The following is a 144,179-nucleotide window of genomic DNA, read 5'->3' as shown; positions in this document are numbered from 1 at the left end:
GGGGTGTCACAGATGTCCAGCCCTTTGAAAGAAAATTAAACAAGTACCTCATTAGCCAACGCTCCAGTGCTCCCTGGAGGTGGCCACTGAGCCAGGCTTTTTAATGAGCTGGGAACTTAAACGCTGCCAAAGTTTACCCCGGCCTTGTCTTTCTCTGTTAGGCCACTGGGAAGAGCCGTGCCCTCCCCCCTTTGCCCCTGGTCTCTTCCACCCCCCCCCCACCACCTCACCCCGGCCCTCCTCTTCCATTGAGGGCCGCTCATGCAGAGGAGGGAGAGGCACCACGCTGATTCCCTGCCTTTCAGCTCCGGAGAGGGGGATAATGCTGTTTTTGTACCACGCATCCAGAGGAATTATGTGCGCTAATTTGATTAGGGGAAGATTTGATTAACTGGAAAATGAGGGCTTTGCTTAGACTTTCACACGCTTAATTTATCCCTTGCAAAGCAGACGCAACATTGTGTCATGAAACTCAGAAGGCATATGAGAAGCCCATTCACCAGCTCGATGGCCCTTTCAGACTCAACAATATCTAAGACTGCCACGGTTCAAATTGGGATAATCAGTTTAGAGCTTTTTGCCTGGCCTCAGAATACAAATTGCATTTGGCATTAACAGTGAAAAGGTTCAAAGGATAATGAGGTTAATGTAGCGGGGAATTGAGCTAAGGCAGAACAATTTCAGAAGAAAATGCAAAACTAGTGGCATTGTTGCACGAGGTGGATGTGAGGATTTTTTTTTCCATTCTGTCATTAATGTTTTTTTGTGATTCCAACTGCAGTTGCTAGGATGTTATGACAGTGCTTTCGCAGCAAATGTCAATCAAAGATGAAGAGTATGCCAAGTAGAGGGTAAAAATAGCAGGATTCGCAGCAGCGTTTAGCACATATGCACGGCATGGGCATTTACATTTCAGTGCAAAAGGAAAGGGCCATTATTCTGCGATGCTTTGAATTCATTTAGTGGTTTTCGCTTGTCTCTATGATCCCTTTGTATACTCTGGAATGGCCACAGGGACTAAAGGAGCTGGATGCTTTGTTTTTGCTCCTTTTAACATGCAGCCATGAAGGTCATATTACTGCACGGTGATGATTACATTTGAATGAAAAGCGACTTCTTCTGGGAGCGAAGAGAGAAAAAGAGCCACAGGCAGGCTTGATCTTGTTTTCTGATCTAAAACCCTACACTGAGTGACCTTCCCCTCTGTCTGGCTGGATCTGCGGTTGGCGGTTCTCTATTTTAAACAAATAGCTCTTTTATTTTACACAGGGATTGCCTGGATTACCTTTTAATAAGGGCTTAGCCACTCTCAGCACAACATCCTGGGCCCAGTGCTGGGCTGGCCAGCACTAGCCCAGCTCATAATTATCCACAGCAAACTAAAGGCCCACGTTCCGTCAAGAGCCCATGGGAGCTGTGTGTCTCATTTTTTTTGTCATCTGTCACACCGCCAGCATAGATGCTTTGAATTGGGACATTCTGTAAGCCAAGAATTTATCTAAAAAAAAAAAAGAGAGATGAGAGAGCGAGGGAAGCGGATGGGGAGAGATGGAGGGATGGAAAGAGAAATGCTGAAACCCACACAGATGAGCTGTCTCCTGTTGGACTTCACTCCATCTTCCCCATCTGTTCACCCCAGTTTTAATTAAATCTACTGAGATGAGGATTTCTCCCTCCCGCGCCACCTATTTCCCTCCTCGCTGCGCTCTCCCTGCTTCGCTCCCATGCTGTACTTGAGTGTAGGTGGGTCGATGCCAACGTCCACTCATCTCCCCACCTCGCTGCCAGCTGCTAATGAGAGTGAGCCAGGGTGGTGCGAGGACGTTGCCAGCCATTATGAGCTGTTAATGAGGAGCATTCGAGAAAGGCCCTGGCCTAGGCCTGCTGCCATCAGCTACTGCCGCCTTCATCTCCTGCACACGGACATGCATACGGTTCATATACACACATGCAGGCACATTTAGTTACATGTGCATACAGCATCTACTGACAATGAAATTCTGTTTGTCGCAAGTTTTTTGACACTTAGTATTCACACACAGAGCAGCATACTTTAATGAGCTATTTCCCAGGTGAAGTGCTTATGTTTGGTTGGCTAACCTCACACAACCTCATGCAGTGGTCCTCTGTTCTTCGCTATTGTGACACGTCCCTGGCAGGCTACTCCCCTATTACCATAATGGCCTTCACATCTAGTTTGTTTCTCCGTGCCAACCCACTGTCAGCCATCACTGTGCGCTTCACCTGCGCTTGGCCAGGAAAGAGGTGTCTGCTGAACCTGTTGGCCATGTGACGGAAAGGGCAGGTTGCAGCAAAGCTGTGAGCCCGTTTTCTCCTTCCAGGTTGGCACACGCGCCTGAAGCCCGAGCCTGCCCCGGTGGCTAACGGTGTGTTCCATAGCTCCTAGTGGCCTCTACGAAGGAAACACAACTCTGTGAAGGGGCTGAGGGATCCAGCGAGGGCGGCCCTCTCCTCCTTTGGCGTAGTTAGTAGACAGCGATGGTCGATGAGCCATATGGGCCGATACCGATTGTTTTTGTTGTTGCTTTTGTTTTTTATACAGTATATAGTAGCTGGTATACAAGGCTCCTGACAAAAAATCTTCACCACTGTCCCCAAAACTTTTTTTTGGAAAAAAAGTCAGCGTAAATTCTAAATGTTTGCTTCCTTATAGTCATTTATAGCGGTTATTTGCATAAAACACAAACGCAACCTCGCTGCCCACCGCCATGTTTTATTTTGATTTAGTAGAATGTCGCCCGCCTCAGCAACCACATGTCCAGCACGCTCGGCTGCATTAAACTATAGGATTGTAGTACTAGTTTGTCCCGATCGCATTTCACTGGATCAATCGGGGCATCCCTAATAGTTAGGTCTGCTTTCTATAATCACACAATGTACATCTCAGTTTAAGACTGCAAGTGATCTGACCCCCCATCACCCTCTGACAAATGCAAAACAATCATCCCTTGGCCTTGTGCTTCAATTCACTTTGCTGCCTCATTCTCCTATTGATATCATTTGTCTGATGCGTCACCTTTTACTGCGTGTTTCTCCTCCTCTCTGCCTTTGAAATGCAGTCACCTGCCTTTTCCTTTGCCTCAGCAGCCCCACGCCAAACAGCCCTTGTGCTATGAAGAGGCTGATGCTCACTTAGCGTTGGAGTTCCTCTCACTTCGTTTGCATGGTGGCAAAGTGCGGCAGTGTGCCGTTTGCGGCGCACACGAGAGAAGGGCGAGGGCTTTATGAGCACCTTGGATTAAGAACGATCACATCACACCTCTCAAGCTGAGGCCACACTTTCTACACTGGTTTACAGAGCAAACACTGCTTCTCCATGCTTTGCTTTACAGTCTTCTTTTGTTGTTGTGATGGATTTAACTTCACAATCAACCTCGACTTGAACATACAATGCGTGAATATACTTCATTGTTCGATAGTAGAACGAATTGTGAAACACTATGTGCCTTGTTGTTTTGGCTGCACTCATTTCAATAATAGTCTAAATATTTTGCTCAAAATGTTATGGACGTTTAGCTTGACAGACCAAATTTGGTATCTTTTGATACTTTTGGATTGTTAGTTGAAATTCAAATGTCCCGTGGGCTTGAACAATACTAGGCTGCATCATACGAGTTTGTATGGGTGGAACTGCCAAAGGCTCTAAAGGTTATTAAAGCACACGCGGTGGTTTTGTTCTTTCCTTTCTCCAGTGAAAACCCCAAACGTGGATGTAGACTTTAGAATGTAGTCGGAGTTTCACTTCTTGGTAAATAAAGTTGGGAACAACATGCGTCCATGCTGTGGAGCAGACGATAAAGTAATTAAAGCCTGAGAGTGCCACGCTCCCACAGGCCTGCATTATGCATTTCTTGTCACAACTGTTATGTCAGTTGGTGGCAAAGCTGATTTTTCCGTGGTGGTGATTTATACCAAGTCTGACACGACAGGGGGAGAGATACTTCACTGCAGTGACAATGAAACAAGGGTTTTCATCATCCCACCGACAGGCGCCCATGGGCCAAACAGCTTGCACGTCACATGAGCCCAACAGCCAGATTATTGGCTGTGGGTGCCAAAGTTCTCTCAGTAAAGTCCCCACTACACAAAGTGTTGGGCTTGTAGTATATAATTAAGATGTTGACAGAAACGAGTGCTCGTCTTGTTAGTTACAGACGTGACCTGACAAGGAATGCAAAAGTTGACTCTGTATTTCAGCTCACTTTTTTTCGCAGGGTGCTGATAATGGAGGAATGTTAAGAAGATGAAAATGGCAATAACACAGTGTTGGGCATTCTTAAGAAATAAAAGACACGTAGAGTAGCATGCCAATGCGATCGCTGCACTCCTACCACCAGCTGTTTGTTCTCTCTGGAGGGAAGGATCTGCTGTGTTTATGAGAGAATGTCTTCAAACTCTGAGCTGCCTGTGCGCTTTGCTTTGGCTGAACACAAAGTTAAGGCCAGCACTGTTTTTTTAACATCAAAGGAAACGGTCCGTGTTTACAGTCGCTGGACTGTCATGGCCTTTCCACTTTCCCTTCTCAATGTCACTGTTAAGAGCTTGTTTTTCTGTGCGGATAAAGGCAACAGCGCTCTTGAATATAAACATCAGTCCTCTTTTGTTAAATAATTCTTTTTTTTTTTTCCTCGGGAGGATTTCTTGTTTACCTCTCGGGTATGTATGCCTGCATGTGTTCCAGGGAAAAGGAAAAAGGAAGTGGTATGCAAATACTGCTGCTGTAATAGTGTTGCGATTATTCTGCGCGGGTGGAAATTAAAATAATGTAAACGGCGTGCGTGAGTGTAAAACCGCTGGGCTGTTCTGACATGGTTAGACAGTTTGCATTTGCCTGAGGGCATAACAAAACCCCAGCCTATATTCTTCCATGTGTTTGGTTTCAGAAGTGCAGAAGTCCAGGACCATTTCAATTCTGACTTTCCAAAAGACTCTGCTGTTTGTGCCCCACAAGTCTGGTTTCACTCACTGCTCGTTTCACTTTTTTTTTCCTCTGGTGTCTTTTTCAAATTGGATAATTGACAACAACAGCAGCATGAAGTCTAAACCAAGACCCATTCCAGCTTCAAAGCTTCTTCGTGTCCAAAGGAGCTTAGACTTAAAGCCCCGGCGCTGCGTCTAGGCCGCTTCAATTCCTTTCGCACACATTGGGAATCATTGATTCTTTAGTCGATTGTTCTAGCCTAGTCATCGGGAAAAGCCTCGCCTGCTCCGTCAGAGCTGTGTGCAGCTGTGAGTCCGTGTGTGCACGCGGGTGTGCTCCTCTGTGTAAATGAGTTCCAGCTCGATTTAGTGGAAGGGTTTTAGTTCTAGGCAAGGCTGAGCCCATGGCACAGCCAGAGCAGGTTGAGTTTCAAAGGGGCTTATCAGGGGAATTAGGCAAGCCTTTGGAGTTTGAGCACAGCCTAATTCCTGGTGACCTTTCCCTGGCTCTGGTTTGACTTTTTGTGGTGATCAGCAAGTGCTCTAACAAGCTTTTCCATCTGTGTGGCTGGGGATTACTGTGGAACAGCCATGCCCTCCCCTGCACTCGCAAGAAGCCATCTGTGAGAGAGAGAGAGAGAGAGAGAGAGAGAGAGAGAGAGAGAGAGAGAGAGAGAGAGAGAGAGAGAGAGAGAGAGAGAGAGAGAGAGAGAGAGAGAGAGAGAGAGAGAGAGAGAGAGAGAGAGAGAGAGAGAGGCAATAGCCTGAAGGGGCATTGTCATGCCTGTCTGTGCGTTGGTGAGGATTCTGCGCTTGTCAGAGTTTCCTTTTGTGACAAATTGGTATGTTTTGTTCTGCCGTTTTAAACTGCCAGGCACTGACAAGCCTTTCAGCCAATTATCCCAGAATTCACGGACGTTTGAATTATTTTTCTTTTTTCAAAGGGGAGTCTCTTACTTTGTTTACGTCTTTCTGGAATATCACCTTGATATTAATTTCACCTTCTCTCCGGCACGGAGGCGAGGAATAACATTACTCACAGGAAGGGTTTAGTGTGTCTGAGGTAAGTGTCCACTTTCCTTCATCAGAGTTTTGATCATCTTTCACTGGATCTGATTGAATACTTTTGCTGGTATGAGGCGAGCATCAGGTGCAGAAACATTTCTCTGATGGCTTTGTGAATCCAGTGTTTAACACTTATGCAACATCATTATTAAGTAACATTTGAATAACTATTTTCCTGAAGCAGACGACTAGAAGAAGCATATGGTATAATCGGGCTTTATATTTCCTTTTTGTGTTTCAATACAACAATATGCAAATGAGATGTTATGTCATTTGATTGCGTTCATTATACTTCCACAGATGATCTTTGTTCAGAAACCCCTGCTGTGTTAACAAGTGAATTGATTGCATTTAATCAGAGCACTTCTGAATTAATTATGGGATCTCAGAATGTCATATCACTTGTAATTAAACAGTAGATAGCTTGTTGACTAAATGAAAAAGACAGCACTGCTTATTGAACTCATTATACTAGTATGTGTAAGACTTACTCAAGTACATCAGTACTTCTCTGTAGGCCATGTGGAGTATCTAGTCAGATAATTGTCAGTCTGCTACTTTTCTGCTCCTGAAAGCAGTGAAGGTTTTATTGAACCAACACACAGAGAGCTGTCAGCTGTTGCACAGTTGTCCCCTCTCTTCTAAAGAACGGCAGTCTGGGATTCATTCATTTACTTAACCCACTATTAGTGAAATGCATAGTGTGTGTAGTTTATTATTTAAACTTGTATGTCTTATATATACATATTGTACATATGGAATCAACATACACATGCAGTATAATTTCACTGAAATAAATATTCTGCTCTAATAATGTTTACCAAAGTATAATCTTAAAGTTAACGTACTGTCTTTGGCGAGTATATTCCTTTTTTTAAATGATGAGCATCTATGTTATAACATTTATTTATACGATATTTGAATTTGCCAGCAAAAAGAAGAAAAAAAAACGTACAATGTCACTTTTGCCCTTTAGGCTTTCTGGGAGTGTGTTACACCCCAAAGCAACCACTAAAAATTACACTTCTTATTCATCACTACTTACTGCCTTGGTAGATTAGCATAGCAAATATGTTGGCTAAGCCTGTACAGCTCGAAGACACCCTCCTAACCAGGCTATTTTCTTGCCCACAGCAAGGTCGCAGCCTACAAGTAACGGCTGCCTTAAAAGCACAATTCAGGGTAAAAAAATCCCAGAACCATGTATATTTAGCAGGTGGCAACCTTCGGGTTAGAACAGTGAAGCCAGTGCCAAAGTGCCTAAAACCTGCATTCTCTCTACTGGCCATCAGGGGGCGACTCCTCTGGTTGTATAGAAGTCTATGAGAAAATGACTCTACTTCTCACTTGATTCATTACCTCAGTAAACATTGTAAACATGAGTTTATGGTCTCAATCTCTAGTTTCAAGTCTTCTTCAATACAGCATGATGTTCATTTAGTAACTTATGGTCCATTTAGAGTCAAACAGACCATAAAACAGGGTATACTTTAGGGAGTGGCTACCTTGTGATTGACAGGTCGCTGCCACAGCGTTGCCCGTTCTGGGAATGTTTTCATTTTAGAACTTTAACCCCTTCACAGTGTGTTTTCAGTTCATGAAAGTTACTGTAAATATTTCTTATTCAATGTTCGGTTGTACTCTGCTCCACCCCCTTACAGTCTGTGGGATTAAGATATTGTTTTATCTTTTTAAAAATCTAGTCCGAACATAAATTGACTTTCATTGGTCCTTGGCATCTCGGTTGGTCGGTGTCTGGGGAGGATTACCCACTGTGTGCCTGATGCTATAAAAAAAATGAAGCATGGGTTTCCTGATGGCCATGCCAGGGTGCACTGTAGAAGCAGTCTAGAATTGCTGGTGTTTCCTTTTAAGAAACCTCCATGTGTACAAGGGTGGGGTGAGAAGAGCCTCATCATCATCATCATCATCATCATGCAGGAGTCATCTGGGTAGCCTCTCCTCCCTCTCTACTGCATTATCATAAAAAGTGATTTAGGACTGATTGATGCAAATGGCCCTCTGTTCTTTTCTATCATTAACGGGCCCTTCGCCGTGGCCACAGGCGGTGATTAAAGCTGTCATTTCCAGCTACTCATTAAAGGAGCGGGCACGGCCCTGGGAGGGATTTAGAGAGGAAGGGAGGGAGGAAGGTGGGAGACTGACTAAAGGAGGAGGGGGAAAGGGGCCATTTTCTTCCTGGAGAAGTGCTGTCTAGTGAAACTACCTTTCAAAAAACATAAATAAATAGAGACCCATGCAATGTTTTCATAATTGTTGTATTCTCCCCAGAGTCTGGCTTAGACAGAGGGAAAAAATCTGTGGTCAAAATCCATTATAATAGCATCTTTTATGATTCCCCAAATGCTTTTTTAGTTTAGGCTGCCAGTGGGGTTGCTTATGAAAAAAAGCAAGCAATAACAAGCGACAGTAGGGTTCAAATCGAAGTCACTTTACAGTTTGTATTAATTTTCAGATTTTATGTGGAACTAGGAAAAAGTTATGACGCACTGAGACAGTAAAAAACAAATCAATATGACTCTGTTTTATGTTTCTGCTTTGCTGCTGGCTATAAATCACAAACGATGCTCTCAAAGAAAGTGAAACTGTGGACAAAACAACCACAACAACCCCAGATACTGAAGTGTGTCTGCAGCCGCCCCATGACTCCTGGCAAAGACATTACTCTGTGTGGCTCGCGCATACACTTGAACGTGGATGTGAGTGTGTTTGTGTGCTACTCGCCGATGGGAACCTTATCTTCTCTAATGGGGGGGGGGGGGTTCTTGGCTGTGAGGCAGTGAGATGTGAAGCTCCAGCTGAGCGCTCTTCTGCAGGATCCTCTGCAATACCGCCGTGTCCTGGGGACCTGGGCTAATGGCCTGGGGAGCCCTTACTGCTATTGTGCCCAGCAGGCCTACCCCCCATGCCCCTGGGAAACCCCAAGCCTCCATCCCGCCTGCCTTACATCTCCTTAATCTTTTAGTACGATTAAGTCTCCCTCAGATCACACGCTGGGATTTTGGTCAAGGGGCGCACATGACTTGTAGCAATGAGGCTTGCAGAGGGGGAGGGGGGGCAATGAGAGGAGGAAGATATGTGTTCTTATTGGCGAGGCACCGGCGTACTAAGCTCCAATCAGAGAGGTCCATCGATCAACATAGTTCTTTAGCAAAGGTTTCCTGGCCCAGGATGTGATACCCTATCCGGAGCCCACCGTGCCGGTTGACCTCAGGAGAACTCCCACTGCATTCCCCACACATGCTGCTAACACTCTCACCACACCTGACATTATCCTATACACGTGAGAGCAGTGGCGAAAATGGACCGCTGCTACATCCTCTATAATGGTGACACACTGACAGGACGTGTGCCACATGGTGGGACTCCCTCCTCTTTACCTCTCTAATGAGGGCCCAATGAAAGCACCTCCCTCTTCTATCTATCAGAACAGAGTGGATGGAGTCTTGTGCGGGGGGGGGGGGGGGGCTTGCAGACTAACAGTGTCTGCATGTGCAGATCTCTTGTGAGATACATTAGTAGCAATTAGTCGCCATATGAAAGGCCATTAATTACATGCCAAAGGCAAACATGTATGAATATCTACGGGGGAATTACAGATATGGTAAAGGCTTAATCTGCTCTCTCAGTTGCCGTGCAGATGTTTGCTTCTCTTTAGCCGACATGTTGCTCATTGACACAACACAGAATATAATAGTGTTCATTTTCATTCCCTTGCGGTGTGTTTTTTGAAAATAATCATGTTTCATATCGAGGTTATATTGAGCTGCTGTACCTGTAATGAGCCATGTTCTACCATAAGAGAGAATTAGCCAGGTTCAAAGACAGATGCCCGTCCAATTGCGCCCCTAAATTGTGAACAATTTCTGGTCCTTTGGAGTAATGCAATCCCCTACCTGTGTTTATTACCCATTAAATGCAAATTTATTTTTATGTAAAATGGTGCCATAATTGCCTTTTTAAGAGCAATGTGTTGGCACACATGCATCTGTGAAGGAAAACTACACCAGCATTGTCTATTGGGGGCCTAATGGTGCAATTAATTTTGGTCCGTCTGTTCTGGAGACTTAAGGAAAATGGATTTTTTTTTTTTTTCTCCCCACTTGCTCTCTAAACTGGTTTTAATGAAGAAGATAAAGTGGTTCCTTGGGTGTCTCACAGGCTCCCAAGCCGGAATGTCGGTTCATTTGACATTATTCTAGAGCGGCTGAATGGAGCAAGCCGTCTGCCTCCTCCATGGCTCCTTGTTGACAAGCCGGCAGCTCCCTCCTAGGGCGGCTGTAATGAGGAGCTATCTCCCTCCCAGGATTCGGGCCTGCACCGTGGAGGGGCATTGCACACTCATCGTTAAAGCAATGGTAAAAGAGGAAATGGAAGGACAGAGCCCGGCGGCAGCCATAACCCCACCTCAACATGGCTTATGTCATATGTCAAGTCACGCCACACTGCTGTTCCAACCTCATCTGCGAAGGTGCCCAGACAGCTGAGGGTGGCAATATTACTCAGTAGAATATGCCTACAGGGCCCACCTCCCCAGGGAGGGTCTGCCTGCAGACTGCGGTGCCCACTGAGGGGAGGGGCTGACAGGGTCTTTTATGACCAGACACTCCCTAAGGACCACTCAGGAATAAATTAGCGTGGCCACAACCCTTCTGGCATAATGTGTTTGGACATGAGGGAGGCGGCCCCACCCCTCGTCCGTCCCAGAGGACGACTATACTCAGTGCTCAACCTTATCTTTGTTGAGTATTAAAATACATGATTGCACCTCCGGGGCATGCACAAAAATCTGTCCTTTGTGAGCACTCATCTTGCCATCCACCCAGTAATCCTAGATCATAAACTCTGCAGCGGTGCTGTTCCAAAGCAAGATATTGCTTGTAAGTTATACTAACAAAAACAAAAAGTGTTTCATTGTCTCTGGAGCCATTTTCTTCCTGTTTGTTTGGTGGCTGAATGTGATCCAAGGGAGAAAGGGAGGACTGGAGCATGAGAGCAAGAGGGAGAGTGGCTTAGTGTAAGGCTTTAAATCCCCAGCTAAAATGCATTGCCCTCAGGTGGTGCAGCTTCTTAACCTCAGCCTGCTTGGTCTGATAAGAGTGGTCCTTTGTTGTTGGCTGGAGAGTAATGCAGACTAGCTAAAGGCTATTAAACCGAGCTTTGCCTGAGTGTTGTTAATCAGTAGATTGCATCACCCTGTCATCATACTCAGAGCAGAAAGAGTGTTCAGCAATCAAACAAACCAACAAATAGATGTTTTTTTGTTTGTGCACTCTCATGGTAACACCCATCAATTCAAATCCCCTCCCAGGATGACACTGTCTGCGACCTCCACCCAATATTAAAGGAACTGTTTCACAGGAATCTGCCATGCTCTGTTCCAGCTGTTTTTTTTTTTGCAAGTCAAACTCCCAGCTGCCAATGATTACCGCTGTGGACCGTGCCCGGAGCTTCGCCGTCAGTCCCCTTTTGATTAGCAATTATCCGGAAAAAACGGGGAAGGGAAAGTCAGACGCTCAGGAGAACATGTTTCCAGCGTGTTTTTCTCATTGAGCAAAGCCCTGTCGGGGCAGGCAAAGGTTGCTGTGGTTCACCGGGGTCCACAGCACCACTTGGCTTTGATTCTCCCAGGCCGCCCAGATGTTGGGATCTGGCTCCGCACTGCTCCATATGGTTCCACTTACTCTCCGGGGAGGAAAATAAATGGTTTGTTTTTCTATTGTGGTCCCACTCATTACGCACTTATAAAACCGGCTTTTGAAGATTAGAAACTTGTGCCTGCGTTGAGCCCGATATAAGCTGGCATGTTAGCATGGAATGTGTGGCTTTTCATTTTAAGCTCATAGTTTTTTCCTGAGTTCAGTTTTATACTAACAGGAACACAGATTAGCACCGGTGTAGTAAACCATCTATTCATTTTGGTTGTAGTTTCAGCTGCGTCTGGTTAGCTTTGTGTGTACCCAACCTTGGGACGTTGACTATTTCAAAGCCTGCAGCTTAAATCCTTTGACACATACTTTCCTAAAAACATATGTACAAACACACATATATTGGCTGGGGATGATCGTGTGATGAATGCTGGTTGACCAGATACTGCAGAGGGATGTGATGAACTAACCTGGCTTTAAGAGCTACAGAAGGTCAACAAGCTTTAGCTTATAAGTTGATAAGAATGATGCTTAATCATTTCTAGATTCAAAAATATTAAGCTTTGGGCTGCATTTTATTTGATTGTATTTGTTTAACACATTGTATTACAATAGTACAGGAACATTCATCACAAAAAATGTTTTGTATTTTGAGACCATTCACCCAAATGTTCGCCTACGAACCCCCATTCCATCTTCATTCCCCGGTGGCTTACCACAGTTTGCATATTCAAATACATGTTAAGCCGATACATGTGTTCATAAAGCCCCGTATTCAGATTTATACTTACAAACATGTATGAAAATACATCACATATAAAGTAATAAATAAGAATAATTTAAGATACGATTAAATAAATAAACATATACACATAAAGGCAGGATAAGTCATGTTTTATGTGTATGTGCTGTACACCCTCTAAGTGATTTCTTGGCTTGATGTTAACCAACGAGTCACAGAAGAGATGAAGTTGTAAAGGAGGAAATAAGGGGTTGCCAGTGATTGAAGACCTTTGCAGTTGACTCACACAGTGAAAATTTTAACTTGTAACCAAGTGGTTGTTTCCATAGGAGGAGGATTCTTCTGCCAGCTATTAAGGAAGTAAATAAAATTACATTTACTTGTTTCGCCGAACCATGATGATACACCCCTTCACTCCATTTACTTTTCCGTTATAAATACTGATAATACAAGATTGGATCTCAAGCTACTGGAAGCAATCCAGTCCTTGGCATGCTCCGTTGACCCCCGCGACCCCATCCAGTCTTCTCTTGCTGGCCTCGTGAAAGAATTTCCATCTCTGTGTTTTCCTTCCGAACTGCTGCTTTCAACTTCTTTTGACTGACAACAACTTTGTTTTGCTCTCCGGCGTTCCTGCCCGTCCTCAATAACTCGATCCATGCCTCCACAGCTCCTCTGAGCACTTAGGGAAGTTTTAGTTCTGTTGAGTAGCAGGTGTTCCCGGCCCCGTCTGCCCTGACCTGTCAAGGGTTAGTCGTCTGTCAGTGGGTGTCAGGTCTATAAGTAAGACTCGGGTCGCCCTCCTTACAGAGAGGTCACGCAGCGTAGACGCTATGAAAGGAAGATGAGAGAGACTGACTGGTGGAGCCCTCCCCTCAGACACAGACCCTCTTGAGATTTCTTACCATGAACTTTTTTTTTTTTCAGTTCTTGAACAATGAGAGCACATCTGGCCGCTTGTCTTTGGTTTTGTCACAGTTGTCCTTCGCTCTTGAAAGACACTGCCTGAGAGGAACAACAGACAGTGTTATCCTTACATTGGCTGCTCTCAAAAGTCTTTGAATGAATGTGGATATTTCCTGAAGTACAGCTGGAGGCAACGTTGTGTAGATCAATATAACATTACATCGGCACAATCGTTGCGGCGTTAAAGGTGTAATTTAAAGGAATCTCGACCTCCTTGATACGTTTCTCATGACTCGATACAAACGGCAAGACAACAGCAGGGTGTCAAAAATGTGTTAGCATCTTTTTTTACTTTATGAAATCTATTATTTTTAGACACCGGTTCTTTGACGGACTCCTTTCAGACAAATTGACAACTCCTTTTTCACATTAGAGTGCCCTGTCAGCAGCACAGAGAGGAGGATAGTTTTAGCCTATCTCTATTAAACGTTCTTTAATTGGCTTTGTATGGAATAATCTCCCCGTCTCTCTGAGCTCCTTGGTTTTCAGACCAGCTGCATAAACGGCGCCGCTGATCTGTCAAAAACGTCGGCCGGATCTCAAAAATGAAAGGGACACATGCCAGCAAGTTGTTCAACACTATGTACAAACACTCCAGATCACACTGCAGTAGAAAGGCCTGTCATAGTCCTGTTTCAAGGAAATTCGATTTTGGGTAAACACAACTGCCATGTGCAGTGTTCCTTGGAAAAGTTTTGTTTTTTCTAATCTTTAAAGGACCCTGAGCTCTGAATATAGGCACGTTTCCATTCATCACATGGCTTATCTGCTATTGTTAGTGAAACACTGACAGTCTTCGCACATTTTGAAGGCCCTGGAGCGCTTGTGTTGTCAAATTGAAGTGTGGGAAGCAGAATTGCTGCCCACCTGCGTAGCTCCAACAGCGCTCCAGGGCCTTGCCTTGATGTGCGATAGAAGTGAGGTACCACAGAACCAAACAAAACATGCAGTGTGCCCTCTTCTGATTAGCAGACAGCGGCGTGATCTTCCGCGTCCTTCACTGAGGCTTTGTGCGGTGACAAACGCTCACTGAGGCCTCGGCAAAATAACAATGAGCGACTCGCCAGCTTGTCAGTCTGTTTGCTCCATTTCCCGTCTCGCGGCATTCTCCGTCTCTCTGGGCCGCACTGTATCCTGGAGCTTAATAGACTGTAGAGGTCTCAATTGAAAATGTGGATGTGCCCATCACAATGCGTAACCTTGCTCGCCCTAGGTATTTAACCCAAGACGTCTGAAGGCGATGGCTTAACCGAGGCATGTCAGAGACAAATGAAAAGCTTTTACTGGAGACGTGTGTGTGTGTGTGTGTGTGTGTGTGTGTGTGTGTGTGTGTGTGTGTGTGTGTGTGTGTGTGTGTGTGTGTGTGTGTGTGTGTGTGTGTGTGTGTGTGTGTGTGTGTGTGTGTGTGTGTGTGTGTGTGTGTGTGTGTGTGTGTGTGTGTGTGTGTGTGTGTGTGTGTATTCATATATATATATACTGAACATACGTGTGTATTTGTGCATATGCGCGCGTGTTTGTGCCTCGCAGCCATCCCTCAAACTCCCTCAATTTCCAGCCAGTGCATCAGTCCAAGCAGGAGTGACACGCGATGGCATTCTTTGTTTATCTACTCCAGGGCCACGCTCCTCATGTCTCTTTGTGTCGCTGTCACCGGAGCAGCAAGCACTGGAGGAGGGATGGAAACACGGTAATAACAGTGGAGACGTGTTTGTTTGTCAAGACAGCTCCGGCTCTCCAGGCGAGGAGGGCATTGCTGGATTCATGAAACATGACAGTTGTTTGGATAGGGAAGGAAATAGAGAATCAGCCTTCAACATCACTCCTAAACAACTTGACACTTAACAGTCAATACACTTTGTTCTGCCGTTTCAGTCATTATACTGTAGGTGTGCCCAGTAAACTCTTGACTGTGGCAAGAAATTTGCTACGGTACAAAGAAAAAGCTACACAAGTAGAGATCAATGTAGCACATTTGTAAAATCCTCCTTATGAATTCAGTTTGATATAATATCAGTAACCCCTTCTGACCTATAGCATCAACTCTGACCAATTTAAATACAAGGATTAAGAAAAAGACACTGAAATTTGGACATCAAATGTTAAGATACAGTCAGTTACACAACAGGTCCTGACGAATAAATGGGCTTCTGGTTGGGTGTTGGGACCCTCTGTTGTGTAAAGCTTCTGGCTTGGGCCAGGTTCATGTGCGGTTATTTTGAAGAGTAGTTTATAAGAAATTATTTTCATCTATTTCTGACTGTGCCAGTTGTCTCCATCCATGCATGTCATAAGTAGATATGCAAAGTCCAGTGGAAGAAGGGAAGGAGACTCAAAAGCTAACTAAAGCAAAAATATAGCTTTGGGTTCGTTTTGGATTCAGGGCAGAGCTCAGGACTTGAAAGATGCATTTTCATCCAAAGACTTAATAGATATTTTATGGCACATTAATATTTTGCCTTCACTGTCTGACAATATAGTTGTGCTGCATTTAATAACCCTTAAGGCCTCTAAAGTTAGAATAAGCCAAATGTGTCCGTAAGCGATTGTGAACAGTGTTTAGCATTATTAGCATTAGCTGGCATTAGCATTTTGTTTTTATTTTCTCATCTTAACGGATATTTAAGGAGCAGCCTGGCAGCTACAGTATGTGTTAGTTGTTAATGATCATAGGACATTATTTTAAAAGGTCACAGCTGAAGTTAGTTCATTTAACAAGCTCCTGTGCTTCTAACTTGTAAACTTACACGCTTCAGTTATATATCATAATCATTATTGCTATTTCATATCCGGTTTATGATATGTTTATCATTGTTCTTCTGTTCTTATTCCTTTAAGGATCAGTGTAATAATAATATGAATATTATGAATAATTATAATCTCATACCATTACAGCCTCAGTGAGAAGAGAGTTGTCTGACTCCCTCTGCATGCTGTAAGAAACCCGACCACCTTGCTGCCACACTCTACATGTACTTTGTCGTCTGTTGGAGACATCATTAGCCATTTACAAGCACATCAAACTAATGGATTTGTGTTGATGCATAAACACAAGAATGCTCCATCAAGTCCTCAATTTCACGAGGCCCTTGTGTGATTCATCATTAATCACCGTGAAAATGGCTATGGCTTTCGAAGACGACATTACACAGGGTCGTGCGTTTCGGCGCCGTTTCCGGGAAAAGGACGGCTCCAAAGCTGTCTACATGCACAGTCACGCAGGGGGAGAGAGGCCACACCAGGCACTTTGCCTTTAATGACGATAGCACTGAACACATGCGTTCCCCTGTCATCGCACTAAAGAGCTTGATTGCAGATGCCGAAGCTTCCGATGACAAAAACGACATCTGTGAACATCTGCTTTGGAAATTGAAGCTGGCCTTGGAACGGAACATTGACTTTGTTTTCCGTCTTCGTGGGCCAATTAGGGCGAACAGATTTACACAGTCAGATCAATTCGAAAACAATAACGGCCTCGCTGTTATTCCTCTCGTTTGATAGCAGTGTGGCTCCACTGTGCCCATTAGTATTACAGAACAGCAAGCACCCTGACCTCCACAACATCTACGCTCCATCTCGTATACATCCCTGGAGATGCTTTTTCCTTTAATCTAGAGAACACACACAAGGCCGTGTGTGTGTGTGAGAGTGAGTGAGTGTTTGTGTGTGTGTGTGTGTGTGTGTGTGCATCCCCTCCCTTGCTTCCTCCTCCCTGGCATCCTTGCTACAGTTAATTAACAGTTATTAGTGTTAGCGCAGAGCACCGGATAAGATGTCACAAATCATCAAGTCTCTAGGTGCAGTTCTAGCAATTAAGAGCTCTGTCGCACCTTCCCTCTCCACAGTCATTTGGTACGCATCCAGGTTCCTTTTTAGACCTGAAAGCACTAATCAAATCATTTCTGCTCAGAGATTTTGTCGTCATTATTTCAAGCCCTAACGACGTGAGACTCCCAACTCAGCACCTCCCCCCCCGGCCCCAACTCCTGTCTGCAAAACTATGCAAAGCTACACTTTCCTCTGTATTATTAAAAGGGATTATAACTTTTAATTCTGTGCTTCTTCCTTCATGAGTTCTATTTATACCCAGCAGGCTTTTCTATACCCGGCGATGTAGATGTACAGCTAGAATATAGTGCCCAGTGAAGAGCATGTGTGAGTGTTAGGGAAGGATGAGTGAAAGTTGAGAGATGCAGAAATGGAGACTAGAAGTATTTGTTGCTGACTTCTCTGATCAATTTGTCATCTGTCTAAAAGGAAACTTAATTGCGTCCGTCTGAAGTAAAGGGACCTTGAGCGTTGCTTCTTCTTGTTTTCAACACCCCGTCCTTGGATGTGATGTTGTTTATTTTCCGTTTCTTTCTTTTCTGGCTGATACAAGCTCTGGCCTCTTAATGCTCTTGGCCCAAAAGTGCAGTGGAGTGGAGCTCAGCGGTGGCGAAGGGGAACCCTGTTGAATGAACAGTAGTTTGCTTGATAACTCAGATGTATAAGAATTCATACCACCGCTCTTGAGGACTTCTGTGGAGATCAAAGCTATTAAAAAGCAACTCTGTTTATGCGATGTAGCACAGATTGACAGCCTTGATTTAACCCCACTGTTGTTTTTAGACTTAATTAAGAGGATTTGGGAGCAGACTGTTCAAGGTCTGCTCAGTGTGTTGTATTGAATTCACCTTACCTCAGCATCAAAGACACAATGTGAGCAAAGCAGACATTTTGAAAGGCCGTACTGCAGTATGTTGTTTTAAAGGGCTTTGATTAAAGGCGCACTACGACCATTTTTTAAATCCATACATGTTACTCTTATGCTCAAGGACAGCCTAAACAATACGAGCAAACATGAGCTACTCCCTCCCAAATCCAAACACTACAATTTCACAGTAAAACTCAAAGATGTGATGTCATCAAGTATAAAGTGTAAACTGCTTCGTAGACAATGACCGTGAGAGATGTTATAGACGACACTGAGAGCCCCCAGGGGAATGTTCTGAGTATGTGGGAACATTTTCTGTTTCACAACTGAGACCACTACCATAGTATAAAATACATCAGTCTCCCGTTTATTGTCTGCGCAGCTCCAGACGTTATACTTGATGACATCACTGCTTCTCCGATCTGTGGCTTTAGGAGAGAGTAGTTCATGTTCACAAATATTGATTGAGGCCATGGAAATGTTGGAATTCTTAATTAAGGGGGTGTTTCCGTTTAATGTAAGGTGTGCACAGTACATTGAAGCTATGATGATTGCATGCAGGTGTAGTATGGGTAGTACTGGTAGTGTAAAGTTTATATGTGTTACTCCTGTTCGCCTACTTTGCTTGTATTTTAAATAATGATTATAAAATAATGGTTTAGTCTTGAAAACAGAATAATTATTTCAAAACAATTGCCATATACATATACACGATACTGCTCATTAAATGCAGTACCAAGTACCTAATCTATACACCGTTTCTGTTTGCAGCACATGCATTTCATTCAATTCCTCTTTGTTTAATTGCAGTGATAAAACAGTATCAGTGTTAAAAATCAAACGTAATAAAAAAAAAAAAACATGGTGAGGAAAAAAAAACACAGAAGCTATGCAACTTGTTAATTTGTGCAGATGAGTTCATCCCGTGGGAAATATGAAAAACATTTCATCCCAAAACAAAACGAAGCAGAAAACTAACAAAGGAACAATAAAATCAAGATGACAAGCTCAGAAAAGTGATTTACATAACTGAATGTGAAGCCAGCAGAATATTGTGGAACGCTGTACAGCAGTACGAGTCCATCAAATTACAACAAGGAATAGAAATAAAATGTAATCACTAAACGCCCTGATGCTGTAAAACATAATCATAGGGTAGGTTAGTATGATGATTTCAGTACTGTAAGTCAACTAGAAGGCTTCATGATGAATCAAAACCATGGGGGGTCTTTTTCACAGGCAGACATGACTCGTTATAATACAGGCATAACTAAACCCAGTATGGGACACAGCCGTTATTAATGTTGTTAGTTACACCTGAGTTTGGCGAGTCAACATGTCCTGCATCAGAAAAACCTATTTACTGATAAAAGCCATTTGTCACATATACAGTCGATTGAAGTAGCTTCTCCAACTTAAACGTGTTACATGTGAATTCCTTGCGGCCGCAACATTTAAAGCAACATTTGTCGGTTAATAACGTCCACTGTTTAATAGTGCATTATGGATAGATTGAAAACATCCTCTTGAGAAGGTGTGACTCTGTTTTTGTCAGGAGTCATTAATTGAATTGTACAGCATTGAGTTTGTCCCTCTTCTCGTGTGTTAGCAATAAAGTTGCTTAAAAAAACCTAACTTCCGTGTAGTCGGATTCTCTTTGCACTTCGGTTATGTTTCGTATATATCCTTATGAATTATCACCTAATGATGTTTTCCATCAAGGTCAAGGAAAAGTGGTTATGAATTTTTTTTAGTATTGAACCTTAGCCCCAGCGTGTGTGCCCCACTTGCTGCCTCATGGCCTGTACTGCGCTCGTACGGCTCGTTCCTGCTGATAAAGCCATCCCGATCCCCGGCGCCATCAAGTGAGCGTAGCGCCATCAAGTGAGCGTAGCGCCATCAAGTGAGCATAGCACCCTCCGGTTCCCCTTCAGGTAAACACTGTTGGCTCTGTCAGCACTGTTGCAGTTGTTTGCACTATTGAGCGCCGTTAGCACCGTTAGCTGCTATCTGCTGGCTCAGCCATTGCAATGTTGAGGAGCAGGCCCACAGTCAGATACATGCTCAGAATTTTGAATTATTATTGTTACAAATGTTCTTCTTGCATTAGGATATTACACATTTTTGTAATTCCCGCCTTATCTGCCCCCAGCAGGAGTTGTAAGGCTCCTCCATTACATTCAGCGGTGCAACTATAATGAGTATGCAGCCATTTGCTCTGTATTCAATGGGAGTTTGAGGTCAAACATTTGATTTAGTTGGGGGCACACTGCCAGCTTTGTTCTTGTCTTTTCATGTGGGAGGCAGCCAGCATCCTTCTTACTCGTCCACGTCCAAATTCCTCCTCCCCGGGGGCCGACCTCCTGTCAGATGATAGCAAAATGATCCCCAGTTAACTGTTGTTAGAAATGACACGAGAGCTGCCATCGATCAGCAGTCATGAATCATCAGTCGAACGGATGGAGACAGACGGACAGTGTGTTTCAGGAAGAAAGAGCGGAGGCTCGTAGCTCAGAGCAGACGGGCTGCTGATGTGACCGGACTGGGCTGTTGTATCTACCGGGTTTTCATTAAAGCCGAGATAAAGATGAGATCAGGGAAGTGCAGGAGACATCCGTCTTCAAGTAGTGTGTGTGTGTGTGTGTGTGTGTGTGTGTGTGTGTGTGTGTGTGTGTGTGTGTGTGTGTGTGTGTGTGTGTGTGTGTGTGTGTGTGTGTGTGTGTGTGTGTGTGTGTGTGTGTGGCTTCATACTGTGTGGTTATATTAGCAACAATGATAGCTATCACTGCTAAGAAGGGTGATATCAGCAGCTCCTGGGGGGCGTTATTACCCTAGAGTGATCTGGACTGAGGGGTCAGACTTTGACACACAAACAAAATAAGCTTTTAGAATCTTTGCAATGAAAAATGAGACAATAGTGGCTGCGTCCATACAAAATAAGGCTTTATATAATAGATTGTGTATACACTATATACAAGGGATGTACACAGTAGCGGGAACACTTTAGAATATAATGCAATCCAGCAGCAGGCTGCATGTGTCTGTGACGGCCGGTTCTGCGGTGAATGATATGAAAGCATGATTGTTCAGTGTTATCTCATCACATTGCAGACCAACCATTTCTTTGTGGAAGAAAATGTCTTTGCTTTCTGCTTCACTTCCATCATTGTGAGTGTGACGGCAGGACTGAAATGATCTTCTCAAAGTCTGCACGCAAGCAAGCCACTCAGTCAGCACGCTAACGTAACACAACTGATAATAGCACACAGTATATCAATGGGTGCTGCACTGTCATTACACATGCATACAGTAGCAATACTCGGTATGACAAAACTATACGGTAAAAACCATTTGTATTTATGCTAAGCGCACTCACACACTATACACAAAGGGATTAATGTTTCCACGAGCATCTTTTAGTTGAATAGACTTAAAGGGCCAGTTTGTAGGTAACAAAAACACGACTCTTATTTTCAGGTGATTGTACACTGAGGAAAACACACTTATAAATATTGTATTCAGTTTCTACAAATAGATGCTGAACACATTTCATTCAAATGTGGTAATCGGTCATTGCATTGTATATATACAAGAGGGAATCATAATTTCTCCAATCCCAAGTGCTCTTCTTTGTAGAACCTACTGTGGCCATCTCTGCTCATAATGCGTACATCGCTTGTTCCAGAGTGGTTTAAATGAAAGACAAGGTCAAGTCCAGAGGGAGCGTTTGTCAATGTAATAAAGTCAGTATTGTGTTGGAAGGACGGGGCTTGTAGCCACTGCAGGAGGATGTTGCATTAAGGAGTTGGAGAGCTGGAGAGATGAAGGAAACAGAAGTCTCAATGGTGGATGCACAGATCTGTCCTGTGATCAGTGGTGAAGACTGCAGCTGGCAGCAGTCTCCTCCATCTCTAACTGAGTAACATGAGCACGTAAAGACGCGGCGGCACTCAAATGGTCACACACTGTGCATGTTACTAAAATGCACCACTATCTCCCAGTGCAACATAGACCTAATTATATGGTTTCTACGAGCTTTGTGGCTCCCTATTGATTCGCCACCGCTGCCTTTTACGCGTAGAAAGTGCTAACAGTAGGTTACCTGGTTGGTAACAAACTGCTCATAGCATATAGCTACATATTAAGTGCAGACGGTAGGAGCACCGCTTTAAAAGATTACGTTAAATATGAAATGCCTAGTTCTGCATCATCTGATGAACATGGACAGATTACGCTGTTTTTGACTTCAGACTTTCTGTCTGACAGAAAACCCCCAAATGTCCACAATAGCCCACCTGGGTTGATACAGTACTCTACATGTACTTGTTCACAAACGCCCATAGGTGGTAGCACTATTCCAAACGGTCAGCCGCTTTGGGCTCATGGCTGAAGATGGATGAGTTCATTTTGAATGCTCTCTCTCTCTCTCTGTCCGTCCGTCCGTCTCTGATGAAGGTCTCATCAGGGGGTTTACTCAGACACTGAGGGAGCGGTTTCATTTTCCCCTCATTACAGCATGCAGTGGAGACTCACCAGGCTTCAAAGCTGCTTGATTGCATTATCAGGCATTTGGTGTAACACAGGCGTAATCTATGCGATGTGACAGGGGAGCCAGGCCAACACTACAGCGCTGGGCTGGATGGAGGGAGAGTGGACCTGGATATCAGGCATTGATTCACATGCTTTTTGTTTTTTCTGGTCTTGTAGATAAGCCACTGTTTGCTAAAACGTTGCTGAGACGTCAATGTTTTTGTTTCCCCTGCGCCCAAGTGGCCATAAAAGCAGTTAATGTAGGTTGGCTAACATAGGTGTTCTATCATTCCTATGGTGTTTTATAATGAGGTTCTATACAAGCGTCAGTGAATAACTTTTCTCACCATTTAGAGTAATTGGTACAAGTCATCTAAAGTAAGCCACTGGTCTCATCCTGCAGTGCTTTATTTGTTATGTTGGTGCATTCAAAGGTCAAACACAGGCAATCAGTGTTTATCACTCCGACAATCACTATCAAGATTGTCCGCGGATAAAGAGCTATAAAAGAATTGTAATTATCACCATTTTAGAAACGGTAATTATGGGCATCATTAGCATCCATCATTATGTTTAAGTGGGGCCACGGTCCACTACCCGGGTGTTCATCCTGCTCTTTTTTTATCTGCTCTCTTCCATCGCTTCCTCAGTGTGTTGAGAGAAAACATTAGAGGACGTTTCGGAATCAGGGCCAATTGAAACAGCGGTGTATCATCTGCTTTTTCCCACAGGCCAACAGCTCCCTCGTTCATTTCTAACCAGGTCTCACAAAAGGCTTCACCCTGCTGTGGTTCAAATCAGTTTGGAAAAGGAGATCGCAGGTGTTGATGGTGGATTATGAGCGGCTTTCTTCTTCCGTCAGCTAAATATAAAAGTATGGACAGTGTGTGAATTTGTGCAATACGGGTTGAAGGACAGTTCACCGCTTGTCTAAGGGAACAGAAGGCGCGGAGCTTAACTGAAATGAAAGAGAACTGAAAGTAGGTTACATTTAACAATCCCTGCTGATAGACATCCACCTGGTATTCTCACTTTTCACAAGACGCTGCACAGCTTCAACTGCCGGCTAATGTTTGTATTCAGCGGTGTAGCGGTGAATCGTGCACAACGTCGAAACCACAGTCTTCCTGTGGATGAATTAGTAATGCTAAAAGATTCCATTTCGTCTATCTAAATGCTGTGTGCAGCCCTCAACCTGGTTAATATAAGGAGCCACTAAATTTTTCATGCCCACGCCAAGTGTAGCCTTCAATTTAACATGCGCTTTTAATCCTGGGAGTGCTAAATTGCTTTTTAATGTCGAGGTACATGGTGTTTTCAGAGTAACCTGTGAAAAATGCATCAGCAATATGCAGAGCAAATCACATCCAATGTTTTTTGGGGTAACAGAACAAAGCAACACCACAGCAAAGAGGAGCGAAACCAATATGTTGTTTTGACACATCTGTCTCCTCAGGGGTCTCAGGAGGACACCTCCCGCAGGCAGTGACGGTGTGTGTGTGTTTGTGTGCGCACGGTGGTGTGATTAATTGCGAATCACACGTGCCGGTTGTGTAAATTCTCAGCGCTACATACATGCAGATCACCAGCGTATGGCTCCAAATAGGAAAAACCATGCTGGTTTGCGTGTCATGTATGTAATGTTTGTGAGCCCCTCCGCGTGTGAAGTCATGGGCAGTGTCAGGTGCTATTGTGCCCGGAGTGTTAGTGGATGGCAGGTGTTTGCAGGCCCTGTTAGATCCACATGCAGACCAGAGGCTTTAGTGGAGTCAGAGCCTGGACTCCATCGAGCGTGACTGAAAGACGCTCCTCTAATATCCCTGGTCAGAGACTCGGTGAACCCAGACTGAATGACTTCCTTTGTGGCCAGCCGACCGACCGCCCATTGTTATCACGTAACAATTTGGCCACCGGAGCAGACTAATCAGTAGACGGAGGAGGAAAACACAGCCAGTGCTGCCTCCGCTCACAATTCCATTCAAAACCTTATTGTCGAAGCTTTCAAATGAAGACACAATAAAAACACATCGTAAAAACGGGAGGTTGATGCCCAGTGAAAAGGCTCGGAATAAGTGTGCGTCTGAGCGGCGACGATGCAGTCAGCCATGTGTGTAGATCCGTTAGCTGTTAGCTTCTAGCCCAACACGCCGTCCGAAACAATAAAAGTGAGCAAACTGTTTTCCCCTTAGACATGCAGTCTACGCTGTGTTTCCACACACTGTTTCCATCCGCAAAGCAGCGGCTGTGGGTCGGGTATGCTCACTGATCCTTTGCAGTTAGAGTTCAGACCTCAGCAGAAAGTTTCACCACGCTGGAGTTTCAGAAATGCTTGGAAAAATGTAGCTTGTGTGAACGACATCGCACTACTTTATCAATAAAAGAGCTATGCTACTGAAAAGCTATTTAATTCAGAAAACAGTGCAAACTACCAGGATTCTGAGTTAAACTACCAAAGCCGCCACTGTGCAACACTGTTTTAAAGCCATTAGCATGGAGCCTAAAGCATATTTGGTTCGAAGTGTGTGATCCGTGTGGACCGCCGTATTGTTCATTCAGCCCTTCATCAAACTGAATTCAAATCTTTATTATACAACAAACTGTTTATCCCTATGTCAGTGGACCCAGCAAAGGCCGAAGCCAAACCGCAGTTTCCTTCAGGGAAGTGTGTGTGTGTGTGTGTGTGTGTGTGTGTGTGTGTGTGTGTGTGTGTGTGTGTGTGTGTGTGTGTGTGTGTGTGTGTGTGTGTGTGTGTGTGTGTGTGTGTGTGTGTGTGTGTGTGTGTGTGTGTGTGTTTACCTGTGAACTCAGGCATGTGAGTCAAGCTGTGTGTGTGGTGCCGCAGCTTTCTCTCTGGATAAGCAACGCAGCCTGTCCCTGTTGCCAGTGCAAATCCTCTTACAGGCGGTGGGTGTGTTTGTGCGTGTGTGTCAGAGAGAGAGAGAGAGAGAGAGCAACAGACAGCAAGCCGCCCCAGATCATCTCTGCGAAGCTTGGTGTTGGTAAACACAGTACATGATAAGCCCCAGCAGAGACAGGCACTGATGATCAGGCTTAGCGCTGCCTGTTGACTGGGTGGCCCTTTACACTAATAGTCCCCTGTGGCCTCGACTGACATCAGGCCCTCAAACACAAAGTCACACACAAACGCTGACAGAAACCTGCAGACCTAAGACCACGTCACACCTTCGTCACACACACTGGCACTATTTTATGCCTTTCCTGGTATCAGTTTAACAGCAAAAACAAACTCTTAAAGTGGATCGTTAGACGCAGTTACATAAACACAAACAACACACCGGTTCACAAAGAACCCCACACATGCACTTCCAGAGAGAACACACTCTATCTGCGCCCTGGGAGCCTGGGTCCACTCAAATAACCCCATGGTGAATGTGCTGCCAGCAGGACCGCCTCACAATGTGCACATTTAGGACCCAGAGCCTCGCGGTGGCACGGAGTTTGTGGAGGAAAACGTGGAATGTGTCCCACGGGCCGATGCAGGCCGCTCTCAAAGGCGTCTCTATTACAGTCAGACAAGCGGGGCCTTATGTCATGGTCACCAGCCTCGGAGACGCATTTCCAGACTGGTGCCCCGTGCCATGCCAGCACGCGCCCTCGTGGAAATCTACTGGCCCACACCGCGCTCCACTCCACTGCTGGAAGCACACATCGTTCACATGCGCCGATCCGACAACCGGGATTGTTTACTGAAAGAGTGGAGTCATGAGTGCTTCGGCGAGATCCGAAGAGTGTGTCTTTGTGATGCCTTTGACGATAATGAACAGAAATAAGGGTGTGGCAAGCTGTGATGTTCTTCCCTTTGATATCATTGTTCTGTTCCTCTGACATCTTGTAAAGTCTTCCGTCAAACCTGGTTTGTGTTAACTGGTGCTGGGTACCGGCGGCATGATCGAGTGCAGAACATGACAGCTACGCTCAGGTCTGCCTTCAGCCGCTGAACTTGTATCGATAGTGACAGATAAAGAGCCCTGTGATCTTGTGACGCACCAGGCGTTGATTGCCATCCCCGCTGATAACGCCGCATGCTAATCATTGTAAACATCGTGTTGTGGCTTTGACACACTTAGGCTTATCTGTAATTGGTGTAATTGTTACTAGCGTTTAACGAGATCGTCTTCCAGATATGTTGAGTGCCAAAGGGGCCCGGGTACGGGAGAGGCTCCCTCAGATCTGCCTCGCTGATGGGGGCATTAGATCGAAACTAACTCCTCTCGCTGTGCTATTAATGAAAGGCAGCCACAAGCCAGAGCGCACATCTGATAAAAGGGCCTTGAGATGAGGGTCATGAAATATTTAAATGTACAGGGCTTCAAAGCGGAAGAGGCCTCCCGTTCTTGTCAACAGACAGACCCCCTGCGGCCCCAGTCTCTGGCCCTCAACCAGCTTCACACGTGGGTCACAAACCACCAGCTCACTTATCGGCTGTGCGGACTCCACCAGGGGAAGGTGGAGGGGATTCACAGATGAAATTGCTCCCGTCTCCACGGACGACTCGTTCTCCCTCTTGTTCAACCATTCTCCCGTGTTCTAGTGTTACACAGAGGGGCGACGAGTTCAGAGAGGATTTCTCAGCGCTGTCTCTGACATGTTAAAACGCTCCGTCACATGACATGCTGCTCAGATCCCTGCAGCACATGTGCTCACACACACAACCTTCTCCGACCACAACCACGAGGCCCCCGCTATCACATACTCAAAGTATGAAAGGCTCCTGGCATTCAGGGTTTTTTGCAGAGCGAGATCCTCTTTTGAGGACCTCTTGAGGGGACACAGCACGGATCACCTGTCAGCCAACAAACAATCAGCAGATCAGCTCTCGTGTTCCCCTTGTGTTTTTTTGGTCTCAAAGGGGCCTAAACTGCCCATTTCTCTCCCTCCCGTCACCATCCCCACCCCAGCAGGGAGGCCACTATAGACAGAACAACGACCTTATTTAGCTCAGGCCCTGCAAAATGCAATTAGAAACCCCTCAATGACCAGCGGGGGCCTGGGATGAGATGGAGGGAGAGAGGACAGCGACAGAAAGGGGAAGGCTGGGGGAGGGCGGGCAGAGACCTCCCTGCTGTCTGTCACCCTGCTGGCTTTTGATGTCCGTGGCCAATCTTGTGTCCCCCCAGAGAGCCTATCATCAGGCCCCACTCCGGAGCTGTTGAGCATAGAGAGAGCCTCGGAGAGGCTTGTTTGAGTGGAGTGCGGGGGGGTGCGGGTGGATGACTGGGGCTGTCTCCGGCGGTGCCTGACAGAATGGTCTTGATGGAACATTTCAGAGGCCTAATCCCTCCGACCATACTCCTCCAGCCGGGCGAATCACTCGGGGGGTCTGCAGAGGGTCAGACAGGTTTTAATACAACGCCTTAGTAGTGATTTCCTCAGTGCCTTCCTGTCGTCCTTCCTTTTTAAATAACACAGCAGGCTTCTCTCCCCTCCTTTTCTTCCGGAAAGGGGGAAGGAGCCAAACAGGGAGGTACCCTGTTTGGCTCCTTCCCCCTTTCCGTCTTGTCTGTCTCTCCACATCTCCTCCTGTTTTGTTTTCTTCTCCCGCTCTCATCCTCCCTAGTTCCTCCTCCTTTATCTCCCTGCCTTCCCTTGTCTCCTCGCTCCCATCGCGCCACTGAGAAGAAAGAAACAGAAAGGGAAAATATTATCCCTGCCAGCGCAGTTGCTCTTGCTTAGTATTAAGTCGAGGCCTCGCTGGGGGGTTCCAGCGCCACGGTGCTTTGGTTGTATATGTCGGCTGGGTCTCCGCAAATATAAAGACATGCAGATTAGGAAGAAAAATTAAAGCTGGGGGTTCGTCATGCAGCGGGTTATCTGTTAGGAATGTTTTGTCTGTCTGGGATATAACTCCACTGTAATGCTTCAGAGAGAAAATTGGGGTCAAATTAAAAGAAGCTGATAATCCTCCTTCTTTTTTGTCATCGAGATCAAATGCCACTACGGGCTTGATGAGGTACAATCAATGGATTTGTATGACAAGCAGCACTGAGTCTTGTTTACACGGTCACAGTCGTGACGTAGAGATGAAAGTGAGGATCACAAACAAAAAAGGCCGCACATTGAAATTCAGATTTCCCTGTCACGTGCCTGGTTCAAAAGCGACAATTCATTTCCTCGGTTTATTTAATCTCTCTGTAAACATTGAGTGACAGCACATTAAATAAGGACACAGAATTGACCTTTAAAATAATTTGACTTGGATTTGGGAATTTGCAATTATACCGACATTAAATGAAAATGTTAAAGGTAAATCATGTCTAATACGCACAATTGTGTGTGTGTGTGTGTGTGTGTGTGTGTGTGTGTGTGTGTGTGTGTGTGTGTGTGTGTGTGTGTGTGTGTGTGTGTGTGTGTGTGTGTGTGTGTGTGTGTGTGTGTGTGTGTGTGTGTGTGTGTGTGTGTGTGATTGACTGGTCTGAAATTATCCACGGCATCGCAGCCCACATTCCACGGCAATGTCTGTAATTTAGGCAAAAGGGTCTCCCATTTCTCTAGTGACTCGGCAGAGGAGAGGGTGTGTGTGTGTGTGTGTGCGTGCGTGCGTGATGCAGGGGGTTGCATTAGGGATGTAACTGAAGCATTTGAAGCAGGGAAGGTTAAACCAATTTTATTGCCTGCATTGTTTTCCACAGTGAGTCTCGCGGCAGCGACATGAGGCTGATGGCCAGTGAAGTAGGTTTGTTCCCGCTGACAGGCCGGTTCTTTCTGCGCCCGCTATGTCAACTGGATCTGATTATTGCCTACCAGATCCAGATAATGTCTGCTATTGATCAGGCCATTTATCTTGACCTCCTGCGGCCCCGGCCTGCTTTCAGAGACTGTGGGGAGATAAGCAGATACAGATAAGCAGATGACATTGTCTCTACAGGCTTTTAACAACTGGAAGAAATACTTTTTCCGCTGCCTTCCCGGCTGACATGTGAAGGAAGCTTTATTATATCAAAAAGGATCTGCTTTTAGAGGTATCGTCGTCGGATCAGATAGACGCTTTCATCCCTGTGTCCGTCAATCTTCCTAAATGTTCCCAGAATGCAGTGCTGCAGGAATGAGTCCAAAAATCTGGAAATGAGTCAGCACTTCTGCAATTTTGGTTCCGTCGTCTCAAAGTTGATGGATTTTTTTGAATTTGAGTTTTTGGTTCGATGCCTGTAATAAGGTGATTAAAACGATTTCAGCAACATACAAAATACGTCAGTAAATACTCCACACGTTGCTAACAAGTGGCTAAATGAGACTACAAAACATCATCACACCGTGTTGTCCACCTTTACAGCCTGGTTGTGTATACCATGGTGTAGTTTGTTTATAGCCTAACATTAGCTTTTTTACTTTTGTCGATTGCATTCGCGCTTCAAAAATCATAAATGTTGTTCATTTGAAGAAGATTATCTTGCTGAACAAACGTTCGTACACATGTGTTTGCCACAGAGCTTATTTTCTGCAATAATCCAAAATCCAAAGGAAAAACCCCCATTGGCTTTTTGTTGAGGGGACGAGTGCGATGCTAACTTTCGGGGTTGGCCTACAAACCCATCACGTCAGCACTCTATGCCAACCACATCCTGTGTGCACCCTGTTTGAAATAAGTGGGCAAAGATTTACAAAGTAGAGATTAATTTTTGGCATTGTTATCTACAGGTTTATTATTGAAAAGCATGTCTGTGGCAATGCTGATGGACGTCCTTAAATCTCTCATTCTCTGTCAGCATGTTTGATTGATGCAGTTTAAGAGAAAAGGCTTTTTACCACTTCTGGCATGCTATGGTGTCCCAGTTTGTGTAAGGGTTTTTAATGCTGGCTACATTTGTCTTTGTCTCTGTGTGTGTCTGTTTGCATGCACAGCCGTGTGTCATCCCCACATTAATACTAGCAATGAGTGACAGATTAATTTATGTCTGGCTACGTGTCTGAGGAATTGGGAAGAAAGGGCCTGTCAGTGCTGCTTGTCGGGAGGGGGTAGAGATTAGAGCCAGTTGTCATTGACAACCCAGCGCAGGCTCGGAGAGATAAGGTCGGATGTAATGACTGTAAAGAAAGAAAGAAAATATATTTCAAAAAAACATCCTCACTCCGCCCTCGAAGGGCTGGGAGAAGAGGAGATGTTGGTGTTTCCAAGTGTGTGGGTTTATGTGTGTGCAATTAGAAATATTTCACACTTCTTAGATTGCACTGCAACATTTGGACATTTCAGATCTTAAGCAACGAGGGTGTGATCTAATCCCAACCCCCTCCTCTAAGAAGAATGGAATTTATTTATTTTAATCCATGTAAAACAGGTCTTATTTTCTTTGAACTGCGTGTTTTTTGATCAAGCATTATCTTGTTAATTCCAATAGTGAGATTATTGTGTGTAAATAGCCACTGGAACATAATGAAACATGTTTGCCTGCCTCTGTGATTCACTGCCAATCATTATGTCTAAGGCCACACTCCAGTCCAGCTGGTGGCGTTTGCATCTCTAGCTGGTTTGCCGAGAAGAAGATAACAAAATGGATGCTTGTTTTTATGAGAGGCTGTGCGAGGAGATCCGCAGTGTACCCACATTCATAGAATTTGTCAGTAAAGGAATTCAGAGACAAGCCAAATGGTGTTGAACTCCTGGCAAACAACACACATCACCGTCACCGACGGGAACGAAGTGTGGATCAGGAAATGTGCATGCGTGCAACAACAGACCGCCGCAGTCTCTCAGTTGTAGTATGAATGGAACTACGTGCACATTTGGTACAAGTCTGCAGCTGTCTGCGAAGGCGGAAAGAACGTCCGAGGCTTTACATTGTTTCTACGTGTAAGAATCTCCATATGAAACCTAACTGTTGATAAAATATGTATCGCTAAGTGCTCATTATACAACCTGATTATAACTAATTCTATAGTTTGTCCGAAAATCTATAATATACATGACTTATTTTACGAAACACTAGCGGTGTGGCAATGTGGATCAGTCGGTCCCCCACTTTGGTCCAGAATGAAATAGCTCAACAACCACTGGATAGTTATCAATGCAGTTTCGTCCAGACATTTATGGTCCCCAGAGGATGAATCAGAGTGACTTTGGTGATCCTGACATTTTACCTAGTGCTTCCATTTTTTGAGTGAAATGCCAAATTAAATACTGGATGGATTGCCATGGAATTTAATACAGATCTTCGTGGTCCTCAGAGGATTAGTTATAAATACTTTGGTGATTCCCTGAAGTTTCCTCTGCCTCCACCATGAGGGTCACGTTTGTGGTTCTGAGGGAACTGTCTTAGCAGTTACAGGGTGAATTGCCATATTTGGTACACACGTTCATGTTCCCCTCAGCACCCTGTAGTCCTTTGAGTAGCTCAGGAGTATTTCATTCTCACAAAGATGTCACTGTGAGGTGAAACTGTATCTGAAATATTCCACCCACCTGAGATGACTGCTGTTCACCACTCACGAAGACTCTGTTCAATGTCACCGAGAAAAGTCTCTTTCCATTTCCTGGCCTCTGCATCCAATCCTATAGTTTGAGTCATGAGGGGTTTTTTCAGGCCTTGTAAAGCAAAGGCAGGGCCCTGAGTCAACAGACAAACGTAATAAAAGCTTTTAACATATTACATAGCCAGCACTCATGTTACACTTATCAGTAATATTTTAATCAAGGGCAGATTTGCCATAATGGCAGGAAGGCTCGTAAAGGCGAGCCGGTCCCCTGTGATTGTAATCTAGGAGAGAGTTCCTGTCAAATTACACCATGGTTGTGTGGGGGGGGGAGGCAAACAAGCCTCTGGTGTCTTTGAAGTGGAGAATCAGCATCCAAAAAAAAGGAATAAAAGATGACAAAATGTCAGTGTGAAGCTGATGGTCTATAGACGGAACTTGCGTGCCCAGACAGCAATTACTGAGATACATAGCGTACATCGAGACATTGTGTTTGATCTCAGCGCTTCATGCTCTCCCACAGGCGATGTTTCTTTTTTTCCACATGAAACTGCAGGGTTCTCATTTTTTATGTGTTTATCTCCGGCGTCGTTTCATTTGAATTAAAAATAATGTGCTGTAAGAGATCCGGACGGCGATTGTTTGGCAGCGTGGCTGTAATCACAGACTTGTGGTCGCTCGCAAATCTGATAATGGCCATTTAAAATGGAGAACAGCGGCTCGTTCTTGGCTGCTCGCGCACAGGCCCGTGAAAACGTCTGGGAGCCGTTTGCTGCTGGTGGCAGACACATAAATACATATCTTGATGCCGGCCATGTCATGCTTTTGAAGCCAAACCACGATACGCTCCTGATGCTTCGTCGCAATAACCGCTTCAAACATAAGAATCCCTGTGATCTAATTACATGTAACCACAGTTGGTACATTTGCAACTAATTTTAGACGTGATTTACTGCATTTGCATGAAGCGTGGCACTGCGCAGCTACATAATGTCACTGTAGTGCAGTATCAACGATGTTTTCCCACAGCCTATGAGCAGCAGTGAGCCAGAGGGTAAACTACTTCATTGGTTGAAATTGTTCAATGCACAGCGCATACATCTGTGAAACGTACAAGGGGGCATAGCGGGAGCCTCGAACTTGATGAACACATGGCCATGCAGGCTGCTGTGTCTCCCAGGCCCTTTTGTGACCACAGCCTTTGTCCTCTGTAACTGAACCAAGTGGCTGGACTTTAAGCGGCCACATAAGATAAAATCCCTCCCACCCCCTAATGGTACTTCACATTTTTTTTAACCTGTGTGTCCTTGAACAGCTCTGCCAAGCCCATGGGAACTTGATATGGACAAACACTTTTCTGCTAAATATAAACTGCCTATTTTTAACCAGCCCGAGCATCTGACTGCAGTTTGGGCTGTTGTGTGGATGTGTGAGGATTTGTTTTGCCTCCCTGAATCTCAGGCAACTGTATGTCCCATTTCCCATGACTTCATGTGGCCGGTCCCAGCCAGCCAACGCACCCTCGGTCTCTCCGTTACCGAGGGACGGATTAGCATCTCAGCTATGAGCTAAGTCTGTTTTCTGCTCTGTGGTTGCTTGGGCTGAACTGGCAGCGAGAGACTTTGCAATGTGACTCTATTGTACACCCATTGACCTCCCAGCCAGCGGGGCTAATGCTCATTAGACAGGCTATAGGATGCTAAAGGGTCTGCGCTATCAAGAGGATTTTTTCAGTAATTTCCAGCATTGGATCAAGATTCGCCCAGTGAGATGAACCGAGGCGAAGAAGGATGAGCGCCGTTGCTTCTCGGGTAAATGCTACTTTCAGGCCTGCAGTGTGAATCCTAACAGGATAGTGTCCCATCTTAAATCTGCGTGATCCTTTTTTAAATACACACTCAATGGCATCAATACTGGGAAGCCACTTGGAGGTGGTCCTATGGAGCAAGACGCTGAGCCCTGCCAGCTCCAGCAGGGCTGGTTTTTTTGTGACCCTGGGTGGGCAAGCTTAAGAAAAATCCCTCCAGGGCTTTGGTTAACAAAATTATAAACGTGGTAGTCATGAGTTATGTCTGCAGTGTCAGTGAAGGAAGCTTGTTAGGTTTCTGTTCCGTCAGGGTGGGCCGGGGAGAGCTCAAATTGAAGGCTGAATGACCCGATGCTGTTCTATTACCAGCTGACCTCCCTTCAGGCCAGTGGAGTGGGAGATGGTCCAACAGGAAGACCAGCCTGTGAGGCTGCGAGGAGGTGCATGCTACTCATAAAGGAGCGTTTTGTTTTTTCCTCCCCTCATGGTAGCAGCACCCTACTGGGGAATTCATTAGGGGCTGACATCATCTCACTCAGTACAGAGTGAGAGAAAGAATATCTTTCTGCCGCCGCTCTCCCATCCCACCCTCCTTTCTCTTCTTCCCTCGTGTTCTCTCTCTCCCGCTCTCTCTTGCTGCCTCCTTATCTAGCTCTGGTGCGCTGCCGCCTCTCCTTTTGCGCGCCATTTACGCAAAAGGTAAAAGCGCAGATGTGCGCCTCTGCAATCGAGCTGCCCACTTTTCAGAAGCCCCCCAAAAAACACGAGTGTGTTTGTCTTCTGACGGAGCACGACTGAGGTTGAATCCAAGTCCGCCTGGAAATCAGGAAGTGGGAGGACCCGACCGTGAAGGCAGCAGCACTCTGGCAGTCAGTCGCTGGATGAATGGGAGTTTGTCTGGTTCTTAGTAGCGGATGGGGAGAGGCTCTTGTGCGCCCACGACCGGGATCCGTCAGAGAGAGCGCGGCAGACAGGCGTTTGCAGCTGAACACACAGCAGCGACGGCGGGCTTATACCGTGTGAAGTTGTGCGCTCTGCTTGTGTGATTTGGCTCCGTCTCTGTCTCTACAGAAGGAACCGGCCGTGCGCTTTGTTGGATTGGTTTGCTCCGTCGGACGCAGCCCCTCTCTCTGCGCACCGACTCGCAGACCCTCCCGGATCCTGTTGGTTACCTCTCACGGATATTCCCGACAGGAGAATATATACGTGAAAAAAAATCACGTTGTGTCCTGAGAAAGGAAAGAAAGGTGGATCAAGGGATTTTTTTTTCTCTCTCTCTCTCGTCGCCTCAGCGCTGTTGCAGAAGCTCTCCGTGGCGAGACACATGGTTCCCTTTGTCCAAAAGGCGCAGTAGCTTTGTGAACGGCTTTGGATTTTTTTTTTTTTTTTTTTTCTTGGAAAGGCTGCTTCCCTCTCCGCATGGCTGTCCTCGATCTAACCGGAGTAGACTTCGCCGCCTCTTGTGTGGATTATATGATTTGAAAAACAGAATGTGAAACGAGGCCATATTTACCAGACCGAGAAAGTAATACCCTGACTTATTTGCCTTCTCGCTAACCTTGCCACATCAAAGGTATGCGCGCTGGCTCCGAGCCGCTTATCATCTTAGATTGCATTGTGTGTGAGCGTGTGCAAAATGCTCTCAGTGGAATCTTTTTTTTTCTTCTTCTTTTAATGGTAAACCATTTTCATGTCACCCCTCGTGCTGTCATTTATTCCGCAGCTTTCATTGTTTACATGCTGTCAGTGTTGCATTAGTGAGTGCATGGCTGATTCGTGACACGGTTTTACATCCAGCAGTAAAGCAGCATTCATTTGGTTGTCCGTTCGCACTTATTTCATTTTCATTTTGTCATTACAATACTTCGCTCTTCCTGCAGATCAAAACCAGACATCAGGATGCAAAGCATGAGTCGCATAAGCTGTCACTGGACGCCGATTTTGAATATTCAGTCATTATATCACAAGAAAATACCCCCCTGCAGTTATCAAATGTAATGCCTGAACATGATATTTGGTGGTGCATAATTTAGCATTAAACAAACCCGAGGTGAGGAAATCCACATAGCCAGTTACCAGAAATTCATTTTCTTCAGACGAACCTGTCTGTCAGTCTTCTTCCCATGTGTTGTCCTGTGTCTTTCCTGTCCTCGCAACCTGTATTTACTTTGTGATAACAATAATACTCTTTCACCTTAATGTCGCCAAATGAAATGAATCTGTGACTCAGTATTTTCAACGTCTGTAAGCCTTTTTGTTATTATTCAGGTTTAAATCCCATCACTGCACGTTGTATTGTAACACAGTGATGCTGAGCAGGAGGGATGGAGTTGTGTTGTCACGGAGCAACAGTGCCACCAAGTGGCGTGACTATGAAGAGCCACTTGTTTTGTTTCAGTCTGAGATCCATTATCGGTGTGGATCATGATGCTCAGGTTACCCAACTAATTATGGACATCATTTTGGGCTTGACAGGATGCGGACTCTGGACATGTCATTGCTTAAATGGAGTTAAATTTGACCTTTAAGATTGTTAAAATTGAGAACATAGATTAAATGATCAGAGATAGCCTTCATATTAAAACCACATCATAAATCTTCGTAAACCAAGGTGAATTCAAGGATTACGGTTTCATTTCAAACGACAGTTTGGTGACTTAAGCTCCATAATTATTTACCATAACACAATAACATCCTCTCAGTCCTAGTCTGCGCTGTCCCCAGAAAAGCTATCTAGGAGCGGGTTTTGGACGTCTTGGTGTAAAATGATATGGCGCTGTGATGTTTTTCTAATTCCAGTCTCCTCTTTTTCAGGTCTCCGATGCCAGCTCAGAGAAGTTGTTCAGCACAGCTGCAGTTAAAGGTACAGACATTTTGTCTTTCTACGCTACTGAAATGTTGTCAATGTGACGGTGCAGGTGTATTTTCATTCCCCTTGGTGTTATTACCATGTTGAAATTGCTATGCATTGTCCCAGTGCGGCGACACTTTAATGTTTGGTCGTTTAAGATAATGCAACAGCAATAACGCAGCGCATCCATAAAGCTGATCCAATTTACCCAAGGTGCACAGCGATGAAATACCGCTCAGTGCTGTCTCCACACCGAGACGTGAGATGAAAATCTCTCTCTCTCTCTCTCTCTCTCTCTCTCTCTCTCTCTCTGCCAGTAAACATTAAAATGTGCAAACTTAAAAAAGGTCATGTAGGCTGTTGTGGTTACAGATGTGTAACATGTGACATGAGGCAATGTTTGCTTTTGGTGACACTTTGTTGCAAATGTGCTGAGATGCACCAGGAGGAGGAAGATGTACTAATACTGCAGGGAATGAGGGAAGGGCCGGAGAGGCATCTGTTTATGGCCTCAGTGTGCCAACACCACATGTGACCTCATTATCAAGTCACTAATTTGCTGTTAAAAGCAGCCCCATTTTCTCTGGCTCTGGGATAATGGTGGTCCCCCCGCGTGAATGGACATTCCTCTGTAATGGGGGGGAGTTACCATGCAGGGCAGGAGGGAGGCTCGGAGACGAGGGTTATGACCCCTTCAGGGCTGTGGCAGGAACGGGGCCGACTGCCGATGAAAGGTCCTTCAACACCCCCACCCTCTTCCTCGTAGAGCCGCACTCTCCGCCGCGCAGACCTCCAAACACATTTCCCACATTCTGGCCTTTGATTCCCTCCAGGGCTTGATTTGTGGCGTCCATTGGGGGGGCTCAATGGCCATGCTTGACAGGGAGGTTTCCTTTTGAACGTGCTTCTCTGTGGACTGATTTGGTTCCCTTGAAAGGATTAAGGCCCCTTTTGTGCAGCCTAAATCAACAGAAGGCCCCCTCTCTCCCCCTCCATGAAAGGACCTGACTGGGGAAACAGTACACAAAATACGCTTTCTCTCTGCTGCATGATAGTCTGCTCTCGTGGCCCCTATCCCCATTTGAATATCCCTCTTTTCTTCCCTTTTACCATCTCTGCCTCCTCCTCCTCTCCTGCCATATGCTAATGCCTGCCACTATTGCAAAAGGTCAGTAAAATAATCCAGGTGCAGGGAGAGCCAGGATTGGTATTTTTATGGAGGGTGGTGTTGAGATTAAAAGAGTCTGGTGTTTTTAAGAGGAGATTACCATCGCTCTAATGCACAAGCAACAGCTCCGACAAATGCGTCGAGAGAGGCTCGTTTGTGGGACGACGAGTGTCAATATTTGCACACAAAGGCATGTGCAAAAGGGCTGCGTTTGTTTGACTGTGCATGCTCATAAAGTGCCCGTTGGGCTGTAGTTCAGCATACGGCTGAGAGAGCCAAGACAGCGAAACGGGCTCCCAAACAAAGCTACGGCTAGTTCATTATGTTGAGTTCTGCAATGAAGCAATAGTTATAGCTTCAAGTGAAACACAGCAACTTGCACATTTGAGTTGTTGGTTTACAAGTGCTGAAATCTATAGACAGTGGTGTAAATACAGCTTTACTCACGATTCACAAAAATGTTATACATTTGCCAAATATCAAAATCTATAAAAATAGCCTTTGATGAATAAATCAGGCTTTAGTAAGACATAAAAATATGCCAAATAGCTTGGTATTACTATGACAGAATGTATATTGTTTTTGGCAGATGAGTCAAAAGCTTATTTCAGATTTAGTGCGATTATTATAAACAACATTGTGATGGATTGGGACAAAAGTAAGACACATGAATATATCTTAAAGCAACAGAGCACAGGGAAGGCCATTGTAATTCAGCTGCTGATGTGCAGCTTTGGTAATGACTGACTGTTGGCTTTTATTCTCTGCAGCAAGACTGGAAATCAGCCCAGGGCAACCTCAGGTCTCTTTGAAGCCTCAGTGCTGGTCTCTCATCTTTTAATCTCACAGCCTTCTCACCTACTCAATAATTACAGTGTATTTTTCATGCTCCCTCAAAAGCCATAATGTTTTTTCCTCTCTCTCTGTCTTTCCGCCCGGGGCCTACACTGCATTTGAAAAAGAAAATCCAACTGATGAGAATGTGGCTTTTGTGTCATCAGACGCTGAATTGTTTTCTTCCCCAGCTCTGTCGGCGTCACCTCCACATCAGACGACCATGGTCGTCTGATGTGGAGCTTAAAGTCACCGTCACTCTCTGCTTGCCTCGCTGTTTCCCTCCCTCCTTCCTGCTCGCTCTGGGTTCAGTGTACCCAGGAATGGATTTCATTAACTAAGAGTCATTAAATGTTAGCTCTAATTACCGCACTTGTCAATGTGCCCCGCAGGTGTCGGCCAGCTAACCTGATTCATGTGCTGTGCAGGAGAGTAAGCACCCTTCAAAAAGATGGTGGTGTAGTCTATTTAACCACCGGTGAAATAAACAACTTTTCTAAGTCTAAGCTGCTTCCAAGGCGGCGTGGGTGGAGATTGGTAACCAAGCCACGTTGAGACAGTGACTGCTGTCCAGTGAGTGGATGAAGTGCTGTGTTGCCCCGATACTGATGATGACAAACTGATGATGGCCTGCAGACAGATCTATCACATGATTAAAGTGTCCCAGGCCAGTGATGTCTCGTCACACGGTTACATTCCCATCCTTTATGAAATTGTCAATCCACAAGCCGTCCCAGAGACTCAGCTCAGTCATTGGAGAGCCGACACTAAAGCTAGTGCCTTGTTTGGTGAGCTGAGCCCCAGCAGCAAGATTAGGATAATGCTGGATGACATTTAAAAAACACTCCGCAGTGCCATTTATCAAGAGTAGGTTTGAAAATGTTCTCATCAGTGAACGGTTCAGTGTGTGGAACCTAATTAGAATAGAAAAGGACTAACTAACACTGAAAACTAGACAATAGAATAAGTAATGGCACAATCCTCTCAAAGCATGTTGAATCTATTACCTGTGTACACATGATCACAGTGACGTAAAAAAACGCGGTCGCACTTAGAAATAACTTCCTCGAGTGTTTTTTCATTTTAAAGCTGAGGTCGGTAATCTTGAGAACCATGCGAGAGCAGTCTACGCTAGATTTAAAAAATGATCCAACCTAAACACCCAGCCCAGTGTTGACGACTCTTTTCCAATGAAAGTAGTTCCTAAATTTAGCGAGAAATTCACCAAGTCTGCAACACCGACAGCCCGTCCCTTCAGGCCTCCCTCCAAAGCCACTCCCCCAAAATGATCATTATGAATGTAAAACCACGACGGGCTTCATATTGATTGCGGTTGGGATGCAATGAGAGTTATATACAAATATAACAAAAAGGTTTCAGAAGAAGACGACCAATTGTAGAGACTTTCATCTGGTAGGTATATCGGAGAAGCTAGTCCCTCGTGAGACATCTCCTGCAGATGTGAGACCGACTTCAGCATGGGGATGAGTTGAAGTGCCCCCCCCCCCCCCCCAAGCACAACACTGATTTCACCATGCTTTACTGGAGTTAATGTGAAAATGAAGCGGTGCTACAGCGAGACCCGGGGCCGACGCCGGCGTGAAGAGCGCCGCTGGTGAAGTGTGTCGGGCTTGAGTGCGTCTGTCACTGGGGGAGGGAGTAATGTGCGATGTGGAAGGGGTAATTTGCAGTGCTGATGGCATTGTTTAAAAAAAAAATAGAGAGAGGAAAGCGGAGGTGAACTTTTGTGGCGGATATCAGAGCTGAAGAGCTCCCTGGATTGTCATAGAGAGCTCTGCCGGCAGCGAAATTGCCTGTGAGCATATTACTGCTGTGTGGGAGGCAGCTGAGGGCTTGTTTTTCTCTTTCTCCGCCACATTCTCTCTCCGCTTCCTGAGAGGTGGACTGCTGATGGAGCTGTGTGTACTTCCAGGCAGTGGGCCGCCACCTGCTATAATCTCAAGTGATATAGGGAGCAGCAATCATGCCACAAATCACCCGGGCAGCTCCCTAACTCATTCAGTGCAGGTTGGCCTTTCACAGCACCAGTGTTGGTTTACGGCCCCGGGCTTCCCTGCGCTGACCTCGTGCTGACCTCTGCCGTCTGTGTGGGTTTGTGTGTCAAGGAATCAGGGCTGCCTGTGGAACTTGGCCTGATGCACAGTGGAAAGATGACCTGACTACCATTGGCCTTTCCTGCGTTCTGATGAACCGGGGCAGTCAAGGACGGTCTCTTTTTCCCTGGCAGGGGCAGGGGGGGCCACAGAGAGGCCGATGCCCCTCCCTCCGGACATAACTGCTGGAATTAAGCGCTGTTGTTTTGGCTCAAACACGAGCTTAATTCAAATAAAAAGCCTCTTTTGATATTTAATAGCCGTGCATGTTTTGAGAAATAAGTCAGGGATCTGAAGGATTCAGGTCTGAATGATGCATCGCTGAAGCAGACTGCAGGCGTTTCCCCAGTAGTCCTTGCTTCTGTTGGGTACCTGTCCCCCACTAGGAGCAATCTAATGTATCTCCAAGGGGGTAAAGGGAAGCTCAATATCCTGTGCTGCACAGAGGGAAGGCCGGCCCCCTTCTTCCTCTCCATGGCTGTAACTACAGAGAGAGAGGCTGTATTTCATGACCATCAAAGGGGCCGCTCCAGCCATGCCTCATCTGCTGACACAGCCAAACAAAGGTTAACAAATCAAGGATCGCGCTGGCTGATTTACTGCCTCGCTGTTGCAAACAATGGCCCGGCCCCCCATGCCTACAGCTCCCATTTTCTGTTTGTCTGCTGTCAGGGATATATAGCAGCACGTCCATACTTGAAAATCATTCAATTTAAATGTACTTAACACTCGACTTCGTGATGCTAGTGAAGAGATTCCATCAAGTTTGTAGCCAAGAAAGTGCACAATCCATGCACTATGAATCCTGATTCATATTTTTTACCACAATGCGCGTCTTATTTTCTTTCTCAGTCAAAACATATGCAATCAAGTCTAATTCTGGAATGTCCTGTAGATAACTCAGTCAGGTTGATACTGAATGCAGTTGGGGCCCAAACAGAGGTTTGTTGATTGAGGATCGGTTTTTAAGGAGATGTTGTGAATGGGTCTGTTGGTGCGCACATACAGCAGTGTGGGCCAGCCTGCCATCCACTCCAGCAACACAAAGAGGTCATTCAGAGTTTGTTCTCCGTGTCCTGAGGTTAGAGACTAAGTAAATCCATCCATCTTAATGCACTTATTTCAGCACCGGGAGAGCTGGAGGGAGACTGTGTAAACACGGCGATATCCGACATGCCACACTAAACCCAAAGAGCCTGGAACCCATCAGCGCCAAAATGAAAGGTCTACATCTCAAACACAAACATTTAAATGGGCTGCAGTCCAGAGATCAAAGTGAAAGGCCTTAGTTTTCCTGCTGGCCCCCTCGGGTCTGCCATACTGAGATATGCGGCGGTTTAGCAGCCGGTCAGCGTTGAATGGTGAGCAACTGTATACTGCACAAGTCTGTTTCTCTCTGTCCTCTGAGATGTCTTCTATTATTAAAAACCAGTTTTTTACTGGGATTTTTCAGGTTTTAGCTTCGAACTAAATACATTTTCATTGTCACATGAAGGGTTTTGGCAAAGCTGTGGTTTGAGTCTTGATAAAGGCATTAACCCAAGTCATTCTGAGAGAAAGCATCTTGCTGTTTTCGGTGTTTTATTGTCAGCGTGTCCTTGACGTGTGTTGGTGATGGAGATGCTACAGACTAGTGGAAGTGGACGGGTGGATGGAGCTGTTGACAGCACCGGTCTCCTTTTCCCAGGAGAGCTCCTCTCACCATCACCAGCACCCACTGATGCAATGTGACATCAGCCACTCTCCTGCCAACTTTGCAGCATTAACAGGGTCAAAACACCACACACAGGCATACACACAAACACACACACACCACTTATCAAGACCCAGCCATTCCCAGTGCACTGTTGGTGTGTTCAGGCCAATTATGCCCGTGTCAGTCTTTGGTCCCTGCGGTAGAGGTGACATTGCCAAAGAGGGAGAGAGAGCGGGCCGCCTTAATGAGGCCTCATGGTGGCTTAGAGGTGTATGCGCAAAATACTGCGTGAGCACATGTGTGCGTGCACAACAGCAGGAGTGCTGGTCTGCTATAATCCACTCTTCTGTCTGTCTTTCCTCTTCTCAAGGTCTCCCCCACCCAGCCATTTCCACCTCGCCGCCTCTCCAAATCTGTGTTTTTAAGTAACCGCTGCTGTCTCATGATGTCATTGTGGCAAACTGATTTGGGTTCTGAATAACTTGAGGGCCCGTGTCCCAGAAATGAAGCATAGCAGCTTTGCAGGCACACGTGCTAAAAAGAGGAGATGGGATTAACACAGTGGATAAGATGTAACTGTTCACTGTGAAACGATTCACCCCGGAGGTGTAGCTTTGAGCAGCATGAAGCAGGATTTGGTCTCTCTTTGAGAAAAAATGACGACTGAATGACGACCCAAAGTTTATAGAACCACCCATTTTGGATTATATGGTCACGGAGAGTTTATCACACAAAACAATGCCAGAAGGCCACCCATACCAAAGATGTTTCATTGTAAAGCATCAAAGAATTTGTTGGATTCTTCGGACCCTGCAGGGGGTTGCCATAATAAATGGTCACTGCTGCAATCTCTGTAATCTTTAACTGTAGCTGTAAGAATCATGTATGTAAAAGCTCAGAGTCCAACTCTGTGGTTCAACAACATCTACTGCTGTTTGATTGATTTTTAAAAGGTCGGGAGAAGGATTCTTTCTGTTTCCCTCCCCACTCCCTCAGTACCAGACGAGGGTCAGTACTGGTGAGGCGAAAGCCTTTAAGAGACACAAAAAGCTGGGAGAGAGACAAAGCATGAGGACTCTGAGAAGGATTGATGATAGCAAGGCTTTAATTGCTCCCACAAGAAAAGAGGTTATCTTCTTTTTCCTCCTTCTCACCCTCTCTGAGCCTCATAAATATGCAGGGCAGAAAAGAAAAAGCCCAGATGAGCTGCGGGGCAGATTAGAGAGGACTATAGAGCAGGATCCCGGTTTGTTAGCAGCAGTTTTCAGATCCCTTGCATGTGTTTCTACTCTGCACACACATTGCCTGGCTTTCTTTTGTCTCAGCCCATTTCCACAGGCTACTGACTGCTACCAGGAGAGCTGGGAAGTTGTAACGGGGCAGTCAGACCTTCAGTGCAACATCGCCCCCTGGTGTTGTGCGTGACCTCAAGGGAGATGGGCCTTTTTTAACGGAGGACATTTTGACTTGTCACAGTAGGAAAAGATCAGGTGTAGATATTGAAATGGCTGAATTCCAATTAGCTTGCTTTGGTTTCAGGTGTGTCAGTGGAACACTTGAATAGCACTGAGCCATCATTAGTATTATTAGTAACACCTGTGCAAGTCAAAATGTCTGCTGTCAAAAAGGTCTACTGTGACTACTGAGTAGAGTGGGTGGAGAGACGCGTGTGTTTGTAAAGTTTTATTTGAGTCCTGGAAAGGAAATTTGAAAGCATGTGCATTTGATATTTAAAAAGTGTAACACAATGTTCCATTTTATCTCCGTTCCTTGGTTCATCATCTCTGGCCTTTGGCCGCTGTTCTTTGAAGCCTGCCCAAACCCATCAATGTCCATCGGACTGTCACCATCTGTTATGGATTAAGCTGCTCCTGGAGGGGGCGGTTTGATGTCGGGGTTCCAGCATCCCCGCTTTATTCCACGCGTCAACTTTTACTGTAAACACTGTTGTACAAAAACCAAAATCCCAAAAGGGATTGCTTTTTCAGGCCTTTCAAGCCAAGAGCAAACGGGCCGTTGCGCCGGTTTTGGGCTGCACGTCTGGTTTAGCTCTTAGCATACTGAGACGGGGACTCTGCAGGGCCATTTAGAGGCAAAGCTGGGAAGCCCTGTTTGGAAGCTTTTCCCCTAAACCCCACTGTGTGGTGTTGTGATGTATGAATCCCCTGGCCATGCCTGACACTAGCGAGCCTGTCTGAGCTCATGTCTTCGCCGAGTAAGAGGCCGTGGACAGAGACCGCATTGTTCGCCTAAAGTAACCCAAGCTCAGGGCGGCTGCTGTCCAAGGGGGGATATCAAGTTGTTCTCTCCCCACCGACAACACAATCCTAGCTTAAGCCCGGAGGCTTGACGAGGGAGCAGAGAGGCAGCTGACTGTTTGGACGACAGAGCAGTTCAAATAAACAGCTCGGATCCCAACCAGCCTCCCCTACACTAACCCTCCCTCGCCAAGCATCGCAGTCCCACAGCCATAGCTCATCGCCCTGAAGCTTGCCAACAGCTCTCAGCTAATTTGTGGTGTTATTTTGAAAAGCATGTTGATGTGGCTGCACTGAGGTTTCCTGAAAATGAGGGCTGCGAGCAGAGAGAGGAGGGTGAGAAATTAGGCCTGGTTACATCTCCCTGCTTCCCCTTTTGTGAGCGATGGGTATGTTTACCACCACATCATCAACAGACCACACAGCATTTCCAGGCTTGAGGGAAGGAGGGATGAAAGTAAGAGTGGAGAGGAGTGGAGAGGCGGCCATTAACAGCTTTGTTTCTGCCGCGGGTGTCCTGCTAATCCGACTGCAGTGAAACCTGAGCACGGGGGTAATGAGACGGCACTTGACACGTACGCACACACATGCACGTAGACACATCGGCTGCTTCTGTAATGCCGGTGAAGATTTAAGAAGCAAAAATGGGCTACATGCAAATTGATACTTCACCAGATTTTCAGACATTTGATCCATGCATTCATTGCCCTCTCTGGAATGACTTTTCCTTATACCGCTTTAACACTCGGAGCAGGCTGCGTTGAATCTGATCCGTGCGAGCAGCCGGTGTGTATGTGGGTAAGACCAGTCGGCCCCATTTGAAGGAGAGTGAAAGAGGCCCAGACTGATGACTCTCTGGGGACAGATTTCTCTTTCCAGCTCTCAATGCCTCTCTCCCTGGTGAAATCACGGTGGTGTCAGTGTGTCAGCTCGGGCTGTCACTCTCCTTATTGCTGCGAGCCAGTTACTCTCATACCTCATGCCTCCTGGCTGAAAGAGCGACAGGGGGAGAGCAGCAGCAAGAGGGAACGAAAAAGGGCTTTTTCTACACTTGCCACAATTGGTAAGCAGAGCATCAACACCCCTTGATGAAATTGGAGAGTCTCAAAAGAAAAGAAGGATAGAGACATGGTTGTGTGTCACCTCAGAGGAGCCAGCTGTACAATTAACAGACACCCCACCTGTTGGCTGGTTTGGTACAGTCCGCTTAGCTGACAGGCTGACAGGGCTTCATGGAGGACAGGCCAACACTGAACCGATCTAGGCAGCGGACATACAGTAGAGCTACAGTGCATGCACCTCAACCAGAGTGGCATTGGACTTGTTGACTGGTAGAGTTTCTGTGTGTGTGTGTGTTAAAGAGAGTGAGAGAGAAAAAGAGTGCGACGAGGTGTTTATGAGCGGGGTTGGGTTTTTATGAGCATGTGGCTGTAACTGAGATTGAAGCATGTCTGTGTTTGAAGTTGTGTTGGCCCAACAGGTGATTCTCTATTGTTCCTCTGAGCTGCCACAGTGACTGACAGGAAACACATGTGGCAGTGCCAGCCAGTGTGATTTGAAATAGTTTCAGTATTCCGACATTCTGGTTGTTGTTTTCTGACTTATCTTTGCTCTGGGTTACAGATTTGACACGTTAGTTTATTCAACATTCTTCAGACGCAGTGAAAAGGTGCCTGCACGTTGTACGTATCACATTGCCTTTGGTGGGCGGGTGCATGTGGTACTGCAGGATGTGAAGCTGTGTTTAGGCCAGGAGCGCAAGTCAATGTGGGATCATAACAGCACGTCTTGGAATGCCTATCACATACCAACCTCAAGTCAAATCATTTAACCCGTCGCCTTATTTCAAAAGCACCCTGTTCTCTTGAAGGATAGCCAGAGATCGGCTCGTCACCTTGATGCAGTTCAACACACAAATTAGACACAGTTCTATTCTCCCGCCCTGAGCAGGAATGCATAGCAGCAGCTGAGCTTTGCAATGGCAAAGGTGCGTGCTCAGCGTTTTTGTTGACAAATGGGCGTCAATGGCGGTTTATGCTTTTGAGTTGTGGTCCGCAACGCCTTCCAGCTGTAAATGTCTGCACGTAAAATAGGGATGAGGGATTTAAGTTCGTAAATAACGTCAAAGAATAGTTGTTTTGCTGTTTGCAAGAAATAAAATGTAACAAAGCAACCTTTAGATCAGAGATCATTGTCATGACACAATGCCTCAGCATTTCTGACCTAGCACCTGTACGTTCTTTAGATGTGTGCCCTCTCCACACTGTTTGTTTCATGTTTACTACCTCCTAACGGTACCCTGGTGAGTTGTGGATCACTGTAATGTTTTTATGAGTGGGCCTCCGTTGCTGCCGGTTTCATGCCACTCCACTGCTCGACGTATAATGACGGTGACAAGCCAAGAAATATTGCAAGGTGCCTACGAAGGCAGTAAAAAAGAAGACTGCAGGCTAAGAAACATGGCTGTAAACAATTGATGTAATTGTTTTATGTTGAGGGTTTGTTCGTCAGGAATGTTTTTAAATGATTTGGACACTTCAGTATGATTTAGAAGAGAGGGAGAAGAATCACTGAAGAGGCACACACTCTGTGTATATGATCCATGGTTCTGGTTAAATGCGTGTTGACCGGTCAAAGGGCTGACAGAGTGCAGCGGCTGCTGAGAGGCCCACAGTGCCGTACACATGTCAGCAAGCGTCTCACTTCCCCGGTCATCCATGACACTTCTGCGAGTCTCTCTGGGGAACAACATGCACACAAAGAAGGAACACCGACCGTTTCTCACTCGTCACTAGTAGAGCCATCGGGCCCAGTGAGAAGCCCCATCAGCTGGCTTACGTACATGTGACATGTTTGAGGTCAGATGGCCTGGCTCGCTCCACAGCTGCCTTTGTCTCTCGGTGTAGTTTTACACCACTGTGATGGTGTGCGTTGACCAATTGCTGTGCACTGGATGGATCCTCATTACACGCTGCTGTTATTTCAAAGCCTCAGTGAGCCTGGGCATGACAGCCAAACCCGCAAAGGATCTGTCAGCCATGGGCAGCGAGTGTCCCCCTGAGGGCTGCCCTGCACAGGCCCCTGGCAGGAGAAGTCTGGCCCCTTGGCCGGCTTTCCGCCCACCCCTTCTGGAGGTTCACCTGTGCCAGCATGCCCGTCATCGAGGCCCTGACCCAGCTCTTCTCCCGTTACGTTCCCTCCAGCCTGACCTCACACCCTCAGGGATATATAAAGATTTGTTCTCCAAAGGCGAGCTGGAAACGGGACACCCTGCTGCCACTGATCCCACCGATACATCCTCATGTGCACGTAGAAGATGGTGATGGTGGTTTTTTTGTGAGGGGGGAGGGGGGTGGTTTTAGGGGGAAGGTGTTCATGCATTGAGGCGTCAGGAGCTGTCTAAGGCAGCAGATTTTCAACATGCTGGTGGGGTGGGAGCGAACCAGTTGAGAGCCAATACAAGAGCAACTGTAATCAGAGCCTCCGTGGGTGGAAGAGCGTTGTCACTGCAGCTCCCTGTTAGTAAATGGCTTCATTATGACGAGAGAGGAGACACTGCACACTGGCTCTACCAGAGTATGAATGGAGCATGGATGGATACTAGCGAAGGTAGGTAGCGCTCGGTGCTGTACTGTCAACATAACATGTGTGAGTGCTTGTTCCCAGCGGTCTGGCAGCCGCTCCTCTATGGCGTTGCATCTGTCAGAAGAGCTCAGAACATTCAGTGGCTTACTAAGCCCAATTACCCCCCGATTGCTACCATTTCACAGAGGATCACCGTCACGTCTCAGGAGAGGAGTCAGGGGTTTACCGCGCAAACCATGACATCACAGCATATACACGCACTATTTATATTTACCTACGCACTTGCTTTGACTTTCCAGCTTGTAATACAAAATTCATAAACCAAATGAGACAGGCATGAAATATAGATGTTAAAATGGGCGGCTTAACAGCGCTCTCCCCCCGTCTCCTGCCTGTGTTTGGCCTTTTGCTCAATCACTGCTTGTTAAAGCAGCGGTTTGTGTTACTGTGAGGGGATATTAGCACGCTGTGGTGTTCTCACCGAAAGACTACACATGTCACGCTCTCGCAGCCAGAATAGTTGGCCCGCTCACCTAACCCCCAACCCCATCTTTATTTCTGTTTGGCTCCCCACTCCCCTTCCCCGGCCACCCCCGGGAGTCTAGCACTAATAAAACCGCTCCAGTCCAAGACCCTCCACACGGCAGGATGTCCAGGCTGTGTAACCCAACACCCCTCTGGGCTCTAGCTTTAGAGAGCTGCTGACATGACGGCGAGACTGGGAGGGCCAGCAAGGGAGCGTCCATCATTGTCAGGCCCCAGCGCCCTGAGCTCCCATCTGGGGCATGTCCAACACGCATGCCTGTGAGCTGTGAACTCATTGCTGTGAGGTGCTCTGACACTCGGGAGACACGGGAGGGTATCACAGAGTGTGGTGTTACTGCTCTTAGAGCAGCTAATGCTGTTAAAGTCTTCAGGCCTGAAGAAGGGAGGGATAAGGAGCTAATAGACTGGAGATTCTCTGGAGGCTTTGGCTATGAGATCAGGGAGGAAGCTTCCTCGGCTGAGGTTACCGACGCAAGGTTTCAACTTCTCCGTGAACTGATATCAGACCAAAGTCTCAGCTCTTCCACTCATAAACATTACATTTGTAATGTTTGCGTGTGGCTTTTAGCAAGGCAGGCAAAATAGGAATCAACCATTTCCTCAGCAAGACTCCAAACTGACAGTCGTGTAAAGCTTCTGCAGACAGACTGTCTCCACTTTGGCCAACGGAGAAGAATATTAGAACATCTGGGATCTCAAAGCACCTTCCAATCCCACAGATGTGGGAGTTGAGATCAGATGTCATCCACTAATGTGAACTCCAGGGTGTACCACTGATTTCCCAGAGAAGGAAGAGAAACACTGGAGAAAGACAGACTCCCGAGTGTGTGGGCACTGCAGGTTTAAACACGGGTAGTTTTCCTTAAGAGGGCTATTGTATTGGACTGCATTACAGTGTGTAGTTATACCTAATAATCTGGAAAGTTACTGTAAAGACACAAACACATGTCCAGAATAAAAGGAAGGACAGTGTGTTGTATATTGGCTCAGTGGTTCTTTTATGAGCGCGTGTGAGCGAGCGGCCTGCTGTTTATTGTTCTCTTCCGTGCGGGCGGAAGATCTGTTAAAGATGTCTGCCATTATGAAGGCGACTGCAGGCTCCATTGAGAACAAATAAACAGCCTGGTCCCTCACCGAGGAGCTCTTTGGGGAACATATGCTGTCTAAACCACTCCTGAGGTCAGACCACTGTCAACACTTGCTGCTCAATTACAACTCTAATTTTGTTGTCAGAAAAAATATGGAGATAGAAGAGGACCGAGTTTGCGGTATTTTCCTTCTCTTTTTTTTTAATGCCGGGGACTAAATGGTTTCCAGACTAAGCCCTGAGGCAAATTATCTTTAAAAACATTCTGCATAACTGGGGACAGAGAATATTTTTGGGGGGGATTTTATTCCACCAGCTTCTGAAAGCCCAGCACAGAGGGAGATCCTGATTGTAATTAATGTTTACTGAAACACACCAATGCAAGATAGAATTTTCAATGAGGGCTACAAATCCTTGTTCAGCGCACAGCGTGCACTTTAATTGATTCAACTTGAGCAAACAGTCTGTCTCCCTGTGTTTGTTTTTCTGTTTTCTGAGGAGAAGCAGGGTGGTGATGTGAGCGGAGAAAAAGCTTCTCCTCCTCCCAACAAGCTCGCCATTGTTTACCTGCTGAGAATCCAGCTTCACCGGCCCACACCTTTTTAAAAAGAATGTCTCTGGACCAAATGAATCGGTTTCTTGTGACTCACCGGCGTCTCGGTGCATTCTTCTGCAAATGCATTGTCGGCTGGAGTGTGGTAAAACTGTTGCTGCTGGAAGAGCGATGTGATCTGTGAGAGGTCTGGGCATGATTCTGCTTACTGCTGCACAACAGGGAGCGGGATAGAGCATACCAGATGGAGATGGAGAAAAAGAGTTGCAGGGGCGACAGTGAATAAGTGCAACTTGGAAGCTCCCTGTCAGTAGTGACAGACAGCTCTGGGTTTTGGAGTTGTCAGCGCTTCTCCTTAGAAAGACTTTTTTTTTTTTTTGTTTACAGTGCCTACAGGCTACATTCTCTTCCCCATTCACACCCAGCTAAGTGCAAAGGTACAGCTTTTTTGATTGCGAGTCAAAGTAGATAATTTAGTCAAATCCCCCACCCATACATTCAACACCATATACATAGTCCTGTGTTTATGTTCCTCTCCTCTGTTTTTTAGCTACAATATAAAAACATAACTGCTCAAATGGCAACGTTGGTCAGTCGGTCCGTCACTTTGTTCTTGATAGAAATATCTTAAAAACTGTAAGATGGATTACCATGGAATTTGGTACACACATTCATGATACCTATTTGAAGCATCCTAATGAATTAGATTATCCCCCGTCTTTTCTTCTAGCGCCACCATGAGGTTGACATTTGTGTTTTTTAGTAAAAATGTCTTTTAGATGGATTGTTAATCAATTTGGTCCAGATGTTCATGTTCCCCAGAGGATAACCTTACCCTTGGCTTTTCATCAGCTCACGTTTTTAATTCATGCACTATTGTGAATTTTGTGTGATCAAATACCTGCACAAATAATGACATTCCCATCAGCCTCAGCTGTACGTTGTGTTTAGTGCTAGTAATAAATGTTAGCGTAATAACATAATAATAACTAAATAATATGGCGAACATGAGTAGTACACCTGCTAAACATCAGCATGTTAGCATGCTGACTTTAGCATTTCAAACAAAGCACCGCTGAGAATAAGCACAGCCTCACAACACACTCTACGTCTTGTTGCTCACCCCATGTGACCGTCTCCCTCCCCACCAGATGATAGTAGTAACAGCTAGTGTTGCAGCATGGCACTGGCACAGGACAGACCTGCAGTCAGCACCCACAGGTTACCTGCCATTGCATCATAGGTGCGTGCCCCTGAGGCTGTGATGCAGAGCAGGCTGCTCCTCCCTCCAGACCTGCCCCTCCCTCCCTGTTAGCACCTGTTTCCTGGATGCTCTCAACAACTGCACAGCTGTTGCTGCCTCCAGCACAGCAACTCTGGCCTGACTTCTATTTATGGCCGTCTAGTTGTGAATAGAGATGTCAGCACATGAAAATGACTTGTTCTGGGCGTTATCTGTTAGTTGTCTCTTCAGTTCAATAACACTAAGGTCACAGGCACTGATGTGTTGCTACATACCAAACCTTAAATTGGCCTTATCTCAAGGCAAACCATCATTTTGATTGAAGTATTCGTGTACTGCTGAAACCCTCTGAAAAATCTCAATTCATTCATTCATTCAAGTACCTGAGCACATGTTGATTGTGGTTCCTAGTTTCTTTATCCAGTAAAGGATCTGAAACCCCTCCCACCCAGCAGTGTCCTCATTAGAAAATGAGAAACTGAGACAAAGCTGCTGCTTCCATCTCATGCTTCTCAGCTTTGATTAGTGCTGTGTTCTGGTAGTTTGGCCAGACAGCGGCCTCGCAGGCTCTAGCATCAGTGCGTCTCAGGGCTCAGCCCTCTCTGCATTTGGCCTCGGCTCAGCTGTCAGTCTCGCGGCTCCTGCTGTGTGTTAGGTTGTTGGTTCTGTGTGATTGAAGCTATGCGACCCCTGCCCGGATGAAATCCCTTAAACGAGTGTGAGGGTTTAGAATGCCGTCGAGCTGCTATTTCGAGGAAGATGAGATGGAAGGGGTGACGGCACAGAGCGGAGGCTTGGGATGTCGCAGAGGTCTCAACAGCCATCAATTTGTCAGGATGTCTCCAGGCCCGGGTGTAGGCTGTCATATCCACCCACACACATGAGAGAGAGATTAGCAAAGTGGTTTTGGCACGAGTTGGACGCTAATGTATTTTTTAAAAGGGAAGGTGCCGGCCTGCTAGTCACGCTTTTTAAAAGATGATGTTGTTGGCTCTTGTTTGTCAATCATTAATGTGGGGCCAGGTTGTATCCAGGGAAGACAATGAAATATAGTATGCTAAATACATCCCCTTATGTTCTGCAGTAATGACCTAACAGCATATTAAACTTCCTAATGTTCTGCGCCTCCTCTCACTGCCTCTGTGGATCTCAAGGCAGAGCAAAGAGTTGAGCCATTTGTCTCGAGCATGGTTGTACCAATCCAGATACCTTGCTGAAGAAGGACCATTAACCAACCAATACACAGGCCTATTAACCCTGCAGGCTCAACGTGAGATTAGCAGCACATTAAAAAATGCAAACAGTAAATACAGCTGCATGGCGCTAATGAGCTGTGATCCACTGCAGGACAGTAACGACAAAGGTGAGATGAAAAACCCAGTACTGGTATTTTCATGTTATCACATTATACCAGATCAGAGTTGTAGCCAATCTGATGATTACATGCTGCAGTGTAGCTTTAACCACATAGGGAGATACAAATCAGGAGTGGTGCTGTTTGTGTGTGTGTGAACAGAAGGAGATGGCTCAGCCCGGGATAATGAGTTATCCACCTAAGCCCCTCGCTGGGTCCCCTGACATCCAGCCTTAATGAATGGCTTTCCTGTGCACACACACACACACACACACAGCTGACCCTCACAAAGCCCCCCTTCACCCCCTTAAATCCGGCCTCTAGCTTTTACCTCCCCGACCAGCCGGGGAGAGCCTCATTCTCCGCTACAATGCTCCACCGCGGAACACGCGCTAGTTAGGAGCCGCAAGACTACTGAAACGTAGAGAAACAGCAGGGCTCTGCATTCTGAGTAACCCAAGCGGGAATTGCGCTTATTTGTTTCCAGGGATGAAGGAGACTGACAAATGAACCCTCACGGGAGGGAAGCTAGCGTATACACTCTTCTTCTTCTCTCCTTCCCGGCTCCGCCCGGCCCTGGAGTCTTCATTAGGACCAGAATAGACACCCCCTTTTTTTTTTGCGTGTTAGCACATTCTCAAAACAAGCCGTGGACCTCGGGGACTGAGAGGTGCAGCGGGAGACTTGAGAAGTGGGAATTTCCCCTCTCCCCATCTGCTGCGGTGAAGTTGTTTGCGAGCAGCAGTCTCTCTTGACCGGTAATAGCGTTTGTAAGTGGAGAAGATTGACACGGGTGAGGGGGATGGATTTAAGGGCTGCTGGGCTTTCCTGTTCAGGGATGCATTCTGTGTGCGGACTGCCAAAGAAGAGATATCCGTAAGGATTAGTTCGCTTTGAAAACTGACACCTCTCTGCATTATGAGGGGACTTCTCTTATTTGTGCTTGTCCAAAGTCGACTAACCGAGCCTATTACAAAAACACTTCAGCCTGGCAGAGTGTGTCTTTTGTCTCCCGACAGGCTGGCAGATGTCCCTGTAAGCACTCCCACAAAGAGCAGGACTCAATAGCTGTTATTGTAGATATTGATTGCGATTTTGCACCAGGAATTACCTCCTCTGACCCTTAACTACGATATCACATGCACCAGGGGATTGCTAATACCTCGCTTTCCATTGTAATGCTAATGGAGGAAGGTTCTGGCAGGGCTCTGTTAGCTCAGCCTGCTCCCGGTGGGGTTGGTCTGGAGGGAATAGTGTGTCAGGGAGATGGCAGCCCGCTGTGACAGGCTGCAGCCCAGGAGAACTGGGTCCCATCCACACCTCTTTGGCAGGTAAAGGATTTAGCTGGCTTCCCTGAGGGAGGGGGGGGGGGGGGGGGCTTCGCTCCTGCCCCTAAACCCCCCTGAGGCTTTGGGAGAGTTAATTACAGTTTATGTATGCACTGTCATCCCCCATGAGCCTCTTTTCCTCTGGAGCAGCCAAGCTGACTGCTGATCTCTGAGCACTTTGTTCTGTAGGAGAAGGTCCCTGCTGAGAAACACCCTGGACGGAGCTTATTAGCTATTGTTCTGTGTGACTTCAACATTATACAGCCGTTATTATTCATTCTCCGTATTAATTCACACTTTGTTCTTAATGGAGCCCAACAGGCCTTTAATGGCAGATAATTGCTGTTTTTGGCAATTACTGAAAGTCCATAAAATGAATCCTCACCTTGTCAGACAGAAAGCTAAATGCACAGCCATCCTTCATGCTACGTGGTAAAACACATTAATGCTTGCAGCGTTCTCATCCTGCCTTGTCCTTATCCTGTTCTAATATAGCAGTCATCACTCTGAAGCCTGTTTGCATTTGGTAAAGGAAAAACACCAGTATTTCAAAAGGTAATTTGAAATTTAAGAATTACTGTGTCGTTTTTATTTGGACTTCTTGACCTGGGGAGGAATGAAAGAGAAGAAAGAGCGTTTTGAAGTATCTGCTATATGCAAATGTCCATGCAAACCTGTATGTCGTTTGAATGAGTCAGCCACAGTTAGTTTCTATACACAATAGATCTCAGCTGCGCCAGTCAGTGGGAGGTACATGCTGAAATGCCTCATGAACAAATCGGACCAGAATACATTTAATTTGTCCGGCAAATGGAAGTTCTTTCATACAGGGGGGGGGAAGAGAAGAGGAAAAAACAGCTAGAACCTTGAAATGAAGGCGACGTTGTTTTGTGTACGATATAAACTGATTCAGCCTGAACAAGAAAAACACATTTCAGCTGTGTAGTTTGTCCCCAGGGACGGTGTTAAAGGCTGCATGAAAGGGCTCAGGAATTGGTGCTTGTGCCGGCACAGCTGCAAACCCCAGAAGGGTGTGTCGGTAGGAGGAGTAGCAAAAGATGTGTGTCAGTTTGTCAGTTTGTCAGCTCAAAGCACACACACAATAAGCAGTGGAGATGGTGGTTAGAATGACCAAGGTCTACCAAAGGCCTGTACCTCACACACACACACAACCTTTGTGAGAGCTAGAAATGAATGCAGTGTTTCTGCATGAAAGGAGGTCATGCTCACGGAGCTGAGCATCTCTGCTTGGTGTATGTTCACTGAAAGCCACGCTATTGATTGGGTGTTAGCAGCTTCTAATCCAGTAAAATTGCATGTTGGAATGGACCACCAGCTTTGAAACTAAAGATGTTTTTTCTCTTTCTGTTTTACACAGTTCCAGATTTTGGCATCCATGTGCTCTCCACCAATGGCAGCCAGGAGCCTCACGGGCCAGGCCTCCTCCAGGTGTCAGGCCTAGAGCGCAGTCAGGAGAGGAGCCAGGAGACCTGCAGGGACCCCCAACCCCCTGCATCCAGCACCCCCAGTCAGCCTCTGCCCCCCCAAGCCCTCCCCCTGCCCCAGCCGGCCGTCCCCCGGCCCCTTACCCCTAAACGGACCCAGACAAACGGCCCTGCCCAGGTTCCGGCCTCCACAAACCTGCCCCCACGCTCAGAGGCTCTCCCCAGGCCTCAGACGCCCGCAGCCCTGCCTCTCGCTCAGGGCCAAGAGCGCTCGCCTCCCCCCCCTCCCCGGACACAGCACCTGCCTGAACTGCTGTCCCACCCCCGGCCTCCGCCGACGCCCAGCCTTCACCCACACCCGCCGTCGCCTGCCCTCCCCACCCATCACCCTCACCAGCAGCACCCCAGCCAGGCCGGGCCCCACCGGCCCCCATCACGCTGCCACCCCCGGCCCCTTTCTGCCTACAACGGCCACAGCCTCAACGGTCACAGGTAAGGCTGATAACAGACAACCTCACACATCGGTGCATCACTTTGTTATAAAAAACACTCACGTCTCTCATGTCCTCATGCGCTCTGATGCAGGGAATTGTATACAGCGCAGTGCAGGCAAAACCTCCATATTCACACACACTTGAAAATACTAGAATATCTCTTGAGCTGGAAGTACGCATGATGCCCGATCAGTATGTAAATTGCTATCAGGGAGAGCTTGAAGTTCCCTGAGCCAAACAGTAGCACTGATTATTAACAACGGAATAAAAGGGCCATACTGCACCCTGAGTGCCTGTGATTTATTAGCCACCCACATTGTCACTGGGGCTCTGTATAGATTCCAGGCCCGAAACCCCCCAATTATACTGGCTGTATGTGCGATAGCTTAGTTCAACCTTGAATTTTATTGTCGTGCTTGAGAGCAGGAGGGAAATGGGCTCAGGGTGGTGATATTCGTCATGGAAAAATATTTAATACTTCAGATTGCTGGAAATTTTAAAGCATCCTCAGCGTTATTCCACTTTGTATGTTCCAAATACAGCATGATCACAGTTATTATTCATATTATTTTAAAAAACAACAGTAGAGCTAGTCTGTTGTCTGTCTGTTGAGAGGCACTGAGCCCTATGAAGCTCTCTCCATTAATTTAAGACTCCAGGATAGCTCCTTCAGAATCCACTCAGTCCCAACAACAGCTCTGCCTCGCAGACTCTCAGGACTTGGCTTTGCCTCCCTCTCCCTGTGCCAGCCCTGCCAGTCTGCCAGTGCGCCAACAGGGCCTGGCACCCGCTGTGAATAATCACGGCCGGGGCCCACAGCGGAGAGCGGGCGCTGCAAAGGAGCTTTTAGGCTTGGCGCGCGGAGCTGTGGAGACGCAGGCTCTGTGACTGCCCCCGGGGAAAACCCACACACACTACAAAAGACTGTTTGCTTACACATGCATACACGCCCTCTCACTTTCATCCCATTTCCGATGCACATGTTCCCTACCTGGCTCTGGAGGAAGTGCCTTAACAGAAGCCGTTCAAAGACGGATGCACGTTCTGTTATGCTTGCCAGCGGTGGTTTATTTGCATCCGAGGGTGTTGTGGATGTGGTGTTTTTGCGGATCGTGTTTGCCCTGGATTCTGTGAAGCGCAAGGGAAAGGCAGGGAGGCGTTTGTAAATGGGGGACAGTTGAGGTGTGAAAACACTGTGCTGGGAATTGAGCGTCGGAGCAGATGGAGATGAGGGGATCCGGAGGAACAAGTGTTAATTTTGACTGATCACGCCTGGCTTAACCTGGCTCCCTTCTCCGTCTTTCTCTTTTTTTTTTATCTCTCTCTTTACAGCAGCAGCAGGAGCAGCACCCCAGGCACCAAGCCCCACGGGCCCCCTGCTCCCTCTTTGCACCTCCCCCACCACCCGCCTCCTCCTGCGGCGGCAGCAGCAGCAGCAGCCTCCACCTTCCCGCTGCCCTTGGCGGCTAACCAGAGCACCCCCCACAGCTGCCCCCCTGCCTTGCAGTCCTCGCCGCACCCACATCACCCCAATATGTTCGCTCCTCCAGCAGCCTTGCCTCCACCACCACCACTTACGTCTAGCACCCTGCCAGTACCCGGACATCCTGCTGCTGGGAGTGCCTACTCAGGTAAATAACACAAGCTGCTTCCAAACATCCCCACATCGCCCCCAAGTGATGTGGCAGAGGATTGCACATTCAGCTGACAAAAAGCAACATAAAGCGGACTCTTATGTCAGTTGTTGCATCAGCTTGCCTGGACGGTCGAGATACATGAGAAGTACACGAGGAATAATTTCAGCAGCATTTGAGATGCAGAGACACATAGAATGTTACTCTGGTAATTATTTAAAGAAACAAGCAACCGAGTCCAAGATAAGCCACATGTACTCATGCCAGCGGTTTATAGTCGTGTGGACAGCTCACACTCTTTCTGTCATGCTGTGATTGATCGACTCTCTACACACCAGTAATATCCACCAGCAGGTCAGGCCACATTGCAAAAGTGATTAAGTCCACGCAGTGCCGTCGAGCTAAATGTCAGGGTCAGTGTGAGGAGGGGGGGGGGGGGGGGGGGGGCTCACCTTTAGCAATGTTCCCAGAACTTCCATTTTCACCTTGAGCGGTGTTCATGTGCAGAAAAAAATCAATTTGGTCAATACGGAACGGGGCGCGCTGGATTTTGTTCAAAAGATACTAATGAAATTTTTATGAAGAGAAAATTCCACCCCCACTCCAATAAAGCTTCAAATTAATGCAGAGAAAATATTGTAGTGAGTCACTGTGGAATAGGAAGGATAAGGTTACCCTGGAGCAGATATAATCTCTCAAGGCACGTTTTGTTGAATTTAGAAGAAAAGCCAGTGATTACTTGAAATCCATTCCTTCTCCACAGGCTGTGCAGAGGTTATTAGAACAACAGATGTTGTTGTCTCAGAGGGCCTGCAGTGTATCAAATCACTGCATTTGACAGTTCCAGCAGTCAGACACTTCTAATCATCTCGGGCCTCGCTGACATTTAAAATTACATGCTGATAATCACAGCCATTTCCTGGTTCGCTTTTTTTGTAACTTTGACACGGCTTCCTTTCTTAAGATATACGTAGCTCTCACATTGGAGTCCGGGGCCCTCCTATGTGTCTCTGAGGGGGGGGAATTAGGAATAATGTAGTTTCACTGAAATTAAATTTATAAATTAGAGACACATAAATAACAAGTGATATTATATTTGTGTCTTCCAGAACTTAACTTTCACTACAGCGTAACTTAACTTTCACTACAGCGTAGCTTAGACGTCATTACCAAACCCAGTCCTGATGCTCCCCTCTCTTTCTTTCCTTCTCCAGAGCAAGAACTCCTGCGCCAGGAGCTCAACACCCGTTTCCTGGCCTCCCAGAACGCCGACCGTGGCGCCTCGCTGGGCCCTCCGCCCTACCTGCGCACAGAGTTCCACCAGCACCAGCACCAGCATCAGCACCAACACACCCACCAGCACACCCACCAGCACACCTTCACGCCCTTCCCCCACGCCATCATGCCCACCCCAGCACCGCCCATGGTGCGTACCCCTGCAAGAAATGTGAGGATAAGTAGAACACACCTGTATTGGGTTGGAGGGGGTGGAGACAAAAATATGTCTCTTTTTTTTAAAAGTTTTGCATGTGTGGAGGAGTTTTTACCTTGTGATTTTGAGGGTGAAGATTTGACACAGTTCGACGTGTGTGTGTGTGAGCGGCATGCAAGCCCGAGGCTTTCTGTGGCTGCCAATGATGACCATGTGTGTCAGTCCACACTATAATCATGCCTTTATTTTCCCAGAAAGTTTTTCTAGTGTTTTCTTTGGCATACTCTCCGACTCCAGACTTGAGTCGCCGTTATTTTCTAAATTGGCAATAACTCGCCCGAAGCATGTTAACTTCAGAGCCAGCTTTCAGAGCACAATACACTTAATTCATTCTGAATTTAATGACATCATTTGGTCCCGTTTGGGGGTTTTCATTACTGGCAAATGTCTTGCATTAAGAGCCCCACTGCTTGTTGGGGGAAACCACAGGCAATGGGCGGCTGGACCTAAAACTCAAACAAACACACACACACACACATTCATAACTGTCTGGCCCATAGAGGGTTCCCTTGGCTCTGATGATACCTCAAAGGCAGCACGGCGAGGCCTCTGACAGCTAATGAGGCCATAAAAAGGCTCTTTATGGCTGCAGTGTTTAGTCTCGACTGGGGAAATGTTCGCCCTGAGCCTTCACTGCACCACTAAAATGAGACACAGAACCCACAAAAAGGTCTTCAGATGATTAGGAAAGGGGCAGGATGAAAACAGACTTGTTTGTAAAATCTGTAGAACTTTGAATCTTAGTTTAGATCTTAAATCATAGTGTCAATCTGTAAGCATGTTTTTATTCCTAAAAAAAGGACTGTGATGCATTTTGTATCGGCCTGAAATTAATGAAAGAGGTCAATGCTGTTAAAGGTTCTCATGTTTTCCCTGCAACTTTGTACTGAGCTCTGTTTCATTTCTCCTACAGTTTGAAAAATACCCATCAAAAATTGACCCCTTCTACAGACACAGTGTAAGTTTCCCTACTGCGTAGTGTTGCTTACCCATTTCAGCCCCTGTGTGTGTGTGTGTGTGTGTGTGGGGGTGGGGTTTCCATGCAATTGCTCAACCACTTCCTGATGGACACTGTAAGCATCCCAGCAAATGTGTTTAATGAAGGAGTGCTGGACTTTTAGATCTCGGAGCACAAGATTTATTGTGCTCCTACTTTTCATTTGTATTTGCCTGCTAACAGTAGTGGCTTGCTCACTATTATCACTCACTTAAGGGGACTTATTGGAAACATTGGAGCCCACTCTTGTACCATGTTTGCTAAAGCCTCCAGACACCTGCTGTTTGTGCCTGCTGCACAAATTTGCTTTCCCTTCAACCTGAGCTTTGAGGAAGATTTTAATATCAGAAAAATCACGCGTTTGTCAAATAGATGTTGCAGAATGTTGTTACTTTGTTTGTATGTGCTTCATTTTAGTATTTCCTCGCTGTTATTATGATAGCAGCAAATATCCTGAAGCCATTTCCTCTCTGTAAAGCATACTGACATCTTAAAATGTAATGCACAAGGAGAAACAAGTTGCATTTAAAAAACCTCACAGCAGCCCCTCTAGTGCTTCTAATAATAACTCATCCTGGCAACCCAAGTTTAAATAATTCTGTTGCACCATCCATGATTAAAGGGATGCAAGTTCAGAGACATGAAAAACGTTCTCCACTGCCACTAAATGTTCATTTGATTGACAAGAAAAATGTTAGTGACTCCTTGATTACCTATGTGTTTCTCCACAGGATAGCTTCATGGAAGCCTTCAGCACTTGTTTGGTTTACGTGGGTTTTTGCTTGTATTACAACATTCGAGTTTTCACATCAAAGTAGTGTTTTTCCCTTATTTAAATCCACCGAGAATGAGCCGGGAATATTTTATAAACTTGCAGTTTATGAAACATGTAGGCAATCATTTGCAACTTTCCCCATCCAAGCAGTCTTGGTAAATGTATTGAATGTTGAGGTTCATCCGTCACTGAAACATGTCTGTTCCATCTCCACTGCCCTACATTGCTGTTGTCCTGCATTTCCTTGACAGACCCAACCATCCTCACGCCTCCTCTTCCTCTTGTCTCCCTTAGCTCTTCCATCCCTACCCACCGGCCATGTCTGGCCTTCCGCCCGTCATCCCCCCGACCGGGCCTTTCGGCTCACTGCAGGGCGCCTTTCAGCCCAAGGTAAGACACACAGGGACACCCCCCCCACACACCCACGTTCTCACACACAAACTGAAACTAGGAGTTATTTACAGCGATTCTTGTTTTCCATCTGTTTCCATCTCTCTAGACCTCTAATCCACTTGATGTGTCCACAAGACCAGGAGGCGTCCCACACACATTCTTACAGAAGGACCCCAGGGTAAGGGCACGCACACACACACAGACACACACACTCTAACAGACAACACTTGCAGTGCAGAGGTAACCTTTGAATCTTCTGCTTATGTTGCATAAGACATTGAGTCATCAGATGGAGGCTTTAACACCAAATGATGTCATTGTAAAGACTTTATATGCAGTTAGTTTATAGACAGCACAGATGTTCGTCTGTATTCATTTGTATGCAGAAGGTCACACAAGACGAACCCCTGTGTTAATTACTCCTGAAAGGCTTCATTTTAAAGGGACATTTTAACATTTTAATTTGCTTCATAATGAAAGCCACACACTGAGACTAATTAGAGGCGATCTGACTGACAGCAAAATAACTCAACCTATTTTTATTGCCTCCTGTAGCTAACGGATCCATTCCGGCCCGTTCTCAGGGTGAGTGCTCACTCCCTGCAGTGTCTCAGTCTCCTGCACACACACACACACACACACAATGACAGCCATAATGCCTTAAAGGGTTTTTGCTAATGGCAAGATAGTGTTTTTAATTAAATGAGCACTTCACATAGAGGCAGAGTGTTTTAGTTTATACCACAACAAAGCTCATTTTGGAAAACAGTGCAGACTCTATGTGAAAAGGCTATTGATAGACTTTGCGTGGACATAGACATGCATTCAAATCACAGCTATAATTAATATTCCTCTGTCACATGGCCCATCACCATCATATCTTATCTTTAAGCTATATGTGATTAAAGGTACCATATTAAGCTATCAGTATGTCATCTTCAGGTCACTTGACTGTCAGAAGGGTATGCTGTGTTCATGTCATTGGACCATTCAAGATGGTTGTATGACGTGTGAGGATAAATGCTAATTGACAATGTAGCACTATATCCATTAAATGTGGGTCTAATTACCTTGAGCAACAGACATTGGCTGATGTGAAGATAGTTAAGAACAGAATATATATAAAAATTGGACACACTTCACAATTTACAAGCGTTTACTTTGTAAATTAATAGCAGTAATATCCTCATTTTCCTGCTGGTTAAAGAGTTGTCTTGTATCTACAGAAACCAGGGAAGTGGTGCGCCATGCATGTCCATATCGCCTGGCAGATATACCACCACCAACAGAAAGTGAAGGTGAGGACTCACCTGATTCCTCTGCTTTGTGCTGACACAGTGTGAAGTTAGCTGTGTCCAGTCATTATTCATGATGGTTTGTTTTTCATTAAAAAAAGATAAAGATTAAAAAGTAAAAAATATATATATATATTGATTTCAGTATGTTTTAAATGTTTATTGATCGCATTTATTTTGGCCGGGATAATCGTGACATGACATGTTCATATCGTCCCATCCTTACCTGCAACCACCTCACAAAGTGTCCTTGGTTAAGACAACTATCCAGTTGTTGACTTAGTCGTTTACTTTAGAATCAATTGTTTCATCATTGTATAAAGGGGTTTTACATGTGTTCCTCTCTGTCCATCTGCCTTCTTCTAGCAGCAGATGCAGGTCGACCCTCACAAGCTAGACTTTGGCCTCAAGCCTGACTTCCTGAGTCGACCTCCGGGCCCCAGCCTCTTCGGGGCCATCCATCACCCCAACGACTTGGCACGGCCCGCCACGCTCTTCTCCGCCGCGGGTGAGTGTGTGTCAGGTGTCTTGGTGGGACGATTGAGTGATGGTAACAACGGTACCTACTGACACACAGCAGCAGTCGGTCAAGTCAGTCCGTTGCTTATATTATTGTAACAGAGTTCAGCTGTGTGTGCCTCTACCTTTTAATTAACTGAATACTAATTAGACATCGACATAATAACACTTACAGTTGTGTCCAAAATAATAGCTATGTGTTTAAAAACATGAGTAAAGACCAAAATCCTCCAAATCAAACATGAGGACAAATTTGAAAAATGAATATTCGGCTGATTTCTTGGTTTTGCCTCAGAAACAGCATTTTTTATGTCACCCCACAAGTTTTCTATTGGATTAAGGTCCGGGGATTGGGCTGGCCTCCGTAACGTTAATCTTGTTGGTCTGGAACCAAGATGCTGCTCTCTTACTGGTGTGTTTGGGGTCGTTGTCTTGTTGAAACACCCATTTCAATGGCATTTCCTCTTCGGCATAATGCAACATGGACCTCTTCAAGTATTTTGATGTATTCAAACTGATCCCTGGTGCGATAAATAGGCCCGACACCATAGCATGAGAAACATCCCCATATCATGATGCATGCGTCACCATGCTTCACTGTCTTCACAGTGTACTGTGGCTTGAATTCAGTGTTTGGGGGTTGTCTGACAAACACTGAATTTAGAAATGATTACTCATACTATTTTAATACTATTATTTTGAAATATTACTTAAAAAAGGACACAACAACATAACTTTGTAGCCTATTGAATAGGTCCTATTTTCTGCCCGCAGCATCATTCCAGTTAACAACAGTGACTCCCACCTTAAATTCAATAGGGAACGTTTGAAAGACTATATTATTTATTCCTCATCTTGAGGAATACAGTTTTTCTTTCCTGTGTGACCTGCTAAACTTAACTTGTGGTGGAACTGGCTGCAATGCGAGTTGCACCACATTAGTCAGGGCCGGTTCTGACCACACTGCAAGCATGGCTAAAAACTCTGATAACTACTAACAACATATTGACAGATATTCCCTTCTTTTTCTTTACATAGCCCAAACAGTCATTTAGATTTAGATTCAATGGGTTTTCTTTTATGTTGAAAGAATGTACTGAGCTGGACAAACTACCGTGTTAGTGCTCTCTAGTGGACAAACTATGTTATGGCGACAACATATTTAAACTGCCTCATTTCTAAACATTTTTGTCAGGCTCTAGTTGATTTAAAAAAGGTAAATAAGTGTACGTATAAAACAGTAGTTTAACAAACAATCCTCACTCAGTCAGCGGTTGACGTTTCTGTGATGCCTCTCTCCCACTTCAGGTCCCACACACCCATCAGCAGGTCCTTTCGGTCATCCGCCCCACCATCCTGGAAACTTCCTCGCTCCAGCACCTCACTTAGGTACCTTTAAATTCAGTTCTTCTCAGTCTCGATCTGAAATAGGTAAATGATGTGATTGGATTCATGGTAACATGTGGTGTCTCCCTCCAGAACCTTTTGGTAGGCCTGTGTCATTTGGCGGACTGGGAACCCTCAGTTCATCGGCCTTCGGGGGACTGGGCAATCCAGCACTAAGTGAGTTTTAACCTCATTAATGATGCTGTTGGTTACCATGCAGCCACTCTCTGTTACTGCCCAACATCAGTATGGCTGGAATACGCCTTTCATGGTTGCTGTTGTAATGTTTCCAATCTAGTAATTCAGGTTTTAGAGATAGTGTTGCTCATGCTACATAAGAGCATCAGCAGAGTATAATTTAAATATTGATATTCATCTGTGCAAATTGTCGAGATACGCGTTTAACTTGCGTCCTGCTGTGTTTTTTCCACGTGTTGAATCCCTAACTGCGGCCAACGCAGTGTTCGGCCATAAAGATGGCCCCAACGCACATCAGCACTTCAACAGCGGCCACCAGGAGCCGTGGAACCGCCTGCACCGTACGCCGCCCTCCTTCCCCACACCGCCACCCTGGCTGAAACCCGGAGACTCTGAGAGGAGCGCCTCAGCCAGCTCGCACGAGAGGGACCGAGACTCTGACAAACGGGACTCGTTGGTCAGTAAAGACGACAAAGACAGGTGGGTGATCCCAAACGTGACTCCTCTCGCTCAAGTCCTGTCACCTCACCCCAAAAACATACATAGATAAAAAGGAGTTTAGGTACATATTTAGATTTTGTTTGATCAGTTATGTTATCTTTTTATTTGTCTTTGTATACTGGATGTCTTAGCTTATTATTTCAATTATGAAAAAAATGGAATAATCAGTTAGTCTATGGTTACTGATACTGATGGAGGGACTTTCTTTATGCTTATAGGGACTCTGTAGAAAAGCGCCATTCGAGCCATCCGTCTCCAGTCCCCGTCAGCCTCCTGGGCCACACCCGGCCTCCTGAGCACCACAGGAACCACCTGCCCCCTGCTTCTGGAGAGCCTCAGAGGGACAAGGAGAAGGCCAAAGACAGGGAGAGGGAGCACTCAGACTCCTGGAAAGACAACGGCACAGATGACCATAAGCTCAAAGACAACCAGCACAGCGACAAGGACACACCTGTCATCCACGACGGCCGAGTGTCGGAGGACAAAATGTCCAACAGGGGGACTCCGTCGCCCTATGTCCGGCAGACCAGCCTCGAACGTCCCAACAACGGGCTGAGCAGGGAGGTCCTGGAGAAAAAGGTAGAGCTGCCATACGAGCACCAGAAGAAGAACAGCGAGGTGAAAGTGAAGGAGGAGCGGAAGGAGGAGCGGAAGGAGGAGCGGAAGGAAGAGCAGGATGGAGCCACAGAGAGGGCAAGTGAGCACCCAACACAGGCACCCTCCACGCCGAACCTCCACCCTCCCTCCTCGATGCCTATGCCCATGAGCATGGCTGGCGTTCACCCCATCAACAGCATCAGCGGGCTGGAGAGAACTCGAATGGTGGCGCCCTTCATGGGTATCAGCCCCATCCCAGGAGCTGACAGGTTCCCTTACCCTGCCTTCCACTGGGACCCAATGAGAGACCCTTACAGGGGCCTGGACATTCACAGACGGGACCCTTTGGCCAGGGAACTGTTGCTAAGGAATGACCCTCTGCACCGGCTGGCAGTGCCGCGCCTCTACGAGGCTGAGCGCTCCTACAGGGACCGTGAGCCTCACGACTTTAATCGTGACCACATCCACCCTCTGGCCCTGGAGCAGAGGAGGGAGCATGAGCGTGCCCATCTGGAGGAGCGAGAGCGCCTCAACATGCTCAGAGAGGACTATGAGCACGGGCGCCTCCACCCCGTAATGCACCATCCTGCCCTTGATGGACACCTGCCACACCCGGCCCAGGGCCTCATGGCCCCTGGACTCCCAGGCATGCACTACTCCAGGATGAGCCCCTCGGCTGCAGCGGCAGCTGCTGTAGCTGCAGCCTCCGCCCATCAGAACGGTATCCTGAACAAAACCCCGCCCACCGCCTCTCTGAGTGCCCCGCCCCCTCTCATCCCCACGCTGGGTGCCCGGCCCGGCTCACCCAGACGGACTACTCCCCTGGCCACAGATATCAGAGACAGACCGGCTCACAAAGACATCGAGGCACGGTGAGCTGAGCCTCGGCAGACGGACCCTGCAGCTCTGTGCCTCACCAACACTGAACTCACACCAAGCACTTAGCTTTGGGCAAAGCAAGACTGTAAGATAGCTGTGAATAACTTATGGGAGCCAGAGAAATGCCCTCACAATGAATTGTTTTTGTATAAAACTACAAAGAGACAATAATCATGGAACAAAAAAAAAGATTTTTCAAAGATGTTTCTTCCGGTTTGCTCCAGCTTTTTGTGTGCATTCTGTCTCCTGTACGGCGAAGTGACGCGGGGTGAGAGGTACTTTATCACTGACAGACAGCAAAGTGTGTAGATAATGTGTACAGTCGCTGTGCTCACTCTGTATGGATTCAAAATCATGGTACAAATATGCAAAAGGATGTTTTGAAAGCTTTACTTTGAACACATGTAAATAGAGGAGTATTACAGCAGTGATTCAGAATGTGCTTTTTGCTTTTTGCCTTTTGTTTTTTCGGTTGACGCAGCTGATTAGCATTGTACCAGAGACCCCATGTTCAACTATGCAACAAATGTCTCGGCTCCCTTTCTGAAAGCTGGCCTTCTCACCACTGACTGTGTAACAATAACGGACAAACGGCTGTATTCTCTCCACAACTCACACACACACACACACACTGGGTCCACGCTTTAACCGATCCACGCAGATGTTGTCGGTCGCAATTTGGATTAAACAAAAAGGTTATGTCTTGAGACGTATTCTCTCTCAAATATAATCAATTGTACTGACAATCCAAAAAAAAAACAGTTGAAGGAGGAATTGCATTTTAAAGATTTTCAATGTAAAAAAGACAGCAGCACAAATGTCAACTCTCTTCCTTCTCTCAGTTACGACCAGTCTTGTTCTGGGGAGAATGCAGCACATTTACCACCATGGCAGCACATTCGCCCTACTGAAGGAGTGTAAAGTACATGTTTTGGAAATAGGTTCTGTTGGTCAAACAGTGTATTAAAGTGCGTTCCTGAGTTGTTGTACCTACAAAATGAAAAGACAAAAAAAGCAAGTCTAAACTATGGACAGTTTGTTTCTAATGAGCAGAGATCTATTTTAGTAGTCCACTGAAGGTTTAGTTGTGCGCTTCAAACTCTGTGATATCATGTTGTGCAGTGTTTTTTAATCCAACATAAAAATGTCCACCGGAGCCATAGTGGTTAGTCGATGCGTATTGCAAAAAGATTGTTAAATGAGATTTTTTGTTTTTGGCTGTTAACCATGTACAGGGAAAAAAAGTGAAGTCTTTCTAGATCATGTACAAAAATGAAAAAAATGAAGCGACTGAATCTTCAGCATGCTCCTCATTTAAACTTGTGTTATGTAAATTGTGCCATGTTATTAAAAAATGTGTACTAACCCTGTCTATGGGGCTTTCATTCCTACTGAGGTGAGTAAACAGGCCATCTTTCTTCTTTGACACTCCACTTCCACAGTTAATGACTTTCTGCATTAGACCCCCATGGAGGATAAACTACCTTGGGTACCACTCTCACATTGGAAGTATTTATTTAAGAGTGCTACTGATTATGGAGTTACAAAGTAATGATTTTGTCTCTTGATAGTCAGAAGAGCCAGATGATGAAGCATGTCTCGTTCCCCACATCTCTGCGGCACCAGTAGGTGCCGACTTACTAGAAAATTGCTTGGTAACGTTTAATACCGCGGAAACATCACGCGTCACACCACATCAACTACTTGGACAAATGAGTGCTTGTGTTCGGTTCAATAACAGTGCTTTAAGCATCAGCAGCCTTCACTCGTGAGTCATGGGACAGTACTTGTGTATTCATCAGAGGATGCGAGAGTTATTGACATTCCCATTACACTGAATAACCACAGCATTCATGCACCCTTCTCTGATTGATGTTAAGCGCCGAAGCGCCCAGGTCATGCATCAATCAAACGTTGGCTCCATCAGTCAGTGGTGGGAAATGTGAATTGCCTGTATTTTTCCTCCTGCTCCGAGGACCAACACTAATTTTCCTTGCAGCGTGCGGTAGTTCAGGCTCTGGACCAGGAGAGAGCGCCAAAACGATGGCGATCTGCTGCAAGACTACTTGTTTTTTTTAGCAATGGTTCCAGCTTCTCAAATGTGAATATTTTCTGGAATTGTTCAGTCATGTACAAGCTCTAATCGGGGTCTTGTTGAAGGTTCTTAAAGGATTTTCTGCGTTTCTCTTCCTGATATCTCTGTAAATCAAAGATCTTTGGATTTTGGCCTGAAACATCAAGTGCTACTAAGGGCTGGATTATTTTCTGATATTTAACAGACCGAATAACTAATCAAGAAAATAATCTGACATTAAATCATCGTTAAGTAAGAAGTGAACATTGGTTGCAACTTCATTTTTTTTTTTTCAATAAATGTGAATCTGCTGCTGATTGATTTAAATAATAATTTAGTTGAAATGATCAGAAAATGCTGATAATTCCTCTAGTGTTAAGATGACATTTAGCTCGTCATGTCCAACAGTTTAAAATCAAAAGATGCTTTTTAGAAAATGAAGACAAGAAGCAAATCTTCACATTTCTGAAGCTGGAACTAGAAACCGTCTGCTGTCTCTGCTTGAAAAATAAATCATATCATTGATTGTTCAACTTCATTGTTCAATCATTTCAGCTCATCTCTCTGTGAAACTAACTCCTTCCAGCCTGGTCAGCAGTTCAGAGACCATCTACATGCAGGTATGTGGTTTACCTCAGTCATGAGATCCACCTCCAATCTCTGCATCACAGCTATTGTGCTCTCCCTTCAGCTGCTGGCTGCTTCTATCAGCTATTCCTGGAACAGCCTAATTAAGCACCGGCAAAGGAAACTACACTGTCGCTGAGTAAACTGCTTTTGGCTGTTGCTACAAATCCTCCCTCCGCTGCAGGTTTAATGTATCAAAGCTCCTCCCCTCGATATGCCACATCCTGCGAAGGGCCGGGGCGAGGCTCAGATGGACGGACATGAGAAACCACAAACGTATTGTTAAACATCTAGAAGTCATCTACTGATGGATTGAAACAACTACTGGAAAATCCTGCAATACTCATTATTTATGAGGAAACGGTGCACAAAGTGAGCATCCAGTCAGAGTATTCACACCAACATCATTTAGCTCAAAGCTACTCATTCAGCCAGAGTGGATGTAATTACCCTAAACTGCAGCCAGATGCAATCGCTATCAAGAATCCCATGAAGTAAGTGCCTGGAAGCAATAGAGACACACTATCCACTGTGCTGACAGACAGAGGCTTCAGATTAATGAGGTCTGACAGCCGGGCTGATGGGGTTTCAGTGCAAATGCAACTTCTTTATCAGACCGAACACTGACAACAGACATAAAAACAACAGAGAGGACTGAGACGACGCAGCTCCTCTAGAGTTTTACAGATCAGTGAGTGATGGATGTGGTTACTCCATGGACTACAGAGGTTCCATGTTGTGAAAGCTCGAGACTGATCCAACGAAAAACTCTCAATTAACTTGTTAAACAACTTATTAGCAGGTACTTACACTGCGAAAACCTTTCTTGATTATCCGTCAGAGGAACCGACCTGCAATGAGATACGAAGGGCAAAGTGTCAATCAAAGTCAGTGCTGCAGAAAACTGGTTCTCTCTTTGAGCTGCCTTGTTTTTGATATTTTAGAAAATTGAAGCCTCAAAAAGTTATTGTTTTAGATTGGTATTATGCATTTTTATGGTATCAGACCGGGTCTTGGGTTGTTTAAAGATGCCAATGAGGTTGCTTTGTAGTATTTTGAACAACACAATTTGTATTCCTGATTCCAAAATAAGGGTGTACTCCTGTATCTTGTGTTATGTAGCTCGTCGTTGTTGTTGCCTTTCTAGGCCAGGAAACAAGTAAATAAGTAAAACATTTTGTTTGTCAGACAATAGTGAAAAATGAGCATCACATTTTTCCACAGCCCAAGTTAATGTCTTCACATTACTTGTTCTGTTCAACCAACAGTTCAAAAACACAAAGTATTCCATTTGCAATCATAGAAGACTGAGCATACACTTTTGGAATTACCTCGATTATTAAGCATTTTATGAAAAGTGCTGCAGATTGAGTTTCAGCTGTACTATTTTATTAGAACTGTTTGCTGCAGTTATCAAGGTTTAATGAGCAGCCTACTAGTGTTTTGTGCTAAATAAGACGTGTTGTGCTGAAAACAACTAACGAGTTCAATGTTTTGATAGAAGACAGTTTGCTAATGGCTTTAGGGGAATCCCTGAGACGCTGAGTGAATGTTAATAACTCTACCATGATGCTGTTACACTCTGAGAAACTTAATTTACCTCCTTATTTACTTTGACACCTGTACTGCGCCACGTCCCTCTGGTCATGTAAACAGCTTTTTGAACACAAGGTGGCAGCGGAGTACACTCCAACACTGTAAGGGGAGACAAAGGAGAGTTTCAGTGGATGGATGCTGTACAGCAGGTAGTACACAGTGGCAATGTCATCTCATTTGACCTGAGAGAGGAGAACCAGTTTGGCAGGTTGACTTCCTCTGACCACCATCATACGCTTGGTATTTACCTGCATTGAAAGGAACACCGTCATCACACATGCTGTCAAACAGGAAGAGCAGAGTGGCACGACATTCCTTTGGGAGTCTCGTCCGTGTGTTTGTGCTCAGCCAGGAAGCAAATAAAGCCACGGTCCTCCTCGCCTGTCAGCAGGCTGAACCCTGAAGCCTGGAATTCATCTCAATACTGAGAGTCATCTGTCTCATAACTGGTGGCGCACCTCTCTGTGCTCACATGATATCAGCAAACAAGAACATTTGACGCCTCAGCGTTAATGTAAACAAAACCTGTCTCTGGGTTATGCAAAACACGGAGGATTAAACCCTGAGAGAAATACAACTATCTGGGACACACCTGAGATCCGATGTCCCTTTCTTACCGACTGTACTGTACATATCCTCACTATGACCTTCATTATATGTAGTACAATGCTCTGGCCCTGACTAGTAGACCCTAGAAAAAGAAACAATTATTATGTGGGAATGTTCATAGTCTTTTCTTCCTGCTGACAACAGTTAATCACATCCAAACAAACACACTGAAACGCTCCTAAAAATACTTTCTTGTTTATAAATGGGAAGGCATCCCATTCTCAGTGGTAACATTCCCCTGGTGTTTCTGCTCTCCTGAGAAAAAGCCCATAAACACAAGCCTACCAGTACCGCTGTCGGCTCCTCTACTGGGATTAAGCTGATGCTCAGGCCTCCCAAACAGAGTTGGTTCATTCATCATTAGTTGAATCATCGAATGTTAAATTCTGGAAGGGAGGAGATCAAAAGAGCAAGAGCTGGCCTCAAATATGAACCGCTGTATTAGTGCACAGAGCCTCCGCTGAACCCAGGGACATTAGCATAATGCTTCAGACGTATGTATCCCATAATCTTTTCACACCGACTGCTCACAGTGGTCAGGATGAGACGAGGCATATTTGCTTAAACTACTATGTAAACGTTTTCTGACTGCAGCTGTACGCCCGTTTCAAAATACAGATTTGTTTTATTAACCTTAATAGATTCTTTTGATCTTCCCACTTCCCTGGTCATACTGTACATGTCTTGTTTGATGTTAGGCCCTCTGAATGATAGCTTGACTGGACTGCAGTGTCTTAAGATGAGGCTTGAAAGACATTACAGAAGCCGTGTGTCAAACCAACATGAATACGTACAGCAGATGGAGATAAACACTTGGGCGCTGTCTCTCTGTAGGCAGGAACGTTCTCACGCAGCCATGACCTTCAAAAGACAAACGCAGCTACAATGTGACAGAAGAAAACAGGACAACTGTTTGTTTATCCCAACTGATGAAGGGGTCCTCCAGACATGTTGCATTTCACTACTCCTGCTTGTTATGTATTCTTACTTCTCAACAAGATAGTCAAGGTTCATCATGCTGACCCAGATATCATGAAAACAACGCACCTTAATCCTACAGGTTTCATCTTGTTTCCTGTGCTTTAGGACGACCTTCACACTATACTATGTACTATGTACAATACTGTACTATGATATTTATACATACTGTATATATTTACACTATACATTATATATGTACAGTATGTACTAGGCATATTTTACTATGACATTTTTACTACTGCATACTATAATTTGATATTTCTTACTTTTTTAGGGCATACTCTACAACACTTAAATATTGTGAAGCACATTTTTACATACTATACAATGACAGTTTAATGACACACTAACTGACATTTTATATTGCTATATGATATTTTTACAATGCTTTTTTGGCGCTGACAGTTTTCTCATGGCATTCTATAGTTGTTTTTGGCAAACTACACTTATTTGTTTTTTAATGATATTTCTATGACTTATGACATAATATACCGATATTGTTATGACATTTCTATTGACATACTATATTGTGAATTTGTTATGTCATCCTATACTTACTGAACCAATACTTTGCTTTGCTGGTGTTTCCTTACTCTGCGTTCGTCCAGCATCCTCTGCTCGTCTCAGTCTAGTCTGGAGGCGGCTGAGCTTCTTCTGATCAGCCTCCCTTTGGTTCTCCAGCTCCTCCTCCAGCGCTTTCTAGAGGATGGATACGCAAAAAAACACATGACAGACACAAAATCATTACAATATAAAAATCATGTAATTTGACTGTTTCGTTTCCAGCTGTGTACAGACGGTAGGGTTTTTCAGGTCCACCTCTCTTCACCTTGACGTCCTCGTCTGTTGCTCCTCCCCCAGCACCACGGGTCTTTCCTTTGAGAACCAACAAGCAGGCAAATGAGATCCTTCAATGGGCTGGAATGTCAGCTTCAGGTAATTCTGAAGTTCTAGACTTGAGCGATAATGACATTCTTGGGAAGTGTAAATCACACTAAATTAAGTCTGAATGTCAGCCAATGAAATTTAAATATTTTGCATGAAACACAATTCAATCATATTTTTACAGCGCAAGATCACAAATCACATAACTTATATATAGCTGCATATATACAAGTGTGTAACATATAAAACCACCTGTCTTGCAACACAACTGACAGTTAAAGCAAAAAACATGCAACAATAATACACTTTTATAGAATTGATAGTTATATAGTTAACATTAACACTGGAAGAGGAGAATTGCATAATATTCATGAATAAAATGACAGATATGCAGAATTTGGACAACACTGAAGACTTCCATCGTTCCCACGGACTATAAATACCAGTGAACCTGTCACCATCTATACGATGAAAATAAATTCAGACTTTTAATTGCATGAATTTGAAGTTGAACCATGTTTAGACAATAAAACCAACCTTAGTGTATGAAATAAAAAGTGGAAATCTGCACTGATAAATATTTTCTATTTATTTTGTGGGTAATTCATAATTTTAATATAATTACTCTTGTATGAAAGTGTATTTTTTGCAGAGATGCACCCATTTGTCACAACCGCAAACTGTCCAAAATAAGGTGTGGAGGAACAGCTTTTGGAACAACTATTTAATTTTTGACACTGAAGGAGCTGTCGGAACTTTTTGGCGAGTGGAAAATTGCATTTTATGGGTTGCATTTCCCTTTGAACGTAATTAGAATTAACATAAGTGTCATAAAGGCCCCAAAAGTGTAGCGCAATACCTATGATAAATAGTACTTTAGTAAAAGTTAAATTACAAGTAAAAGTAAATAAAATTATTTTACAGAGAGTAAACTGAGTAGGTGGGAATAAATTGTTACTCCCACCCCTGCTATTAATAATTGTGTTCGTTCAAAGTAACTTTAAATTCACAGGGTGTAAAACCAGGCCCAGTAGAGAAAGCTTATTTGCCTGAAACATAGTCGAGGTGACACATAGCAGACAGCTAGTGGCTGTGGCGGCACCCGCCTGTCACTCAAAACGGCCTTAAAGGACATTGAGCCTTAATATAATTCAAACGGGTAAGTCATGATGAGGAAGACACCTACAGAGACCAAAACCATTTTTAGCACCAGGCTGTAAATGTTCATTTCTGCTGTCTACGGGGATTAACTCCCTTTTGGAGCCAACCTCAAGTGGCCATTTAATGACCTTCAGTTTTTGGCGCTACTGGCTTCATTTTTCAGCCTCAGAGATTTCCGCTCGGTATCGTCATCCATCCATTCAAAGCCTCTATTAAGGTTTTTGAATGAAGCTTTGAATGTCTGCTCGTACAGTACGAACAGTACAAACCTCCCTTTGTTTGTGAGCTGCAGCAAGGTTTTGAACGACTAAACGGTGATAAATTTGGATTGAAGCAGGATATTTCATTAGATAAAAACATGTTGGGAATTTAGGAAATTATTACATCCATCGTTTTTCAATAGACTTGAAGTTTCGGCCTTCAAATTTTTCAATGACGGATAATATAGCACAACCTCCGGCAGCACCACGTGCTGCCATGCCTACCATGGCCTTAAAGGTGCAGTGGGAGTTGTAGGAACAGGAAGTTGTATGAGCACCTGTGACAGTGGAATTTGTAGTCACACGTGTATCACAGAGTAAAATGTTTTAGAAGTTGCGAAACTTTTTTTCTTTTTTCCTCTCCCACAAACACAACAGGTATGTTGCAATTCTTCATTGCAAGTACACAAACCCCATCTACAAATCACAAATTTAAAAAAACACGCTCACATTTGCTATAGTTGGTGAAGTCATGGATACATTTGTGCATCAGCAAATTAGTATGTGAATTCATGCAATGAGTTAATTTTCTAACAAATACATGTTTCTTTTAAATATGTTTCTAGCACAAACACAAATCAACAAGTACAACTGTTTGAATCTGCTCATGCAAGATTAAAATGCATTTTTTTTTTTGCTAAAAGAAATGTATTCCACACTCACTTTTGAGAGCGTGCTATGTGGTGCAAAAATGAGAGCGTGCAGAAACTGCATTTCATACTCTTCGCGGCAGATTCAAGCAGGTGTTGACTTTTGTTTGTGCGAGAAAAAAAAAATATTTGAGAAAATGTTGCAGGTGTTGCTGATTTGCAAATGTTGACATATTTTAATACAGGTGTGTCAATGTGTTTATCACCATATTCACTGCAACAAAAAATGTGAGCGCCTGAGTTCCATAATCAGTGATTTGTAGATGGGATTTGTGTCACCCATGTGAACACAGATCCAAGAAGGCAGTAGAGGAAGTCAGCCCATGTTACAGTGATTCTGCTGACCGTTGTGTGGTGGACATCAAAACGGTGGCCATGCTTCCTCTGGGTGCATCCAGTTGACAGGTAGTTCAGAAACAGGAAAAACTCATCAATGGGGACACGTTTCTGCTGTGGAAAAAAAAAGACAAGTGTTTACCAAAGCTCAGGATGACGTCCTCAAATGTCCTGTTTCATCCACAACTTAAATATATTCAGTTTACTGTCGTAGATGAGCAAAAAAACTGAAAATGTTCAGAATTTTTTTAAAGATGAATCACTATAGTTGTCGATTGAATTAAGTTCACAACTCATTTGAAATCATTTCAATTTAAGTGGCTTTGAACATTTAGGTCATAATAACTTTTAACAACCAATTATTATATCCAAGTGGCTATTTCTTTATGTATTTTACATAATGATGACAGAAGCAATCGGCATGCATATTAGAGTAAAAATACTTTCTGGTTCAGTCTTTGATTTCTCAAATGACAGGAAACATAGTTGACCAAAAGGTAACAGTAACATCTCATAGCTGCTATCTTGAACTTACACTCAAGACTGTGTCTGACTTCCCCTTTGACGTGTAACATAATGCCCTCACACACACACACTACACCCGTGTCTTGGTCTTTCTCGGATGGTAAGAGGAAAAAAACACACAAAGTTGGCTCATTAGAAATGCGCAAACTCCAGCGAAGAAACACGTGTAACATTACAAGCTAGGCTAAAGGCTAAAGGCTAGGCTAGGTTAGCCTGAAGCCCGCGGGCCGTCGGAGTGTTAACAGGTTATTTTCTCACCCTCGTAATTGTGGACGTAACGTTAACTTGAAACCTTTCGCCCGTTTGCAGGTGCGTGGAGGTGAAAGTGCGTCGACAACTTTATGCACGAAATGAACATTTATCAGTGGTTAATCTTGCAGGCATCATGAAAACTATGCCATGTTCGGCAACAGACCGGAAAGTGATAATCGCAGCTAGGTGGAAACGCTTAATCAGCGGACTACACACACCTGTCGCGTCGGTCTCAATCAGCGTCTTAATTTGAGAGAAAACCACGCCCCGTTTGAATATAACAGATGGTGGATAAATTAATAAATGTAGCATTATAACATAAAATAACCTTGAAAGAAATAAAGAAATAGATAAAAACTCTCCCTATATGTATTGCCTCATACACCTATATCAGGATTTACTTTATATGGATTTAAAGTGAATCCCATACAAACTAAACATGTCTACAAATAAATAGGTAACGATCGATCATATGCGGTTTTAATGCTGGGGTTCAGACAGGTTTTCGGTCGAGGACCTTTGTCCAATGAAATCCATCTGAGAAGAATTGTGTTGTAAGATCATTTTTTAGGATGACCAACATTAATCTCTGAGGATCCACTGGAGATCACTGATGATTAAAAAAATACAGCGACTAATTCATAATTAACATAGGCTATGTAGGACTGGGACAAATTAAAAGGACCATTTCATGTCTGATATAGACCAGCAATTAATATACTGTGAAGCTTATAATAGTTAATATTTTATCCACACGTAACCATGGTCATTGTTATATATTTGTACTGCAGCATTGGATTACATTATATTGAACGGTGTTCCCAATATTTTGTCCACCACTGTACCTACATACCAAACCTTCTCGGTATCCCCAAGCAACACCATTTGTGAAACCTACACTATGTCTGACACAACAAAATGTCATGATCAAATCCATTTTATTCTTTCTATCAGGCAATCCCACCAATTCGGCCCCATCCAGAGCCTCAGTCTCATTTAACTCTGTGACAGCTGAGAGCTGCACAGAGGGGAGGTTTCAGCCTGTGAAGGTGGCCTGAGGTACGTGTCCGGCATGAAGAAAAGACATCGTCTAATTACTGGGCTGGAAATAGCCTGAGATGGTGGGGTGGGGGGGGGGGGGTCTGCTTGGGAAAAGGGATTGCCCCGTCTTGTTAAATCAGCACCCTGACCTTTGCCCCTCACTGTGGCCACTAAGGGTGATGCTACTGCACATGGATACACACGACCAGCACCAATACGAATGAACACATACATGGGGAGACGCCGAGAGACACATGTACGATACATCACTGACATCACTGTGGTAATAATAGCGATGACCCCAACCAGAGGGAGAAAAAAAGGGGAAACTGAGCCCCATTCCCTTGCCAAGGCTACGTTTTTATTGCCGGCCTCCATTGTGCCCTTCTGATGACATGGCATTGGAGGATGATCACCCATAATAGAGTCTGGCCGAGGTGCAGATTAAAAGTACAAATCACATTGTAAAGACTGAGTTGGGCTGCACTGTGTAACCTCCATCTTGGTCTGTTTCAGCCATGGAAGATAGATAAGAAAAGATCAAAAGAACTGCGTGTGTGTGTGTGTGTGTGTGTGTGTGTGCATGTGTAGCACTGAGAGGATACTAAACCAGGTGGGCCTGCCTCTGAACCATCTCGTGTCCTCTCCTTTGTTCCCTTCTTTCTATATGGAAGCAGGTTGACGAGCAACTCTGATGATGTTACTTTCCCCCACACGAAAGGGGTGTCTCCTGTGGTAAAGAGCTAAGTGTTGCTCTCTCTCTCTCTTTTTTTTTCTCTAGTGCTACACGCTCACGCTTTAGCAGGAGAGTAAAATGTCACATCTGCTGATGAGCGTCACCTCACTGATCCATGACGCTCACCAGACTGAGTCCCGCCAGAGAGGAGGAGATCTTGATATGTGACATGATGATCTCGGACTGGAGTGTAATCTCAGCGTGCGTCCACCGCTGCTTCCCCACTTCTCCCCGAGAGCACGGAGGGGAAGGTCATCTATCAAAAAGTCACATATTAGTCATAGAAATGTGAGCAGCGTGGAGGTCGGAATAGTGATCCCAAAACGGTGCTGAGATGCAGCGAGCGTAGAGGTCAGTCCTTAACAGATGACTTTGTATCGACCAAAGGGAAGACGGGTTGAGGTGGGGTACCAGAAGCTCTCCTCCTCCCAGACGGGGAGACGAGGAAGACTGACAAATGAGTGCACGGCAGCTGGGTAGGCCTCCTGAGAAATCTGGGCTGTCTGCAGACGCAGCAGAGAGAGCGGGATGATCGCCTCCGGTTTGGACTCGACTCCCCCTCTCCGCAGAATACCCTCCGCCGTCTCTCCAGCCACAACACGCAGGTTGTTCAAGGCGACATACGGTTGAGTGCCGTGAGTGTTTGCATGGTGACACATCGATGTTGGGCCTCCTCCTCCTCCAATTCCATTTAATTTCACATGGCACAATGACTGCGCATTTAAAGTTCAGACTGTCAGCTTTCATTTAAGAGTCGTCTCAGACAGACTGGTTGCGTTGTTATAATTACTGCAGTCGTCTGTGCTTACTTGCCCTCCCACATGTGTGATATAATTATTATGATCATTAAAGTTGGATGAAGGACGATGAATTAAAAAAACGAGATAATTTTACACCCAAATGTAGGACTTAAGGATTTATAAGAGTTCCACTGTATCCATCTAAGTACTACAGGGGCCAGAAACAAGAGGGACCATGTCCAGAAGAATGGTTGTAGCTCCTCAGGCAATTATCCGATGTAGCTGTAAAAGCTTGCATTCACATCATAATCTGTGTCATTTTACATCCAAAGTGCTCAGAGCGCCAAGCCACAATGTTAATGCACTGCTGTGCCAACGGAGCTGGCTCTTCATGCATATGCATACAGCTCTATCCTACCCAGAATTCCCTCTGCAAGCCTCTCCCAACCTGACTGAGGTTTCTAAAAACGGCAGCAAGCTTAACGCCGGTGACAGCAGACGTCACGCTGGAGGAGAGCGACTTTGATGAGACCCGTGCTTTTTAGAGGCCTCTTTTGTTAGCAGGGAGCGAATCACGCTTTACAAGATAAATCATCCCGCTAGCAGCCGGCTTAGACTGTTTACAACCAGATAAGGTTGCCAAGGAAACCCTCCTGGAGAACCAATGGGCTTTTTCTTTTTTTTTTTGTAATACCAACCTCCTTGATCTCTGCAAACAATTAATACCTTACCCAGGCAGAAGGGAGGGAGCCGGGGAAGTGGGAGGCAGGCACAAATCCCCAGGTGCTTAGCACAACACCACTCTCTCCCTTCAGCTATGTGAAGTGAAAACAATTCACAAATAGATATTGGGCAGGAAGACACTGAGGGATGATGCATGACTCATTGTGCATTCATTCAATGAGAGCAGCCTTTAGTCCATAAATCTAATCTGCGCACGTGCAGCAGCACACGTCACTAATGTCCTTTTAATGAATGTTTTGAATGCACGGCCATCAAAGTGGCATTATGTCCCGACATGTCCATTTGTGGGGCACGGCTGTGAGTGTGCAGGTATCAGTGCAGCCGAACCCCCGATGTGCAGATCTGCTGGGGGGCCATTAGGATCCACGAGGGACTTCGACTAGCCACAGATCAGTGCTCCGGGGCCCTATCTATTACTGACATGCAATTACAGCAATGGACGTCCGCTTAGCACTGCTACTAAGTGCTTTAGTCTTTTTATTGACTACCCGTCAACTGCCTGCACACAGTGGAGCTAGTGGCTGATAATCGATCCATCCACACGTCACGATAACCAGCATGTAGTTAAGTGTATAAAGAGAGCGAGGACGGCGACAGTGGTCAGAAGAGCAGCATGCACCACCAACACCAGCCCGATCTGTCCCCTCAGTCATTAACCAGGCATTTTGCACCATTCAGCTGATTTAATTGCAGAGCTAATTTTGTACAACTTTGATTAATGTTGGCTTGCATTGAAAGTAGTTACCCACCACATTAACTACAGGGGGGGGGGGGGGGGGGGGGGGAATTGGCTGCAATTGAAGAAAAAAAAATAAGCTGGGCAAATGTTGTCACAAATGGCCACGATGCTATGGACAAAATAGTGCAGCAGGGGAATGGGGGGAAAAGAAGCCTAGGGGATGAGCGGCCTAATACTGCAGGTAGCTGAGCCAGGTCACAAACCTTTGCATGTTTATACCAAAGCTCAATGGCGAGCATTGGAGACGGCAGGTGGCGGCTGTGCCTGCCTCGCTTAACTGATGAATTCGTCATTAAGTGGTTAGAAAGTCACCTCACCTGGCGTTAAGGGTGGAATTCACTGGCTGATTAAAATTGATCAGTCAAAACGCTGCAGGAAGCCGAGTCCCCGGAGAGCGCGCGCCACTGGAGAGGAGAGAGATTGAGTTTATTCATGCTCAAGTCAACAAAAGCTCCTGCTTCAGTAAACAAACAAACAAACAAACAAACAAACAAACAGGGGCTGGCTATTCTAGCTTGATTTCATGGACTTTTATTATTCAAAAATACAGCACAAAAATACACACACACACAAAAAGAAGAAAAAATAAAAAGGTTTTCACACAGAGTGTAAACCTCAAAGGAGTTCTTCATACAATGTTAGTACGCTGATTTCAAAGCTACAGTTAATATGGTTAGTAGTTAATGTTCTGAGCACAGGACAGACGCGGGACCGTCCCCTGAGAGCTCTGTACAGTTTGTCAGCAGGTGAAAGTCTAACTAAAATTCTACAGGGGCCCATCCTGACAGCAAACTCCCTTCATGTACAATACACTTGCTCACACAAACACAACACACACAGACAGACACACAAAATAGTGTTTAAGAGGAACTGACAGATTTAATTTCTTTGTCTAGGCAGGTCCGGGTCTCACTTTCCTTGGCGTTAGAAAATAGGTGCGACAACAAATCTGCCAGGAAGTACAGGGGCCGAGATGTTCCAACATCTGTCACCTCCCCTTAGATCCCAGAATCCACACAAAGGCTTACAGTGCACCCACTCACACAATGGCAGACATCTCCAATCATACAAGGGAGCATTTACACTGTACTAACTAGAGACCCACGCCGCGCCTCCTCTTCAGTTTTAGATATAGACTTGCCAAGCACAGCACGGCAGAGCATCACATATACACCATCTTTATATCATTCAACTGTGTTGTGATTACATAGGGTTACTTCAACAGGATATTTATACACACAGCCAGAACCAGAAATGGTGTTTTGTTTTTTGTTTTTTTTTAAAAGCACATCAATTTACTTCATCTTGAATAAAAAACAAACAAAAAAAAACCATGACTTCATGTTTTGGAATACAAAATCAAAGCTTTAAGACAGTGTTGGAGTTTTTGTTAAGCTATGGGGGAATTTGTATGCAGTGTGGGGACATCCTGGACTTGAAGTGACCGAGGCAACGGAAAGCAATCGATAGGGTCACTGTGTACTGATTATTATATTGTTCTAGTGGCTGTGGACTATGATGGCCATCCGGGATGATGCTACTGCACATTGCGCAGCGCACAATGGCGTAGGTGCTACGACACAACTCAAGGCACAATAGAAGTTATTAGAATCCAGCTGTGAGGGCTTTGCTGAGGTGAGCTGAGGGGAGGTGTGTAAGGCTGCAGTACAGAGTAGAATAAGGCGTCGGAGCAAAAACAAACAGTTTGACCACTCCAAGTATTCATACTGGGTTTGCTTTTTTTTTTTTTTTTTAAGCAGAAAAGATGAGATGTTGGGCTTCCAAACATTTTTGCAAACAATGGAAGAATGGGCGCAGTTTAAGAGTAGAATAACCCACAAACTGCATGGACTGACCGATGGCAACTTACTTACACTGACTGACTGACTGAACATTTATATTATCCAGCTTGTAAAGCGGAATCAGAGCGGCACAATTCAGCATGCAACGGCTTTTCTCATTTATTCCCCTTTGTGGCCACTTTCTTCATGTAGGCAGGCTTCACATCCTTCATTGAGAAGTCCAATTAACGCTACAGAAGCCATGAAAGGTTTCATATTGACCACAGAGAGAAGGTTAATCAAGATATTGGCTCCTTGTAATGCGACTGTAAATGAGGAGGATTACATATGCCGGGCATCTGAGTGTGGGGGGGTGATGCTACTGATGATAAATTAAGACTCGGTGCTCTTGTCCTGCTAGTGTGTGGGTGGGGGGGGGGGGGGAGGCCTATTGATAGTCAAACACAATCAAAGCGGATTGCTCAGTGAACCCTGCTGTCCAGCTACCCCCCTTATTTCTACCTCTAAATAGGAGGGCTGGCCGCTCTTTTATTGTTTTCTTAAGCTCGGTCAAGAGGCAATAATCCACCCAATCACAAGATGTGGTGGCCTGAACCTCCCCCCCACCACCAGCCAATCCTGTCCACTTCAGCCCCCCCCCCAAACCCAGACTGGACAATTCAAACAGCAAACGGTTCAACAGAAAACAAGCGGACCTAAATAGACATTTTTCAACTCAGTCGAAGGACTATTTAAAAATCTGTGACTGTCTTTCTAATAAGCCTGTCTTACAATTTCTCCAAAAGGTCAGAAGATAAAAGTTTAAAAATAAATTCATGGAATTAAAAAAAATGTCAGAAACGAGCAGAGACTGGATTGCCTGACAGATGATCAAACTGTTATGTAGGCATTAAAAGATGATAAATGAAATACACATTTTCCATACTCCCATTCACAAACATACACTTATATTCATTCTCTCTCACACACACACACACAAGGTTCTACAGACATGCATGCATACAGCTGTATAGCTGGCCACTTAGGGGCCTGGGTCTGTTTTGAACATACAATGTCTCTACAGCAAGGGCTGTCTATAAAAAAAACATGCATTCACTTATGTACAATATAATTTGTATATTGACCATTCTGCTTTATATCCACACAATTTAATTTTTCAGTGAGAAAGTCCAGGAAGTTAAATTCATAGAAGTTTTGTTTTTGTATTTGATAAAAAGTTAATGTGCTCTGTATTGATTCCAGTACAACTCAATTTCTCTTCTCAGTAGCGCCTTCATAAGAGGAGTATACTATATACTCGTAAAATAATGAGGAGCTAAAAGTCAGGCGAGTCAGCCCATCCCAGCTCCGTCTTCATTGGCTTGTGTCCTACTCCCTTCCGCCGCTGACTCCCCCTCGTTGCACGGCCCCTCCTCGAGAAGAGGACAGGCTAGACGATGGAGCCCTCCCTGTTCTGGGCAGGGATCATGACGGGGATGGCCCCCATGCGGCTGAGGTTGGGGCCGGCCATCCTGGCAGCAGTGGGCGGGGGCAGAGGGGCGTGGCTCGGAGGCCTCTCAAAGTCCTCTGACGAGGGAATCTTGTCGTACTGGGGCTTCAGGGCGTACTCGTGCAGGTTGGAGGGCGACATGGAGCCCAGGGAGGAGCGCTGGCTGCCCACGGTGAAGCTGCGCGCCGTTGAGACGCGACTCTTCGGAGGGGGCACATCCTCTCTGAGAGGAAACAGACAGCAGCACATTTAGACAACAAGATAAGACATTAAACTCACTTTCACAAGCTAGCACGAGAGTCAAGTCAGAGTTTGAATATGGAACAGGATTATGGAAGGTGCTATAAATCAGAATAAAGTTGGCTGACACACAGGTATCGAAGTCTGGAATGTCTGGCGCTTACCGCCCACAGTGAGGAAAACAATGAATACATGAGTCATTTCAAGAGCGAAACATGACTCGACTCAATAAAGAGGGACAAATAATTAGAGTTGGCCCGTTTGATTGGTTGGGGCAATGTCCGCAGTGCTCAGCCACACTGACTGTGTAATAGCCTGTAGAGATTGAGCTGAGCAACCAAGTACAGCTATGCCCTCTGCTTCCTCTGCCACCACATTAACAACTAATAAGCAGCAATAATCCAGTTAAATGCTCAATCAAACGGAGCCCGAGGGGCTGCAGCTTGTTTAGTCCTCAGCTTCATGCTGTGGCGGTCCAGAGAATGTGTGTGTGTGTGTGTGTCTGTGTATACGAGACAGGACCAGTGGTCTAATCCTCTTTGTCCTACAGCGCGAGTGTCACATTGTGGTCTTAGACAGATTCAGTCCGCAGCAGAGTGATAGTAAGCCCAGGGGTTGTACAGAGCTCGTGGGCTGGATGGGGAGTAGGATGGTGAGGGGAGGGTGGGGGGGCAGCCAGCAGCAGACATGACACAGGAGCCACAGAGCAAACAAAGCTTTCAAACTGATTACCCCAGCTGTTTATTTGAGGAGGGGTAAAAAAAAAAAACGCTGATGGAGAACAAACATTTTCATGATTGTTGGGGCTATTGGAGATGTGTGTGTGTGTGTGTGTGTGTGTGTGTGTGTGTGTGTGTGTGTGTGTGTGTGTGTGAGATGACCACAGGTCAAACTATATGGCGAGCTGTGAGTAATTACCACATATAACCTATGGCATTTTTGATGCCTACATTTAATCCAGTATTATACAACCCGAGACACATTTGTCATGATATAGCAGAGACCACAGAGTGTTACAAAATATTCTTCCATCAATTGGGAGCTTTGTGTGTCTGTGAGCCAGTGCCATTGATGTTTTTAGTGAATGTACCTTATCTCGTTGCAGATTTCCTTCTCGTACTTCTTCCTGTGACGGGCACGGCAACAGCAGAAGAGGATGAAGGCGATGATGAGGAGGATCAGGAGCACGGCAATTATGGCTCCTGCGATGATGCCTGGAGTGTTGGGGGCTGGACACGGGGAAAAAAAGAAAAAAGGGTTGGAAGGTTTGGTAAATGTCATTTGGGGAGAAAATCCAACACTTGAGTATCCGTGCTCCTCCTATATGATGCTCCAGCTGCAGCACTTGCTTGTTTGTTTGACAGCGCTGTCGCAGCGTGCGGTACCACGGCTTCTCCTACTCAAGAAGCTGACTCTGCCTGAATCCTGAAGCCTTTTCCTCAGCACACAGAATCAAATGTGCACCATCTTTCTAACTGCAATGGCATCTTCAGTAGGTCTTCAGCGAGACGAGTGCCAGTGTTCTAACACGGCCCTCTTCTCAACGCTAAGTTTAGCTGTGAGAAATTGGTTGAATTGTTATTGCAGTCATCATCATCATCATCATCATCATGGATTTGTTGAGGAAATTTTGAACATAACTGATCTTTGGCTTCTTTCATTTTTCAAGCAAAAATGCAAAACATTTGATGGTTCCAGCCTCTCAAATATGAGAATTTGCTGGTTTTACTTTTATAAAATTATACTAAATTGGTTTTATTTGGCTTTATTGAGTGTTTGTTGTTACAATACTTTGGTCCATAACCAAACACCTGAAAACTAGTGATGCGCTGATCGGCTCTAACCTGAATCTGTGTGTCGGCATTAATCATTCACACGCCACCCAGCTGTGTCAATTATTTTCTCAGCTTTATAGACCCGCACTCGCATGGACATTTAACTTCCCCTCTACTACTTCCTGGTGGCTATGCTGCCTTTTTAAATGATATATTGTATTGATGTACAAGTGTTTTCTCTAATGATTTACTTTAATGATTAGACTTCAGTGATGCTGAACTGAGTCATTGTAAACGTTTCCAGCCACAGAGCAGAGTCAATGCACCAAATACTGTGGGACATTTAAGCAGCAAAACTAACTGTGGTTATAAACTTGACAGAGGAAACAACTAAACTTTGAACTTCTGAAATAACCACTAAAGTCACGCTGCTGCTCCATGTGCGTAATCAACACAGTGTCTCTCAGCTGTCTGCTGTGGACAGCAGTTATGCTCTGTTCACATTTTAGAAAATGTGGTTAATATTTAGCTCATTAATATTGTTATATTTCATACGACCGCAAACCATCCGCTATGAATCAGAATTTTTAATGACCCGCCGCCTGATCTGCGGTGTACGTGGATATAACTGCATCTTGACTGCACACTGTCATTAGTTTCCCCATCTGTCTCAGCTGCAGTTTGTGTTTTCAGGTAGCAAATACTAGCATATTAAACTGGAAGTTAACTCTGTACACATTATACCTGCTAAAAGCATGCTGATGTTTCCTGCTTAGCATTTAGCCTTTAAGTGCTGCTGTGCCCACGTACAGCTTCACAGAGCAGCTAGCATGACTCTAGCTCTTGTTCTCGACATTACCTCAAGATACACTATTGTTAATATGTATAATAGATCTATTTTGGCCACCTGGATACATAACCGTGGTCTTACTGGAAGGATCAAATGCTAGGAGTAAGAACTTTGAAGAAAGGGTTCCATATTATACTTGTGTGTATAGAGTACTGCAAACTGTACTAATACATTATCCAGCTGACCCTCAGACAGCAGAGCTACAGGTTTAACTGTGAAACCGACTGAATGCAGGTCGGGTGCATCAAGGTGACGTTAGTTGGGCACTCACGAGGCGTCACGTTGAGATACAGCACACAGTCCTCAGTGCCAACGCGGTTGGCAACAGTGCAGCGGTAGGTGCCAGATGAGCTGGCAGATGCGTTCCTCACGTTAATGGTGCCTCCCACTGGATCTGTAGTGAGGGCAAAGAACACATCAATGAAGAGGTGACCGTGGAAAACAGAGAGAGGACCCGTGTGCGTGACCTAAACACGGGTTTCTATTTGTTTGGGAGTGCTTGTGAGAGAGGCCATTACCCATCACAGCGGAGCTGGGCAGCAGCTTGCCGTCGCTGGTCTTCTCCCAGCTGTACTGCAGGGGGTTGGTGCCCTCTTTAGATTTGCACCTCAGCACAATGTCTTTGCCTTCCTGCATGGGGCCTTCGGCGTAGCACCTGGGCTTGGATGGCTTCACTATGGAGAGAGAAGGAATGGAGGAGAGTGTTTGAGAGAGGGGAAAAACAACAGACACGACCAGGTGGCCACCTGGCATTAGCTCAGAACAACATGGTCCCCCTGCCTGCTGCCTCCAACCCTGTTATTCTACGATCTTTCATGTTGTGGTCAAGTTGTGCGTCTGTGTATTGCGTCTTCCTAAAGTTCCTTCCCTCCCATGCTCAGCAGTCATCAGTGTAATGAGAGCAGCAATCAGAGTAATTGATACAGCTGCTGTCATTAAAGGAGCTGTCGCTCAGGATAACCACGAGGAAGAAGGGAGTCGCAGCACACAAACATGCCCGCGCACGTAGGGTTCAGGGTTAAGGATGGAGGCCAAGCTTTTGTTTCTTAAAGCCCAACGTGTGCGATCACTCCTCGGTCGGTCAGAGCGCTGGCTGGAGCTGAGAGGGGGGATTCAAAAACAAACAGAGCTTCAAATTAAAAGCAGACCGAGTCCAATGAAACGCAGATAGCCGGGCGAGGGAGAAAAAGGGAGGGAGGAAAAAAAAAACAACGTTTCTGAGGCCACAATCCAAGTCCGTGCTGTGTGCTCACTGACAGAAAGCCGACATCCTGGTGTGGTAATAATGCGTTCTATAACAACAAAACCCTGGAGTGGGTCTCTCCAGATCTGAACCAGGTGTCAGGCGGGAGGGGGAAGCTTAGCAGGCATAACCGTAAGGATTAACAGCAGACTGACGGTAACGAGTGCTCCTACTAATCTAATAAACACACAGGGGGTCAGGATGGAGGGGGCAAAACGGAGAGCTGAGAGAGAGCAAAAATGAAGCGAGCGCTGATGGACAGATGGTAGAGTGATGGGCGCCAAGGCCGAGCAGCTCCTAACTCACCGGCCTGCTCTTTGCTGCAGTTGTGTTGCACCACTCACACAGCTCACAGTAAATGTCAGAGAGTTATGACATTTTGACATCTTTTAAAAGGTGAAAGTCAACTCGGTGCGTCCGTCCGCGGGCTGTAACACGCAGCTCCTGTCATTAGGGCCGCTGTCCCATGAGCAGATTTATTTGTTTGAAAGATGGGGTCAAAGAGGAAGGTGACGGAGGCTGGAGGAGCACAGAGCCGTACGGCTACCCTGGCTCTTGAAAATGAACAATGAATTGGGATTTATGCGCTGCACAAGGCTATCTTGTGGAAGAGATAAGAAGAATGGGATTGCTAGATTGTGGTATTCGTTGCATTCAGAAGGCGCCCACCTTCAAGGAGCGACTGCTGATAGTTGAATGATAAAATGAAAACATAAGCGACTCGTGGCCGTTAAACCCTGGATGCGATGAGGATCGCCTGGCAGGCAGAGCTAAAATGATTGGCTGTTGAGAGTAAAGGCCGGGCCGAGTCAGAAACAGCTGTGAGAGCTGCTGACATGCAGTGCTGTCCTCGTGTTAACTTCAATGTCCCGGTGCAACCAGAGGAGAATACACAACGAGGGATGCTATGCTACCTACTGTACAGTACCCGGACACCATGCACACTGCGGCGGGGCGGGGGGGAGGGGGGCATGTGTGCATACCTGCATATGTGACAAGCCACAGCAACACCCGGTGTATAACTTGGTGTGTTCATGTTTGTGCACACATACGCATGCACGTCTCCCCTGCTCCCGGGACCAGCCACCTTGTGACAAGATCGACCTGAAGGTAAAATGCAGAGCAGGCAAGATGTCCTCCACTCTCCTCGTCAATGTTTCCTTGCTAAGAACACCCCTGCCCCTTGGGGTCAATAGCTAGCAGCCTGTCAGCTCCTGAAGCCTCGAGCTATCTCTCTCCCTCATGCACGCTATCGCTAAAGACATCTGCATAACCATAACGAAAGCTGGATTTGCATTTTAGGAGGGATACGATGGACAAATTAAATGAAATCATATCGTATGATAACAATACAAGGACTACAAGAACCACTAGAACTGACGTTTAGAAAGTAGATACTACTCTTACCGAGGGAGACATTTTAGAGATCTTATCACAAAAACTTGACAAGCATAAATGAGGCGAATGTGATACAAATGTATCAACGATGGATATTATACTATATATAACTGGTATTTGATTGTGCATCACATTAGACTGTTACTGATCAAAGATAGTTACCATACAAGCTCAACCTATGCCGTGAGTTTCTATTTTAGGTTGTATCTTTTGATGAAATGATAAACTTAATCAATGACATTCAGCAAAATTTTAAAATAAGCATGAGAAACGAGTCAGCAGGGCTGTCAATCTCCCTCACTGGTGAGGAACGGGGAACTGTTGTTGACTTCGGCAGTGATTCACTTTTCAAGCTGCTTCTGGTCAGATCAATTTCTATGTAAACTAACCTCCCCAAGAGCTTCGTCAGTGGCTCTTGTGTCAGCTGTATTCACAGTTAATGGTCAGATTATCTGTGGCCATTCACCTCTTTTAATAGAGAGCTGCTTTGTGGCACCACAATACAACTACTGAGAAACTTGTTTGCTCTGCGCCAACCGGCTCAACCAGAAAGACGCGAGCTCCTGGAAAGCACTTTTGTGCACATGATATCATGTCAACAAGAACAGCAGCCATTTTCTGAAGCGCACACTATCTTTAAAACAGAGAAACCACTCTGATAACAGCACAATATGCAGCCTATCCCCACGACAGACCGGTGCAGCGCACTTGGGTTGTTTTTCCCATATGCAAATGCCAGGCGGGTTTCGGGAGGCGATTCACTTTCAACATCATTTAGTCAGTTGACCGACCAGCGAGGCCGCTGTGCGTGAGAGTGTGTGTGTGTTTGCCTGAGGAGTGAATCATCTGACTTATACAACTCTGCTGTGTCACCCCTCTCACCCTGTGCAGCAAAAAGCCAGCTGAGTGCATAGACTCCATCTCTGACATTTGTCCACATTTCTCTAAAAGGCAGGCTTACATTGCACACGTTGAAAACGATTTGTAATATTGCAGATTATTTGTTAACCTTTGCCTGTATTATCTCGGAAGGTTTCAAAATGAGTAATGTGGAGTCATTTTTATATTGTTTTCACAGTTAATATTTTAGGAATATAGCTATTGTAAAACATCTGCAAACATTCAATTCATTTGAAAAGGGAGCTGTGATTGAAGAAAAAACAAGACTAATACTAAACACAAATATAGATGACAGGAAAAAATATCAGGATTATCATTGTAGACATAATCACAGAGGGAATACAGAATTGTATCACAAAAGGGGGCAATGCTCTGCAGCCTCTAGGAAGGTCATGCACTCCATTTTAGAAAGGATTACATCAAAACAGCCAGGGAGGGCAAAGTCCGTGTGATTTGGTGCATTTCCTCTGTGTAGAGAGAAAGAATTTACCCTGTGAGAAAAAGAAAGGACAGCTAGCCTAACTCCAGAGCATGTTCAGCCGTTTGCTCCACTCACCCATGACGATCAGCAGCATCTTCCTGCCTCGGATACCGGGAGCCTTCTTCACTTTACACTGGTAAGTGCCCGAGTCCGACGACTTCAGCCCTGTCAGGTTGATGGAGGCGTCGCCGTTCTTGGGGTCTGCTGAGTTGAAGTGGACTCGGCCCTTCATTGGTGCGTAGTAGTCCTCGTAGGACCTGTCGCCCGAGTACAGGATCACCTGGATTTGAGAGAGTTTGAGTTAAGAGCTTTACATAATGTGATGCAGTGCTGTATCTGACTTATCTGTTTGCAAAAAAATAAAAAGTCCTCCTAGAAAAACAGTAAAGCAACAGCCTTGAAATGGAAGTTGTGTGCTTTCTGAAAGATAAGGCTTTGCTCACTGAACCAACCAAAATATAAGGAAAGGGAACGAACGCTCTCCTTTATCTCTGCGATGCCCTTCAGTCTGGCAACCCTGCTCTAACCTTTCTGTGCTCAACAAGAAAGAAGGGGGTTCAAACAAAGCGACCACTGTGGAGCCAAATCAACACCTGCTGTGTCAACAAAGAACATTCATTTATTGGAAACTTAGCCCAACCATAACCGCTACCAGCGTTATCCTTACCCTCCCCCGACCTTAACCCAAACAAAGTCTTCATCCTACAATGAAATGATTTAAGTTATGGGGACGTGAAGTCGTCACCATTGCTGCCCCCCCCCCCCCCCCCCCCCCCCAAAAAAAAAGAAGGGCGAGTCCCCACAATGTGACTGTAAATTGGTTGTATTCAGATTTATGTCCCCACAAGACAGGTAAACACACACACACACACACACAGTCTGGCTCTTGAAAGCAGCAAGGAAATGCCTAGAAATAAAGGCCAGGTGGAGCCAACAAGTAACCTCGTAGCTCGTAGCTGGGGTGATGGAGGAGAGGAAAACAAAAACAAACGGAAAAGAACAAGGAGAGGAAAAGAATAGCAAACAACAATGAAAAGAGATCTCATTCTCTTTCACAGACGCTGGCATATTCTTCCACATTTCCATAGAGACAGTCATCAACAGGCTTTTCTGTGCCACGATCAACGGCAGGCATACACAGCAAATACCCTTGGGTAGAGAGGAGGAGGAGGAAAAACTAAACATGGCAGGAGGAGAGGAAGAATAATGAACCCATCAAAGGAGGCAGATCAGTTGAAAAGGAAGCACGAGAGGAGCAAAACATGGAAATGGAGTCAGGGATGTTCTGCTGTGTCTCGAGCAAGTCGCCATTTCAGACTGGAAGACTAGTTTCTGGAGCTGCAAAGGCAGGCATGCTCACAACGGGCGCCATGTTCATCTTGTTCATATTAGCCATGTAAACAGGTAACGTAGTTAAAATTCCACCTGGCTCTCAGGGGAGGGAAATCCATCCCTCTAACTTCACAGAGAGATCAAAACATCAGCAGTAATAACAGCAATATGCAAGATGAGACCACGCAGGACAGGAAATTAAATTGCCCCGAGCTCAGCCAGACGAGACTCTCACGTGAGCTTCGACCACTTCACGGGCAAACAGATGGGAGTGCTTACACACATGCACACCTCTAGCAAAAAAAGAAAAGAAAACTCTGAACTGCACAATAACCTTGAGAATCATGATCCAATGAAAAAAAAATTAATAAAAAATCCCATAAACAGCCTGGGGAAAATGAAAAGGGCGAATGACTAGACAAGCTGGCGGGGGCTGGAAAGAGCACCACTGTCCGTGTGCTGCGTTTCATAACAGGTGGGACTGTTCGCTGAAACAATCGCCACCTGGCCGGGCCACTCTCAGAGGACGGATCGTGCTGCGGAGGTAACAGACCTCTATTTGCCCGGCTTCCTTTCATCGGAACACATGTGAAGATGAGGTCATCGTCATGTGATGCTGTTGCTCAGGCAGGGAAGAGGAAGAGGTGCGGGATTCATTTGAGAGGCAAAGCAGAGAGCTGCGATACCTGTGTACTCTAAACAACCTGCAGAGCATAAAGTGCAGCACTGTGTCTATTGCGCTCCCACGGAGGCTTTTAACTTGAATGAGTCGAGGCGCTGCTTTCACAGGAACAGCTCCTCTCGAAAACTGCCTCACAAGGTTAAAGCAGAATCACTAACCTGAGAATGGATCAAACGTCCTTCAACACTGAGGCTGTAGAGAATGCAGCCGAATGTGGCCATTGTCATTCGCGATCATCACTGCTGTACAAACAAGCAACGCTATTTTCACTATGGCTTTACGTAGGAATCCTCCGGTACTTTGTCAACATGCACAAATTCCTGCCGCAATGAGTTCAGTAAACAGAAGGCTCTGATGCAGAGCTGAAGGACAAAGGAGACGGGTTGTGTGATATGGGATAAAGCTATGCATTTAAATGTTGTTTTCTCCTGAGTAAATTCCTCTCCCATTCACACCATTCGGATTTTGTTTTGGTAATTGTTTTCCCTCGTTCTCACAGTGGTGGTGAGCACTCAGGGCACACCCTGCGTACAGCTAATCTGTGGCCAGGCAATGAGAGCCAAAATGCTAATGACTCTTACTGTAGGCATGCCTGGCATCTCTCACACGAGCCCAACAAAGCAACGTGCATTAGCTATGCTTCACCACCCGGACCCTGATGATATGTGGGACGTGTCAGATGAAGGTGGGGCCATCGTCCCCCACCAGATACCGGATTGGATAGATTACTCCTGATTGCATCAATGACAAGACACTGGACTACATGGTTCATAAATATGAATAAAGTTCTTAAAGAGAGGATTATTTGCACATTTAAGACACGCCACACAACCCATCTCCCTGCTTGCAAAAAACAGGTCATCGAGTTCCCGGTTATATGACTCTGAGGAGTGATCCCGCTGACTAGTTCTGTGAGTATTATCCCATAATGGCTGTTCCTTCAAGAGAAGCCTGGATTTTGCTCATCGCAAGCCGTTCGTGCAATAGTTCACCATGGTCTCATCTGGGAGCCTGTGGCTATAAAGTTTAGCCTTCACTCTCATCTCCTTGTCTGATCTGGTAGCTTTGGTCCTCGCAGATCAGCCTAATCCCATTCAACACTGTCACAACTATTAAAGCAGCCCCTTGGGAATTAACATGCCGCTAATTATAAAAGAATTTGCTGCGAGCATGACTTCTTATTGGTAAAAGGCTGTACGAATGGGAGCGTGTGTGTATAGGGAGCAAAATCTGATAGGTCAAGGAGAACAAACACGTTCAGAGAGAGATGTCCGACCTGTTTAAGTTCCTACAAAGGTTTCGGCAACATTAACGGGTGTGCAGATAGTACTCAGCAAAATGGCACGTGATAAAGAAAATAAACAGTGCAACCAGATACAATTTGGGAACATTTGATATATTTCTACAGCTGCGTTGAGACATGAAGAGGAAGAGGCCCAACTGGGGATCCACCCACACTGAATTCTGTGCTGAGACAATGAATAATAAGAACATTTACAATATTTCATCATAACAACCATTGCGGGACTGAGAATACTGATAGAATGTTAAACTCCACCTCCCTTCTCCACTACTCCAGTTAATGATTCAGAGTACAAACAAAGTAGGTCAAAAACAAATAGAAGAGGATAATTGGTGTCTCCATAATGACGCATGACCAGGAGCACAGAGGTCTACCTGGATGAGAGGACCGGTTGGGTCAGTGGACAGAGAGGACAGCGGGTGATGACAGAGACAGATAAACCCAATGATGAGCCTGTGACCTATTTCTAACATCTGGGCCAAAAAAAGCCTAAATCCACAGGATACAGGGGAATAAAAAGAGAGTGGAGGAGAGGGATGAGAAGGCTTTGTGACAGGTGGGGGAGTAGAGGGTCACACCACTGGAACGCTCAGTAGCAAGAATCCGTGGCTATGGCTGTGAAAGCCCTGAGGGCATGTGGAGATCCCGTAGGGCGGTGTAGTCTTTCCTTTCCATGGCCGAGGGCCATGGAAAGGAAAGACACTGTCTGGAATAAAAAGGGCTCCCACTATGTGCCTGTGAGAACACTGCACACAAAAAGAAAATGCTCGATAGAAGTACATGTGACTCGAATTACATTTGCCTTGTATACTGTAGTATATGATTCATTGCTACACCTCGAGGAAGTACACGCCCAGCATGCCTCTTGCGTATAACATACCAAACCACACACATAGCAAACAAATGAGGCACATTTAAAGTCTTGAAAGCTATGAAAACACCCCACTAATTTCTATTTTTGACATATTGTTGGGGCGTATTGTGAAAGAAGTTCTGAAGCTGCATACAAAAGACCACGTTGGAAAAGATCCCATTAACTACGTAGCAAAAGGAAAGAACAAAGCTGGACTTGTCTGAACATAGATGCCATGACTAAATGAGAGTCGATCAGACAACAGACAACTGCTAACTGTACTGTCGTAAGCCATCTTAGAAGTAAAACTGCATTTCCAGTGTTTGTGGGGAGCATCGACACGTACCACTTTGTCTTCTTTCTGGTTGTCGGAGGACAGCAAGCTCCATTCAATATCCAGCGGTCCAGAGTCTTCGGGGCTCAGACTGAACTGGCAGTCCAGCTTCACACTCTGACCGCTGGCCTTCTCTATGGGTCCCTGCGCCGAAGCTGTGATCTCCACACCGGAGGCCAGACCTGGACGGACACGCATAAAGAGAGGAAGTTAATGCACTGCAATAACAACAACAATAACAATAACAATAAAAACATTGAAAGCATTAAAGAATGACGGAAACCCAGAAGGGACAAGAAAGGCCTACAATTATTTATTAAGGACATTCATTCATATCGCTTTTTTGCCAGTAGAAACCAGCTGTTTACAACTGTATAATTCAGAAAAAGATAATCAATCAATTAATGTGACCTGAACCCAGATGAGTCACAGAGAATTGATGGATGTCTTAACCAATTAAAAATGATTTAGTTAATTGAGAAGGAGAAAATCGTCGACACAGTGAGTTACCCTCGTCGTAATTTATCCGTGCTACATATAGGCCAGAATGATGTTATTAAGCAGCACTTTTACGGTAATTTGATCTCGTTTTGGCAGCAATAATAGTTGAGACGAAATGAGCGAAAGCTCTGTAGAAATGTTTAGCTGCAGTGAGCTTCAGAAAAGAGAGAAAGACCTGTGATAAGACTGAAACACCACTAGATCACAGCCAGCTTCAGGTCTTTACTTCTTTGTTGGTGAGTGAATGAGCAAATATTTATTTTCAACATTGTGCAAAATGAAGACCACAGATTGTACTTTAATTTGTTTTTGCTTGGTGATGGAAAATTCTGTCTCTTGTATCTAATTGAACTGAGTTCAGTGACTGAGTGCCTCCAGTGACTTGCTTAATAACAGAAACATCCTCAGCCAGAAGCCAAACGTTTTGATTCGGGGAACGTGTCACTCATGAAATAAATATGGCTCCATCTCATCTGAGAAGTAACTCTTAGAATATGCATAATGTAAATCACACAGCGGGAAAAAAAAGAGGCACTGATAGATGAGAACACAGCTTAGCTGAAGGAAGGGTGATAATAATAAAAAAAGAAACTGTGGCCCATCACAACACTGGAGCCGACTCTTAAGCATTTATTCTTAGAACGTATAAACATAATTTCCTGGTGACATCAACTGGGTTAAGATTCTCCATTCAATAAGAGAGTTAAGCTGCAGCACGGAACACAGTCCGTAGAGAATGGAGTTGTCACATGCTGCCTCAACGCATTAAAATCCTTCTGACAGCCTGCCACCTTCCAGTCAGCGAGTGGGGGGAGAACAGCTTTATAGAAAGAAATACCCCACAATATGTTGCTGCTAAAAGGCGTGTGTAAAATATACTTATCACGTGCCACAAATGACATCAAACATGTGGAACTGAAATGTTCTGAAAACAATTTCCACTCCATAAAAATTAGTTTTTTATGAAAATAAATAAATAAATCACATTTTCCTGAGCTACATCTGCATCTTATTTTGCAGCTTTTACTCCAACTGACAAATGGAGCTGACTCGGCAATAATTGGTGAAACAGGAGACAAACCTTGCAACAGTACACACTTTGTTAGACTCTTTTCACTTCCTGGAAAGGAAGAGATTACCTTGATTACAAGGTTTCCGTAAAGGACGCAACAAAACGAGGGTACATGTACACAACAAAAAACAAAGAGATCTAAAGGTGCATTAAACTGCGTACGAGTCTTCCAACCTACATGACCACTCAATCTAACCTACAAACAGTTTGAGCAAGGTAAAGGTACCAGGACATCAAGTATGCAATTTAAATGATGAAAGTGAAAGTAGTCCTTTTGATTGTGATACTGAGACCAAGAGGAGTTTGCCAGCTAATTGTGTGAGGGCCGTTTCTATATCTTGGCCCTCGGTGTAAGACGGGTGTGCATCTCATGTCCATCAGCTCCGTTTCAGCTTCAAACCTCACTCCCCTCTGGGCTGCGCAGAGACAACTGAATGAAAAATACACCGCAGAGAGAGTGACAATCTCCGTCACACCCACCATTGTTGAAGCCCTGCAGCCTGGGAGCACTTGATATGGTTGCGAAGCGCAAGCATAGTTTTATTCCCCATCCGTCGGCGCTGCAGCTGGCCGCTGCAGCCCACAGATTGTGTCAGACGCCCTTGATGGGAGCGATCCGTCGCCTTCAGCGGAAGCGAGAGAAACGGGGTGCGATAGAGAGAGGACTGAGATACGTGTCTATCACTGTCAAAAACCGAGACACGGCTTGGCATCTGCATGACAGAAAGCTGTGTCAATTCATCAAGCACTTTGAAGGAGACGGGGCATTTTTCACAAGTTGCTTGGAGAAGGGGAGAAAATTGCATTCTGTGAGAAAAAGTATTCAGCTAGAACAGTTTATCAGGGAGGCTGGTTTCTCTGACGGGCAATTGGGGACACTGCCTGGCGTAGCTGTTAAATCAATGGCGGCCCGCTGAGGCCGTAGACAGCATTTGTTTAAATTACAGTTCAGCCGGAGGCCTCTTCCTTTCAAGCGCCGCACAAATGGGGAAAAGAAAACGTGCCATTTCAGGATATCATCCCTTCCACTGGCAAACAGATTTGTTAGCTCATAAACCTGCCCGGGTGGTGGCTCAGGTGACAGCGGTGCCAAGGCAAAGGAACATAAACACCGCGAGTGTAATCTAAGCTTAATTCCACATTCAATCAACAGACAGGAATCCCGTTTAATCCATCCACTGCACGCATTAAGTCTTGGAGAGGAACTGTGGTAAATGCAAATGAGATAATTAGGTGAAAGCTGCAGTCGTAGCAAAGCAGGCAAGGCCCTGAAAATAAAAACCTATTCTTACTCCGAGGTATTGGGCCCTCCATAAACACACATTTACTGTTAAAGTTTGGATTGTTTCTTCAGAGAGATTTGTGCTGTTGTCCTTGCTTGTTCTCACTGGTTTGAAGTGGGTGGGCTCTGCTGGAAAAAAGGTGATGTCACGTAATTCTGCACCAATCACAGTATAGCAACATTTTTTTAAATAAATTGTGTGGAGGTTTTCTTATGTTTCCAGCTCGGTCTATTGAATCTGATCAAACCACACGCCGTCCTGATGAGGCCGTTTAGCTGAGCTAAGCTTTTTGTGAAGCGTGAAACTCTTAGTAAATTAAAAACTATGCACGTTGCTTTATTCTAATAAACTTAACTTTGATTGTTGCTTATTTGGTCATATACTGTATAGTCAATGTTAGAGAAATGTGTTACAAGGTAGTAGAGTCAAAACATAAAAACCATCAACAAAGCATTCTAGTAATATCATAACAAACATATCTCAGCCCTTAAATTATCTATCACATGATCCGTAGCAATAAAGCGCTTTTTCACATTTTTACACTTCACCAGATGGCATCAAATCACTATAATGGAGATACAAGCTCAGTAAAAACAAACAATCATTTGAATCATTTGAATAAAAAGTCAATAAAATGGGTCGGGTAAGAATAAGGGAAAGGAGTCTTAATAAAGATCAGGTGACCAGGTAAAGCAGTGGCTGCCGTCTAAAATGTCCCATTAGAAATAAACACCAAAGAAATAACGGAGAAAGTGTAAACTGACATGGATTGATCCACACAAGCGATTTCTAAATCCATCCAAGTTAAATAAAACACCGTAAGTATTTATTCTTAGAAGAGTTTATAACATCAAAACTCAGCTAATCTGCATCATGAGGACTGTGTGTGTGTGTGTGTGGTTTGATTAGATCTGATCGACAGTGGTACGGTAACATGAGCAAACAACCCCACAACTGTCATCAGACTTTATTAAAAAGGTTGCTAAAACCTGATTGGTGATTGGAAGTACATGACATCACCATTTTTCCAGCAGAGTCCCGCCCACTTTAAATCTGTGGGAAGAACACAGAGAAAAAACACAAAGGCCAAATCCCAATGTCCCCCCTAAACCCTCAAACCCTGTAAATATGAATGGGACAGCACTTTGCTGCAACATATCACGTTACCATGAAAACAACAATAAATATGATGTATAATTGTGTGTATTTATTTTATACTTTGTACTCCCTGATTTGAACGTCTTTAGGCTCTTTTCTCACAAGATGAGGTGACTTCATATAATCTATTTACTCGTTTTTGTCAAAACAGCTTCAATGACAAAAATCAAATATTTGATGAATAAATAAATAAATATCTGATTTCATGTTTATTTTTTGTTCCATCTTTAATCCTTAATGTTTGAGTAAATGTATTATGACAGGCTGAACACACGTGAGCCGTCCTCTTTGTTTACCTTTTTTTTACGTCTCCATGCGTCCACTGGTTACGTGTTTAACGTCACATTGCAATGATTTGTGGGTAATTCCCTTAGGCTAAGTCAGCATACTATGCTGACTTACGGAAACGGTTCATAAAGGGCTCAGAATGTCTGCGAGAGAGCCTCAAACACTCGATGATTTGACAGTGGGACATCCCTAAACCCTCACGGACTTTGCGGGAGCGCGCCTCAAAGTCCGTGAGTCCGTAAGAGGGACATTGGGATTTGACCAAACCCAAACTTTTCAGACTTTGGCAGAAAACTGTATTCATGTAGGACCCCATTACACATCGTGAAAAGATGATTGAGAAATCGGTTTTCAGGGGCTTTCTAATCACAAATGATCATGAATAATTAAAAAAGAAAAGCCCTTCTCATAACTAACCTGGATGAGGCACTTTAAGATGACTGAATGATGGCTGATAACTGGCTGTAGAAACCATCCCCTGGTAGTAGCTTCAAATAGAGAACAACACAAATAACCCTGTATCCTGTAACAAGGCAGCTCAAAGTGTTAATCAGTAACTATCAGCTATCAACACACACTGTATACACTGTGTGTGTGAACTCTGGAGCAAGTACTCAGAGCACAAATGATCTTACTGAGCTCAAAGTCTCGGCCACGGTGAGCGAGCGCGCCATATAATCACTGGCTTATAGAGGGCGACGGTCAGTCCTTATTTAGAGTAATGGCACCAGAGCTAAAGTAAACTGGCCTTCTTCCTCCAAGCTAATGTAATGGGCTGATAAGAGAGACCGTCATTAGAGCCAAGGAAAACTATGACAAATCGACTGTGTGCCCACACACACACACACACACACACACCCCCCTTGAGCTCGGTGTCTGCTGCTGAAGTAAGAATGTGTCCTACTGTGTGTGTGTGTGTGTGTGTGCGTGCGTGTGTAGTGGGGGGGCTGGCTAATTAAAAAGTCTTAATAACTATTCCTCGCTGTGTCTCTTTCCCTCCAGTCTGCACCACAGTATCTGACACAGCACATCCCAGCGTGGTTACTGGGAGACCAGGAATGGACAAGAGGAATTTAGGGTGTCAGCGCGCTCCACCCAATACCCCCCACTGCCATTCAATCCCCCCCCCCCACGCCCCCACTCACCCTCACCCGCCCTGCCTGTCCACCTCCTCTCCAACACACCCATGATTGTGGAGTGCCGGTCCCCTCGGCCCCCAATTCTCTCTGGTCCTGCTGATTGTAACCCCCCCACACACCCCCCCTCCACCTTTGTCGGCATACAATGGGGAGCGAATCCTGTCTCCTGGCAACCAATCCCTCGGAGAAGGTTGCCGTGGCGCTTAAGAGACGTCATATATGAGAGAGAGAGAGAGATTCACAGAGAGAGGGAGAAAGAGGTTAAGTAGGAACAGACACAAGGGAGAGTTATGAAAAGTGAAGTTTACGTTACTTCTCCATTAAAAAGCATTTGTGGAAGTGAACAAAGCGAAGCTCAGACATCTTTATGAACATCCACCTGGTTTCATGAAAGAGGAACAGTGTAAACACAGCCATGGTTTCGCTAGACATTTTGCTGACGAGATGAAAATGAATCAAACCACATTTAATCAACTTTTAAATGTGGGAAAGTGCTTCTTTTTCTTTTTTCTTTCATTGTGAACTGAACAATACCTTTGAGTTTTCCTGATGAGTGGAAAGACAAATAGAGCAATGTGGAGACCTCACTTCGGGCACTGAAAACTTGTGATGGGCTTTTGTCATTATCGTCTACGTTTTAACAACTAATTAGGGCTGACCTGGAACAGTCCACTATTCCATGATTCAATCCAAGGAGCCGATTCGTGATGGGAAAAATGTGGTAATGACACAAAGGATTAATCATCATTCATAAATCACAACATGGCTATTTTCAAAACCAAAGAACAGCATCTAAAATGAACTGGGAAGGGGGGCGTGTAGAAACAGATGTTTGTGGCGCATATAACAGCTGTTTGCGTCTCCCGTCTCTCTCTCACATTGACTGAACAGTCAATGTCCTGTCCGTCTGTGGATCGCTACAATGTCCAAAAAGGAACAAGGACCGAAGGTTCTATTTATTTACAAGCAGCAGGATAAGAAACCGCGTCTTTCTATCGATCAACAGTTTGTGTCAGTTCTACAGGCAACCCGCCAGGTCTTCGAGGCAGACATTAAGTGTAAAGAGCAGCTTCAGCCGACAGCACTAAACCCTGAAACCAGGAACAGTTTAAACAGCTAACCTCCGCTGACCCGTGTGCTACCCAGTTGACCCTCAGAGCCTTGGCAGCGTCCACAGAGGATCGTAAGCCTCTTTCTCCACCCTCTGACCTTAAAGGGCATCCTTGGGAGTAAAGTCTGAAAAGCCAAGTCTCACCGTGGGGAGATAAAGGCGGTCGGCTATTTCAGGCTCACGGCACAACAACAAAAAAGCTTGGCTCTGTGAAAGAGGTGAGCGACGTCACGCTGGGCTTTACTTCTGTTTATCTTCTTTACGGTTTGCTTCATGCAGTTACACTTGCAGCCTCAGTGGCAGTGAAAGCATTGGTTTAGTATTTCAGTCACATTTTTTGTGTTTCAGTCACATGGCTACAAACAAAGAAATGTATGTATGTATGTTTGTGTGTGTGTGTGTGTGTGTGGCAGGGAGAGATTGATCTAAGAATTAAGTTGTGCGAGTCTGAATTTACATCTTTTTCTCATAAACATCCCTGCGAGGGGAAATATTTTCAGTTTAGTGCGTCTTGGAAAAAACAAACAAAAAAACACACACACACACACCAAGCAATCTTGAAAACAAAGTATTATTTCCAACCAGTTGAAAAGAAAACGTCTCACTCATAAGAACAAACAAACATTATCGTGGATGGGCAGTGATGGTGGGAAGAACATTAGCGATTCATTAAAGCAGAATTGCAGCCTGGAAGGGCTCTGGATTGTGGAATGAGCAAATTAAAACAGCGCCGACGCTCTCCCCATCATAAAACAGCCGAGCCAATCCCCTGTGACCACGGTGAAGGACATCAATTATTTCAGGCACAGCAGAGGATAACTTCATAACTTTGCTGCCCAAAAAAAAATAAAAAAACCAGCTCTGAATGCTCGCCCCAGTGGCCCCACTGGAACTATTCAATTTGATGCAATGTGGGTGAGAGCGAGCCGGGCCGCGGTTTATTTAGTGTTGCAGAGGGCTCGGACTGTTGAACCGTACCGGTTGTGCTGTAATGCAGCCTGAAAGCTCCGCTCGCCACACAGAGCTGCCATCAATTCCCGGTGCAGATGACCTAAAGGCTGTTTTGACATAATTGAACATTAAACGATGAGGGGGTGACGAATGACAGGCACTTTACTCGACTGCCTGAGCATTTGACAGCTTTTAGACGGGCCTATGGGGGATGTGGTTAACACCACTGCTGTGAATGTCCACAGCAACCGATCATTACAAAGGGGCAATTTCTCTTAATCAAAGTTCATGTACATTAGACTCCTAATCCCATCATCAGGTTGGTAAAAACTGATGTCTCAATTGAGGGACTACAGGAGGGAAGGAGGAAGAGAAGAAAGACAAATTCACATGTTCCTTAATGGTCGCAGAATCAAAAAAGGCAGTCTTCATCACAGGGACTCAACTCGTGGCCCTGGGACTTGTGCTCCATATCTATAGAATGCATTAGCATTTCACAAGGTGCAGGACAGTGCAGTAAAGCAGAAGCTGCTCGTTTAACCTCTCTGCCACCTTCTTCTAAAGCTCGACACAAACCACTAAAAGCAGCCCTGGCCCACCACACATCCCTTCCCCCATCCATGTGAGAGGAGGCGAGTTTATCTATAGAACCCTGAAGAGTCAGATAAGACCCCCCCAGTGTCTCCGAGACCTGTGGAAACACACACACACACACACATATATATATATACACAAAAGGCCTGTGTCTCTCAGGATTTGTTAAAGCCGAGGGACACCATGAGATGGTGACAATCCTGGGGGCTGGCTGTGTCATAAAGCAGATAGGCAAGACGCCAGGCGAAGCAGCAGGACACAGATAGCCCGCTGATAACGCCCGCACTGGAAACGACCAACAAATGGGCCGCTACAGTCACGTGAGGAGGAAATGAAAACAGAAAAGAGGCAAAGGGATGTGAAGGTGCTGTTTATGAGGCGTTTCAGAGAAACAATGGCGTGCCTCGTTTATAAAAAAAATACCTGTCAGTAGACGTAATTGTGACACAGTGGAGGAGCAGAACATTAACAGCTGGAGTGTTTTCTTCAGTGAGAGTTGCCAGAGGAGTAATTACAAAATCATGTTCTCCTCACTTTTGCAAGGAAAGAAAAAAGAAGAAACAATTCCTTGCGAGCAATTAGGGAACACGTGAAAGTGGTTTGCATGACTTGAGAAATGGTGAAAAACTATAAAATATGAACCCCACACACACACACGCACAGTTGCCATTCATCCTCATTACAGGAGGAGGAGGGGTGGATCAGGCAGAGGTCTTGAATCAATCGTCAGCGGGTGTTTGCTGGAGAAAGCGTGTGCCAAACCAAAAACAGAGGGCTAAGACAGCATGTGTTTGGCAGGTATTTGTTGGCTCACCCGAAACATCATCATCCCCGCTACATCTGCTCTCAACATTACATCCAAATACTATTACACTTTAACCTGACTTTTCACATACACTTGCCAGAATATTCTGCTGGACACAAACAGGTCAGAGGCACACTGCAGTCACGTGTGGTTTAAGGTGATGCAACACATTTCTGACCACTTCCTAGGTGGTTTGGCATTTAGTACAGTAGGGCTGCTCGATTATAGCAAAAATCATAATGACGATTAGGTCAATACTGAAATCACGACTATTTAATGCCATCACTCTTTGTCTTTGGAAAAGGGGTGCACTGGATTTATAACACAAGACTAAACCAGAGCATCATTGCAAAACAGAATGCGGCGCAATAATTGCTTTACGTTGATTATTTAGTTTTCATAATCGTTGGAAGCCAAAATAACGTAACTGAAATCAAAATTCAATAAAAAGGCATTTTCAAAATTATTATTTCATCCAGTTATATCAAACGGGATGCATGTTAAGTTCTGAAATATATTAGAACAGAGGGGTGACCTCCAGAAGGTTTTAAATTCAAACAACTTTCAAAAATGTGTTTTTATGTTTTCGATGCAACACAAAAGAAATAAGGAGTGGGGTACGGCTGCTGAAAGTAATCCTGTTCATTACAGGCATGCGTTCCTGTTCCAAGCTTCCAGCCGTTTACAATAAGTCAAGAAAAACGAAAGCCAAATGTCTCAGTGGGACGTAGTCCTGGGGCGTCTCTCTCCTGACACAGGAGTTTCTCCTCACTGAGGGGGAGGCAGCCATAACGCAGCCTATCCAACCCCCTCCACATCCCCCAAAACAAATAAAGTGTCTGATACAGACCAGGCCCCTGTCGGCGCCCCGGCCCCAGCCTTTGTCCGGGCCCCCGAGGCACAATGCCAACTGTGATCAGGAGGCAGCATCGCCGATCACACACTGGGACACAAGTGCAGCAGAGAGCAGCTCCTCCATTCGGACTGATGATGGACTCTCACAGAGTTCCTCTAACTGTGGCGCAGGACGTGGTGGAGAGTGGATACAGATAGAGAACACACAAAACTCAGATGCGCATTTGCAGTGCAGAAGACAAGCAAAATGTCTGAGTGTACAGAAGCAAACAAAGGTTTCTCACGGCTGTGCTTAATTATGTCAGAGCGGTGAAAACACAAGAAGTCAGCTTAAAGCAATGGAGCGTACCAGAACATTCCCCTTGAAACACAGGGTGAAATTAGGGATTAGCAGTTCTGTCTGGAGCTTCTAACAAGCCTGGTTTTCAACGTCATTAGTGGAAAACTCAGAAACTCCTCAGGAGGCTAAAACAATTTCACATTTCTGGAATTTCCAGAGCTTCAGAGAAATTCCGTGTGCTCAGTCTGAGGTGGGCTGGATGTTTCACTGGCCCATGTTCGCTGAAAGGCCGTGAGAATGAGCAGGGCAGGTTTAGTCAGATTTGCCTTTGTCAGCGATAAGAAACAACTTCCTCATAGCATCTGAAACAAATCACTGACACTCAACACTTAGGCCTCTTGGTTCAGTCAACCGAGGACTAAAACAAAGCCTTTAGGTGGTAAATCTAGTCCCATATACACAAGTAAACACCTACAGAGAGGTAAAGACTCTTATGGCTCACTGCCAAACCACTAAAAGGATTCAGGTGTGAGGCCAGACTGCTGACAGAGGCAAGTATAAAAAGTATCAAGAATTCAAAACACAAATGCCTCCCAATGAATTCCTGGGTTCCTCCCTTGTTCCTTCAGATAGAGCGCACCACGATTTGAAATAACTCGTAACGGATTCACCAACAATCAGCCTTAGTTTGCTGGCTAAAGATGCTGCCAAGTGAGTCAGTTACAGCGGATTGTCCGTTACAGCGGATTGTCTCATGTTGCAGATTAGGATGTCACCCTACCTATGGTAGCTTTACACAGTAACCTATTTTCCATGTGCTGCAGATGCATGTGTGGCTGTCAGCTAGATTGGCTGGGAGGCAGTCAATGAGTCTGGCTTGCTCACGCTGTTTCCTTGAGGCTTTGGTCTAAAATTAGGCCCCCTGCCTGAAGGACATTGCATGATGGTGGCCTTCCAGACATCGGTAGAGGAAAATACACAGTCCTTTATGAGTTCCGTCAAAAGCTAAAAAGGACCAACACAGCCTATGTCAGTGAAAAGGTATCCTGGTGCTGCTGAAAGCCCGAGGACAAAAAATGCTGTATTGACAGAGTACTTTGTAATAACTGCTAAAACGTCAATTCCTTTTCAAATGCATTTGTAACATCCCTCCTCTCTAAACCCTCTCATCCTGTCCAAAGCACTCCCGCCCGGGCAGAATGAGGTCTTTGTGAAAGTGTAACAACACAGACAGTCCCTTCCTGTCCTCTGCGTGAGGGAGACACTACAGCAGGACATCAAGATAAGGCTGCTGTTAGAAGATAACAAGATTCTTTTCTTTCCTCTCTTGTTCTCAGTGAAACAGGCCTGATGTTTCATGGCTGGGGTCTCTTCTTCACTCAGAGGTTCTTGAAGGCAGGTGTAGTAAATGCACCTGAGTGTTGAGCCCTGTAGGAAGCTGCAGGCGACGACTGTCTGTTGTCGTTACAGCTTAACCGGGACTGCTGGCTTTATTCGTGCCTCCAGCTCGCACTCGCAGCCTAGACATGAGGGGAAAGCGCTCGAAACAGCCACTCCAGTCTGCCGTACCGCGGAAAAATGACAAGATGCGATTGGGGAATGTTAAAAATAACTCTGATGCAATGGTTTAGCTTTCCTGCAGAAAAGAGGAAATCCTACAATTTCAGTCCTGACACGGTGCGACGGCATTTATCCTGCATGCTCTTTAACTGTGCATGAGACGAGGCTCGTCAGACTCAAACAGAAGAGCACAGAGTCAGCACCGAAGAAATAAACGCAGTAAGTCCATAAAGGACGCAGAGCTCAGATTCAAAGGGGATTCAAGATTAGATCCTCGTAGGCCAATTAGATCCATCTCAAGCATCTGTGAAAAAATAAATAAATAAACCGAGAGCCGATCGCTGCAAACTGGACACAATCAACACATACGTTAATCCCACACTAAATTGGGCTCCAGGGCATACAATTGCTTCAGTATGAAAAGGGCAGCGGCTGTGCTATTTTGTAATAAACATCAGAGTAAAACTGATGCTAGGGATGCAACGAGTAGCCCGACCACCCAAATTAAAAGCAACTGCTCACACACCATCTTCCCTAATGCATTTCTAATGAAGACGGCAGAAACAAATTAACATGTGCCTTTTGTCTACAGGTTGTATTGCGATATCTGTAAGATGCTGCGATATTCTGTTTTAGTTAAATAAATTGAGTTAAATAAGAGAGCTATCAAGTCATTACCACTGTAATCCTTCCAGTCCTGGTTACCTAGGTAACAGCAACCGTGGTTTAATAGTGCAGCTCGACTACGGTGTAAAGAAAGTAACAGTAAGGCTGAAATCAATGAGATCTAACGACACTGTGATTACATGCTGCACGGCCTCCCTGTGAATCCCTCTCAATCTGAATCCAGGGGAACAACAATGGCGGACTCTGCCATTAACAATAAAAGCTACTATATTGACCTTTTGCAGCCAGCTACTTTTTTGTTGTTGCATATCTTAACGTTCACCTTGTCTACCATACATTGCTGGTCCAACTAAGTAATATAGATTTTATTGATAATATCATTTTGAATAATACTATTATAATAAGTCCATGTCATGGAAAACTAAAGCCTGACGAATATTATGTAATAATAAACACAAATAACTATAATAACAGCTGATCCCAGAGCTGTGCTTAAATTAGCGCCACAACGTAAATAGCGGCCGGCGTGTTGTCAGACGGCTGTAGAAGTAACGCTGTGTGTTATGCTATAAAACTGGTGAGATACGAGTTAAAATATAGGAACAAGGTGATCACAAACACATTGCCATACAGGAAGTAAAGCGATAAAATAACGAAGTCGGACATCTACTTCCTGAAAAGCACAAGGTCAACAGACAGATCATTCCAGAGTGTAAACACAGCGACTAACTATTTCACAAAAGATCTTGACCATCAAAAGTATCAAAAACGGGGTTTGATTTCATGTAAATCTTAAATCTTACAAAAATAAAAAGAATACAATCAAATTTGACTTGTCTCTCGTTCATCTCTTCCCCGTCCTCCTGATCTAAGAACAGGTGAGGGAGGTGTTTGTGTGGAGCCAACAGTCCACTGCAGCTCCATATTGTGCTAAACTCTAAGCCCGCCCACTTTTAAGCGGTGCAATCGGACGCAAAGCTATTTATTTAAATCCCTCTTGCAACTGTACACCGCTAAAATATTCTGTTTCACTGAGAAACAGAAGCTCTAACTTCCATTTCACTGGGACTTCCCGTTCTTTAACATAGCTGCGTTCTATACAAACAGCCTCGTCTTTCAGGACAAACAAGAAAATCTAATTTAACCTTTGCTGTCAAATATTCCACTAATAAATGATATTGTACAACTACTGTACCTGTTATAAACCGACTTCATGCTATCCTAACAACATCTTGTTTAATCTTTTAAATAGCCTGACACCTTAAAAAGACTCAGCAAGGTTGTCTGGCTGTTGAGTGTTTAGTGGACGCAGTAAAGTGCTTTTGCCTGAAACCTGCCGTACAAGCCAACTCCCTGATGGCTTTAATGACATCTAAAAAGGTCTGGACGGGCAGACAAATACTGCTTATAGGGCAGCCGGGATCAGGCTGACGAGCACATAATCTCGGGGAAAGTGACTGAGGCCCAGCATAATGACGACCGTTCACCTTGTGTGGCGCGGCTTGTGCATGACAATAAAAACGACCGATTCCCTGTTGAAACTACTGAATCCTGATAGAGAACACGGAGTACACTGGGCTGACAGAAAGTGTGCTGTGGTGATGTTTAGGAGTGACAGCAGTTCAAGGCTTCTCGTCCAACTTGAGAGACACGTCCCACTGGGTCTTACATGAATATCTGTTCACTTACATCCAGGTCAAGGCTATCCAGCTAATTTTTCCCCCCACACTTTTTTCCTACAGCAGAGGGATTATCGGGGACTTTTCATGTCCAAGCTAAATTCAAACATCTTTTTGACAGGGTCTTTTAAGCTCTTGGGATGTTACAGCACTACCCAACACATTAGTTGCCGATTAATACGAGTTGCAGGTAAGAGATAGTTGATAAATTGTGGTGCGAGTCTGTAGGAAGTCACAAACTCTTTCTATATATCCACAGGTCTAGCTGAAGAGTTGTGTTGCGGCTCTAGATGCTCGATCCTCCCTTTACTCCCATCAGATAGATGTCCTAGAGGGATTAATTGTAGAGCTGTTTACCTAGGAGTGAAAAGAGTTGGGTGCTGTGGGTGCCAGTGTGCCTGGAGATGGGGTGGAGGTTTATTCTACTCCTTCCAATTATCAGCCACTCGGAGAAAGACAGCCAGCCAGCCACGCAGCTCTGTGTGTGCCCATGAATTATACATGGTCTCCATAAAGACACTTAACAGCTGGTTCCTCTGGAACTTACCAGCAACAAAGGCAGCCGGGTTGGCCCTGTGCGCCCGCTAATTAAAAACAGCAGCACTTGTGATTAAGGTTGTGCAGTAATGTGCGTTCTGACCATCACAAAGCCAGCCAGTCACAGAGCTATTTTCAGTTCAATCTCATCTCTCTGGAGGGCGACCGGGCCAGCTGCCGATTTGCTAGCATGGCGGCGAGATGCACTACAGTAATTAAATGTCTGGTGTGGCTTGCTGACCTTGCTGTGGTTCAGGCGCTGAGCCTTTTCTATAGCCAACTGTAGCAGATGCCCCAGCCGTCATACGTATAGATCCAAAGATGGCTCGGGTGTTTAATGAATGTTAATGGCAGAAAGAGACGATGGCGCACAGCCGCTAGGGTCCTGGAAACCTGGTTGTAAAACCGTAGTAAGTAAATGAAAGTCAATCTGAACGTATCAATGTATGAAGTTTTACATTTTCAAGTCACTCCGAGATCGGTGGCGTAAATTCTTCTGTTCTCTTTCCTGCAATGACCCCATCCCCCATGGGGAGCGCTTTCATCTCATCTAATCCCATGCAATGCTCTTTCATGAAACGTGAAAAGTGTTTCCTTGCATTCGCATTTCAAAAGAAGATCTGTGATATTTTGCAATAGAATGCTTTAGCTCGCCCACACAGCGGCTTTCCTTTCTTCACATCTTCGTACACCTGCAAACATCTCCACAGCATCTTATATCCAACGGCGAAATGTTCTCACATGGGAGAAATGGGGAGGTTTGCTTGATCCCATGTAAGGAATGCATAGATGTTATATTTGACCTCCTTACTGATTCCAAATTCTAAGGATTTGAATTGTAGCGTTTGGCTTCAGTTCAGTATCGGCTTGATTGTGGGGCAACAAATGTTACAAGAAATGGGATTTTCTGGGACGAATTCTGTGTCGCTTTGTATCAATACTCTTTAACGCTCCTAACGAGATTCAGCCGGAGTGGTAACATTCCACTACACCGCCTCTTTAATGCAGCCTAATTCTAAAATCTATAATACAAGCAATCACACTCCTGTAAGACTGTTCAGTCTCGGATTTTGTGGACGGCAACAGGCCTTTTTCATAACAAATCCCTTATTTTCTATGGACAGGAGTCTTTAGCATAATTATATAATTTGACATGATGATTAAACATCAGACTAAAACAGAAAAAGACTGATTTGAATATCACCACCACGGGGAACAAAATCGAGTGGGACTTAGTCAAGAAAGAGGCTTCCTCCAGACAATTATTATTTGCCTTTTTCACCACACCCGCAGTCGACAATGTGTAATGTTTTACAATGAGATAGAGGTGCTAAAAATGGCTCCTTCAACAGCTGCTTCACCCCCACTCCTCCTCCTCGTCGTCCTCCTCCTCCTCCTCCTCCCAAAATTCACCCCACCTTCTGCTTATGTCCCTTATTTTCTGAGCCATAATATTTTTCAGAGATTAGACGCACAATTAACTCTAATGTTCTTAGCGGCGAGAGAGGGGGCTTACTGTTGGGGGACAAAATATAATCATCTTCCCACAACCCAGTTCTGTGTAAGACAATGCCTAAGCATTAGCTGATAATAGAGTGACATGCACAACACAATATACAACGCTTATCTCCCACACGACGCGTCCATTGGAAGTCAGAAGTGGCAACAAACGATTTGCCGTCAGAATAAATCGTCAGGTCCGTTTGACATGATAGTGATGTTTCCTTTCCTCCTGTGTGGCCCGACAGCTAAGCCCAGTCCGTCAACATTGCCCCAAAGGATAATCTAACGGAGGTTCGAGCATGTGTAGAGCTGAGCTGACACCTCCCTAGCAGGTAAGCAGGAGCGGACCGCACACCAGCACCTGCAGATGCAGCACCCCGGGGACCTGCCTGCCACACCGCGTTTCCTCGCACTGACGCGGCGAGCTCAGACGCTGTGAGCACATTATGCAAAAAGCACCAGAATACACAGTCACAAGGCGAAGAACCAGAAGTAGAGTAATGCTTCGTAGATCTGGATGCTGGCTCAGGAATGTGTTCTAATGCCATGCATCAGGGTAAATAAGACATTCCCTCCGTTTAAGAAGCTAAATAAATAGTAATGTTAAATCCAGAGACATCCACCACTTGAAAACACTTCCATTACCATGAAAGAATGGACGCCAAACATTTATCTTATCACAGTTCTAAGCCTTGTGTAAAGTACAGCACCCTGCTTCATTTTGAAAGATGAATGAATTGCAGCGGAACTTTTTCCAAATAATCATACAGCATTTAAACCTCCCTCACTGCCTGGTGTGCCTCTGGTGACCCGGGTGTTGTCAGTAAGCCAATACTGTGGCCAGAGTGTTAGAGAAGTTACAAGACATACAAACATGAAATATCTGTCGATGTAACATTGACTTTTTGACCACGGGGTTCACGTGTAATCTTGCCAATATATCTTCCCACAAGAATGCGCTGGCAGCTGCCATGAAGGCGGTTTTAGTCTCTACCTGTGAAAAAGAGAATGAGCTCTGAATACAGAGTGGCTGCACAGCCATTAACAGGAAGGACTCGCACCACTATTAATCATTTTAGCTCATTCTCTAGCAGGCAGCAATTTGTTCTTTCAGAAAACCAGATTAGGAATGGAGGAGAGTAGAAGAAGAGGTTGGGTAATGTGGCGAGGTAGAGGTGGGATCAGCGTTTCACACTGCCATATAGGTGAATAGGAGTTGGCACAGGGCTAGTGCAGCACTGGCATGCTAAAATATTAACGTCCGGGGCTGTGAATATTCATGCGCGGCCGTCCCCATCATCAGATCATGGAGGACAAAGCAGTGTCCCCGGAGTGTAATCCGATTCTACATGTTCCTGCTTCCTTTTTCCAAGGACAGGGGGCTTTCGGCCAGAGAGGGCGGCTTTCTTGCTCGGAGGCGAAGCTGCAACACGTTTGAGCCGACAGGAGGTGAGCAGCGGACCGCTGGGTCATGACAAGTGAATGTGACCTCAAGTCATTACTGTCTGCGTGGGGCCAATGACAACGGCTGAGGCTGTGGTGGACACGCCGCCACCCATCTTTCTGGTTGGAAGTATTTCTTCACGAGCCCAAAACACCTTAGAAATACACACACAGCTGTAATAGTTGTTCTCCTTAAAAGGATTATCGCTGTTGTGTCAAGATATTTAAAACATCGTCAATGGTTTGTGGAAAAATAACAGGGATTTTATTTCTGCTGTTAAAGAGGACCTAATACATATACATGCAAGCGAGGGGAGTTTTGGAAAGCAACCGGAGCGCACACACACAGACAGACACACACACACACACACACGTACACTCCCTGGATTTCCGTGTCTGTTTTCAAATAGGTAACCAAGCAACCAGTTCCTGGCCAGGGCCTTTGGTAGAGGGCTTATCAGGTAACTGCGCTCTGCGCCTGCTCGCAGGCTCACTCGGTTTCTGTTTATCCTGGTCAGTGGCTTCCCTCTTGACTCAGACAGCCAGGTAGTGGAGGGGGGCCACAGGGTAAGTCCTGCATCAGTGAAGCAGGGGAAATGACTGTTCTGGTCCTACGCAAGGACTCAAACATATACAGACTAAATCAAGAGGTGTCCGTCAAGAAAGGGGAACAACTTTGGAAATATGTTGAAAATGCCGTAAGCAGAGCTACCGTCATGTGCACGGAGCAGGGTTTTTTCATGCTGATGTGATTTTTCAGAGTAAAAGCCATCACCACAGCAGTTGGTCTCTGATAACATTATCATATGAAAAAAAAAAAAACATCACCACAAAGAATGTAAAAAGTGGGCCCCACGAAAGAAGCACTTCACAACTAAACTGTGTACAATCATTCACAGAAAGTCTTCTCCTTTCCTTGCATCCTATTGTTTAGTTAACTTGACTTGTAATGTGAAGGCTTTATGAGTACTGTCTGCGCTTTTACAGATTGACCACAACTTCCAAGGATTTCAGGATCTCCCTTTTAAAACTTATTTTGTCAACATTGCATAGTCCATGCGGTGCCTCGAGGACAAACACAGCAAGGAAAATGGAGCAGGAAGGCTATTTGTTATTGTGCCATTTAAGAGAGGTTAGCATATTATTGTGTATTACGAAGCCCATGCTAAAAGAATGCTACGAGTCTAGCGGATACTGTTCTTGTCTGCTGAAGTGGAACAGCGCCCAAATGACGAGGCCATAATGCCATTAAGATGGTAATGAGCCCAAACCAGTGTACAAAGCAATGTGAATCACGAGACAAAAGAAGGCTAAACAACACACTATACACTACACACACACACAACTTATACTGCATTCAATGCCCCAGCTTTTACATGGAGAGTTTCTCACTAATCAGCAGACTGGAATGTCATTGCCCTGACCGTGGCTCTCCATCAAAATCCCAAACATATTTTTAATAACTGCAGTGGCATGTCACTGACGGAAGCCACCACACAATCCTGTAGCAAAAGTTTCACACTATTGTTTGGAGTGGGAGGAGCTATGTGCCAGTTTCAGTGTAAATTCCAGGGGAAGCCCCACCCATGAAATGAAGTCATGATACAATTAACAGAGCAAACGTAGTAAATTTAAACTCATCTGCCTTTACAATGAATAACTATAGTTTTGATGAGTAAATAACCCATGCTAGTAATGTTTCTACATTTAACGCCCCAATGACACACTAACAGAGCAAACCACCAGGTTTTAAAAATGTAGATAAATACTTGAATATTTGACCTGCCTTGTCCTGATCCACATTACAAATTATGATCCGTCAACTGCATTATGACTGACTGATGCTTCCCAAAATATACATCACATGGCTCTATAACAGGTGTCACAGCCCCCCACTGGCATCTACCCACCTACACTATCAACAAACAACCAAAGAGCCTCTTAGATGAGGGTCACTAGGACTAAACTCTCAACAATGGCGGGTCTTGCCATTGAAAGGTTTAAATAAGTAAAGGACACCAACATAAACAAAGCTGTCCATCAGGAGTAAACATGTGGTTAAGTTACATGTGATAGCCTGGGATGGGATGGGGGGGGGGGGGGGGTCAGCACTGGTGGCAGATGGCGGACGAAAAGGCCGCACTTTGAAGTCCTGTAGCCACAGGTTTTTAAGAGCGGATCAAGCCATCGTGTTAACCATCAGACGATGAAACCAAAAGACAGCGCACGGAAACATCCATAAAAAAAAAAAGCATCCACCATCAATATTCTGTGAGAACTTCAAAGACACCGCCGTATATTTAAATAACTGTTGGTTCAGTAGAACTAGTGACCCATCTAGGATGGTTTAACTGGTAAACCGCTGCTACTTTAATGGGGTTACCGAGATAACATGTGTAACGTAATGAAATAAATAGAATATCGTTAGCGAACTTCAATTATCTGGTGACGTTTACAAATGACCGAAAGTAGATGTACGTTAGTTAAACTGTTTATATTGTATATTGGTTGTAGCCGGACGCCTGCTCTGGTGTGCTAGCGAACTAAACTGATCTGGGGTCGGAGTTACTCGGAGCAAATTCCTTTAAGTGTTTTCAGATGCGGTTAGTTTAACCACTGCGCCGGTTAAATATTAACTGGAGTAAACATGAATTAACTAACACTACCAACCCGAACGTTTTTCAGCATGTTCAACTTATCAAACCGTGCGAGTGTCCGTGTGAACGCGGATAACGTGAGAGCAACGCTACATGGCTGACCGGAGATTGTACTCGCTGTCGTTTTGGTGGAGAAAAAAACCGTATAATCAAAGTAGCTCACCGTCAGTCGGGTGTCATAAAACTTACCTGCAAAGAGGCTCAACAGTACGCAGCAGAACCGGCCAGTACAAAGCTCCATTCCTCTTCCAGACATTCCACGACTTCTTCAGCGAAACTTGCTCGGAGAACTTGTGCTGAGTTCGAGTGAAAAAGCGGCAGTCCGGGCTCGACCGAAGCATCCAAACTCCACTCCTCCTTCTCCTCCTCCTCCTCCTCCTCTCTGCAGGTGCACAGCGGAGCGAGCGCGCCGCAGGCTGTCACGTGACACACGGTGGTCCCAAAGTAGATCCAGTGCTGCCCCCTGCCGGAAAGAACAGGGAGCTGTCCCACTTTCTGTTAATGGTGGAGAGGAGCCCGTGTTTACCTGCGTTTCTATAACTTTCTGGATGTCCTTCCTCACCACCAGCCCTCAAAGAGGTTTCTCAAGCTGTTCTTACTCCATTTCTTTCACAAATGGCCACGACCTGATCCTCTTGAGTCGTTATTATAGTGGCAAATACTGAAGCATCTACCCATGGCTTATTTTATGTTCCATTTCTAAGAGCATGAGAAGAGATGGTGCTATATTTCAAAAAGGTTACATTTTAATTTTTGTGTTGTAAAACATGCGTTTAATCCATTTGTATTCATATTTATATGCATGTACTTTTAATTAAATCACAAATCAATAACAAACCTATATGTTGAACTACATGTCCAAAAGTGTTGAACATACATATCCAGCTCTCACATTATTCAGTCCTGCTTGTGGCAGATTAATATTACATTTAAATGATTCATAGTTATCATTTGCTGCCCAGCAAAGGAGCTGCGAGTATTATAGTGTGTTAATGAGTAAATTTAAGGATTAAAAGTAATCACAGAAATACTCACTTACCCCTTGTGATATCTAACCACAAATATAGTTTTGGTTTCATTCAACAAGATCTCTGCCACCACACAGTGCAGCAGATGAGAATGGAATTTAATCTGTGCTGCTGCTCAAAGCATGTTAAGATTATGTTTGAACACTGATTTGGGTGAACCGACCCTTTGAGCTTAACATTACCACTTAATGTATGCAAGCGTCCTGCTGAGCAGAACACATAACCGTAATGTCCCGTTCGATTCCAGCCAGGGACCTTATTTGCATGTTAAACATGTTTCTCTCCTCTACACTGTCAGCTAGACAATAAAGGCACATGCTAAAAGACCAACAGTAAAAAAAAACAGCAGTTTTACACTTTAACCACAACACTTGGAGGATCCTTTTGTAAACACCAAAATAATACAATATACAACATAATACACCATGATGCTTAGAAAATGTGTTTAATAAAACTCCCTTAATTTAAGTCTATACATTTGACAATTCCGCACTGCAATTATGAATAAATAAAACATTTGACCACAAAAGGACAAAGTATGTGACATACATGAACATCTCCCATTGTAAAAATACAGTACATCAACATGAGTATTCCAATATCTAATTAAATACAAGTGATTCATTTAAAGTATAACAAATGGTCTAAAGTGCAAAAGGACTTTTTTGTCAAAAAACTATTATGTAATCGATATAAATTCATGTTTTAAAAAAAGAACATTGTTCAGCCATTTTAAAGTTCTCTTCAGCTTTAATGTCTAGTGTGAACAACACTACGGTTCCTATCTGTAACTATTTTGGGTTGTGTCCCAGATCCGAGCAGGCCTTTCTCTATAGCCAGGAGGAAACCACAGGCCAGGCCTGAACGTGGGGGGGGCTCTGCCGCGAGGCATGAAGCTGTAGTGCGGCCGTGGAGGGATGTGAGCGTTCCCCGGTACCATCTTGTTAGGATGCCACATAGGAGCAGCGGGATTCACCGCCTTAAAAAAAAAAAAAAAAGGAAAACAAATAAATAAAAATATGTCATCCAACTGCTCAAAAACACAATATTGCAACCAACTTTGCGGTTCACCAAATCCTGGTTATTATGGAGAAACTTTCCATCATTTTCCAGACCTGCATGGGATATTTAGTCATGGGAATAATTCTAAAATGTATTACGCAATACCTGGTAAGCACGGCGGCCGTTGAAGACAGTGAGAGGGGAAGCGTGCGTGCTTTCCTCATCCGAGGAAGAACCTGAGTGGTAGTCTGACGTCACTCTCTCCAAAGCACTGGTCACCTTTGCAACATCTGTGTCAACCTCATCATCGCTAGAGAAGCTGGCAACTGAGAAGCAGGGATTGTCCTCTCCGTACCTGATTATTAACAGTGATACAGGGAGGGAAAACATCAATAGTTATAGGAGGATAAACAGACTTCGAAGGGACTCTGTTTAAAACTTGGCAATTCTTGAAAAGTTGGGTTGGGAGACAAATTAAATTAGATAAAAGGATTATTTTTTTTGTCACATATTACAGCCGCAATTAGTGCGGTGTTATTCTGTTCATGTTCTAAGCTAAATGTGCATTAATGGGTGCAGCAGTAAAACAAAAAAACAGAATTATTCTAACAATATACAGGTTGCTTTTTCTACTACAACACTTTTAAAAATATTTACACCACTAAAAAAGGTGTGAATGCTAAAACCAGTTGTTTTAGTTGAACTACAAACTTATTCTTTCATCTCAGCTCTTCACTCCAAGTCTCACCTGCAGCTGACCTCACCAGGGTCCACCCACAAAGTGAATTCACAGGACAGTCTCAGGTCACAGAACTGAACCCCGCTCTCTCGGCAGGCCCGAAGGAGCTCTGGATCCTGCCTGTGGAGCCTGTTCATTCGGATGCACCTGCAGAGCACACAACACCGGTTACAGTTTGTAAAAAAAGAGCCACATGTAGTCTGTACACACCAATGGGAAGACATTCATTAAAGAAAGCTGTGTTGTAATGGAATGGTGGAATAGTGGTTAGCAGCACCTGTACGCCTGTCCTTTGCTGGGGTTTTCAGGGTACCAGTGTCCCTTGAACTTCTCCTGCAGTGCAACAGCCAGCCTCTCTACAAACAGATCGATCTTGTGCGACTCCAACTTCCCCCCCTTTTTCACAAGCCTCTTCAGGAAGAACACCGCAGCTGCGATTTCTCTCCTCATGTTTCATTACGCTCCTACAGCCTCTGTAAGGAAATCAACATCAGTCAGATGGGCAGCAGTGACCTGAGTGACATCAAAAATGAAGAGCATGTCTATGGGAAAATGTTGATTGAGTGTACAACTACACAAATTGCCTCTACAGGTCAGAATCTTAAAAGCTATTTAACTTCCAGATGGAACATTTTCCTTCTCTCGTTTTGGACTAACCTTCTTCGTGTCTGTGATGATGGTAGCTCTGCTGTTTCACACTTTTAATAACTTAAGATTTTTGAAGTGGTTTGCCTATCCGCTAACGTTACACCCAAACCATTCAAAAACAAACTGTAGCCAAGTGTATAAGAAACAACCAAAGATGCTTTTGTCATCTTGGCAACTATCAAGTGCCCATGTGCGCGAGGCAACGGCTGCTGTTTTGGAGATTGTTTTTCTTTAAAATGAAGAATGGATAACGCAAAATAAACTAAATGTAAAGACAATTTCGCTTTGTTTTTGATCTGCTCCATTTACCCCAGTGAACGTTAACGGTCTGGCCATTATGGACGCCCCAGAAAGGCGGGCTGTCACGCACTAGTTCCGGTTATCCACGCGCCACCACACTCAATAACAGTACTGTACTCCGCGTGCTAACTAGTTAGGCTAACAGTAGGAACATGGCGTTATCTAAACTGGGTTTAAAACCGAGCTCATGGTGAATACAGTGAGTAAGAAAATATAAGGCACTAGCATGAGCTTCATATCGTACGTTGATACACTAGCTAAGTTAACCGCCTCATGTTGCTAACAAACACAGCATCACTTTAAATATCGTGGCAAAAGTTCGAAATTGTCATAATAAATTGTGATACATTTACATACCAATCACATAAAGAGACACTTATCTAATCTGGTGAGACACGAGGCTACTTGCATCCTGACTTACCTTTCCAACAGCTCTCCTCCAGCGCGTGGGTAAAAAAAAAGAAAGATGAATGGGGAGGAGAAGTTGGCCAGCAGAAGAACTCCGGAGGTTCGGTTATCAACTCCGCCCTTTTCTACACAAATCCCGCCTCCCGACCATTCTCATTGGTCTTAAACAAACCGACATGGCGCATCTATTGGTCGAGCACATGCTCGTTATGGAGTGACACACACTCACCACTGTTATGACTCACAGCGTCTGGCATGTGTTTTTGTTTGTTGCAATCCAATGGCAGCATCCAGTGATGTCATTTTTATCATAAAAAGTGATGTTTGAAAAAGCAAACCCAAGTTTACATTTTAACAAAAGGCACTAACCGGAAAAGTAGTTACAATGTGTTATTTAGTTGTTAACCTAATTATTTGCCAAAGTAACGTCATCAGTCAACCGTGAGTCTTTATAGGAGACCGATTAACGAACTGGGAAATTGAAGCAAGCAAGACATGTATCACGATAAATAAGTGGAATATGAATACCAATATTGGACTGAAAATTGTTCATCTACACAGCATCATTCACATGTAGTCGTAGTAACCTATAGTCCTTCTCATTGCCATTCTGTTTGTTCCAGGTTTACTTCCTGTCAGCAACTGCATAAACAAACATTGCAACAGGAAATACTGTTTTATGTTTATCATCGTTTGAAATAATTAAAGAGAAAAATCACCACAGTCAAGAGTCAAGACGACAAATAAGATAAATGAAGTAAAGAAATTAAGTCAGTAAACAAGAATAAAATATCCATTTAGAATGTTTACGTTGTCAAGTTTGTAAATCATGCAACACAAACTGTAGCTAATAATGATTTGTTGCAGCACTTATTATCTGCCCAGACAATTCACCAGGGTTTTTGTTGCAGCTGTTTACATTCCTCCTGAGACAAAAAAAGGCACTACAAGAATTGAATGAGATCAACAGTAACATCATACATCAGCAAATCAGCCTGGATGAATGGAGAGCTGAGAGCCCTATCCAAAGAGAAAAAAGCTGCCTTACGGTCAGGTGACAAGGAAGCATACAGCATCGCCAGAGCAAGACTGAAAGCTGGCATTAAGGAGGCAAAGTGGAGACATCAGGAGAGACCGAAAAGAGAGATCCTAACTCCAACAGCATCTTTTATGCTCACCTCGATATATACCTCAATAAAGAGCCAGTTGTTAAGTCTGCCCCACTTCCAGAGGACCAGCCACTGTCAATATCCACAACAACCCCGTTGAGAGTGAACACGAGTAAAGCTGCTGGGCCTGATAACGTCCCGGTCGTGCACTAAGAACATGTCCCAACCAGCTAACTGATGTCATCGCTGACATCTTTAACCTATCACGGTCACAGTGATCCCACCTGTTTCAAGACAGCCACCATCGTTCCTGTACCCAAAAAGTCTGCTGTGTTCACTTAAAAAAACAACACCTATATCACAGTAGTCTAGTTTGTGGTTTTCATCTTCTCCATGAAACTGCAAATTAGGACTATGCAACTGGTTATTGAACTTCCTCACAAACAGATCCCAGTTAGTTCGGATTGGCGGTCACACCTCATCAGTTCTAGTGTTGATCATTGGAGCCCCACAGGGCTTTGTGCTCAGCCCCCCTTGTTCACTTTGTAGACCCACGACTGCAATCCCCGGCATGGAGAGGACTCTGTTGTAAAGTTTGTGGACGACACCTCCTCCATCGGGCGGATTACAAACAATGGTGAGACTTCTTATCAGGAGGAAATCAACAAACTTGCAAAGTAGTACTCAGGGAACAACCTGCTGCTCAACATTAGCAAAACTAAAGAGCTGATTGATGCTTTTAGAAAAAAGGAGGTGAAGACACACACCCATGTCTACATAAATGGAGCCGAGGTGGAGCAAGTGATCGGTTTTAAGTTCCTGGGAATCAGAGATCAGAAACAACCTGACATGTTCATCACACAACTCCACCCTGGTGAAAAAAAGCTCAGAAACATTGGTATTTCTTCAGGAAACTTGAGAAAGCAAAATTCCTGTGCCAGTTTTTTGTTAACTTTTACAGAGGAGCAATTGAAAGCATCCTGACTGGAAACACTACAAAATGGCACCGGGTGTGCACGGCCCAGGCAGGATGCTTAAAACCACTGTGGTGGAAAAATCCTATTCCCGCTTTGTGTGAGTCTTTTAATGCTGAAATAAAGAATACCGAAAACCAGAGGTTGTCTTTTGAGTTTGATTAGGGTTAGGGTTAGGGTTGATGTATTCTCTGCACAGAGAAGGTTCAATCATCACAACAGAATGCGTACAGTCTCAATGAGGAAGATGCAAGTGTAAAGTAAACACGCTTTCTTTATACAGAAGGAGCAAAGGTGGGGGCCGATGTTACAGACATTCTGGTCTCAGACTGCTAGAACCAACAATGAAAACCAAACGGTCAGCAACCAAATCAAGCGGCCAGACGGCCTTGGCGCTGGAACATTCTCATACAACATACAATTGTCTTTGCGCGCAGGCAAGGATGAATTCTTCTTTTGCAACAATAAGAAAGATAAATCTGGGCATGTACGCTAACACAGGGAAGTTCAACCGAGTTCAGAGCAAAAGTACAAGCACTTAAGCATTTACACAATATACTAAGTAGAAATATATACTAAGTAACTAGAAATATATACTAAGTAGAAATGTAGCATTACACCACCCAGAACATCATTGGTACCCATCCGCCAAGCATCAGTATTGGTGAGGTGAGGTGCCTGCACAGAGCACTTCCACTTCCCTCATCTCTAAGTCAATCATTTTTTGAATGGGTTTTTGGTGAGATGCCTGAAATAGAGTCTGTTTCACGATTTTCACTAAAATTTCACTAAAATAATAAAATAAAAATACATCAGTATATACCCCAGTTAGTGGTGTAGTTCATTCACAGCCTACCGTTAGCTTTTTGCTTCTTGTGATTGCATTTACGCTTCTAAAATGGTAAAAGGGGTGAAGATTGTCTTGCTGGACAAAACGTGTAAGTATCAAAAACATTTGTATATTTTTTGCAGTAATTCAAAAGCCAATGGAAAAATCCCATTGGCTTTTTGTCGTGGGAACCAGGGCGACGCTAACCTCCGAGTTGGCCTCAAATAACCTAAAATAGGTTCCCAGGTTGTAAGATTCCTAAACTCATCCTCCGTACTCTATCATAAATTATTTTTTTATTTACAGTATCCTCTGTCATATAGCTGACTGGAATAACAACTTAGAGAACATTACAATGTTTTGGTTTCACCATTCCATGAAATGTCCCTGGTTTTGATGCCATGTTGTCAACATTGATGTTTCTCAAAGTCATATGCTTCAGGCTATTTGATCCTAGAGAAGATTAACCACACAGCACTGAGTGCGTGTTTCCCGGAAATAACACTCATTACAATAAGCAGGCTCATTTATAAACATCCTTTGTCCACAAGAGGGCGCCAAACCTCCACACAATGCACACTGAACCGTCTACAGCAGTCCGTTTCAAAATCCAAGAAGTCCACAACTGGGTCATAATCAGGTGAAAATATGCTGGAGTCAGCACTTATTCGGTGTCTGCACTCATGTTTTGCGTTGTCTCTGTTGCCAATGGAATCAGTGTTCATCAGAATCAGAAACAGCTTTTATTGCCGAGCAGGTGTGAACATACAAGTCATTTGTCTTGGTGATTTGGTGCATAACAACAACCGCAGAGCAAAAGTCAAGAGACACATCATAATATAGAACAATTTACAATAGAAAATATGAAAAAATATATTAAAACGTCTTTCTTTTAAGTGGAAGATCTGTACAGCTCTGTGCAGGAATGTGCACAAATATTTACCGGGAAATGTGCAAATGTCCAAAGTGCAAAGAATGTGTGTTAATGTAATGCTGGACTGTGCATGAGGCCAACATTTCACTACAGTTTACAAAGCCAGTAAAAACCAAACCTGTTGCTTCCGAGGAGCTGCTGTTAGATTGTTTTTTGAGAGAAAGACATTTAGAGTCTGTGACATGCATTTTTAATACCGTGAATATCAAATCACACCATCTTTCTTATCCCAGCAGAAGTGGCCACAATCAGTCAAAATTCAAGCATGTCCCATTGTGTAGTAAAAATAGTTTTATTGAAATATTTTACAAAAAAAATACAAACTGTCACTTAAGCACAAATCACACAGCATGTGTAAGGTCCATGAACACACACTCGCACAATAAATATAATCCTCACACAACACAAATGCAGCCTTACATTAGAAAACAAAGGAACGCAGAGTCCAGTCTAAAGGAAGGAGCAGCCGGTACGCTCACATCTACAGGAAAAGATGATGACACAAGCGGATCCATCTTGATGCTCTGCTGAGCGGAGGCACAGGCCCGGGCATGTGTCCGCAGTATACAAACAGACAATGCATTCATATTTTAAAGATAAAATAAAAAAACAGCAACATACAACTGAATACTGAATAGACTCAAGCACACTGAATACAGTTATACAAAGGAAAGCAAGATAAAAGATTAAAATGGAGCTAAAACTTTGAACCCTGAAAAGGGGTCGAATACATGAAATCTCTTACAAAGAGAGAGCAAAAGAGATGGCCAGTTATTTTAAACATCAATCACAATATAACCTAGTCTTTCCCCAGCTTATTACACTCCAGCGGCTCCGAGACCTCGTCTCAGATAACCAATATTCTTTTACATATTTGCTATTTGATAAGGCTTCTGATTCATTTGTGTCTTTCTAGCATAGGGTTCCTGAATGATAAGTTCACCAAAGCTGCAGGCTGTAACACACCGACTGGTAATACCATCGCCTGCTTTGTCTCCTTTCCTTCTAAAATCAGGGACCTCCATGTATTGCTGTGACATCGACTGGGCTCTCACACGTCAACACACAGAGAGGGAAACAACAGCTAACACTGCACACGGAAGATAAATACAACTCATTATAAAACATATACGCCATGTGTAACATGAGAACAAATCATTTCCACATCAACACCTTTAGAGAAACAAAAAAATATCTATGGTTCATAATTACACAGTGACGTAAATCACTAAGCCACATACATTTGAATCAGTTTGGTATTGCATCTTCCTCTGCTAATAGAAGTCACATGGTTTCAGCTCACATTTGAAATGGAACAAATACAGACTTTGGTTTGGCAGCTGGATTTCTCTTTCAGTATCGGAACCGTTCTTCTTCCTCATTCAGTGTGTAGCCATACACAGGACTTGTGCTTGATAGCGAGACAGCTCTGTGCTGAATATCAAGTAAATCTCACCAGCAATGATAGTTACTATAAAACCAAAGGCTGAATTAAAAACTAAATAGCTATCACTTTATCACTGTAACTGCTGCTTGTTATTTCATGGACCCTCCTAAAGTAGTCATCATCGCCCTCACAGCTCGTACGGCCCTGCTGACTTTCACACTTGTGATGGATCTTTGTTGCGGAGGTGCTTTAGGGGACTTTTGGGTGTTGTCTTGCACTTACCTGTGCTCTTCTCCGGATTAGACGTAATCCGTCTTCAATGTATTAGAATGTCTTTTACTGTTCAATCTTTCTGATCGCCGCCATTCTCATAAACTATCAAGTCAAGATCGGGCAGGTTGAAGGCAAGTTAAAAACTCCTGCTTCAAGCCGTTGTCAGAGCTGCAAGAAAAAGCTCAAACCTCGTTCATACTTGACATTGGAACAGTAACCAAACACTCCTGGCAGTGCCTGTTGGTTTGAATATGACAGTCGAGTATAATATCGAGTATTAAGCAGTATTTAAATATCCACGTCCAGACAATGAAAAACTGAAATGTTTGACAGCAAACTAAACAAAATAAAATAAAACCAACAGCAATCATTTCTGTTAAATTATGCAGATAAACTGATTGTTTTTTTTTTAAGGAACATCTTGTAAAATGTCCTCACCGTGTACCGGGGCCAGGAAACCCTGACTCCCCGTTCCACCTGGTATTAACATGCATCGTGGCTACATGAGATGGGTTGAATTCAGGTCACATGCCAGACCCGGCCACCATTAATCCTTGCATCATCACTGCAGCGACGAGAGCGAAGGCCGAGTCAGCCCAGCCCTTAATGCTGCTCTAAAGCAGGTCTGACGACCTGACGTAGAAGTCACTCAATGTACACAAAGGCTTTTCTTCAGCCCGGACTTTGAAGTGTTTATCAGTGTCCTCCCACCAGAGGAGACAGAAGCCGCCAGCTCACGCCTCACTCCACGGGGCCGGTGGTGCTGCTGCTGTCCTTGACCCCGGCCCTGCTGATGTGCAGCCAGGGCAGCTTGGCGCAGTTCTTAAAGAGCTGCTCGATGGCGATGTGACGCACGTGCAGCTCCGACGCCAACGAGTCTTTCTCCTGCACGGCCTCAGTGAGCTCCTCGAACACCTCTGTTGAGAGAGAGAGAGCGAATCAGTGGCTTCATTCACACACAAGATAAAGAAAACCAATAATAGTGATTACTGAGGGGGCAAAGAGCACAGAAAACGCATCTGCTTAAGATACCGCTACACAAAAACACAAGCAAACAATAGGTAAGTGATGGAGAATGGAGTGAACGGACATGAGCGAGCACTAAACAGTGACCAATTCAACACTGCTGGTCACATGGCAGGAGCTGATGTGTTGAGTAGAAGCCTTGCAGTCTATAGTAGCCCCAGCCATGTCCACATTACTCCGTTTTTACTCCGTATTTGCTACGTTTACACTGAGCGGCCACACTACGCCGGAGTTTTGGAGCACCCTAAACGGAGGAATCTGAAAACTCCGCCGAGGTTGGAGGTATTTGAGAACTCCGGGGTTGCGTTTGCGTGTGGACGGTCGTATACGGATGTGCTTAGAAAAAATTACGCCCACGCCCGTGTTCGCTACTGGATTGGTTCTTGGCAACCATGACGTCTCCGTCCCTGATTCGTCACACTCACTATCACGTGACCCGTACCCGGAAGAAAACAAACTGGGCTACCAGCGATTCATTTCAACATGGATAACTAATTGCAAGCGTTGCTGCTAGCACAACAGCTACATGATGTTGCTGCTAGCACAACAGCTAGCAGCAGCTAGCAGCAGTTGTGCAGTAAAAGTCTGCATTTCTGTGGAGGTAGCAGCTGTTATTGGAGTGATTAGCGAGCGGCATCAGCCTTATGGAGCAGCTCGTTGTTTTTAGATTCTAATGACAAGACACGCTGCACTAACGTTTTACTTCTTCCGTTTGGTAGCCTTGAGAGACCTTAGTCTGTAAGTATGTATTTATGAAGCATGAAAATATGTACGTAGATATATTCTATTCGCGTGTTTAGTATAACATTTGTGTTGTATTAAATGCTAATCGCGGTTAGCATTTCTCCATTGGCAGTAATGTTAAAATTAGCTTAGAAGCTAGCTAGGCGGACATGTTACATGCTGGCTATATCATGGATTGTTGTTTTGTATTCATGTAATGTGTATAGGGACAGTTTGTAAAGCCATATTTCATATTGTGTTTCCACAGTTTTACAAATAAGAAAGATTCACACTGAAGTCTTGAAACTCTTCTATGGATTCCATGGTCTTTATTTCACGGATCTACTGTTAGCGATCTGCTAAGCTTTCCTGCACGAAGCAAGAGCAGAATAGAGTGAGAGACGTGTGTTGACTACATTGATGGACCCATATTCTAGTAAACGTTTACGTGTAAGTGTTGATTTTAAAGTAAATTTGATGTGAGAGATAGACCCGCACCGCTGTAATGCTAATCGCGGTTAGCATTTCTCCATTGGCGGTAATGTTAAAATTAGCTTAGAAGCTAGCTAGGCGGACATGATGTTCAGAGCTACTAGTGAGAACAGACATCAACAACACGGAGGAAACGAATGAGAGACCACATGTATGGACCCATAATCTAGTAAACGTTTACGTGTAAGTGTTGATTTTAAAGTAAATTTGATGTGAGAGATAGACCCGCACCGCTGTAATGCTAATCGCGGTTAGCATTTCTCCATTGGCGGTAATGTTAAAATTAGCTTAGAAGCTAGCTAGGCGGACATGATGTTCAGAGCTACTAGTGAGAACAGACATCAACAACACGGAGGAAACGAATGAGAGACCACATGTATGGACCCATAATCTAGTAAACGTTTACGTGTAAGTGTTGATGTTAAAGTAAATTTGATGTGAGAGAGAGAGAGTGAGAGCGAGAGACCCGCAGCTCTGTAACTACGTCTGAAAAATAAAACTTCTAAAACTTTCCACGAACTGTGTCTGTTTGAGTTTATAGAGGGAGATTTTAGAGGAAGATCTTAAGTATCAAATACAACCTTTCATTATTAAAGACTACTTTATTACTCTGTCGTATTATTTTTTTTTAACTAAGCAAGCAATCCACTTCCTGTTTACACCGTCACGCGCATGCCCAGTGTACGTTAATGGTCACGTGCTGTCCGCCTTCGAAGGCTGCCGTGTGGACGCAGATCAACTCGAGAATGATGCTGAAACTCCCGTGTGGACGGAGATCGTTTCTATTTGACAAATCTGCATCCAAGGAGAAACTGAGTAATGTGGACAGGGCCGCGAATGCTCTGAGTAACAACATCTATTTCTACTCACACAGCTTTTTCCTGAGGGCACCAAGAATGTAACATGGGGATGTATTACAGATGAGCACGACGGAGTGAGAATGTCGCGTTTAGAATATTGATGATTCAAATGGTGGAACTTTAGGTCAAAGGTTGTGCACAACTTATCACAGAATGCCAGTCAAAAACAACAACACTTACTTTGAACCTGCATCAGCAGCTGGTTGTTCAGCTGATGGAGGTCATCCACACTCATTTTAGTCACTAGGAGACAAAACAAACAGATTTGATCAGAGAGTGTGAGAGCAAAGGTTTCAGGAGAGGAGCCGACACATTTATATTATTAGTTTCAAGTTGCTGAGCGATGACCTTCCATCCTTTTAAATGTACAGAGGGAAAGGTTTTAAAATCTCAGAGAACACAGATCTGTGGGATATGTTTTGAATGTGTGCAGAAGGTTTTCCGAAACACATATGTGCTACTAAAGTCCAGAGGTTTCTAGACTAATTAAGAGGAATTCATGCATCAGTGAGGTGAATAGGTGCCACGTGCACATCTGAAGAGAAGAGTAAACGATGCTGACGTCTGTGTTGATAACATTAAATGAGACAAGTTGATCTAAAAGAGAATAAATACTTGAAAGCAATACAGAATGCCTGAGAGCCTTACTGCAATATATGCCATTAATAGTTTTCCTTTCCATAAATAATGACATTTACCACCATACGTTGGTTGATTAGTTTCCTGTCCAACGGCAAGATATTCAGATTAGAAGCGTCGCCCAGCTCATGTAGCGATAGACACACACATAAACCGTGTACCCGTGGAATGCCTGTCATCTTTCATTTTAAAGCACAGAATGTTAATAAGGGACCCATAACTGCACACGGCTCGCTCACATTCCTGCAGTCTGTAGTCATAAGCAGCTATAGTGGTGACGAGACACCAGAAAGCCAAGGACATACAGTGTCTGGAGGTTATGGGAGAATTAATTCCTTCTCTGGAGGGATCACAGCAAAGAGGGCGATGAGGGTCAGACCAAGTAAGAAGGTGTTTTCTGTTCCTGTGCTACCGTTTTGTCTGCTGCCTTTGAACTTACAAGTGAAAGAGATCGCAGAGGTCACACTGAAAGTTAAGACGGAGAGAAGAGAGGCAGAGAATGCAGCGACATATTGTCAACACTATCCTTCCTTCAAAAGACAAAACTAAACAATCAAACCTTCCACTACTCACCGACACACTGATTAAAAGCTAAAGTCAAATCTTAAACGTGCTCACGTTCATCTCTGCGGCCGCCCTGGTGCCTGTGCTGCGTTTGTCCTCCTCCTTGGTTCCGACCGTGTCGGCCGTTCCTGCCGTCACTGGACCAGACGTCAGATTGCGCCTCCTGCAGCAGTCCCAGCTCCTCCACCGTGCGGCACTCCAACATCCCCATGGCGTAGTCGGGCAGCCCCATTGCTTTGCCCGCGTCCCAGCACGGCGTGTAGCGGGGCACCTGGGCGTCCGACTGGGGCAGCAGCTTGCGGTCACCCTGCTGGCTGTAACAAAGGAGCTTGGCCCCTCGTCTGCCGGGGACGATGGAGGAGACAGAGTCTTTGTTCTGGGCATACTGGATGATGCGGTTCAGTTTCTGGCTGAAGGCCAGCTTCATGCCCTCGTAGGCACTTCGGGAGACCTTGGAACGCGACAGCTTCTGGTTGGCGATGAGGTGGCATTTCTCAAAGCAGTCTCTGTGGCCTCGCAGGGACTTCGAGTGCAACAAGGTAGCAGAGGAAACACCTGCATTCACACAGACATGAAGCAATGAGTCAACAGGCACAACGCGTTTAAAGGATACAGCCACACTAACAACTGTCACAGTTATGAGTGCAACAATACAGTGAACTCCAAGAGGCAGGGTTCCTAACACATACAAAAAGCATATAAATAAAGCAGAGAGCTCAACAGTTATTGAGAAATGCATTACTCGCCCAACAAATGAAAGTAAACCAGTATGAAAGCGAGTAGAAGTGGCAGATTGACCTGTCGCGATCTCTCTGTGAAAGCTGCTTAATGTGTGGTGGATTAGCCAGCGGAGTGTTGAGATAGCAGGGATAATGCACTGACCCAGTCTCACTGCAAACACATGAAGCATATTTTAAAATGTGTACCGTCTGTCCACATGAAGCAGCGTTTTCATTGAATCTTAATCTGTTTTTGTCGTATATTCGGTTGGTGTTTTAGTTTAACAAGTGACCGTGTTAACTGGTGACTTTCGGCCGAATGCTTGTGGTGTGCTTTTAGTAACTTAAGCAAATTGCTGGCGTAGATACGGTCAACTTGTTTAGGTTGCATTTGTGATCTTTGGTGGTTATTGTCCTTGCATAGCTTGACAAGCTCCTGCACTCCGCCACACTTCCTTTGCCACTTAAAACTACATTCCTTGGAAGTACCTCTACAGGGGGAAAAGTAATGCTTCCTGCATCCTGTCAAAATAGGCCACACTGTAACTACTTTAGCACACACAGAGGAAATTAGCCAGCAAGTGGATCAAAATTAAAATAACCTCTGAGTAAAATGGGACAGGGCTTGACAAACAAAGAGAAGCTGTAGGTGAAAGAGAACGAGAGTGAAAACTGTGTGTGTGCAAGTGAGGCTAAACCGAGGCGTTTGTGTGATGGCCTTCTTTTCACAGCCTGCCTTTCTCAGCAGACAGACGAACCGCGTTGGCGATTAGTCACCGTAAGTCCATATAGATTTAACAGCTCTCTTGGGCAGGTTTTCCTCACATGCATCTCTTGATGCTTTAGAAAGATGAGCCCAGGAAACCACAGGACATTACTAACACCTCATGGCCACAGTGAAATAGTCACATACAGAGCCCTCGTGTGTGTGGTCTGCAGGGCCTTGCTTGAAGTTACGAATACACACACACACACACACACTACAAGCAGAACTTCCAACTAGCATCGCTGTAGCAGACTTGCTAAAGTTGTGTGAAGACCAGAAATAATATGTTGACTGAAATGTAAAAGAAAAATCTGTTTAAAGCACCAATTTGTTATAAGGACAATTGTCTTGTAATATCTCTGTCCCCTGTCCTTTCCTTGTGTGTCTTTTGAAAGCGTTCTGTATGCCTGCAGGATCAAAACAAACAGTCCACATCTAATGGGGGACAGTCAGCATACATTATGTGCCTCAGGACATAGGACGGTTCGAGACCATTACACAACTGTGTGCATAGAGCTCTATTCTAAGCTTCTGCATAACTGTGTTGTGACCTGAGTGCCTAAAAAGACAGACCTTTACGATAGAGTAGTCTTGTGAGGGACCTGCAGTATACAGCATCAGGTCTGAGTCTCCTGTGTGAGAATGCCAATGAATCTCCACACGCTTTGCCAAGAGCTGCAGGAGCTTTCTGTCTATCAAACAGCCATGGTATAATCCGATCAGTCTCAGTCTTTGGACTACAACAAAAACACACTGACTACCACTTCCCCAGCAGGGAAATCATTGGCCAACAACCAGGCCAGTGCACCACCAGCCAAAGACCTCACTCCAGCTAAGCAGCTTAGCACTACTGTCTTTCATGGCTGCACACATAAGCGCGTCCACACACACACACACACACACACACACACACACACACACACACACACACACACACACACACACACACACACACACACACACACACACACACACACACACACACACACACACACACACACACACACACACACACACACACACACACACACACACACACACACACACACACACACACTTCTCTGGAGGTGAATCAACATTGTTCGGCTGTGACAGAGACATTAAGCACACTGAGGACCAATGGGCTTGTTGTTTCCTGCCCTGTTGTACGGAATGAGTCAAGGTTCGTCTCTCAGTCAGTGAACCAACTGACAGACACAAAGCACAGACACAAGCTTAGGTCTGATGTAAAATATAAATCTGCATTCGTTATTCATGGTTTTCACTTGTTAATAAGTTGTTCCACAGAGCAAACCACTAGAATCAGATCAAGTCAGAAATCAAGTGGTCCCGGTTATTTAAAGCAAGAAGTAATTCTCTTGATCTGAAGAGGAAACAATGTTAAAACTACAAAAGTCAGAGATTTAACAGAGATTGTCTTTGACTATGTCTTATTTACAAATTAAGTGAAGGGTTATATTTCATAAGGCTGTTCTCAACAAAGAAATTGTTAGTTGAATAATGCGGAATTTTACGGTTTTGTCAACTTAACGATTAGTTGATTTAATCGACCGATCTGTAAAACTGTTTCCGTTTCTGTTTCTCCACAAAGACTCACACAGAAGCACCACTTTAAATCTTGTGTTTACCACAGATGTGTTAATACATTTCTGGGAAATAAGTCATTCAGCACGAAAAAAAGCATAAAAAAAAATGACGAATCAACCAAAGAAAACAATCAAAGTTGATTTATCGACTAAGAAGCAACAGCCCTAATTGCCAATTCATATTTAGTTGTATTTTAGTCATACTAAGTTGGTGTGGAAAAGTCGAGAAAGTGGTGGAGCAGCACCAGGAAGACCGATGCCTGTTACATTGGATAATTCTCAACAGTAAAGTAACCAAGGGAACGCTGGCATCAGGACGGCGTACTAATCCTCAGGCTGAAGAGAGATGACATCCCTTTGTTGATCTAGCCCTGCTCTTCATTTAGTGGCTGCACTTCTGCCCAAATTGAACTCAGACCTCCACTCCATAGTCTTGTGGTTGCCGTCATGGAAAGAGATCTGTGCCTAACGTTCCACTGCCTGTAGTTGTTTGTGCTCAGTCTGTGTTGAGCCTTGACACACTTAAGAGGAGATGAACAAACGGTGTTGGGACATGTGGGACAGAGGTGACAAGGTGTCAAACACAGCTGCATGGCACGGTTTAGAAGAATCAGCAGCTGCACGAGCCAACGTAGTTTTGTAATCATTTCTCAAACACAAAGTGATGTTGATAGTGAGTTATAATTGGTATGAGCAGCTGGATTGAGAAACACTGCACACTATAAATGATTGTGATCACAAATGATCTTGTGTATATTTGATATGTGATATAAACGCTGTAGTTACAGAGCGATCTATGCAAATGCTCTCCTTTGATTCACCAAATCAGTAGAAAAGGATATTCCCATATTAGCAAAAATTAAGCATTATAAAATGACAGACTAAGCATAGCATAACGACATCCGACTGATGACTGGAAATTTAATTATAATAAATCAGGCTAATCCCGTCATAGCATAATTAGTACTTCTAAATAGCAATCATCTTTGATGATGCAAGTAAAACATCCCAGCACTTACGAACAACTGTTGGGAAGAAAATTAATTTTAACAGTATTTCTATTCAGACAGAATGATGTGTTTTATATGATATAATATTCTGTACAGCACATTATGAACTTGTACTGGCTGCTACCTTCCGATGGTGTGTTGTGTACAGTCAGTGACAAGTATTCCTTGTTGGGTAGAACGACGTAAACTGTACGTTTTTGAAGTCAAATCTCAAATCTGAGTTGTGAAGACATTGTTGCGAAGAAACACTGACGAATTAGAAAAATAGCAAATACATTTGCACGACACCTAGTATTAAGAGTTCAAGGCTGTTAAAATGATGCAAAAGCTCTAATAATATAGAAATTAGCAGAAAAATAATCTACAACCACCCAGTATCAGAGGTCAGTTTACTGCAAACCATCGGTCAACTGCTTCTTTCTACCAACAACATGCTGACACTCACATCCACAATGTGCATCACTCCGAGGTGACAGAGGAGAACTGTCTTTAGAGGTGGTTGCTCACATTGTTGTCACATTGGGTGGGTTAGACTGTGCGAGTTAGTTTAGAGATTCACAACCTGTGGTGAAAGAGGCCATTATTCCAGAGTTGCGGGGCTAATGAAGAGAATCAACTTTGGAATAAAAAGGGGCAATTTATTCAAACAAATGATATAGAGTCACATTGAAAGCAGCCCATTATAAATACAGCCTTATAGTACTAAGTTAGAGGGCGGTGCCATGCAGCGGTTTCATCTCTGGACCCTGACTGAGTTCAAGCACACAGCTGCCACAGGCAGCGACATCATTAGACCTCTCTACACCCCAGGTTGAAGAGTTCATCCACAATGAATGAGCTGTTTAGAGGAGCAACAATAGCCCCTGTAGAGCGAGCAGCAACCAGAATCAGTACCGACTGCATCATTCCAGTCTCTCCCAGCTGGAATTTGCTATTTTTTTCCTCACTCCAAACACAGCTGGAAATCGCACTGCCAGGCCTCGGCAAATACAATTCTGTCTGCGTTATGTAAGCAGATGATGTGCTGGGCTTTAGCTGAACCTGGCAGCTCAGCAGACATCTTGTCTGACGAGAAGCCAGAGAAGACCAGAAGACTGTGGGTGAGAGGCTGGAGGGATCTCTCAGGTGTTTACACAGCACACAGCTCGTCACATCCAATAAGGACAGTTCAAAAAAGGCCCGTCTGGTTTGAAGTATGCTGCAATGAGCAATCAGATCCAAACAGCAAAGTCTGATGAATATTACAGTTAATGATACCACATTTGGCCATTTTGGGTGGTTTGAATAACGGTGTTTTGACTGTAAACTTCTCCCATTTGAATGACATATCTATTTATAAAAAATTAAATATATTGCACAATCTTCTAAACTATTACTGCCTTGGCTGGAGGGAGGTCTGCCTTTCTTGGCTACCTGACAGAGCCACTATCTTATCATTTGTTGGTGTCACAGGCAATATGGAGGTTGGTGTTTGAGCAGTCATAAAGAAGCCATAATCAGGAAACGTCCTCCGAAATACACGAATGCTTTCAGGTTGAAACAGCAACACAGAAGATTACCATTGACTGCAGACTGGTTAAACTGGCTCTTGTTCTCTGCTGCACACTGTTGATGCTCAAGGCTGTGTAGCCATGTGTAGCACAAAGCTCAGATGGTGCAGCAAGCAGAAACAAAAGAAAGGTCTGAAAGTAAGAAAAGCCCAGTTAGGCAGAGGTTGAGCAATACATAAAAAGACACAGTTTCTACTCTGTATTTTTTGATGGAATCAGTGCGCACACAGGCCAAAGCAGTTTCCTCAGGAAACAACCACTTGGAGCTTCAACAAAGGCTGCACATCCTGGACAATTTTTAGCCTTCACAAACTTCTGCATCTGGTGGTATTGTGGGCTCAAGCCTTGCTGATAAGCAACTCTGTCAACATGAAGCTCATTCGTCTCTTGGAATATGGAGATGAAAGATCGCTTCGTCTTTAGCGGCTCTTGTTTGTGTTCAAGTTCATGTACAGTGCTGCCGAACTTCAACTGAATTCTGTGTGCGTCGGCAGCTGACGGTTACACAGACAAGTCTGAACATCCCCGTGTCATGCAAGCCTCCGAGCAGATCTCAGGGCGGTTGTGGGTGGAAATGAATGCTTAAGTGTAAGCAGTTAACTCATAAAGGGCCTGCTCTCTGCTGTGACAAAGGTACACCGTTGCAGTGGCCAGGTGTTCAAAAGAGCTATTTAAAAAGAACATTTTAGACTTTAAAAGGGATGTTCCAACACATCATGACGAGTACTAGACAACCTATGAAAACAGTTGTTTCTGCTACCGCTGCTCTCATTCCTTATAACAACATCCTTATAATAAATGAAAGCAAATATACTCGGATCACTTAAAGAAATCCCCTTCATTGCATGTCCCCTTGTTTCTCTTTACAAGCAACCTTACAACAGACCTAGAAGTATTTTCAGTAAGCTATAGTTCTGACTGCTATGGATCCTCTGGTCTAGAAGACGCTGCCTTTTGTACAAAATCAATGAGAAGCTAGAGCACTGTAGAGATTGTTCTTAAAAAAACAAAAACAACGAGAAGCAATTCTGCTTCTCTTGCTTCTACTAAATATTCAAAACCAGCATATAGCAAGATGGCAATGAATATTCAGCAGCAGTAATTCACCCTTGAGATAGCATGATATGGTTTGGAACGGAGAGGCACTGGGAGGGAGTGTTTGTGTGCACGAGAGATGAAGAACATTCTCTCCTCTTCACATGTTTCTGTGCGGACTTTTGTTCTCTTGTACTTTAACGAAGGACGGCACAGGAGGAATGAACCGTGGATATTAAGTCTACATGAGTAGTCGGCGGCCTCACGGCTTGGCTTTCCAATCAGCCGTGCCTGAAGTAGACGCATGCAGTTTGGCAAGCCCCCCCCCCCACAAAGAAACGCTCGGCTGCATCAGGAACACGTGCTCGTCTGCAACCCCCCCCCCCCCCCCCCCCCCAATAGTTAGTTATATAACAGCCACTTCGTAGACACACACAAGCTACATCAGAACCCCCAGATGTCTTGTCCAACACAACCAGCATCCAGGGTGCCCCAGTTTTGTCTACACAATGAAACAGAGGAGACGCTCACATCAACGCCCCACCAGCTGACTTGTTCCTACCTGAACAGAGCATCCTGGCTGAAACATTAAATGGAGCAAACAAGGACGACCAAACTGAGCCAGACAAGAAACCCCTACTGTGTTGAATGTCAACAGATAAATAACCACATTTGTTAAATCCCTTTAAAGGCAGTCTGTGACCCATGTGTCTGGATTGGATGCTAGTGAGCTACGAAGGACAAATATAAAAGGTGAATATAAAACCCTGAAAGTTGTATTTAGTTTTCTAACATGCAACAGTATGCATAGAATTCAGCTGCTGCACCGGAAAAACACATGAAAGTAAGTAGTACTACGTGCTACATATCACACAGATCAATCGATTGTTTCCCATAAGTACAAAGTCTGTTATTTAGGCTTTTGACATTACTGTATGTACTGTACATGCCAGCAAACCCAGGCTGTGTCCTTCTACCATATTTAGATTACATTTCTCCTGAAGGAGGATTAATGAGTTTGCAAGAAATTTACTGACACAACTTAAGTGAAGTATTGTTCTAACAATGCTTGACTCTGAAGACTGAAGACTCTTTCACGGCACACAAAGAGCAAAGCGATTAATCAACACCCCCACGCTCAGTTCCTTTACACCACAACAGACGACACCTATAAATCTTTTGTGCATATGCATTTTCTCCCGCTGTCAACAGAATGATATACCACTCTGGGAGCTCTTAGTCAGCTATATTGCACCGTTGTACAAGTCGCACACAATCATCAAACTGTGCAGACATAAACACGCACACACTGCTTGCAGAGTCTTTGTGGATCTATGAGACGAGTGCCCAATGAGAGGCATATCTAATCCCTTCTGATTTGTCATTATTCTTCAAATAGGCCACTCATTAATTAAGAGATGAAAAAACTTCAAACACATGCTCTTGAGTTTGAGTGGCACATCAAACGGGGGAATCACAGTGGTCTATTAGGGCTTTGGTCCTGCAGGCCCATTACCCCGCACATATCTTATATGTTGTTCCTGGAGAGGATAAAAGAAGCGTTTGTGGACGACCATCATACGGCACATCAACACATCTGAAAGGTTCCCATGCTAAACTACAGCTCTTGGCGCAAGTGCATACTTGCTGTGATGGGAACAGAGATCAAAAAGAATCTGGATGTTTCCGCAAAAGTGATTTGTTGTGCGATCCAAACGCTGGAGACTCTTGGCAGCTAAGACCGACATAAGACTGTCTCTATATGGATCCAGCCAGGGAAACTGGAAGTGAAGATGAATATCAAAGCTGAATCCCATCAGACACATTGAGTGAGGGTGTGTGGGCTTTTCAAGAGTTGGAGAGGTCACGCTGTGGTAACAAAAAAATCATTATAGAGCTTCACTGCATACTGTAAGCTGCAGGTTGCTTTGAAACATTAGCTAGCACAAATATATCAGCTGTATGTGTAGAGGGCCTTTACATCTCTTTGATTGCTCTTCATTCTGGTGAGCAAACGAGCAGTCGTCTTACCTTCAATGCTGAGCTCAAAGCAGACATGGCAGAAAGACATGGTCCCCGTCTCCGTCTCTAGCTTGCAGACACTGCAGATATTGTCATCGTTCAGATCGATGCTCACAAACTGCTCCTGTTCATCCATTGTGCTTCAGGGAGAAGCAAAAGAGAGCACATGGCTGAATACCAACCCTTTTTTTTTTTGGTCGTGTCAGTGGGGGGGGGGGGGGTTATTTTTTGGATGGCACACTATTTTTGGTACGGAACACAGTAAAAGAGGCTGTGTCCTTTTTCAAATGTTTTTAGTCAGTGATGTTATTGATACATTACCACAAAAGCTCTCTCTATTCGCTGTGCCAAAATGCTAATAATGGATCCCATGGTAATAAACACAATCGGATGTCATTACCATGTCGTTAACAAATTACCCTTGGGAAACACATCTGGTCAGCTGCACAACACCCACAAGCTGTCAAAAAGCAGCAGCAAGCTAAAGATTAGATGAAAGATAACATCTGCACCGGTGTAGCTTTCCCCACAAAACATTTAGTAATATTGGTGTCAGTGTTGCAATATCAGATATCAGCTAGAGACCATAGAGCGGTATCTGTATCGTTCATTTGTGCAACCACTAACCAGAATATGCATCACTGTATAGTGTATTGTATCTAGCATGCTTTTAATTGCATTTGAGAAACAAGGGACTTTAGTAAGTCTGATGTTTCTCTTGGAAATTCAACTTGTCCTACTTTTCCAACCACATAACAAAAAGGGTATTCAAGGTTGCTGACATTATTTGGTGGAAATTAATTTCACCGTGACAGCTATGAGGACAAAGCTTTGCCACAAAATGAGAAGCAAATAAAAAGGCAGACATATTGATTTCAAACACAGATATCTGTATGTGCAACTAGGTTTGAAAAACAAAACACCATGTCTTGTGACATGCCACAGATAATAATGTTATGGTGCTGCAGATGATGAGCGCTGGTTATCACGGAGTCATTTTGAGAGCTTGTTCGGTGTTTATGAGAAGCGAAACAACGTTTGACATGAGTTTTTTAGCTGTTCTGAGTGTTATTTATACCTATCTACTATCTACCAGTGACACAAGTCCAAGACATTCAAGTTAATAAGCTGTGATACTGACCAGATATAGCTAGCGTTATATTGGTGGACACTCAACGCTGTTTCACAAGATTAGCCAGTGATAGCAATAAGGGGGAGGGAGGGGTCGGATTTCATCTGAACTTTTCCCTTCGTTGGGTTAACATACACATTTTAACTTCGCCGTAACGTATTTTTTCCCCTTGACAGCAGTTTAAATACCTGAATGTCTGTGGAATGATGGTTCGGCTCGAGACACTTTAAAGTTACCCGAATGTCTCGCGTTGACGTTAAAGCGTCCACCAAACACAGGCTAACCACAACTGAAGCTAGCAGCGCACAGGCATCCTCCGAGTAACGTAACTCTGCTCTGGCTGCTTCGTGACCGTTATTCGGCGTTGTTAAACAGCGAGGTATCCAACAAAATGGCGGTGCCACCAGTATTTCAGAACACCACTTTTGTAAAACTCACCTTTATCTTAAAGAGTGTGTGTTGGCCGGCTGTCCCTGTTGTGTGTGGACCCCTCGGTTCTCCTTCGCCACGGTGAGCACACAAACACCAGCGCGTCACGGCAAATCCGGAGGAACCTCTCTCCCCTCTCAACGGAATGAGCCACTCGTTCATTTGAGGGGTGAAACCATTCGTCATTAGTTTAATTATCGACGACCCTGCCTTTAGTAAAACAGGAACAACACATATTAATTATATATAAAAGAAATACATATAATTGTTTCATGAAATGCATTCGTTTCATTACATAAAGCACCTCTGACAACAGTACCCATGAATACACCCCCACGGTTGAAACAAGGTACATCTTCAAAGCGTCATCAAAACATTTCCCTATAAAGTAATATTTCGGGGTTTGTGGTATACCTATGTATAGTTGCCTAATAAATACAAGATAGTAAAGTGTTCCCCCCGTTGTTGAATCCATTATATGAGGCGGCAGACCTTTATTTCAGCCTTCTCTTCCCACTTCAGGATATTCTGTTTTCATTCTCCTTCACGTGAAGTCACATGTGGGGAATTCCCGCAAAAGACCGATAGCAATAACCGTTAATGGCTTTAGGGGTAATGTGCCATTGTTATTTCGGAATAAATTACTTCTTAGACATTTTTTAAAGTGAAGCGAAGTATGTTCAACTTACTTTTTACCAGTCCAGATGCTGGGTTTTACTATTTAACCCATTCACTGGGTTATTTCATTTAACCCAATCTAGTAAGTGAAATTAACTCTATTGCAGAGTTAAATATTGCCCATACACATGGTTACACATCTGATCCCACCCAGCAATTGAGTGGAACTCATCTTTTCTTATATATATATCTCAGTAGCTTAACGGTAGTGTCATCAATCAGAAAACCGATGTTTGGACAATTTAATTTAATTTTGTTCAAAGCATTCAAAGTGCAATCCGGCAAAGAACGTAACCCAAAGGTGCTCCTTGACGTGCAGGTACACTGTTATTTCCTCTTTAATTGCCTTGTGTCACGGGGCATGATGAGGACTCAAACGCAGACAGTCAGGTGTAGTGAAAAAAAGGTTTTTAATGAACCGAAAACAGGGAATCCAGGGACAAGACAAAAGACGAGGGGGAAAATCCGGCAGGAAAAGGCAGAACAGGCAGACTGGAAAACCGGGAACAGGACGAGTAAAACAGGCGGGTTGGACGGGAAACAAACACAATGATCTGGCAGTGAGTGAGCGAAAGACAGGGGTTTAAATAGTGACTAGGCAGAGTGAACAGGTGAGAGTAATGAGCTGAGTGTGACTGGCAGGTGCACTGAATGAACTGATTAGGTGAGTGAGGAGCTACAGAAAGAAACAAAGACGCAGAACACACAGGGCAAAGCCTGATCGTGACACCTTGCTTATATATAAAATAATGATTATAAACTTGTAATAAAGAATAACAAGCTGAAGCTTGTTTTGTTGCAAAGTGGGCAGTATGACTTGGATTAACAAAAGATAAATGATCATTCTGGAGGTTTTTAATGGGAACCAAATTATCTGCAGAGGTCTCATCCTCTCCAAAATAAATGGACCCGATGATTACTTTAACTTTACTGTCATACACCACAAGGAACTCCTGCTTCATTGTGACATTAATGTTACAAATATTAAGATAAAAATGTGGGACAGTGAAGCCAGGTTAAATATATAACCAAGAGACCACCACAGATTATATTGCAAAATTCAAAAAGGCTACCGATAACGTTACCGCCCATCAGTCAATGCTAGTTAGCTAATGTTAATCTAGGTATAGTCGATGATGTTACAAGACAGAATAAAAACCACTTACGATTGTTAGTACTGAAATATTTTCTGATATCAAAACTGAACTGTAGTGGCTGGAAATGTCAACTTGATGTATAGAACATCAAAATACATCAAACAACAAAAAAGATACTTGAAACAGAGGATGTTTCCTTAAAGACACCAAACCCTACTCATGATACAGCATATCGCTGTTCAAAGATCTTAGATTTGCCTGAGAATATTAAAAGCTGCACATTTTCTGACATCTATAAATCATCAGTGAGCAGCAGAAAGGTTGACAGACCTATATATACTCTTGCTTGTCAATAGTCAGATGAAAGGATTGATACCATTCTTAAGAATTAAGCCAGACCTAGCGCTTAGCTTGATTCGTTAGCTTAACCAATCGCCGGCTGGGAACAGGAGCACTGAATCTCACAAAATAGTGTTATGTTGTTGTAAAAAAATGTTAAAAAACGTATTGTTGCCAAAACTCTGGCATAAACCCTATAAAACCACAACTTGTTTTTTTTACACATGGTTTTTGTACAGATTAAACCAAGATAAAATTATGAGTGAGCTGCTTGTTTTCAGTCTTGTTGCTAATGTTAATCTACGTAAACCTCAGCTCAATGAAAACAAAAACAAAAACACGAACTCATGCATAATTTAATTATTCATTTTACAGATATTAAGATAATACTGTGCAGTGGGACAGTGAAGCCAGGTGAACAATGAATCTGTGGAGACCGCCACAGATTATTTAGCAAAATTCAAAAATGCTGTCGCTAACATTAGCAGGTATCAGCAAACGCTAGTTAGCTAACGTTAACTTACGCAGCTAGCTAATGACGGTACATGACACAGAATAAAAACCACGAACTATTAACTAATGTTTATTGTATTTTTACAGTGAAATGAGAACATGTTACCACAACGTTTTTATTAAACTTTCCTATTTCTAGTTTATGATACTTGGGACCTCTACTCCATTACATCTCTGGGGGAAATATAGTCACAAATTCCTCCATCCACAAGCCTTGACAGTAGTGCAGACTATAGTCTTGTGTAATACCGCTCTCAAGTAACAAAAAAAAGACATTCATGTATGACAGTGTGATTCACTTTGTCCATCGGGGACCCTGAGATCTGCATGTTTATTGTGGGTCAATTGGTTTTTGGTAATTTAACTAATTTAAACTTGTTTTTATATATGAATATACACAATATGAACTGATATGATAAGGGATTTTTCTGTTACAAATGTACATGACGCATATTCATTAATAAATTAGTATTTAATCAAGCCTGACAAACACACTTGATATGTCATAGTTAACTTAGAGTTATCTATTCTGCAGAATATGATCCAATGTGAATTTGCTTTGAATTTTGTTATGTTTTTGAATAAATACAGTGCACATGTTTTCATGTTTTTTAAATGAATGAAAAGCTAATTTATTTAAATGAATAAAAATCAATAGATTAGCTTGTCATGTTGCCTCAAAATAACTAAGTAGTTTTGTTGCCTAAACTTACCAGGTAGTTACAAAGTTAAATATAACAGTCATATATGTTTTCTTAGGAGTCATCTGTAAAGATCCTTTTTCTGTCGTTTAGGTATAAGGATGTGTTGGTTCAAAAAGTAACAGCAAGCCACAACAGTACAGCATTTGCAACATTGTTAGAGGTTGTCATCCATCCACTGACAATTTATTCTGACTCTGCTGCTAGGCCCACATGATAAAAATAAATCCGGTTTTTATTTTATTTTCCAAATATTATTTTAAACAGTTTTTTTTTATATCACAAACAACAAACTGAGTAGTCTAATTAGGCCACGACACAAATTTGAAAGTAAATGCCTCCACATAATCAGGGATTGTGCTGATATCTCACTTACTCCATCCAGTTTATCAGTCAGTGTTTTACTAAATGGCTGCATGGCCCTGGGGAACTATCATTTAAACTGTACAGCCACAGCCTCTGCAATGGCAGGCTACTGTAAGCTAAAACATTATGCACGTGTCAGTGGCATTTAATTCAGAATGCAGGATACACTGTCTGTTCAGTGTATCCTGCGTGTGTAATAAGCTGTTGTATATATTACAGGATGATCTAGCAGATGGCATTGTCAAAGAAGGCCGCTCTGCATCTTAATGTATGCTAGACTGCCAGCATTATGCAATAAACACGCCGCACCTCTCCTTTTGCATGCACGAGCAGCTGGGGCTCCTCTGAATGAATATTACCTCAATAAATAATCATTGACAAGCGCTCATGATAAACTGTTGTTGTTGTTATTGATTTACTTTAAGTTAAAGCACATTGAAGGAGGTTAAATGCTGGAATGGGACTCAGTGGTGATGCTCTATATGGACTCACTAACATTGAGCTTACAACAAGTTTGTGCCATCTACTGGCCAAAGTGCAGCATTACAACGACAACCAA

The 144,179-nt window shown here is 44.5% G+C and overlaps 4 protein-coding genes across 4 annotated transcripts; 1 reads left to right on the top strand and 3 right to left on the bottom strand.

The window, feature by feature from the left end:
* The first annotated feature begins 57,708 nt into the window (after positions 1-57,708).
* On the top strand, positions 57,709-68,395 carry auts2a (activator of transcription and developmental regulator AUTS2 a). Its single transcript, XM_076102405.1, has 13 exons — positions 57,709-58,026; positions 59,244-59,476; positions 60,435-60,479; positions 61,588-61,683; positions 61,793-61,864; positions 62,242-62,271; positions 62,913-62,984; positions 63,348-63,489; positions 64,809-64,889; positions 64,980-65,067; positions 65,185-65,192; positions 65,348-65,564; positions 65,804-68,395. The coding sequence occupies exons 1-13, from the start codon at positions 57,930-57,932 to the stop codon at positions 67,056-67,058; spliced, it is 2,436 nt and encodes an 811-aa protein (XP_075958520.1). The 5' UTR covers positions 57,709-57,929; the 3' UTR covers positions 67,059-68,395.
* A 13,130-nt stretch (positions 68,396-81,525) lies between these two features.
* On the bottom strand, positions 81,526-116,086 carry cxadr (CXADR Ig-like cell adhesion molecule). Its single transcript, XM_076102667.1, has 7 exons — positions 115,932-116,086; positions 95,712-95,881; positions 91,271-91,475; positions 87,692-87,847; positions 87,445-87,567; positions 85,639-85,777; positions 81,526-84,531 (listed from the first exon to the last, which is right to left on the bottom strand). The coding sequence occupies exons 1-7, from the start codon at positions 115,996-115,998 to the stop codon at positions 84,249-84,251; spliced, it is 1,143 nt and encodes a 380-aa protein (XP_075958782.1). The 5' UTR covers positions 115,999-116,086; the 3' UTR covers positions 81,526-84,248.
* Positions 116,087-117,199: 1,113 nt separating this feature from the next.
* btg3 (B-cell translocation gene 3) lies at positions 117,200-119,917 on the bottom strand. Its single transcript, XM_076102082.1, has 5 exons — positions 119,881-119,917; positions 118,789-118,984; positions 118,521-118,658; positions 117,938-118,127; positions 117,200-117,749 (listed from the first exon to the last, which is right to left on the bottom strand). The coding sequence occupies exons 2-5, from the start codon at positions 118,959-118,961 to the stop codon at positions 117,552-117,554; spliced, it is 699 nt and encodes a 232-aa protein (XP_075958197.1). The 5' UTR covers positions 118,962-118,984; positions 119,881-119,917; the 3' UTR covers positions 117,200-117,551.
* Positions 119,918-123,984: 4,067 nt separating this feature from the next.
* cunh21orf91 (chromosome unknown C21orf91 homolog) lies at positions 123,985-140,095 on the bottom strand. Its single transcript, XM_076101597.1, has 5 exons — positions 139,936-140,095; positions 138,375-138,505; positions 129,732-130,232; positions 128,655-128,717; positions 123,985-126,290 (listed from the first exon to the last, which is right to left on the bottom strand). Exons 2-5 carry the CDS (start codon positions 138,499-138,501, stop codon positions 126,115-126,117), a joined length of 867 nt encoding a protein of 288 aa, XP_075957712.1. The 5' UTR covers positions 138,502-138,505; positions 139,936-140,095; the 3' UTR covers positions 123,985-126,114.
* Between the last annotated feature and the right edge of the window lie 4,084 nt (positions 140,096-144,179).

This window comes from Anarhichas minor, unplaced genomic scaffold, assembly GCF_050575085.1.
Source record: "Anarhichas minor isolate MPS153535 unplaced genomic scaffold, ASM5057508v1 ptg000027l, whole genome shotgun sequence".
Classification (NCBI taxonomy): Eukaryota; Metazoa; Chordata; class Actinopteri; order Perciformes; family Anarhichadidae; genus Anarhichas; species Anarhichas minor.
Note: the sequence above shows the minus strand (reverse complement) of the source record. Positions and strands in the feature narration are given on the sequence as shown.

Excerpts from the sequence above, each read along its gene's own strand:
- auts2a (XM_076102405.1), top strand. The coding sequence starts at position 57,930 with ATGTTCGCTCCTCCAGCAGCCTTGCCTCCACCACCACCACTTACGTCT. Across the intron at positions 61,684-61,792 it reads AGGGCGCCTTTCAGCCCAAG|ACCTCTAATCCACTTGATGT; the intron begins GTAAGACACACA and ends CCATCTCTCTAG. Across the intron at positions 63,490-64,808 it reads CACGCTCTTCTCCGCCGCGG|GTCCCACACACCCATCAGCA; the intron begins GTGAGTGTGTGT and ends CTCCCACTTCAG.
- cxadr (XM_076102667.1), bottom strand. The coding sequence starts at position 115,998 with ATGTCTGGAAGAGGAATGGAGCTTTGTACTGGCCGGTTCTGCTGCGTA. Across the intron at positions 87,848-91,270 it reads GATGCTGCTGATCGTCATGG|TGAAGCCATCCAAGCCCAGG; the intron begins GTGAGTGGAGCA and ends CTCTCTCCATAG. Across the intron at positions 85,778-87,444 it reads GTATCTCAACGTGACGCCTC|CCCCCAACACTCCAGGCATC; the intron begins GTGAGTGCCCAA and ends CCCCGTGTCCAG.
- btg3 (XM_076102082.1), bottom strand. The coding sequence starts at position 118,961 with ATGAGGAGAGAAATCGCAGCTGCGGTGTTCTTCCTGAAGAGGCTTGTG. Across the intron at positions 118,659-118,788 it reads AGCAAAGGACAGGCGTACAG|GTGCATCCGAATGAACAGGC; the intron begins GTGCTGCTAACC and ends TGTGCTCTGCAG. Across the intron at positions 117,750-117,937 it reads ACGGCCGCCGTGCTTACCAG|GCGGTGAATCCCGCTGCTCC; the intron begins GTATTGCGTAAT and ends TTTTTTTTTAAG.
- cunh21orf91 (XM_076101597.1), bottom strand. The coding sequence starts at position 138,501 with ATGGATGAACAGGAGCAGTTTGTGAGCATCGATCTGAACGATGACAAT. Across the intron at positions 128,718-129,731 it reads GGGCGGCCGCAGAGATGAAC|TGACTAAAATGAGTGTGGAT; the intron begins GTGAGCACGTTT and ends TTTGTCTCCTAG. Across the intron at positions 126,291-128,654 it reads GCTGCTGATGCAGGTTCAAA|AGGTGTTCGAGGAGCTCACT; the intron begins GTAAGTGTTGTT and ends CTCTCTCAACAG.